This window comes from Eupeodes corollae, chromosome 1 (genome assembly GCF_945859685.1).
Source record: "Eupeodes corollae chromosome 1, idEupCoro1.1, whole genome shotgun sequence".
In the NCBI taxonomy this organism is placed as follows: domain Eukaryota; kingdom Metazoa; phylum Arthropoda; class Insecta; order Diptera; family Syrphidae; genus Eupeodes; species Eupeodes corollae.
In genome coordinates, this window is record NC_079147.1 from 6796558 (window position 1) to 6923562 (window position 127005).

General features: G+C 32.7%; 1 protein-coding gene and 1 long non-coding RNA gene across 8 annotated transcripts; one reads left to right on the plus strand and one right to left on the minus strand.

Moving 5' to 3' along the window:
* The first annotated feature begins 10192 nt into the window (after positions 1–10192).
* Positions 10193–120324, plus strand: LOC129953719 (sodium/potassium-transporting ATPase subunit alpha). 7 transcript variants are annotated; one of them, XM_056067106.1, is made up of 12 exons: positions 70794–70925; positions 71141–71283; positions 71957–72042; positions 81527–81607; positions 83361–83513; positions 89385–89651; positions 89724–91505; positions 91563–91778; positions 92487–92581; positions 113911–114085; positions 114160–114392; positions 119644–120324. In XM_056067106.1, the coding sequence occupies exons 3-12, from the start codon at positions 72031–72033 to the stop codon at positions 119762–119764; spliced, it is 3135 nt and encodes a 1044-aa protein (XP_055923081.1). In that variant the 5' UTR covers positions 70794–70925; positions 71141–71283; positions 71957–72030; the 3' UTR covers positions 119765–120324. The 7 variants fall into 7 exon arrangements, with proteins under 7 accessions (XP_055923084.1, XP_055923080.1, XP_055923079.1 ...); XM_056067107.1 differs by lacking the exon at positions 71141–71283 and having other exon boundaries at positions 70850–70925; XM_056067109.1 differs by lacking the exons at positions 70794–70925; positions 71141–71283; positions 71957–72042; positions 81527–81607 and adding exons at positions 10193–10299; positions 77346–77505.
* LOC129953720 (uncharacterized) lies at positions 11148–12328 on the minus strand. Its single transcript, XR_008782577.1, has 2 exons — positions 11870–12328; positions 11148–11810 (listed from the first exon to the last, which is right to left on the minus strand). It is a non-coding gene; the product is annotated as an uncharacterized LOC129953720 (long non-coding RNA).
* Positions 120325–127005: the final 6681 nt, after the last annotated feature.

Below are 127005 nucleotides of genomic sequence, written 5' to 3' on the forward strand. Positions count from 1 at the left end.
CAAAAATGTCATTGTTTTTATTTATTTTTTTGTTCGTGCTCTCCCAAGGAAGTAGTAGAAGATCTTGTACAAAAAGGCTTCCAAGCCCTTGATGCAGTCAATCTATTCAAGAATGAGACAATTAAAAAAACCCTCTGGAGAATCGATGACAAGTAAGAGGTTACTATCTTTATTCATGCTTACTTTTGACAGCAAACAAAGTCTCGCGGAGATTTATAAAGTAAGATCAATCTTGGGCATAGCTGTTAAAATTGAACCACTCCGAAAATGTAAAGTTGTTTCGCAGTGCAAACGTTGCCAAGCATTTGGTCATACCCAAAAATACTGCAACAAAAGGCTTTTAAGTTTTATAAATTTAAGATACAAGATGGATACAATCGAACAAATTTACCATGAAGTGGAACAATTTATTGCTGATGTGCAACAGGCTGCTGAAGAAAGTACCTTTAGAGTTAAGAGAGTTGATAATAAAGAAAAGAAGATCTTGTAGAAAATGGCAAACTACTAGATTTCCAGATGATAAAACAACGTTGAACCGTATAAGCAACAATCTTTAAAAAACAAATTTACAAATTCAAAAATGATTCACTCAGTACATTCCTAAGGAATTTAACGACTTATGCTTCAAAAGATTTTTCGCTATGGAAAGCAGCCAAGCGCCTGAAAAGAGCGCAGTTACAAAACTCGGCCTTGAAATCTCAAGATGGGAAATGGATCGGTAACCCGAAAGAAGAAGCTAACCTTTTCGCTGAACATCTTGCGAATGTTTTTAAGCCATACTAATCAAACGCGGCTGAAAATAACTTACAGTTTGTTGATAAGATAGATGAAAGTGAAATACCAATTGTAAGACTTAAAGAAATAAAAAGTATGTGTTTACATCAACTACAAAATAAAAAAATCACCAGGTTACGATCTAATTACTGCTCAGGTTATGAAATAAATGCCAATGAAAGCCTTCATAAAACTCCAATATATAATAAATGCATGCCTTAAGCACCGGTATATCCCACACCATTGGAAAATTGCTGAAGTAATTGTCATACCAAAGCAAGGTAAGCCACCTACAGAAGTGACGGCTTACAGACCAATATCGCTTATAACAATTATGGCAAAAGTTTTTGAAACACTGATTCTGAAGAGACTTAGCAAAATCATAGAAGAAAGAAGGTTAGTCCCAAACCATCAGTTTGGCTTTAGAAATAAACATTCCACGATAGACCAAGTTCATAGAATATCGGATGTAATAGAAAAAGCATTAGAAGAAAAACAGCTATTTTCTTAAATGTTGCTCTAGCTTTTGACAAGGTTTGGCATGAGGGACTTGAGTACAAACTGCAAAGGGATCTTCCCAGGCAGTACTTTGAAATATTAAAATCGTACATCTCAGACCGATTGTTTAGAGTAAGGTACGATCAAGAATACTCGGAATTGAAGAAAATAGAAGCCGGTGTACCAGCAGGAAGTGTCCTAGGTCCTACCCTGTATTTACTATATTCAAGTTGGTAATCACACCATAATGGTTGCTTTTGCAGATGATACCGCAATTTTGGTACCCGGCAAATGTGTCTCTAAGGCAGCAGTAAAACTACAAAATGTCGTCGATACAGTGAGAATTTGGACCGAAAAATGGCGTATCAAACTCAATGAAACAAAATCTTCACATATAAACTTTACAAATAAAAAGATAAACAATATTCCAATATTCGTTAATAATCAAGCTGTAACTTACGCCAATACGGTCAAATACCTTGGAATGACTTTGGATGCAAAGCTAAAGTGGAAAGAGCACATCAAAAAGAAAAGAGAACTCTGATTTATCAATCCAAAACAAAAAAATGCTGTAAAATCAAGTACTAAAGCTTGTTTTGACCTATGGAATCCAATTATGGGGCTGTGCAAAGAAAACAAATACCGAAATCATCCAAAAATTCCAAAACAAAGTCCTTCGTGTAATAGTCAATGCACCTTGGTACAAAAGAAATACCGATCTACATCGTGACTTACAAATAGAAATGGTTACAGAAGTTGTTAAATACGCTGTATCCCACAACCAGAGTCTTGAATATAACAAACCATGTTCGGAGATTAAGAAGAACCAAGCTTCATGAGCTTATGGTCTAAAAAAAACATGGGAAAGTATCAAAAGTTTAAACTTCCTTCAAAGTGATTGTACAAAGTTAAGACAAAAAATCTGAAGTCAATCCTTCAAGATTGGTCCTGATGGAGATGTGGTTTTAGTGGTTAAGAGTCCCACACTACTTGGTGTAGAATACTGCCAAGTGTCTTTTGAAGATTTCCTCCTGTCAAAAAAAAATATATATCAAACAATTTTTTTCAAGTTTCAACATCTTGAAAATGGGTCATCAATTTTTACTAAATTGAAATTTAAAACTTTTATACACAATAAATAACCAAATTGAAAAATTGTATGTACACAACATTAAATTTAAAAAAAAAAAAACGGTCTAACGATTTTAAATTAAGGTTTTTTGCAGAAATTAAATTGCGTTTAAATTTTTGTAAACAAACTTTTCTTACAAGTACATTTTTAAATCTTAAAATACAGGAATTATTATAAATAGACTCTTAGGATACACAACCAAGTTCGTACGACCCAGTCTTTTTTATTTTTATTTTAGTTTGTTATAGCATTTTAACTGAGCCTGAGGTTTTTTTGCAAATCATGGTTTTGTCAATTCACTTTTAATTTAATGAATACGTCAATAAATAAATAAATAAAAGTGTAATATTTGCAGTGGTAATAGTCCTCAAGTGTATGTTAAGTCACCTTCCACAAAAACTGACTCTTTGGTGTGCTTTATGGATTGGGAAAATAGATTGGTATGTACTTCTTTAAAAACTTTGCTGTCCGGAAGATAATATTTTTATTATAAGCTGTCAATAAATATTGTTTGAATTGTTATTTTGGAATTCTGTACATTTAATTCTCTATAAGATGCGTTTATGAACTTGAAAAAAATCCTGCTCACTAGAGTCTACGTGTAAACAGGGACTTCAATCTATCAATTATGAAATAATAAATCAAATGTCAATTTGACACTTTTACCATAATATTAATTTCATCCCTATCTCATGTTTCAATTTCTGTAATACTCATTATCAAGTGTATTTCTAACTCAAGTGTTCTAGTTTTGTTTGTTTTTTGACAGTTAATATCAGATTTTATTTTGAATTCACATTTTCTATTAATGGCTTTTTTTGTTCTCTGGTGTATGTCGTATGGATTGAATAATGTATTTCAGTTAAAAGCTCTTCAAAGCTTTCAAGAATAGATTTCAACTGGGTGAGTTCATAAATTGTTCACGTAATTTCAAAATTTATTTTTATTTGAATGAAATTTGGTTTTTAAAAAAAACATTTTAAAATTTTGACATATTCGTTGAATAATTTGTCGTGAAAGTTTATGATAGAGTTTGATTTTGTGTTTTAGGTATGTCATCCTGACGTTAACACTAATAACAAAATCCAAGAAAAAGACTACCACGAAGGGAATTGACTGTCAATTTTGACATTAGTACGATTGTAAACATTTCAAACAATCACTCGTATTCCACCCACACCTCCTTTATTGGATTCTGTACTATACATTATTATTTTCTATCATTTGTAGTATTATAAATAATAATGTCTAATTCATTTTCTCTGCAAATTTTGGCACCCATAACATCTGATGGGTTGTTCAGAGTGGGTTAAAAGTTTATCAAAATATACAGACATTATGGTTTAGTTTTTAATAGAATCCGGCTAATAGGCTACATCCCTAATAAACATCATAAACTATTCATTACATATGCGGTTTTGAACATATTGGTTGACAATCCTGGATCTACTACTAGCGGTGTATGATGAAAATAAGATGTGATAGCTTTCTATCATATTTCACCATGTATTTGAGTAGCTTGACTTCGCACTGTTAAAAAGTTGTAAATACTTTCTACCTGATCCATAGGTAGATTCTTTTTCAAAGAAAGCATTTAAAGTAACATCCATATCACTTAACTATACAACTGTTTTAATTTTGACAAATCGCATAAGATAATGATCAATTAATTTATTTTGTCCACATGAAATTTAATCTAGATTAGGATCGTTTAAATAGATGTAGTTGCTTTTCCACTACAAATGTTTAGTTTAAAGTCTGAAACATAATTACTCAAAAAATATTGAATCTTGCCTTTGAAATTTAATCAAAATCATGTTTATGTTTGAAAAAAATGTTTACTGAAGTCATTGTTTTTAGGAACAATTCAATTTACAAAATTAAATATTTATTGGCTAACGAAGCAAGAACTAATCATTGAATAATTAATCAAAATAACCATTATAATAACACTAGTCGACAAAATTACGATTTTTTTTCTGGTGCGCTAAAATAAGAATAATTTTTTAAAGGCTAAGATGTCTTAAGTTCGAATCTCACCTTTCAATTTTAAATATGCTTTTTTAAGACAATCAGAAAGGGGTTTTTAAAGCTAAGTGAAGAGACAATATGGTGAACTAGCAACGAAAAAATCTTTATCTACTAGATATAGTTAAAATTTAAGTGTGTTAGTTATGAGACGACTTATGGGTCTTCATTTCATTCTTTCTGGAGTTATTAGGAACCTTGAAAATAATTCCCTTTTGCTTATGAATAATCCATTTTAGGTAATTCTGTTTCTACCATTGTTTTTTTTTTGTATTTTTTTAATAATATACATATATTCCAAAAAGTTTATGTTATAACTTTAAGAGTATAAATTCGTAATAAGATTAAAAAATTGTCTTTTCTTTGTTTTTTTGTTAAGAACTATTTTAGCATACCTGCTTAAGCGTTTTTTTCATAGAGGAAATATATTATCTAGAGTAACAACCGGTACCCGTCCTATCTGAAACACCCTCAAATTGGGCACAACATTGCAACATTGAACCAGTCTACGGTGTGAATCGACTCAATTCGACGACAGTAAATACTTCGTTTTGTCCTCGTTAATGTCAAGATCCATTTTCTTCGCCTCAGACTCGATAGTAGAGATGTTCTTACCATAATGTCGATGTCATCTGCATATTCAAGATATTGTGTGGATTTTTTAAAGATAGTGCCACTTTTATTGGCATTGGTGTTGCGTACCACTCTTTCAAGAAGAATATTGAAGCAGCTACATCGACAGCGCATCGCCTTGTCGAAGTGCTTTGATGACTTCGAAGGTTTCGGTTGAGTCTCTTCCAATTTTGACGCAGCAACGAGCATTTTCCAACGTCAACCTGATAAGTCGTATCAGTTTGCTAGGGATACCAAAACTGTCATAAGCTGCTTTTAAATCAATGAAAAGATGGTGTGTTCCGCTGTTATGTTCTTGGGTCTTTTCCATGATTTGGCGTAGAGTGAAAATTTGGTCGATGGTAGATTTTCTTGAATTTGAAAACTTAGAACATGTAACCTCAAGATTTAATAGCGAACAAATACATTACATATTAATCCTTTGTTCTACTTACTTTTTCTATAAAAGAAATTCCACCAAACATCAATAAGCACAACAAATCTTAACTCTTTTTACCTAAAAAATATTTTTTGCTATCAAATTGACAGTGCAAACTATGGAGTTATATTTATCCAAGGTCACGAATTTGTTTTGAAAAATAAGAGGCTGGGATGCGACCCACACTGATAACTTCCCATTCCGTCAATTAGGTTGAAGCCACTATTTCAAATTTTTGAAAAGATATTTGAGTCGAAAATCAATTTTTATCAACTTTTGTTAAATTTTTTTTAGGTTATTAATTTTTTGTACAAAAACGGTCAATTCGAATTTTTTCAAAAATTTAACTGAATGTTGAAAACAATGTTTTTTGAAAGATAAAAGTGAATTAAAGCCAATATCTCAAAGTTTTGTAAAGATATTTGAGTCGAAAATCAATTTTTCTCAACTTTTATTATTTTTTTTTTAGGTTTTTATTTTTTGTAAAAAATCTATCAATTTGATTTTTCTCAACATTTTTCAGAATGTTGAAAACAATATTTCTTATAAAATAAAACAATTTTGAAGCCTAAATTTCAAGTTTTTAAAAGATATTTGAATCGATATTCAATTTTTACCAACCTTGAGTAATGTTTTTTTTTTAGATTTTTATTTTTTATAAAAAAAACTGTCGATTCCATTTTTCTCAAAATTTTATCAGGTGAAAAAACATTATTTTTCGTTGCACAAAATTGTTTTGGAGATGAAATCGTATTTTAGTCGGGATGGGAAGTTATCAGTGTGGGTCGCATCCCAGCCTCTTTTTTGTCAAATTGACATTGCAAACCATGGACTTATATTTATGTACATATGTTTAAGTTTACCAATAATAAATTCAATGGGGCGTTATTCCTTAACCTGACTATAAAAATGGTTATATGTATCTGCGGATGTACAAATTAGGGATGTTGCTAATATTCGCATCCGCATCCGCAATTGCGGATTATTCGCAATAATTCCAACAACTGATAAGGAGTTTGTTGCGGATGTTTTTTAACACTTTTTTTTCAAATTCGAAAAATAGCAACAGCAATTCATACAATATCATTATTAATAAAAACGACCCTTTCACCCTAATTGCAAATTTTAAATTCAAAAATCTCGGTCTCAAGTAGGCGACGCCAAAAGCAACAACAAGTCATATGCAATGGTCACAGATTTGAGGATATAAAAGCTCTTGCTAAGTGGCCAGAGGACACAGTTTATTTTTATATATTTAGTGAAAAAGTGATACAGATACAGAACATAAATGCCGCCACAAACAAAAAGCAGAATCTGGATCTATTTTAATTTGAGAAAATCCTGACAAGTCTGAATCCAAAATATGTCGACATACTCACGAAAAGGATGCACGACTTCTTCGTTGAAAAACACTTGAAGTCAAAGCACCCGCGTTAACAATGACATTCTTTTAGAAAAAAAAGAAGATGCAGGTATGATATTTTTTATAAACATAAGATTCTGATATAGCTTGCTAGATCCTTTATTTTCTTTTCGTACAAAATTGTTTGTTATGTTCTTAAAACCATCTTTTAACTTTTTAGAACAAATTATAACACCTTTACAAGAAGCAAAGAAACAACTTTCGTTAGATTAATGCAGCAGCAACTCACATAAAATTGACAAACTGATTGGAGAAATGATAGTGATTCAGAAATTACCATTTAACTTTGTAGACGGACTTGGATTTCGCCGTCTTATACAAGAACTAGCACCCAAATATAATTTTAGAGGACGATTTTTTTTACTGATTTTATTTGCAATGAACTGTAAAGCCTAGTACATACTTCCTCGTGAAGTGAACGTTCGCCAGTGGAGAAAGTGAACTTTTGACATTGCTCACTGGTACACACTTGTGAGTACACGTTGTGAACATGCGGAAACCAAATGTCAAAGCTTCACCAACAGTTCCCGTACATTTTGCACGTGAATTGCCCGTGAACGAAAACTCTCCACTTTGTTCTCCACTCAGCTTCACGAGCAACTTCACGGGTGAACCAAAAACTGAAATTTGTATGGGTTCACGAGATGGTTCACAAGTATGTACTAGGCTTAAGGCAGCAATCAAAGGATTGCTTGAAAAATATGACTACATGTCTTTTACTTCTGATATTTGTACCGATCCCAGCTCAAGTGTTTCCTTGATAAGCTTAACTTGCCACGGAGTATCAGAAAACTTTGAACAAACATCAATCGTATTAAAATGCGACAAGTTTTGAGGATCACCATACAGGTGACATCATTGCAGACAAATTTAACAACTATTTAATGAAGCTGGATTAATATACGATCCCCTAAACAACAGATTACAGTCTGCGAAGGCTGCAATCTTGCTTTTTATTAAATATAACTCACCCATTTTTATATTTATTTATAAAACGCAAAGATAATCAATACAATTTTCCTTTATTTACGGACTTAAAATTGTTTTTATTCAATAAAATCCAAAATCCGCATCCACATCCGCGGATGTGAGTCTCAAAAATCCGCGGATGTGGATTTTAGAATTTATGAAATAAAAAACTTGTAAGTTTGTAAATAAAGGAAAGTCGGGTAACAGAAGATGAATTAGTTTTTTATTAATTGCATCAAAAATATTGATCAATAAAGCCCAATCAAACAAACATTATAGGAACATTTTATTGATTCTCTTTGCGTTTAATAATTAAATTTAAAGATATTTAATAAAAAGCAAAATTGCAGCCTTCTCAGACTGTAATCTGTTTCTTAGTTGAACTCCCTTCGGAGAAGTGCTTCGGGACTAAAGTTATCAGATTCTCCTTCACCTTCGTCTTCAGTTGATGAATCTAGCATCATTGCCATAACTCTTCTGAAGCAAGCCTTGTAACTTGAACCAGACGTTCCTGGTTCCGAATGTAAAGTCTCATCCATTTTCCAACGTAGGAGAAGTGGTGCTTAATGGATCATTTATCATCTTTTGAATTACATCTTTTATTCTTTCCTCGGTGATGGGTTTGAAAAATGTAAAATTTTTTGAAGAATGAGTTTTCAGATTTAAGGCTGCCAGCCGAATGGCATCAGTGTCCGATGGTTTCGATAAGTATTCCTCCTATTTTTAAGCATTTGAATTGTAGAAATCACGGATGATGTAAGTGCCTGAGAGTGATCATTTCACGAGCAGCTTCTTCAAAAGGTTTGAGTAGTTCAAGGCAGCTTTCAATTATTTTCCACTCTTCTGGCAAAATCGGTTCAATATTGTTATCATCTTTTTTCTTGGAAAAACGCTCAAACATGTAGAAAGAAAGAAAGAAAAGAAAGCGTGTCACACAATCCTGGAGTACTTTAAGATGTGGTCGTTTTTATAGATCATGATATAGTATGCCGTGCATTTGTTATTTTTCGAATTTGAAAAAAAGGGTTACAAAATATCCGCATCCGCAACAAACTTTGCATCAGTTTACGCGGATGCCGATGTTGGAATTATTGCGAATAATCCGCAATTGCGGATGCGGATTCGAATTTTCGCAACATCCCTAATATGTATGGCAAAATATTGAGGAGCCAGTTATATATTCAAGTGAGCTTAAGTGTTGATTATTGATAAGGACATTATCTTAGGTCACGAATTTTTATCAATTTGTTTAGCCTTAAAAAGCCTAATAGAAAGTTTGTTTCAGTTGTAAAAGGTTCCATCTCAAAAATTTGACGTAATGCATTGATTTTGAAGTTGGATGCGTACGCAAACAATCAAAAAGGTTACGAAAGTTTTTATATTATTGTTTTGACCATTGAAATAAATGAGAAATCGAAATCTTAGTTCTAAACATCCTATTACAAAATACCACTCTTTAGTTAATTTCTACATTTTCAAAATTATTCGAAATCGTTGAAATATCCTTGAAATCTCCAAATTAATTTTGGATGACACACCAGGAAGATTTCAAGTAGATTTAATGTTGTTTTCAGTTAACTTTGATAAAGCACCATGTTGAAACATAGTTTAAGACAAAAAGAAGCTTTCTGTCTTCTTACCATGAGTACACATGGAATACTCTCCTAATTTCGAAAAAATGTTTTATTGGAACTTTCCTAATTCGCCATTTCTTTTTTTCACCTTACAAAAGCTTCTTGAAAAATTACGTAATTGAAACTTAACTTCAATATATTTTGTTTGAAGCTATTGTTTTCTAAATAACAATTTGTATGTCAAATATTTAATAAAAGTCCAAGAATATGACCCTTTTAATACCATATACATTGATGATCCAGTTTTTATCGTGTTTCCCATCGCAAATCCCTTCAATCTTCTTACACAAATTTCTGTCCTAATTTCGAAATTCATAACTGAATTACGTCATGCTGCTTCAAGGTAATGCAGTATTTCTATCTATTCTGTGTATCTCAAGAGGTGTGGTTTACAATTTCGAAAAATTGCCGCAATATGCCAACTTTTAGAGCCTCAGCACGCATGCTACAATCCCAAAATTTCAACTCCCATACACAATTCTCATCTGCGACGCACTGTAGTTGTAGCGCCATCTCTTAACGAACACTCAAATCTTCAATACTCACCTCACATCGAACCTACCTCCTTTGACATCTCCCCATAATTTGTTGTTGTTTAGCGTCTTTTTATTCAACTTCTCGACGTTGGTACCACTCCCCCGTTATATCGAAGAAAACGCAAAAGGAAAATCGAAAAAACAACACCAACCTGCTCACTGTGTTGTTGTATTTTCATTCAATTTTGTGTTGGCATTCGCTTTCGCTTCGCATTCGAGTTTTTTGGAATATGGCGTTAAGGTCAGAATACGAGGTAAGTTCTTCTTTTTAAATTATTTTATATAAATTCTAATTAAATAATTTACAAATTATTAACAATTAAATTCATAAACTAAAGTGCAATTAGATTAAGTTAAGAAATTTGAATGTGAAAATTGTGTGTTGTAATTTAAGTGTGATTAGGAAAATTCTAATTTTTCCATACAACGGCGACGCCCTTTCGATTCGATTCGATACGACGACGACGAAGCTGTTATGTTCTTTATTTCTCTGCCTTCTGCTGCTCTAGCTTTGGCTCTGGAACAGTGGAACACGACGAAGACGTATGAGAAAACAACAGTTAATTAAACATTTACTGCATTGCAGTTGGTTTATTACCATTTGCAGGGTGCTATAAACTTGAAAACTTAAAATTCATGTTCCTTTGGTGCAAATGGGAACAAATTTTGAATTAAATTCCTTCACTTAGGTGAGGAGAGAAAAAAAAGTGCCCGAGAAGAAAAATCGAAGTCCCAACCGAAACCGATTTTCTATCGATTTTTCCCCACTGACACCGATGACTTTGCCAAGGAGTTAGTGTTTAGGGGTATTGCTCATGATCAATAAACCAGAAGAGATTCGTACTCTCCAACGATAGGCGATATAAGAGGTGGCTTGAGGAACTTATGATGAGCCACCCACCCATACTTATCATCAGTGGGTTAATTGTTTATGTGATTTTTAGTTTCGTAATTAAGTGAAATACATGTCTTATTTGGACAAGGCCATGACACATACCTACCCTTTTAGTGATATCCCTTACATAGATTAAGGACAACCAAAAACTAATGTCATTAAGGTTTTCCCTCGGCACTCTTGGCAGTTAATGTGAATCTAAATGAATGACGAATTAATTGCGTTTTTATTGATTTGCGTTGCTTCCATTCAACGATCCGGTCCGTCATCGTAGTAGGTACATTGCTAAGCAAAGCACTTATTGTTTTTGCATTGAAAGCACAATATTGCTCAGTTTATTCTTACGTAACCCAGATTCGATTCGCGACTACTCCCGGTTTCCATTTCCACAAACTCCTCTGTCCAAATGAGTAGGTACCTACACTTTGTAGGTATATTGTTGTTGTTGGTTGTTGTGTAGGAGTCTTTCAAATTATTGATTGAATTTTTCATTTAATTTCAAATAATTTTAGTGTCTGAAAAAAAAAACAAGAAGAAAAATTAAAACTCAAGCCCTTCTGATTTGTTGTATTCATATTCATCATCTGTCAGAGGTCTGATTAGAATTTCAAATAAGAAGTTGATCATTATTGTAATAGAATCCAGTTTTTCAAGAATCAGCATTTTTTTTAGCTTATAGGTACCTTGATACTTCCCTCCTTGTTTTGTGTATTTTTGTTGTTATTCATTATTATTTGTTATGTGCTGCAATTAAAAGTGCTTATGTTATTATTTTTATTTACTCACCATCACCATCGCGAGTTGTTGTGTTGTTCAGTGTTCCATCACATAAGAAAAAGTGAAATTCTTCTCTTCTTTGAATCAATTTCGCTTTAGAGTTAGAATTATTGCTTAGGATTGATAAGTTATTAGGTAGGTTAGGTACCTACCTATCTACTTGTTTTTGAACAGCAGGAATTATTCGCAGGTAAAACGGATTGTCGTACCTCTTCACCTATGGTTGCTAGAAGCAGCTGCTACATGTTCTAAGCAGTCTTCAATTAAATTCCAACCGGTTTTGTGTTTTTATTTTGTTCTTTTATCTTCTCTTTAGACCCTTTTTTTTAACTTAACACGACTAGCGACGTCTGTACCAATGCTAACATTGTTGTTTGTAAAGTATGTAGCTCTATTAATCATATAGGTTGTATTTTTTAAGGGGCCTCAAAGCTATGATAGTCACTGTACTAGGAAGATATTTGTTTGGAAAAATGAAGGTTATGTAAGATGTGTTTTTCGTTGATTGATCTTTTTTACTTCCTCAAGTTTAAAAAAGACAAGTAGGTGTTTTTAATGACTGTTAATTACTTTTACTAAGCGTTTAACGTAATAACGTAATTAGTAAACAAATCGAAACAAATAGATCCCTTTTTTCAATGAACACAACAAAAAAAAAAACTTAGTACAGTCAAAATCGGTTATAACGAACTCGATGGGACTGGAGAACCCGTTCGTTACATCCGGTGTTTCGTTATAACCGATTTCCCAAATCTTTGTCGAATTCGTTGAATCCAAGCTGTAGAGCAGGTGAAGTTATTTGCCCAACCCTTTTGCAAAACCTTCTGCCTTAGTTTGTAGAATTGGTCCCCTTATTGGAGTATTCAAGCTTCTTTGGTCCTTAAACCATCTTAGGAAAGCTTTATCTATGTCGGGATATTGACTGCATCGATCTTTTTTTATTTTTAAGTTGGATTTTTCAAATTTCTTCTTAATTTTCTCTCAGAAAACTCTGCTGCCAAACATTTGTTGGAATCACCAGCAAGAGTTTCCTTTCCTTACTACAACTACATACAAGGAAAACTGTAGTTAGAGCTGAGGAATATTATTTGGCTTTTAAGTAAAAGCTGGTTCAGTATCGCTTGCATTTTTTTATTGCAACAGCATCAGAATCATCGAAATTATTAACCACTTCCTCAAAGTGCTTTGCGTAATAGGCAACTGCTTGTAGCCAGGTTGCCCACCTGGTAACAATGGCTGTGGTGGAAGAGATGGTGCCCTTAAAAATATTTGTTTTCCATTTTTCACCAATAAATCTGCATTTTTAAATTTGTTCGGTTTTCCTATACAACTTGATGCAGTGCATAAGCTACTTCAACTTCGGATACCTGCCTTAGCCATGTATGGCGCGGCATCGGTTAAAAAGAGAAGAATCTGTTTGTATTTTTACCTAGTTCATTGATTCTAATTTTAATGGTCCGTTTGATTTTCTCTGAAACCGATTAAATCTTAATTTTATCTCCAATTTTTTAAATATGAACGAATAATATGCATTAATTATAAAAATATCCACTAATGATTAATTGCCATTTTAAGAAAGAAAATTTGCTCGCTTGCTTCTAAAGTTTGTCAAAAAAAATATGCATTTGCATGGAAATCCTAGCCCTAGTAATGAGTCTAGGGCCCGGATTCACATGTTCTAAAAAACAAGGAATATGCGCCTAAAATATGCACTTAACATTACTAACTATGCCGTAAAAAATAAAAATATTCCATAAAAATCCAAAATATTCTGCTGAACTGTTAAAGAAATTGAAAAAAAAAAGGTTTCAAAAAATGAAAGTTCTACGTAGAAAACGACCTTTCTAGGCCAACAGGCGTTAGTAGGGCATTTTGAAAGGAAACAATTTCATTAACTGAAAATTGACAATCGAAACAATCGATTCTACAATGAAATTGCTCGAATTCAAAAAATTGGTACTATGTATCTATTTGAATAGTTCTAGTAGTACCAACTATGTTCTTAAGAACTTTCAAACAAACGAGAAACTACCTAACTAGAAAGTAAAACTAAAAACAAGGCAAAATCGAAAATAATCATTCTACATCAAATGTGTTTGCGAGCTAAGTTTTTTTTTTTTTTAAAGTGTAAGTAGAATGTTGAATATTAGGTCCATCGTGATTTTTGACAAAAATAACGTGTGGACTTTCGTTTCTCTTCCTCATTCAATTCAAAGTTCATCATCAGCGGGCACATGACTCTTTTGATTGAAGTCAAAACTTCGGCAATTATTTTTGACATGGTTTTCTGTGCAATTAAAGCGTTCTTGTCACCACAGATTTGGTTTTGGTAACCTCCTGTTGCCAAAAATTTCAATGCTGCTGATAAAATAATGATAACCGGAACAGCATTTTGTCTTCTGTGAGTAGTCATGTCGCGGGTGAAATGATGTTAAGTAAGAACATAAATCCGTCTTTAGAAAGACGATAGCTCTTAACAAAACTAAAACAAAAGTATATATTTTTCATTCACTCGTTGTTCAAATATTCTACCGTATATATGTATGTAATGTACTTAATTTGGCTTTAATTTGTTCGTGTCTTTCTTCATTTTCTTGCAAATTGAACCAAAAATCACAAACATTTATTTTTGTGATAAATATTCTTGTTCAAAAATTGTATACTCGTTCGAATGTACACATTTTTTTGAAAATCGGCATCCGATTCCACTTTCATACGTAGTACGCTTTGAAAGTAGAATCGGAAATTAGTTTCGAATAGAATCAAAAGTAGAATCGAGTTACAAAGTAGGGCTTCATCCCCATTTAAGGATGTGTAGATTTTTTTCATTTGTGTATATCCTTCGTTTTTTTTAAAGGCGTTTTCCATTTTTTTTTTTGCAAATTGATTGACCCATTGGCGACTCTACAGCATTTTTTTTCGAAATTGCTTCTTCCATTAAATTTATTTGGTTTTTGAGTAAGTTCTAACCCTCTAATTGAGGTCCCTCACTAGGAACCCATAGTTCGAGCTATATACCAAGCCCATGAAGCCGGCAAGTCTCATGAATTAATTTTGCATGAAATATTTTCAGTGTGTGAAGCTGCATCTGTTAAAAACAGAAGGATTTTATTTTTGTCGATATGTTAACAGATTCGTAAAAAGCTTAAGCGAGGCTTAATATTTATCTTGCTTATATCCTCATCTTGATGTAAGATACCTACAACTACGTTTGCAACAAACCGACCCTGTATGGGTATCATGGTTTCATCAAAAAATTATCTTTTAGATCTATTTTTACTCATCGAAAATACGAGTAAACACTTTATCAACATAGCTTTTTTTTTTCTTATTGCAGATTTGTCGGGTATAATTTCTTTTGTGTACTTTTTGAAAAAATCGTTTAAATATTTGTTGTTAAGTTTTCGATTTAATTGATTTTTTAAATGTTTACTTTTTTTTTAAAATATGCAGGCAAAATTTGCATTTATGCACCTTATTACGATAGTCGAATCGAATGTTCGACTTAAAGCGAACGTTTAAGAAATCCAATATAGAGCAAAATTAAGATGGATTATTTTCGACGTTCAAATGTATTAACATCACTTTTTCCAAAAGTGTTGGCTTTTGAAGTAAATAAGAAAATGGTATTCACGAAATGAGTGATTTCAAAAACGTCTACTAACAATCAAACGTTCGATTCGCTTCTCGTAATAAGGCCCTATATCAAAATATGCGAAAACGATTGAATGCCATTTCCAAGTAAATTTCTTAATATGAAAAACTATCTTGATTCTTTTGCTGTAAAAAAATATGCATTTTCATCGAAATCTGGGTCTTGAATGACTAACAACAGAATGAACCTTGTTTGCTGAGCATTTTTAAAACGGAAACTGCTTCTATACAACTATTTAAAGATTTATTCAACTGTTCTTACTTAAAACTGATCTTCCATTATATCTCAAATTATTTCAATTATATTGTATTCACCTACTTTAAATTGTCTGTGTTAATATATATTTACATTTTGTAGAACATTTTTGTTAAGGTACATACAATTGTGAAGTTGTTCCTCTCCCTCTTTCTAATCCACTCTTCATGTGTATTTTATGTATCACTCTAAATTACACGTGTAATAAAAATCCCAAACAATAGTTGTACAACATTACAACATTTAATTTATCACCGAAGAACTTTTAGTCCCGAAACAGTAAAACTATTTATCATTTCCAATGGGAATTTTTATATTCCCTTTTTTCCATAACTTTTGAGGTAGATTTTGTTTTGTTTATAAAACAACGATTTGTTTATTTATGCTAAGAAGCTAATTAAATTGTGTAAATAAATCAGGAACGTAATGGCACTCTGGGCTTAAATTTTGGAGATATTTTCATCGTCCTCTAGTGGTTTGTTTTTAAAAAAAGGCTTGACATTCAAATAGAGATAAACAATTAGGTATTTAGGTCAACGGAGAGATAGCAATACGAGTGATAAGGGTTGATATGGTTAAAGGCTCCTAAAGGCACTTTGTCAAGGTTTGATCATCAGTTAGGATTCAGAAAAGTTTTTGAGTTAATATGGGCGTGCCAAAGACTAAGTACTTCAAATAAAGGAATCTGATGACAGTTTAGGACAAGACATCTTTTTTTATATTTTACTGCAACAGCATATCAAGTGTTTCGACTTTGATTATTTGAGAATCTTGCTATTTTCAAATCATAGCTGTCTCGGTTAATTGTCTGTCTTAGACGAAGATGGTTAATGTTGAATTTTGATGCCTTAAAAGGAGTTTTTTAAGTTATTACGATTTGTTCATTTTAAATCTACTTAAACAATTGGCTTATAAAATAGGTGGCTTAACAAACCCTTAGACAACCAAGGCCTTTTGACTTGGAACTCTCAACCATTGCTGTGTGCGAATCATATCACGGGTGAAGAGGACCTACAGTTTTAATGCCAAATGTGAACAGCTAACTTGAAAACGAAATTTTGATGACAAGAATTACTTTTGAAGAATTTTTGAATTCCTGGAAAGAACCAGTGCCCGTGAAAAAAAGGCAAAGAGCTCTCGCATGACAGTCCATCGCACTAACTATCATGCCACGGATACCACTAAAGATTCTAGAGAACTAAAGGACTAAAAAAAGTATTCAAAGGACACAAAAGAAACTAGAATATTGTCGAATTGTCAAGCCCCATTAGTAGTGCTAAGCCCTATTCCAGCATTAAAAACTGTTGTGCGAATGTATTGCATTGATTTACTAATTGAACTACAAGTAACACCAATTTTCACTTTATTATCTAGTATCTCGTAGTTCAAGACAATTTAGAAGCACATTACTTAACAAAGTGACATAGCCCCAAAAAGGGCGAGAGCTCTATTACGGAATAGAGGAAAATGTGGAAAGAAATAGGTATCAACTCTGTATTTGGAAATGAATCCGCTAAACTTTTACTTGGGAACTGTTACTGCTTAAACCTTTTTGGACCTTGTATCAGTCTAAGCACGAATAACCTAAAATTAATGACAGGTTTCCTCAGTGGTCACTGCAAGTTGTCTTAGCATCCTACATACGTTGCTTACACATAACAACAAAAAAAAAAACAGTAAAATAAAAGATTAAAATAATATTTTAAAAACTTATGTTTACCTTGGGACTTGAAATATAAATTATTTTTCCGTTTTAGTCCTCTTTTTGTATATGTAAAACTTTGAATTACTTAACTACCACCAAATTCTTAAAAGAAGTTCAAATTTAAAAGTATGTGTCTTTCTTTCTAAAAGTAAAACTATCAACTGACAAGTAGTAAGAAAGAAGTAAGACAAAATAAGAAAGCTTACTCATATTCTACCCACTGAAATTTCTATTAATCAAGGCAAATAAATCAAAGCTTTTATTTATTTTGATAAGCAAAAGCGTTGTCTCTGTGTATGTCTAACTAAAATTAAAGTTACAAACTTATGCATTGAATGTAGCAAAGAAAATTTAAACTATACTTTTTTGATTTCTTTTATAGAGTGGAAAATAGACTTCTAAAGCTTTAAGAGGATAAATCTATAGGGTACTATGTCCAGCAAAAGTGATAGTTTTTATTCTCAAACAGGATTTGAATTTTAAAAATCAGGTTCTTGTATTATAATTCCTTAATGTGTTCTCCGGTGCCCTTTGGGTAGTTTGATATATTTATTTATCTAGGCTAATTTTTCAAAAGTTTTAGTGATGTAAACCGTAACCATTGACATTATTTTGTAAACCAGGGCCCGAATTACCGCATCAGTCATCGAGTGAGTAAATTCCATCAGTTACCGAACGAACGAGTGACTACATTGGGATGATACGTAGTGGGACGTAACGTTTAGATTTTTATAATTGTAGTAGTTATAATCTACTACATCGACTCTTCTATAATTTTCATCGAGTCTCTATAGTTTTGACAGATAACATCTGTGTTTATGCGAAAAGTGAATTGGTTAATAAAGAGTTCAATTTATTATTATGGATATTTTGTTCCTGTCTAGTGATTCTGAAGGTGAGAATAAAAAAAACATTTGTAAATTATGTTTGGCCTATCGCAGTTGGTGTGCAAATTTTCGGTGTGGACGTACCAAAACTTTGGACTGAAATGCCTTCAACTGCGACGTCAATTCCGGCTGCTGCCAAAATTTGTTCATCAGCCACTGTTAATACTTTTTCCTCGAAACCACCAGTCTTCATTTTTGAAAATTTGTTGAAAGACAACTAACTTTTGATTTGAAATTTTTGATCAGCATAAGTCTAGATTACAGAGAAATAGTTTACTTAAGAGCAAAAATTAAGGTATATAAATAAATATAAACATACTTTTCTCCAGCCTTTGATATCCTTGATTGGAGGTCCTAAGGAATTTAAGTTTTCTGTTAACTGTTGCCAAAGTCTTATTGATGTTACCTTTCCCTGTTGGCAATTAGGCAGTATATTTTTGGCTAGATCGGGGTGCCTAGACATACATATATTCCGCCATAGCATTTTTTTGTTCCTGGTTAATTTTGTTTAAACATAACCTAGAAAGAAAAAAATTGTTTAAAATACAATAATAAAATAATAAATACTATAATTTTTACATCTTGATGACAACTCGCTTCAAAAACATATCATCAGTTAACTTTTAGTCTGTCGAATGAAATCCCGTTCGATAACTGCTCACAAAATTCCAAATTAAAGTACTAAGATTGCTCGTTAACGTGAGCGGTAATGCCAAATTGACATAATTCAGTCACGTATTACTCGTCAACTGATGCGGTGATTCGGCCCCAGACCAGTAATGAGATATTGCTCTGTTAATTTATGTTATTAACAGTAATACAAATTTTAAAGGGGTACTTCTAAGAATAAACTGTTTTAATTAATTGTAGCAATTAAGTTATTAACAAGAGTCTTAAAAAAAAATAAGTTGACATTCAAAATAATTCATGTATTAAAGATATCATCTGATATAAAGATTGAATAAAATTCTTTAAGAATAAAAGTACATTTTAGTCTTTTTATTATTTGTAATCATAAACTTTAGATAGTTTTCAAATCATAAAAGGTTTTCATAATCCAATCACTTATCCGGATGATGGCAATTATGCTAAAATTGCAGAATTCTTTGTCATCAGAATGAATCAAGGTTAATTAACTTCGAAAGGAAAAATGAATGTTTTGCAATTTTAAACGACATCAATTGAAAAAAAATATTACTTCTATTCATTTGCAATTCGACATTCTCTGTTTAGTCTAATTATTTATCATTTATTCCGGAATCTAGAATCTAATATTCAAGTTTGTTACTGTTGAACTTTGACATAAAGAAAAATTCCATAATGGTTTCAGGCTAATTTATTCTGAATCTTCTTACAATCACCAATTTCCTCTTAATGGGAAATTTTTCCAATTCCGTCCGTACTGCAAAATAGTATAAGATTATTCACTACCAATGGAATTGTTTTCTTTTGGGATCTGAGAAAAAATTCCAACTATGCTAATATGGCAGATTATTACTAACACCATAAAAGTAACACAATCACTGTTCTGTCGTGCCGGCTTTGACATATTAAATAGAAATAATGAACCCTTATAAGGCAATCTAAAGGTGCGTGTCCATTTGAGAGTACTTCTGCTAGTTAAATCTCGGGAGCAACTCTCGGTAGACTGTCCATTTGAGAGCCAAATTTTAGGGGCCGTATTATCAATCGCGAGTCGCAAATTCGCCTAAAGTCGAATGTTTTGGCGAATTTACAGTTTGGAGGTATTACGAATTGCGAACTCTGTAGTTCGTCTTTGAAAACAAAACTGCCAACATTAAAAACTGAAAGTGAAATGTCATTCATTGTCATAAATATTTATAAATTCAGATTGAAGAATATTGTTCTTTGTGAAAAAGTAAATAAAACAAAGATGATTAGCAGCGTTGAATTGTTTTTCGAAGATGAAAATGAAGAAGTAACAAATAAAGAAGAAAAAATCATGATCTACAGTTTGAGGAGTTGTTTTCGAGATGCTTCCAACCCACTGGAAGTACCAGATAATTTAATATAACTAAATTTTTTTCATAGATTTGTGTTATACTTTCGGCTTGGCAAAAACGCATTTAAATATGTTTTAAGTCAGATAAGTTCTGGATTTCAAACGACTCAAAGTCCTGCAATTCCACCAATTTTAAAACTTGCGTGCATACAACGATTTCTCGGATGTGGAAGTTATCAAAATAGTGTAGGATGACTTTGTTGAGCTAGGTTTCTCCCAACCTACAGTTTTAGTAGTTTTAAGCGAAGTTCTTAATTTGCTTGAAGCAATAATCTGCCCAGTTTGGATCAATGCAGTTATGTCCACTAATCAAAGAGCAGGCTTACCAGGAATAGTTGGATGTGTAGACGGAACTCACATTGGTATCATAGCTCCTGCTGAGTTACAACACCAATATTTAAATAGAAAAGGTTTTTACAGCTTAAATGCGATGGTGGTAAAGTAATTCAAAATTGAATCTTAATGTTTAGGTAAAACTTTTTCTTTTTAAGGCTTGTGACAATAATGGAGTAATAAGATTTATTGATGCTAGATGTCCTGGTTCTACGCATGACTCGTTTGTGTGGAATCATAGTGCGTTAAAGGATTTGCTTTAAAGGTGGTGGATAAATGGAGAACGGTCAACATATCTTGTTATGTGAATCATACTCTTATATTAGCATATGTTTAAACAATTTTTTGTTTTTTAAGATTGTAAGAGATTCAGGATATCCTCTACTGCTATTTAATCGTTCCATTTAGAAATGCCTCCTCTGGGTCTAGAGAAGGACTATTCAATAAAAAAGATGCGAAGGCAAGAAACATTATTGAGAGAACAATTGGCATTTTAAAAAGTAGATTCAGGTCAGTTTTGAATGAGCGAAAACTGCACTACAGTCCACAGAAAGCCATCAAAATAGTTAACGCTCCTTGTGCATTGCATTCAGTGCAACACTCCAGATCCATAGGCAGTGGAAGAAGAAACCTTGCAATCCAATGAGGTTGATAGTGAATCAACGGAATGGGACTCTGCTAATTTACCATCAGAAGGTACCCGAATAACAAATGAAATATTATACGCAAGAAGAAGTTTGTCTTGAGTCTCCGTTTGTTTTTGGAGGAGTTTCACTCGTTCATCCACAAACTTCAACGACATTCGTTGATTTTTTTTGACTGGGCTGATGTCATTGCCATGGGAGCATCTTCAACTTCAATGTCTGCATCACTTGAGTCGGGTTGTTCCACTGTTGCAGTTGAATTCGTTGCAAACAAATTTACCCATTGGATTTACAGCTTGCTGTAAACTTAGCAAATTGTCAACTGCCTGTTCCAAAGGGGACAAAGACAACTGCCGGAAAGGTCCTCCACCTTTTGCGACTACATCCTTTTTATTTGTCGCGATTTTCTTTTTCAGTTTTAATTTATAGTCCAGCCAAACCAAAAAACTTTATTTTCTAAAACCGTTTTGTAATATTCTTTGTTACGCACCTTATGCCACTCTTTACCCTCTCGTATAGGAGGTCCCAATGCTTTTAGCTCAAGGGCAAAAGAATCCCAATATTGGGCTTTTTTTGAAGTTTAAGCTGAACGTCAACTTGGCGAATCGCAAACAGTAATGCCAAAAAGTCACATTCGCTTATTTTTGTAGGCGACTCGGGAGTGATAATATGGCCCTAGAAGTTTTGCTATCGCGAGCTGTCTGCTAGAATATTGAGAGTTTTCTTGCTGAGAGTTCTCTTATAATCGTGTCAACTTGATAAATTTCTTCTGCTAGCATATTATCAGTTGGCCATGTATTCTTACAAGCGAAGGGTTTCAGCTGCTTTAATTATTGGTACTGTTCTTAAAAAAGAATTAAACAAAATTTTGAGTCAAACCGTAGGTAGATCGTTATAACCAATTCGGTGCGGGGTCTGCTCTATCAAGATATAAGTATTTAATGCAAGATCGCTCTCGAGAGCGACACGAAGCACGTTTACTTTGAAAATAAAGTAGACTCGAGCTCAACGGTTGAAAAGATCCTATTTTGTCTGTATTGTTATTGCAATTTTGTTTTATTTCAGAATCTGTATAAAGCAGCAGTTTCTTCCCTTCTTTTGTTTACCTTATTAAAAAGTGAAGCTACATTAAGGTTTGCCATTATTTGGGCGTATAACACATGAACTTGGGAAGAAGCTTGTCAAAAGCCCGACTCACCTGTCGTTAGCTTGTGGTTTAGGCATTAAATAACGTTTCCTCTGCTTCTCGTCTATTTTTGTTTGAAAATGAATTTGATGACACTTTAATGTTCAAAATAGTACGTTTTTATTTTGACCAGTGTTGAATTCCATTTGATTGTTGTGATTTCTTGTAAAATTTGCAGTATAATTTTTGGCAGCTTAAATCATTTGGCCAACGATGTAAGACTTCTAACAATAAGATAACATTATATTTCAATCGTTTTAAAGAAACGTCTTTATCTTGGAAGGTGGTTTTTTTCTTTAGAACCTAAAATTTATCTACATTTGGTCTTAAAGAAGATTGATCTATTATTCTAATAATTTCACAAATGAAGTTTAACCTCAGTTGAAGTTTTTTAAAGATGATTTTCAATTCAAAACAAGCAATTTATAAATACATAAATGCATTTTTAGAAAAAAAAGAAAAGAAAATTGAACACATTCTCAAATACTTTATTCTCGTGGGAATAAAGTCTTATTATGAATTCCATATTTTATTGCATATGTATGACACAATTCAGTATTTGTGGCTTTGTAATACAAAGAACAAAACACGTGTCGTCTCTCAATCGATATTTCGAATATGAGTAACGTTTTGCAAATGCTATTGACAGAATAATATATCGTTATTCTTTATTTATTACATACCTAAAAAAAAGTGGAAAAATATAATAACAATTAAGTTCATGAGCGTGGTGTGTGCTTAAACCGGTGATTATGCAACAATAATTCTATGAATGGGAAATATTATTTGTTCACCCATAATCTCAGCTCAGAAATCTTAGTTTTCATTTTCAAGTTATTTGGAAGAACTTAGGGGTTAAAAGCGATAATTGAAAATTGGTTAAAATGTAACGTTCGTCTACTAAATGATGAATATTTAGTTTGAAAATTCAGAGGAAACGAAGCTAAGTAACTCAAAATCTGTGTACTTGGGATTGTCGACAAGTCACAGTCATCCGGAAACAGTAACATACCCAATTATTCCTTAATTAAATAATTTCTTTAATTAATGCTACAATAATGACTGTTTCTATTAAACAGTAGTTCAGTTTCGTTCATATTTAAATTCGTTCCTTTAAAAATATTGACTTTATTTTCTCGTGATTAAATAGAATAACTGAGATTAAGGTCTAAAAGATAATCGAGCTTAGTTTTCTTTAATAATATTTAATATATTTAAACAGGGACGACGGCGTCCACACCGACGTGACCCATTGATGACATACTATCACGTTTACTACTTCCCCTTTTTAAAAAGTTTACTAGTTATTTTCTTTTGCCAAAACGAAAATATCTACGATTGCGGGCATTTTGGGGTTAAATGATTCCTTAATGTATGATTAGCACGAGATATAGCTATAGAACATAATATAAGCCAAACCCATGTCGTTCAATATGGATATTAATATGATCTTTTTTTTTTCTTCTTGTGTTGGTTGGTGTTTGGTTATATTAAAACTTTTCCGTTTAATTTCATTCGATTACACTCTGGGTCGACTGATTTTGGGCATTTGAATTAAAACATGTTTAAAATTCTATGAAGGAGTTTAAGTTCTTAAATTTAAGATTTAAAAAAGATAAAGACACAATACAGTTTAAAGGCGTAGTGCAATTAAAACCCATGTACTCTAGTTTATATAAGGTTATGCACTTTTTATACCTATTTATATAAGGAAAAACACCTAAACCGATATGGTTTTGCACCTTATATTTAAGTTAACAGACTAAATTTAATTTTATAGACAAGCTGTTCAGATGTTCCCTGAAGCTCCTAAACAAATCAATTATGTTTATTTCTTGATAAATTTCTTCTTTTATTTCAAACACAATATAAAATCTTTTGTTTTTTTATAGTTGAGTGCCCACTTAAGGGGTTTTAAATACCCTTAACATGTTTAAAGTTTAAACACAGTGCGAGCTTTAGGAGAAAAAAGGAAGGATGAAAGAGGAGATACCGTTGCACATTGGTCTTAAAGTTTTGAATGTTAAAATTATAGGGAAAAACAGAGTTGGGTAAAGCATTCCACATTCTCGATGTGCGGTTAAAAAAAGAATCTCTATGCTTGACAGTACGTCCGACACTGAGCTCAAGGGTAAACTGATGAGCATTCCTAGAAGTATGAGTATTACGGCTGAATTGTTTGAAGGGGGAGGGGGGAATGCAACTGGCAAGGGCCTAACATTTCTTGCATCGTCGAAGAGATATTTCTTAAGCTTATAATTAATCAGCGTTTCTATATCCTTGGAAAGAAGGAACGTGAGTGCTTATGGACGATATTTAGAAGGGGGGAGGGGAGGGTTCTCATTTTGCTGTTTTCCATCCGCTCGGAAAGAAACCTGTAGAGTAGGAAAGATGGAAAAGCTTAAGCAGTGTTTTTTTAAGCGTTGAAGAACACCTCTTCAGAACAATTGGGAAGATACTATCAGGACCAGCAGATTTGTGTATTTCAAGATTTTTCAGTTCTCTTGCAACTGCATTATTGCGAAAGAAGATTTGTCCCATAGAATCATTTACTCTATCAAGAACAGGAGGACTCATGACACTTTCCGGTAGCGTCGAATTAACATCAAACTGTGCTGCAAGCAAATTGGCTTTATCAATTGAGCTTACAAAGGGAGTGTCATTGTGGACGAGCGTTGTAACCGAGGATGACTTGCTGTTTTGTAAGTTTCTTACAAATGACCAGACATTTGTACTACCTTTGGAACATTATAGTATTTTTTGCCTTAATTTCTGATCATGCCAAAGTTTGGTTCGTCGAATATGGCCATTGCAGGTCTTTCTAGCTAGTTTGAACTTATTCCGGTTTTCCTCAGTGGAGTTGGCTTTATAAATCCGGAAACTTACATCTGAGAACCTAATAACCTCTTTACAGCTCGAATCAAACCTAAGTTCTCTTTAGGTTTGATTAATTTTACCCTATTCGGGATAAAATTCTTCATTCCACAAAGAATTAAGTTTGTAACCATATCTGCGCTGGAATCCACGTCATTATCGAGGAAGCATAGTGACCAGTTAAAGTCCCTGAAGAATTCATAGAGGCCGTCCCAGTTGGCTTTTTTTATATTGCCAAACGGTTCTCGTAGGAGTTTTTTCTTTAACTGGGTTTTTAAGACGTAATAATTTTGCAGATATGATACAATGGTCTGATGTGCCTAGAGGAGGTAATATAATATTGACCTTCGAATTATAAATTAATTTTAATTCTTTGAAAGCACTTCAACAGTGAGATTAACTAATAAGTGTTATACGTTTGTAGATGAAACTTAAATCATTTTCTAGACTTCATGTTTATTCGATTCGACTGCACGAATATAACTAGACCCTTCAATGCATTACGATCATTTTTACTTATTTCGGGTGTGGCAGATTTAGCTGGCATATGCTTAATTTAAAAACATCTAGATTAGAAGTTATATTTTACAAGTCTAATTTTACCTTCAAGAAATGTATTCTTCAGAAAGGAAAATTTTCGAAAGACTAATCATTTTCATTTTGCACTGGAGTGTATCTATGTACGTAGGTTCATTATATATTGATTCGTAAAATTGAAATATGCCAAATAAACATATTTAAATGTACATCAGTCAATTCGAGGTCATTATACTTGTTTCTTCTTTTCAAAAAAAAAAAACTAAATACTTCTCCAAAATTGTGTTTATTTTTGGAACGACTAAGTACATGCTTGAGTTGATTTTAGCATTAATTTAATTTGAATGGCAGCAGATGGAAGGTGTTTGTTAATCGATTAAAATATATTTTTGCATTTACTAGTAAATTGTATGTATATAATAAGTTTAGAACCCTTACAAATTTGATAAGTGGTGCATTAGTGAAAAGTTAAAGTTTGATTCATAACACGTGCATTGCTTTTATAAACTATGAAATGATGATTCAATATTTATTCAAAAATATTTTTTAACAGAAAGGGAATTTAAAACACATTTAATATTAATAATTTCCGATATATATATCCGAGTTTAAAAAACATATGTAGTTGAGTTGTTTACATGATGACAAATCCTGAAAACTTTACAAACAAATATCACACTCTTTGTTCTATGACTCATTGAACTTCCAATCAAAAGCGGTAGATTGAAACACTATCCAAATAGGTTTAATAAAACATTTTTTAAACTATAAATCCTTATGTATACTTCCAAACTTCTATATATTCTTATACTTATATTATACTTATATATATTTTTATATATATTTTTATATATATTTTTATATATATTTTTATATATATTTTTATATATATTTTTATATATATTTTTATATAAATATTAATATTATAAATGCGAAAGTAACTCTGTCTGTCTGTCTGTGTGTCTGATACTCAATCAAGCCTAAACAACTGAAACCAATTTGTATGAAATTTGGTATGGAGATATTTCGATACCCGATAGGATAGGACATATGATACTTTTTACCCTGTTAAAATGACGCATTCCCATGGGAAAATTCAGGTGGGCCGATCACTTCTACGCTTAAACTACTGAACAGATTTAAATGAAATTCGGTAAGGAGATAATTTGAGACTTAAGAAGGTCTGAGTTACTTTTGACCTCAGCGGCTCGATTACATTGAGTCATGAATTCTATCAAATTGTCTGTAGCACAGATGAATTACAAATTAATGTCTATCCAAACATGCATATAAATATGGTCAATCGGGAGTGGTTGTTTTAGAAGGCAATTTTAACTCCAACTATTGGGATAGTTAGCCAGATATCGTCGTGTACCTCTCAGTAGACAACGTAATGGACACGGAGCAAATAAAATCATACGCATAGAGTTTCTTAATTCTTTGGAATTATCAGTTTTTTCTTCTCATAAGTTGAGATTGAGGGTTGGTGTTCCAGTCCACTAAATGAGAAATCTTGTCGCACCAAAGTTATGTAATGGTACACGGCTACAGATTACTCACCTAGGACGAAATATTATAAAAGCTATAATCATGACTGGAATAGCGAAAGGAAATAAAGTACCCTCATTCCGATAATTCCAACTAATTTGCCGTTTTAATTTAAAAGAGTGCAGTTTCCTCTGAAAGCAGTATTTGCAATATCTCTTTGCTAGGCAGTTCGCCGCCAATTCAACGCTGCCAGTGAGTGTTACGACTCCGCCTGTACTTGAGCGAGTTAATGATTCTATGGGGTAAATCTTTTTTCCAACTCGTGTTGTAGCGAAAGTCCTAAAAGATCTTAACATACATAAATAAGCTGGTCCGGATGGTATCCCCGCTATTACTCTGAAGAGGTGTTCTTCAACGCTGGCAAAACCACTGCGTAAGCTTTTTCATCTGTCCTACTCCTCAGTTCTCGTTCCGAACGGATGGACAACCGCCAGCCTATTCCCAGAAAAGGCGAATCTTTCTCACCCTTTAATTACCGACCGATTGCACTTGCGTCCCTTCTTTTCAAGGTCATGGAAACGCTGAATAATTATCAGCTCAAGAAATATCTCGAAGATCAAGCTCCTTAATGACCGACAATACGGCTTTCGTAGCAGTAGGTCCACTGGTGAACTCATGGTTCATCTCACCGAACAGTGGAACAAATCTTTACATAGTTTTGGAGAAAGTAAGATTATTGCACTTGATATTTCAAAGGCATTTGATAATGTTTGGCATCGTCTCTCTTATCGAAAATGCGTGCTTTCGGTTTCATAATTCCCTCCTTCATTGGATTAGTAATAACCTTTCGAATTGGATGGATTCAAGTCTGAAAACTACAAAATAAATGCTGGTGTGTCCCAGAACTCTGGTTTATCGCCAAAACTCTTTCTCATTTTTATTAATGATCTCCTGTCTGCAACTTCTAATCTAATACATTGTTTCGCTGACGGTAGTACTCTCAGCTTTTCATATTCGTTTTCAGATTCACACCCCTCTTCTTCGGATGTCGAACTGGACCGACAAAATATGTTAAGTTAATTAAATTCCGACCTAAACAGCTTGGTACAATGGGGAATAAGAAACCACGTGGAATTTAAGAAGTTGAAGAAGGGTGATTTTTAAAAACTATAGGAAAGTTGTTCAAAAAAAAAGAAATCAAAAATATTATGAAATCTTTATTTGAATCGATAGTACGGTTCGTATATTTTAATGTTTGAAGATTATTTCATGCCAATTTTGACCTTGACTGCGCCTTAAATGGTCCAACCTCTAGTCCAATTTTCGGCATACTCTTTAAAACATTTCGGCCGGTATCATGAATAAATGTTTCAATGTTGCCTTCCAATGCGTCAATTGGCTTGTCTGCTTAGATATGAACTTTAACATAGGCCCACAAAAAATAGTCTAAAGGCGTTAAGTCGCACGATCACGATCGGTCCCGAACGTGAAACCCAAACTCGCCTCTTCATAAGTCCATTGTTCCACGTGCTGTGTGGCACCGTCTTGTTCAAACCACATGTCATGCAAGTCAAACTCTTGGATTTTGGGCAAAAAAAGTTGGCTATCATCTCACTGCCGCGCTCATCATTTACAGTTAATTTACGAGTCGAGTCATCTTTCAAGAAGTACGGTCCAATGATGCCACCTGCCCATAAACCGCACCAAACTGTGACTTTTTCTGGATGCATTTGTAGATCTTGCAATGTGTCTGGCTGATATACTCTTAAATCGACAATTCTGCTTATTTACGCACCCATTGAGCCAAAAATGAGCTTCGTCGCTGAACACAATTTGTCGGTAAAAAAGTGGATCTTCAGCCAACTTTCCAAGAGCCCATTCACCAAACATTTTACGTTGCAGCAGGTCGTTCGACTTCAATTCTTGCACCAGCTGTATTTTGAAAGGCTGTTAATTATTTGTTTTTCAATTATTAAAACATTGAAATAGACAAAATTGATGTCTGCTATAAAAAGTGTACTTTACTTTTTGCGTCTCTTTGATCTTGGGCATGTATATATTCGTATATATATATATTTTTCTAGGAGGAGAACTCCTTGTATGCAACTTGCAGAGTACCCACCATCATTTCCCTTTCCATTCTTTAAAACTGTCTGGGTATACTTCTGTTCAAGTTTCAGTTTTTTTGTTATGTACAAATCCTCGGGCATCTACAATTTGACATAATCATATGCCTAATGGAATTTTTGAGTTGTCCACAATAGTTCACTCGTTTTTCCACGAGTCCTTCAAACTTTTTCAAGATTCGTTTTTCTTTTGTGATGTTGAACTTCTTTTTTGTTGAATTTTTCTAAGATTAAGTAATCATGTTGTTACTTAACAAAAGTGTTCATATTTACAAATGTTACCACATTTACAGGACGACGTAGTTTGCAAGGAGTTATACAAAACCGTTCCTACTATAAACGTTTTTGAAGTTCACTTTTTCAGCGAATTTTTTATAATTGAGGCTAGGAATCATAGAACATTTCATAATTTAACATAATTTTCTATTTCTGCTAGCCAGCCAAGTACGCCGTCACTTTCTCCAAAAACCACTTACTCGTAAATCCTTTTCAATGTTTATTTTTATCTTTCTACAATAACAAAAATAGTCTGACTGAACAGCAATATATCGATGAGGATGGTTAAATCGAAACAAACACGAAAGTGCGTCATGCAAAATCTAATAAAGTACCTAACGTACTCGTACATTTAATTGAAACGTCAATCAGTTTTATTTGAGATATGTACATACACGGCTATTTCGATATTTTGTATGTACACTTATTAATATACATATTATGTACCTTCTTCAAGAAAAGAATAAATTAAATTCGGCGAATTACGATTAATTCCCTGTAAAAAGCTTTCCATAGAAACTTTGGGGGATTTTCCTACAGCACATCATTTATTAAACGTCTTATACCTAAGTATACTTATGTATCTACGTTGTTCCATCTATATTAATGATGTTTAAAGTAATAATAATATTGTTGTGCATAATAGATGCTTTTGAAAAACAGTCTTGGTGAAAAGTTTGATTTTAAATTTGGATTTTACATAAGGTTACAGAAGCGCTTTATATTATTTTGAGATTCCTATAGCCTTTGATCGCTGCTTGGAAATTTAAATTTTTGGTAACAACTACAGCAAGAATAAAATTTTGTCTTAACACATTGATTGCCATGGTTATCAAATTTAATAGCCAGTTATGTTTCAAATATGATAGCCAGGTATGTATTCAGATATTTGGCTATCAAAATTGATAGATACTAGGAAGAAATTTCAATACGAATCTAAAACCCTGGCACCCAGTGATGTGCTAGGTAAACTTGGTTTGAACAATTTCAAGAATGTAATAAATTTATAGCCACTTGTTCTTTTAATGATAAAACTTTATTTTGTCTTTAATTATTAATTCAAAAAAGTTAAAAATAAATTAAAATTTTATTGATTTACAAAATATAACTAAAAAGTAAATAAATTTAATTTCCATCTTGTTTTTGACTTAAAGCTAAGGTACAGTTTAGGAACAATTGAAATATTTTAGGAACTTTTTTTGGCTTTTGTTTATAAAGTGGAATTTTTAAAAGTTTATTTATGTTGCTGATTGAAACAATCGCGGCACGTTTGAGGCTGCTCTGGACAATCTTCACAGAAAGTGTAGGCTTGTCTTCCTTCATTTCTAGCACAAACTCGACGTTTTTCTTTATTATTATGCGGTTAGATGTCACTAGGTGAGGCTTGAGTAGAAATCTCGATTTGAACTCCTTTTTTCCTGACAAACTCGAAGACTTTGTGCCTACTAACGTATTCACTCTACAGATGAAGATTCCTTGTGCCATCATCATAATCCGAATGCAATTTTTAACGTTGCTCCTCCAACAGAATGTCTCTAATGACATCGGACACATTCTCATCTTCTTCGGACGAATTTTCTTCTGGTGCTAAACATGATCTTCATTTGAATCATCGGTGTCAAAATCCAAGTCGGATTCCGAATCAGATGACATTGTATCGGTTGCAACAGATCTTCTATGCATTTTTAACACAAACATATGCATATACTAATACATACTAGTATATTCAAAAATATAATTATACAAAAGAAACACTTCATATGGTTAGGTTACGTTAGGTTAATTTGTCAGAGGATTTAAAATCAACAGACTTAGACCAAAAGAAAAGGCCCATTGTGATACCACATGAATATAGAGAATTACTCCTTACTAGTATAACCATTTTGAGTTTTTTATAAAGCGAAGAAGATACTTGATATCCTTTTTAGCTAGTTTACTGAGATTATCAAAAGAGTAGTCTCCCAGATGAAGTTTGCATTTTTGGCACCAAGTGAAATATAACGGAAATTGGTTGGCAGTCAATATATTTTAAAGTCGTTTTTTAGGAAATTGGAAATTGTCATGTTTGGAAACTACTACAGCAAAAATTAAGTTTTGTCTTCTTAAAGTCGTTTTTTATTACTTTAACTTTAACACAAGAATTGTTCTCTTAACGCTGATATAATGAATTCAATACTAGACTTGCAGTGTCTTTTAATGCGAGAATCATACTAAGTTACTTAAAAGTTGTGTATACTATCCTCACAGGTGTTGACTGCCAATAAGCCTAAACCTTTGTATATATAATTGAATAGTACTATCATGAAGAAGAAACGCTCGACCTGACATCTTCTTACGACTTCCTAAACAATTCGTTCCACATGTTTTGCATGAGCGAGAATTCCAACATAAAATAATAAATTTCCAGATTATTAGAAAAAACAGAAGATAGAGAATAATGTATACAAATTCAGCGAAAGTTCGAGGGAGTCAATGAAAATACATTTTTGTTATAATTTATTATTTATATTTTGTATAATTTGTTATTTTGATTGTTTGATTGGTTGATTGGCAATGAAATCATTTAAAAAAACACACAGGACAAAAAATGGAAGAAAAATTAGAATACAAACATTTTGTGGTTGCCAATTAGAAAAATTAAGCTTTTTCCCTATTTTTTTCTAATCATTTTCAAATGAGACAAATGTTTTTAAACCATGCTAATAATAGTGCGAACATTTTTAACTTAACATAGGAAGTTATTGAAATGAGTCCGATTTGTCAAATTCAAAATTTTGACATTTCTCGACGTTCAAGGTCTCTAGAGTCGAAATAAAAGATTTTTAGAGAGTTGTCTGTGCGTGTACGTATATACATATGTACGTTCGTGCATCCGTAAGTTTGGGAACTTTTTTCGTTATCCATTGCTCAAGAATCAGTGGAGTTATCGACTTCAAATAAATATTGTTATACCTACAGATAATAATGCAGAAAGATGCAAAAAGGGCTCTTAAGAAAATTGCATAGGTGGTTTTTTTTTGACATAGTAATTTGAAAAAAGGGTAAATATTTTGATTAACCCTAAATATCTCACGACGATACCAAAGAAATATATTTTTTGAAAAATTACAATTAACGTTTTTTATAAACCAAAATACAAAATATAAAAAAAAAAACAATACTTATACTTGGTAAAAATGTACTTTTAACTCAAATGCCTTTTCAAAAATTAAAAACATTGGCTTTAAATTAGTTTTATCTCACAGAAAATATTATTTGCCACATTTACCTAATTTTTATTAAAATCCAACAGTTAAGTAGTTAATCGGAATGGGAAGTTATCAGTGCGGGTTACGTCCGAGCCGCTACATTGAAAATATACTGATGTTAAAATAACAGCTTTAATGGTCACTTATTTAAAAACTCTTTTTAGTTAATTTGATGTTAGCACCGTAGAAATAAATCAATAGTAATTGAGGTGAAGATTAAAATTGACAAAGATTTTGTTGGAAATAAAAAATGTATTTAATTTTGATTTGAAATTTGATGTGTATTTCTTCATAGTTAAGGTTTTTTTATCTTTATTCCTTAATCAAATTCCTTAAAATTAGAATGTCATTTTTAAAACGTGATTACTTAAATAATTAATTACACCTGACAAACCAAAACCATTTGACCTTTTTCCTAAGAACGGAATACGCAAGAAGAAGATAGTGTGGCAATATTTAGGCATTTCTCCGTTATTTAAAACAACCAAAATGAGGGTGAGAAGAATAGTAGGTTTTGTTACCTTTTTGGTTTAATAATAATTTTTGTCTACGCAACAACCTGCCAACCTAAACAAATACTGTCGTACTTATTTATGTACCTATTTTAACTCCAAAACGATAAATATAGAAAATATGTTTTAAAATAGGTAAACATGCATAAATTCTCTTTTTTCCAATTCTAACACAGTTTTTAGAAAAAAGTCTGAAGCTACTATTAGAAGTTCAACGTAAACGGTCAATGTGTTGACTCTTTGACGTCAAATAGACGTCATTTGTAGATCTACAATAATTAAAAATCACACAATAATTATGTAATATGCTTACACTGTACCAATTTTAACATTCTTTCACACCCTAATATGAAAAAAAATAAAAATAACGTTGGCTTAAATAAAAATTATTTTGTCTTATCGTGTGATAGTCAACATCTTAAGCATTGAAGCTTTGAACGTTGACACAAAATATTTATATGTTTTTATGACGTCACAGAGTCAACGCGTTGGCCCTTTAAGTTCATTGTTTAATTCTAGCTTGAGTCATGACTTGACTCCAATTACGAAACGACTTTAGTCCTTACAATTCAGCTTAATACACACCAACCTCCTTAATACTTACTTTTCTACATACCTACCCAACCCACCCACTACCCACATTACAATAAAAAAAAAAAACAAATTTAAAAAATACCTACATCGAATGTATTTGCTATGGAAAAATTCAAAATATGGCAACGTAGCATTCTATTAAAACTTAAATTTGACAACGTTGCTTTTAAATTTTCAGATTTCACAAAAATAGAAAATCTAAAATCAAATGAATACAATTTTCTGCTAACAAATCTAAAACACATACAACTAAATGAATTGTATATGCATATCTTCTATACATTGATAGGTATGAATAAAACAAATCTCAGGTAACGTTAGCAACGACTGATTTTTGTTTACATTTGAGTAATTTATTTTATTTATTTATTTCAATACTTTTATACTTCCAGTCGCTCTTAGATTCCACACTTAATTTTCGTACAGGCAGCGCCCCCATGGTCCGCCTTTCGTACCAACATTTTGTGTTTCATGATAGTACTATTCAAATTAATATACAAAGCCTAAACTTAACAGCAGTTGAAGTCTAAAGATGAACGGAATCCAGCAAAGGTGCGTCTTTCTGGATGCACTTCCAAACATTTGTTTTTTGGTAAAATGTGCCTATAAACTACGTAATTCTTTGTCATGGAAACCCAAGTCAGTTAAAAAAACTGAATTTTTGAAAACCCGAATAACATTTTTCTTGTTCACAAAAACAAATTTAGTGCATCAGAAGAAGCTTAAACATGTTGGATTCTATTCATCACGTGCAGTGCACTCCGACTAACTATTAATTAGACTCAATAGCCAAGAGCTGTAGGCATGTTTCGCACATTGTCACATATCGAAGCGAACAGTTCAGAATTTTTATTCGTTGCTCTTTTTGATATAAACGTTCTTTTTATACCACAAACTAATAGACCTAACAAAAAATGATATGGATTTTTAAGCTCTAGGCAATATTACAATTTTTAATTCGGTCCCAAAAACATTGAAGTCTACAACGATTTACTTAAGTTTATTATTACTTAAAATTCACAAAATAAGTTATTATTGAGAGATATAATTTAACAAGTCCAAAAGATTCCTTTACCAAACACAAAGAAGTTAATTGAATATCTTTCCAGACGGGTTGCTAGAACCAATTGCTACCTTATGATTCATATTTGACGTGCTTAGGAAAGTTGGTTGTCGAAATTGGAGCTTGAGAGATTCAGCTTACAAAACAACAAAAGCAGAAATACATTCAGTGCCACCTTGAATATGACTGTCTCAATAGCTTTCCTTTTAATAATTTTATTCTCTCTGCTGAGTCAAAAATTAGAAATGATTTAAAACACTTCTGGAAATTTATAAATATTAAAAGAAAGACTTTAGGGATTCCAAACTGAATGAAGCACTCCAATTGTGTAGCTAGTGATATGAACGTTATATGCGATTTATTAGCCGATTATTTTAAATCTGTTTATTTGCCTTCTGCTCCTTGTGAACCCTCGACTTTTCGCCATCTAATGCTATTGATATTGGAAGTATATCCAAACTTTACTGTTTCTGATGTTTTTGAAGCTCTAGCTAGTCTTGATGTTAATAAAAGTGCTGACCCAAATACCGCTCAAAAGTGCTGGGCATCACCGCTCAATTTGATTTTCAATCAGTCTTTAAAAAGTGGCCAGTTTTTGGACAGTTGGAAGATCGCTTATATAACTGCAATATTTAAGTCTGGCTCGAAGCAAAATGTGACCAATTATAGGCCTATCTGCAAATTATCAGTGATACCAAAAATTTTCGTAATGCTTGTCTGTAAAAAATTAAATTTGTTTGTTTTTGTTTTTTTTTAAGATCTACTGCTACAAACCTTTTATTGCTATGCGATACTGTATCTGTACTTTGCGAGTTCGAAAACGGTTTACAGACTGATTTTAATCATAGTATACTAGTTATTAAGCCTTCAAAACTTTTCTTTCTTTTTTAAAAAATCGTGTTCAATTTGTAAAATTGGGAAAGTTTAAATCGAAAGGTATTGATGTAACTTCAGGTGTTCCGCAAGGAAGTCATATTGGTCCCTTGTTATTTATCCTTTTTATAAATGACAATCCGGTAAATTTTAAATATTCAAAATATCTTATGCATGCCGATGATTTCAAGATGTTCGGGGTCATAAAATCTTCTACAGACTGTCTGTATCTCCAAGAGGATATCCAAAAATTGGCTGAATAGTGTGAATCTAACAAGTTGTTTCTGATGGTTGCCAAATGTCAGATTCTTACATGCCATAGAAAAAAAAAACACCTACCATATTTGATTATGCTATCAACAATACGAGTTTAGATAGGGTTGCGGCAAAAAGGATTTGGGAGTTATATTTGATGAAAAGCTTTCGTTCCATAAGCACATCGACATGGTCACTAAAGCTAATGGGATTCTAGGGTTTATCAGAGGAAACTCTAGGTATTTTTCCGACCCCTACAACCTCAAATCATTATGTATTGCACTTGTAAGATCGGTACTGGAATATTGCAGCATAGTTTGAAAACCCTATTATATCACTCATTCTTCTAGAATAGAAAAAAAAAAGTTTTAATAGGTTTGCTTTCTATACATATGTATATATTTAAATTAATTATTATATTTACTTTTTTAAATAGTCTGTAAGAGTTTTACTCTGTTTGATGTTTCAATACTTTCAAGCAAGACTGTCCATAGAAAAAGAACATACTAATTTAAAATAGAAATTGACACGGGAATATCAATCCAACGAGACGGTTGCAATTAAGCTTCTCTATCGAAGCAAAAATAAATGATAAAATTCTAAATAAACAAAACTTGTAACACGTGCTAGTGTATAAACTCATTTAAACAAATTGCATTTAAACTGAAAAATTCATGTAAATATATTTAACAACAAAATATTTTTACACAAACAGAGAAATATTGTAACTACTACAAACGATAAGGTAATAGATAATAATGAGAAGACTTAGAGAACTTTTATTTTCAATAAAACCCTACGATGTGTTGATGTTATCTTATGACGTCTTTTTAACTTATTTGTTTTGAAAATTTTGAAAATCAGAATTAGTGATTCCTTAGCACGATTTTGTTGATTAAATGCATACAAATAATGTTCATGTTGCCGCATAGAATATTTAATGAAATACTCAGAAGAGTTCTTCAATTACGAATTTAGATTTACAATAAAACCCCTACTTTGAAAATACACATTCTGCAAATAATTTGCATTATTTTTCTAATGCACAAAGCTTTAAATCATCTTTCGCTGATAATAAAAATAATAATATAGAATAGAAAGACTTGATTTCGAAAGTGATATGCTCAATTGATCTGTACAAGTAAATACAACACATCACGATGCGGTGCTTTAATAGCGACTTGTCTGTTTTGTTTTGCATAAGTGATGAAGAAGCTTCTTCTGATTTATTAGAGGAAATACTTTTCCCGTAAATATGATAATAGCCTTCATTCCGTGCTATATCGGAGCCGTGTGATTGTGATACGCTGTTTCTTCTGCTCAAGCTTAAGTTTCTGTGACGACAATCAGAGTCATTTTCTCGAGGCGTTCAATTTTTCAATTGAAAGAAAAAAAGTTTTTTTTTTATTTTATCTGTTTCTTTTTTATTTTAGAGACTTGAGTCCAGTCCATATCGTTGTCAGTTCAGTCCCTATTCATTATTATAAACTTTGCACTAGGTATCTTTATAGGTACTTGTATGTAGGAAAGAAGATCAAATCAAATCAAAACCTTGTCGCAAGCTACACAAATGCTGTGACATGCTGTGCAAACGCTTAGGTTTCGTGTGTTCTTTTATAGAAGCATGTGTTTTTCATAACACAAAAAGCGAATAGAATCTGCGAGTAGGTAGATTAGTATACTTGTAGGTAATGGTGATGCTGGTGCTATTGGTGGTGTGGTGGCAAACTAAACATTCCCGAATGTGGGACATAAGAGTGTCGGGAACGCGCGAATAGTAATCAAGGTCGACAATAAAATAATATGATTTGATTGCAATATGAAATAGTTTAGGTGCATAATTGAGGTCTCATGAATTGGAGCTTTAGAAATTTGCGAATCCCATTTGTATGTTCTTTTTCACTTTAAAAGAAAAACAAATTGCAATGAAGATGTTGCTTTTTGAGTCGAGGGTTTAATTCTCTATTCACTATAAGAACTTTAAATGTGTTACCTTAATTTTAATCCTCAAAGTACTGAAAACTTTCTCTATTCTTATTAATTTACACTTGAAATTATGCTTTTACGGAATTGTTTCACTTCAGAAGAAAAAAAAGCTTGATCCTTAACCGACTACTTTCATTCTCCTTATCATATTTATCTGTTAAAGTAACATTCTAGAAAACCTTGGTTTTATCCTTGAAACTGGGAAGTTTCTTCATGTAAAATAGTCATCAAATACTAAGTCATCGTTAAGCTGGCAAACTTCTTACTCGTATGATTATTCCTACCTATTTCGTAAGTATTCTGTTTTATTTGATCCAAATCTTGATCTTTATTTATTCAGTATTTACTTTTCTTCTATTAAGTGTCCTAAAATTAAACCTAAACTGATAGAATATAGAAAAACTCAGTACAAAGCTCCTAAATAAATCCATGACAAATGAATGCAACCTTGTCTATGACCTCTAAGATTAAATGTATTTATAATCTTCCGGACTTTGAAAGCAACTAGATAAACTTCTGAGGAACAAACATGTCAAGGTGGCAAAGCCACTGAAATAATATTCAAGAGACTTCCAAGTAAGTCACGGGGTACAAACCAAATCTCCTAAGATGGACCTTTGGCGTGTCAAGCGGATTCCTGGCACAAGGGAGCCAAATTAATAAAGACTAGAAAATCACTAGAAAAAAATACAGAAGCAATAGAAGTCATCATTAGTTGAGCCCATTACGTGATTGTATTAAATGAACTAAGGGAGGGAAACGAAAATCTATAGAAAGAGCTTCAATTTGCAAGTTCACAGAAATAAAACATTCTACTTCGAGGGGCATGCTAAAGGACTTTCCTTCGATCCCTGCCAATGCAATCTAAGTTTTTTTTTTCACGGGTGCTACCTCTTGCGAGGAATTGACAAATTCTCCAAAAGTAATTCTTGTCAAGAAAAGTGCCTTTTTAAATTAGTCGTTCAGATTCGCCTTAAAAGAACTGTAGGTCCCCTCAATCCCTGGCAAGAGTTGTAAGTCACTAAGTCACCTAGTTCTTAACGGACTGTTGCACCACCCAATTTATTTATTTTTTTTTGATTGGAAGGCAAGAACTTCGAGCAAGACTTTAAAACGCAGTTAAGTTTCAAGATAAAGTGGGTAGGTGAACAAAGAAATACACTGATCGACGGGACTTGGGGTTTCTTTGGACATAGAACCAAACTTTAAATTTCGATGGGTCCGTCCACTAGCATTTTCGAGGAATAAGTCAACGCCAAAGAAAATTACATAGAATTTAATCCCAAAAAGCACTACAGCAACCAAAACATTGCCATCATGTCAAAGACCTAAACCGCGAAAAACCCACAAATCTTTTATTTCAGCAGGTCAAAACTGTTGCGGAAATGCGTTGGTAGTTTAGGAAGAAAGAAAATCAATTGGAATTCCTTCCATTATTTCTTACAATTGTAATTTTTTTTTTGCAAATTTAGAAAATATAACTGCTTTATTTTTCCAGATTTTTTAGATTATATTGAAATACTTAGTTTCAATTCTAAAATTAATGTTGGTGACCTTTTTTATCGACAGTATTCCAATACTCCACCTTTACTTTTGAAATCTTGCAAATATAACCTTAAAACCCCACTTTGCTTTATTTTCAATTTGTCCTTGAAGCAAGAAGTATTTTTAGATACATGCAAACATTCTCTAATAACTCCTTTGCATAAATCTGGATCTAAAGCATCTGTGGATCTATTGCTAAGCTCCAACTAATCCCCAAATTATTTGAAGCAATTGTTAAAATTAAACTTTATAGTTTACTTCAAAACCGTATTTCCCAGCATCAGCATGGTTTTATGAGTGGTTGGTCTACTGCAACAAATTTAGCAACTTTATACAAATTACTGCCTTGGTTGTTTAGAAAATCCTACTCAAGTGAATGTAATCTCAAGGCGTTTGATCGGGTACAACATAATGTTGAACAAACTTGAATTGCTTGGCTTCCACTCGAATCTCCTGAAATGGATCAGAAGCTATTTGGTTGGACGAAGACAATTTTTTAAATTTGGTGATGTTCTTTCCAATGAAATACAAATTTTTTTCGGTGTACCACAAGGTAGTCATTTTGGTCCACTTCTTTGCATTTTATTTACAAATGATTTACCGAATTGTTTTAAAAGTTCTAGATGTCTTTTACATTCTGATGATCTCAAGATTTTTAGCTCTCTAAGTTCTTCATCAGATGCTAGTAAAATTCAATTGGATATTGATAATATTAATAAGTAGTGTTTCATAAATGGTTTAAATTTTAATGTAAAAAAGTGTAGTATTGTTACGTTCTCCAAAATAAAGGATCCTATATGTTTTGATTACAAAATTGAGAATCAGTTCTTAATGAGGTTAACAAATCAAAAGGATCTTGGTGTGATTTTTCAATCGAATATGAATTTTTCTCTCCAAATTGATAATTTTATTTCAAAAGCTAACGCCATGTTGGGATTTATTTCAAGAACTTCTAAGTCATTCGATGATACTCATACTTTAAAAACTCTTTTTGTATCCCTTGTAAGACTTTTACTTGAATATTGTTGCATAATATGGAATCCCTTTACACAATCAAGTATTTTAAGGATTGAAAAGGTTCAGAAGAGATTTACAAAATTTGCTTTACGAAAGCTTTATAATTATTCAAAAATGCCACCTTATGAGACCATATGTGCTTTAATTGACTTAAAACCTTCAGTATCTAGAAGAAAATTGTATTCAATACTCTTTGCTTACGATGTGCTCAACTCTAGTTTAATATGTCTTAGTCTTAGTTTAATATGTATGTTCCATCTCGGAATTCGCGTCCTTGAAAGGGTAATTTTCTACATGTTCTTTTTCATAGCACAAATTATACGCAACGTGATCCAATAACTGCTTATTACTGCTCTTAAGGTCGGAGTGCATCAGTATCCCATTAATATATCGAACTTAACTTAATTGTTTTTGAATCTGAATCGCTAAACGCGAACTTGAAATCGCTTTACTCGCATCTAATAAAAACTACTAAGTTACAATAATAAGGATGTTTCGATGGCAGACTTGGACTCCAATAAAACGACCCCCAAAAGACTTTGCTCTAACGAGCTTCTTTTGGAATGGCGATTCTATAGTGATTTTTATAATGAATCCGGTACATTTTCCTAACTTGTATGTATTTTGGATTGTACTCGTTCCTATGCTGATACCGACAGTGTTTCAGTTTCAATTATAGCCGACCTATTTTGCAACAATCTAAAAACTAATTGAATACAAAATTCAAAATAATGTACGTAAACTAGAGTGCCCCTGTCTATGTCCAGTGCACTTGAAAAGAAATTTAATTTTCTGTTTTTTTTTTGATAATAAAAGTGAACAAATATAAGACTACCTTCAGACTCGTGTTAAAATGACAACCATTAAGACGATAAGTGAACCACTTTTGTCATTGATCAATTTTTTTTTAATTGTTACACAATCTCTAACTAATAACAAGATTGCACCTGCTACTGTTGGTAATGAAAGTTCGTATTGGTAAAAGCTTGCTTTATCTGGATACCTCTTGATCTTGATCATTCAATAAAGACAAATAAGTCGGTACAATCAGATTTCACAGGTAAAATGTAGTTAAGTACCTGTTTTAATATTTTATCGGTTTTGATGCGTTCAAACTAGATATACAAATTGTTATCATTATCATTACCATCATCATCAATTGCGAGGCCACACGAAAAGTTTGTTGTTTGCATTTACATATCAAAACGCTATTGATTACTTAGCTTTTGCTAATTAATTTACACATCTGTGTTTTTAATTAACGTTTGCATAATACCTTCTACTTTTTGTTTTATTTCGAATGATTGCAATGTTTATGTTAATGAGTGCACAAAATGAAAGCTTTTTTTTCTAAGCTAGCTTGTGAACGTGTTCTCCCACAAGGTTCAAAAAGTTTGTCATAGAACTTTTGGGTAGATTAATTTGATGGCGAGTTATTAGGGTATAAACTGTGGCTTGTTGCTGTGAGAGATTCTGGAAAATTGTCACTAATCATTTAGTGACATTTACTTTTTCATAATCATATCCAAGCAACGAGACCGAACTTTAAGAATGCATTTGAGTTAGTAAGTCCTTCTTGTATCGATTGGTTCATATATATTTTTGAAACTTCATGGTTTACTTCTAACTTTTTATCCATCATTTAAAAATTACAGCGTGCACATGGAATGATAAATAAATAAATTGGGTGGAGCAACAGTCCGTTGAGAACTAGGTCCTAGTGACTTTGAACTCTCAACCATTCCTGTATTGTATTTTTGTCAACGACGGAAGGGGCCTACAGTTTTAAGCCAAATCCGAACGGCAAATTTGAGAAAGCACATAGACAAGAATTACTCTTGGAATTTGTCAATTCCTCGCAAGATGCAATGGTTGACAGTTGATTCTTTACAGCATCAAAAGTATATTTTTAATAACAATTTCTTTTTATTTTTGTAATTCAAGAGCTTGAGGTTTCTTTAAGTAAACAAAATAAGCGTTGTACATGTTGGGTAAATTTTTATAAATCCAACCTACGAAGCTATACATTCATAACTTTGGTGCATTGATTTACTTTGAAGACTAAAGTGAGTTAGCATGCACATTAACCAAAACCTTGAGATAAAAAGCCACAAAACGTTCTACTTAATGGTAGAGCCAGACGTTAACAACTTATTTACCATAGAAGAATTGGAAATTAAAGAATGCTTTTGTTTTTTTTTCTTTACGTTTAACTTTTGAATAAGGGCATGTTAAGCATAGCTGCATTTTAGTCTATTTTAGTAGATTTTAAAGTTTTATATCTTAAGTTGGATCTTGTTGGTCTCAGTCCAGTAGCATTCCTCGCCGTATTGAGGGATCTTCTCTCATCGGTTTCCTTTCAAATAGTCAGTCAATTGATTAATCAAGTAGATAGTAATTTTTTTTTTGGTTAAAATTAAGAAACATACCACCATAAATATTTAGTTGTTTAACAAAATGAGTTAAACTAGAAAATAATAATTGCGGGAATGTTCACGGGGATAGTTCTGAAAAAACATTAGTGACCCGGTTCATTATTATTGGCCCATGTTTTATTCAGTGCAGCAAAACTGAACTGATGTTCTCTAATACAAAAGCTGCCTTCACTCTATCCCGACTAATATGTCACAATCTGCCCTTGCTCCCGCAACAAAATATCTAAGAATTATTCTCGACACTTAATTATACTTGAAATTAAATATTTGGGAACGGTTAAGTTTGGGAAGGCCTACTTTAACTTCTACGTCTGTTGAAAAACATTTGGATACAAGTTTGGCCCTCGATTGAAGTTGGTTCTGTTTTTGCATTTAGTCAAAGATTATCGCGGTCGCTGGCTGATATTTGACTATAAGACCAATAGTCTATATGATTTGCTGTATGAATCGATTGTAGCACAACTGGCGAACTCCGTTTCGCCACCAGATGGCTTCATTTTTTGTAACATTTTGTTTGGGGATTAAAAGATGAATACAAATTATTTTTTTTTTTGTTTTATATTTGAAAAGGAAACATTTTATTTCATTTCACAACAGTAATGAATTCATTTCGATTACAAAAATGAAGTGCAATTTAGTTGAACTTCTCTAAGTAAAAAATGAAAGTTACTCCAAAGTAAATACTGAATCAAAGCGTTATACTGGTCCGCAAATTATCCGTTCCATTGAAGTGCTCTTTGGTTAACAACATTTTTTGGTTTGACGTTAACACAAACAAAGCGGATTTTTTCTCAACTCTTGAACACGTAACGTATAACTGCCCATATGAAAAACAATGATTTTATAAATTTATCCCGCAAACACTAAGCGATTGGCCTTGCGAATTGTCATTTGCGAACCGGAAATTTCAATCGTTTGAAGTCAGACGGAAGATCAGTCGGAATCATTGGTATTCGAGGAATACATACATTTTCACCTGCGTACTTTCCATTAATAATGGTTGCCTCAATAAAATTCGGCATAAGTATTTTCACCGCAGGTTGAGTACCGTTGCAAAGTCGCGGTGGATTCAAATTACCCAATATCATAATAACTGAACCAACTTTGAGTTGCAAGTTATGTGGTGGAAATTCTGGCAACTCCAGAGAGTTCAAAAACTCCGTTTTATAGTTTACTACATCATCGGGATTTGTTATGGAATCAACGGATTTTTACGTCACCAAATCGCCAGTGATATTTGAATTGAATTTTGAAATTCAGTGCGTGTACATCGTTATTCTTTGCGGCGAGAATTGCTCGTTGACTTAATCAATCATAATTCTGATAATTCTCACTAATATTTGGGAAAACATTTTCAATAAGAGCTAATTGAGAGTCAGCAAATCGTCAAAAGTCGTTAATAAGAGTAAATAATCAAGTTTTCGCATCAACTGTCACTATTCCATTTCCAACAGCTAAAAATTGTTTGGAAAATTGTGCAGCACTTTGAACATTTTGAAGTTGAACTCTCATATTAGTGGTTGGCGATAATGTTTTTACGTTATTCCACAAAAGATTTGGAACTTTAATTTTGATAGTTGGATCATTATCTTCCTTTGAACGCCGACGAGAAACTGGATATCCATCGTTCCCTGTGACTGGTTCAGCAACTAAAGGTCGCGGATATCGTTTTGTGCACTTTTCATCAGTCATGCGATAATGGATTTAATGCACCGCAGGGTCAGGATCAGTGAGTGGATCAGGAATTTCAGCTAATATGATGTCATCTACTTCATTTGAATATAATTTGTTCAGCAACCAAATTAAAATATGAGCATGCTAGTCCACGTTTCTGACATTCCACCGAGTACATATAACAACGTGTGTCACCACAAGCTCAATACTTAGTAAGCACATAACCTTGAGTTTTTGCTATCATGACGATCTAGAAATTTTTGGCCCGGGTCCAACTCACGTTCAATTTCTGTCCACTTCGGATTGCATGTGAACGTAATAAATAAATCTGGAGTTCCATAATTTCGCACGTACGTCAAAGAGTATTTAGCGTATTCGTGCATGTGGCGGGGGCTTCCGATATAAGATGATGGAAAAATCATCAGAGGTTTCTAGAGATATAGTTGAATAAAAAAGGTTTCCAAAAGTAAGCTTTGGTTTAAATATAGCAAAACCGAGGAAATCGGTTCGTGCGTTCTGGAGTTATAGCGTGAGGTAGAAAAACCCGACTTATTTTTAATAATTGATTTAAATTTTCTTTAAAAACAGCTAGTGTCGCACTACGGAAGTTCTACCCAACAATAGTCCTTTGTGTTAATCTGCAACTTCTACCATTCTACCCAAACATTACAAGGCTTGTATATTGCTTTGATTTTAGGAATCTTTGTGTTAGATTCACTACGGCCATGGCGCCATTACAAAACTTATTCCAAATACTTCAATTTTTGTACATGTACCGAATTCTAGTAATTTTTCGAACTACAAATAATTTGGTCGTTTTCGAATTCAAGAAAATTTTTGGAATACTTTTTTTACTGATTAATTTAAATATCGAGTGCAAAGTTGGATCAGATCTTTTTTGTTTCCAGTCTTAAAATTTTTTAAAGTCTATGATTTTTTCAGTGTATTTAAAGATGGATTTCTAGGAATTAAGGAAGAATGCAGAATATTCAAATGAGATTCAAGGCAAAACAGGAACTCTGCTATTTTTACCGACTGTCAGACGACTGTTAAAGCTTTTAATTCTGCAAAATCATCATTGGAGAAAAGTAAGAAATTGGACCCACAACGAAATTTTCCTGATTCTTAGATAATTAAATCTCAAGTGAAGTAGTCTAACCGATTGCACCTATAGTTGTGCCATAAATTCTGTTACAAAACTTCAAGGCCTTGCAACTAAAGACTTCTCTTTGATATAAAATGGTTATCTTATTTTTCTAGGTATGATATGGAATCTCAATATTTACCTAATAGAGGTAAGGATTAAGTTCTGGAGAAACGTTTCTTTATTAATAAGCACTGAGAACCGAAAATTGAGTTCTTTGCCAGTATTCGATGTCTTTAAGAATAGAAGTCGAGACCGCCCAAATAGTATACGTCCATGCGAGTTACACAGATGGAAGTCAACAAACTTGATGACGGAACATCTGTGTTACTTCCCAACCCATAATGTAATTCAAAACCACTTTCCGCTGACAACCGATACATTGCAATATCCGAAGGCCAACGGGAAGTGAATGCATTGACCTTAGCTTTGAGTGATTAATTGATAAGTTGAATAACAATTCGGCAGTCGCAATCGACCCGAAGAACAAGTAACACAGTTTTCTTTGGGAATTAATATGTAACTCGCGCTGCCCACTTTTGTACGCTTATAAAAGCAGTATGGGAACGAACACCATTAAAATCCCTTGGGAAGGGAAAGATAAAGTCCTGAGAATTGTATATGTTTACCAGATCCATTTCAATGCTGATTAGATAGAATTTACACATAAAGGGCTATTGAACGCTATTTTCTCGACAAAGTTTTGTGAAAAGAGTAGCTCATTTGTTAATACCTGGACGAAGTTATTGTGAAAAAAGTAAAAGGGTTTTTTACTGTGGAGCATGAAATAATTCTCATAGTTGAAGAAGTTTATAACAAAACCAACGATATATTATTATATACAATTAAAACTATTTTTCTAAGGGTCAAATGTAACCAACAACTCACTCTAAAGTGTCCTATCCCTCCATTTTTTGGGAATGAATTCGAAAACGGTTGTTAAGTTACAACATAGACATGTGCTAGAAGGTTTGTTAAAGAGATTAAAAAACAAGCACCCTTTCCAATGGATGGATTCTTCTACAGGCATTTGATGAGGCAAACAAGGCCAAGACAACACAAAAGTGCCTTACGGTCACTATCGTATGATTTAGAGGAGCTTAAGACTTGTTGTCTGTAAGTTCATATTTTAATCCTTAAAATTGTGTTGTTGTGGTCAGAATTTGGGAGCTTGCTTGAGAGACTTCTCCAAAGAATGTTTTAATTCTTAATTCTTAAGAATTAAGAAGAAGAAACATTACGGGCCACTAAAGTTTGGTGGTCACAACGTTTAAGGACTAGCTTTAAAGATAAGGTCGTTATTTTGAGTGAAACTAATTTTTTAATTAAACTAATATTTTGGCCTCCATCCCTGTAATTACTCGCACACAGGAATGGTTGAGAGGTGTAAGTCACTAGGCTTTGGTTCTCTACGGAATCTTGCTCCACCTAATTTTTTTGTTGTTATATTTTAGCCAAATAAATGAAACAAAAGTGAATACAAAATATTTTAAAGATTGTTTTCTGGGTCATTTTGTTTATAACATAACTTAGAACTCGACTAGGTACTATTTTTAAAAAGATACGCCGTACCTACAACAAATCAAGTTCTAATGGTATTTTTTTTGCACTTAACGGACACTTATCTTTAGGAGAAAATATAGAAAAGTTAATAACGTATTTCTAACATGCTAACGTTGTAGGATCAAGAATAAAGGAGACGCTGAATCGCGTCCTCAGCAAATGTTCTACCTCTGCTAGTTCGAGAATATTATTTGTTAAAAATGCATTCCTTTAACTATCAAAGGTACGATTTCCATTCTTAACTCTCTTTCCTGTCCCGTTTTATAATATTCTTCTAATTCATAGATTAAACGAGTTTATGGTATCAAAACGGTGCATGCAGCAAAGTTGGCTTTTGACTATTGTTCTTCTATACCTACTTACCTAATATTTATCAATTATACTTAGTCACTTTTTCCATACTTCTAGAATCAAGTTGAAAGTCGAAACTATTTTGTACAGAGAAATCAGTTGACTTTAAATTTTCAAATCATATGCTCGTTGACTGTTTCTGGGCTGAAAAGAGGATTGATTGATTAAATTATTTGTCATTGCAAAATTTAGTTGTTACGGAAAAATATTAAGTAAGTCTGATTTCGTAATAATTAGGGCAATAAGATATGCAAAAAACTGCCTACCACATTTAATTTATTTTGGATACTATCAATCAACTTGAAACCCAAAATATGTATTTTCAACGATAAGGCTCACATGCCATTTTTATCTTGTTGAATTTGTTACAGTTTCATATTAGGTCATAACTATTGAATGTATATTTCCACATTGCAGATGACAATATGAACTATGAACTATCTTAGAAGATCTCTTAAAGCAGAGATTTAGACATCTACTTGTTGCCAGGTCAAATGGCCTTCATAATCTCATCTCTATATCCAATTCAATTCCCACTTCTGATCAACTGTCATCATCCTTCCATTTCGCAATTTCTAATATGGTCTTAGAATTTTTAATTAAATATTTCCGATTAATTTTTGTCTATTTCTTTATCCGCACTCATTGTCCAAAAATGTTGTAGGCAGAATACCTTTATGCCAAACAATTGCTAATTCAACAATTTTAATGATATAATTGGTAATAAATATGTCTACTTCATTTTAATTTAAAAAAAAAGAAAACAAATTAAACAAACAAAATCTTAAGGTCTGTTGTCGTGCGTCGTGCGTCGGTCGTCGTCTTTCGTTGGTCATCACTCGCTCAGTAGTCGGTGTAGATTACTTTCACGTTGTTTGCGCGTGAAGAACATGCGTATGAATCACATTTCACGTACGGAATACGCACCGAACCACAGGATGCATTAATTAACTTGTAGACATTCAAAAGTAAAGCAAAGAAACGAGACTCGTTGTAGATGTTATTCCTACATAAAACATACTACTCTCATGTACATACAGCTGCAGTCAAAAATATAACACCACAAAATGCCATCTTGCGTTTAAAAACTGATTTGGGACTTTTACAGCCTTTCAACAATTATACAAACAAGATGTTAGATTTTTAGTTTCTAGCTTCCTAAATTTGTAGTTCAAATCAATATTTGGTATTATCTTGTTTATTTTTTATAACAACTGAACAGCTCAATACATTTACATAGAGGTAAGCCGTTGATATATTGCACAACAGGAATAGATTTCCAGAAGTTCTTAACGATAGCCTAGAGTTCCTTACCGTAACTTGGCTTACTCGGAGACATTTCCGTCATTACCTAAGCTCAAAGACAAATCTGGTGACTGATCACATCGTTCAGTAACATTGCCTTTGTTATCTATCAGAAACATTTCTTGTATACTTTGGTGGTCGTTTTCTTGTTAAAAGACCCATAGATAGTTTTATTTTATAAACAACTTCTCTAGATTCGTATATTAGACCCACTATGTAACTCATTTTATAAGTCATGTGTATTTATAGTTGAGTTCGGAATTTGGGGGTTATATTTTTTCGACCGCAACTGTATGTATAAAAGCAAACATAAAGTATAAAGTTCATCTTTTAAATTCCAGTCATTGCTTAAATCTGTGCAAATACCTCTATAAAATTTCTACTATACTCAAATTGAGAGCAGGGTTATTCTTTTTTTTATTTTTTCATTTTATTTGTGCGGCAGAGAGATATAAAAAAAGCAACATATTCATGTTAAATGAAAGATAAAAAGCAATTTGTATAGAGTTCCTAATTCAATAAATAAACACAAAAAGAAGCCAGTACAATAACAACAACAACAACAGAAAAAAACGCACTTGTCGGATTGCGTCAATAATCCAGCAAAACTTTTTCACACTCTTTCGTACGAGCACATAAGTACAAGTAAATAGAAATAAAAATGAGAATTAGAAAAGAGGAACATTTAAGTGCAACTTGACCGCACGTTCCCTTTCTCAAAGAAAAGTGATGGTCTATAGCTTGTAATCGTTACATTCTCAAACAGGTGAACTTTCTATCTGTACATTGAGTACATCTTTGATGGCATAGATACATAGATATTAAGATATCTAATTGATCAGACAATTTGTATGTGTCATTTATTCAAATTCTCTAAAAGCTTTCGTAGACTAAGAAAATTTTACTCGAAATTTCTCCGAATGACAAAATTTTGGAAATGCTTATAATTGTCTGCTTTTCTTCATAAGCAGGATTAAGAGTCAATTGTCCTCTGGAACCTCATTTCCGATGTATATAAATGAATTGAAATGAATGAAATGAATCATGGGGTGCGAAGTTATTCACATTATCAATTTTCGACGATTTGAAAACTTCAGTGGTACATATTATTCTTTTATTTAATTACATTCTGAATCGAACTATTCAGTCATTTACCTAGCATTTACTTCTAAACGAACGTTCAAACTTTCTTCTCCAAATTATAGATAATTGATCGTTTCAAGAAAAAAAGATGGTTATATAACCTTGAACAAATATTAAACATGGTGAACGAAAAAAAGTACGTATACGACTCAGAGTACCTTTGTTAAACATTCACAGCCGTATCTATAAAGAAATTTTAAAGCCATCGTAATTTTAACATACCTCTACGTAGCTATTATGTGCGAAAATTCACGGCGCACTGTGGCCCGTTTTGACTTTTTTAGTTGCAAAAATCATATCTCCTAAACGAATAAAAATATTGGTTTATTTGTTTTTTATCTTGAAGGAAATTGTACAAATTGTAACTTTCAAAAAACTGTTTAAAGGGGGTTTCAGAAATTTGTGTTAAAATAAGAAGTCAATCGTCAAAATCAATTTTTAAGTAACTTGAGTGAATTGAAACCGTAGAGCAAAAAGGAAAAGAAGAAATTCGAATGAATCGCTGGGGAACTTTTTTTAAATTCTAAGTCATTTTTTTTGTATGTTCCAGTATTCAAGATTACATAAATCTTAGAAATAAAGACAAAACAAATTTATATATAAACACTAATCTTCTAAGTCCTGGAAAATGTGTAATAAACTCATCATTTCTTGAGAGTATCGTTCTTTGAGATGTTTTTGGCTTCTCACATGCCTTAAGGAAGAAATAAGTGGATCCGAAGAGGTTGCAAACATGTTAAATAGGTCCCCATTCTGCCGAATCCTTGAAAATGTACACGTATTTTTATATCGATATTTCTTGTAGTCTTTATTTTTACATTCCTTTAGTTTCAAAAGGTCTGCCGTTTTCTTAGTATACTGCCCAAATTTAACTTCTCTGTAATTCAAAACGTTCAATATTACTTTGACCCTCATTATAACTTCTCCATTAACTCCAGTCATTCGAGCGGTTTAACAAATCTTGCTGTGTTTCCGTCAATAGTGTTTCCAAACCCTTGCTTTGGTTTATCCACATCAAGGCCAAGCTCATTGTTCTCTTCCTTTTTCCGCCTCCTTGTGCCAATCGATTCATCAGTACCTTCTCCTTCTTGTCGAAGATTATACACAAGCTTCAAAATAAACTCCGTGCATCTGATTCTAGCGCGCAGTGGAGAGATTCCATATTCGTAATTATGTACGTCTTCCATTGATTCATCTTAATTGGAGTTCTTTCGTGTCCTTTTGCATATCGGACATGACCGCGTAGACTTTGTTTCCAATAATTCGTTTAATACTTTTCCGTCTATCATAGTTAAAAAGAACTCGTGATTTACAGTTATACAAAGTTGTTTCTTCATTAAGTTTATATATTGTTGGTTGCATATCTGCTATTTGACTTTTAATTTTATTGACTGTGGTAATTATGATGTCGCTAGTCTCTAACATATTACAACATAATGAAAAATTGCATTATTTAAAATTTTATTACAGGATTAAAAAAATTAGCTCTAAAACTCTGGAAAGTCTTAGGTAATAAACATACCATTACCATTTTTTTTAAATAAAGTCATCTTTTTTAAATCCATACAAAACAGAGAAATGTTACTTCCATGAAATTTTCCATGTAAAAAGAGGAGAGCAAAATGACCGGATTCATCAATTCTATGCAAAATTACGCTGTTGATCTTTTGATATATGTAAAAAATGTGTAAGGATTCTGAATCAGTTGAGATCTTAGCACCGCTCGTTGAATCTTTTTTTCTATACAATTTGAAGTCGAAAAAGTTTGCAAAAAGTAGTGTTTCCAAAAACATTAAATTAAACAATTAAACATTTTTTTTTAATTATCGATCAAAATAATGGCACATCATTTTATGAAAACAAAAACGAAAAGCGTTTCGAAGCCCTTTTTCTAGGTTTTACATTCAAAGTTATGAAAAAAAAATAAAAAAAATATCATCATAAAAAATCTTCAACTTTAGCCTGCTTTATAAGGCACACCAATAACCCAAATTGAACAATTTTTTCGATTACTCGAGCTCCAAGTATTTGTGAATCCAGTTAACTTAAAAGTTTTGCTTTATAGACCCGCTCGGAAAATTAATATTGCTAGCAGTTTTGCATAAACGGGCCACTGCGCGGCGTTCAAAGGTCACTTAGAGCCATTTTGACGAATCAAAGCGTGAAATTATTTTCTTCTACCGTTTTTTAAAATATTAAATGAAAATGGATACCAAACATTTATAAAATCCGATACAAGCCTATGGATCTAGAAGAAGTTTTTTTAGACGGAAATACAGATTTTCCAAAAAAAAAAATTGGTAAAAGTGATAAACTTGTGCGTTCGGATCTTAAGGGTTAAGCTAGAGCTGGTCAGATCTCTGCTGATCTCCATGTAATAGCATATCTAGTAGTTGGGTTATCCTATCTGCGTAACACATACTCATATCGAACGATAGAAACAAATACGACAGTACATTTTAAATCTTTGTATCAAGGTAGGAAATACCAAGGTCTAACCAAGAATTGAGTGTTAAAGCCTAAAGTATACATACGTTTCCAAAAAATGCCATATGCTTTGTCGATGTCTCGGTATGGGTATGACATGGGTATCCCAAGTCAAAAAGTGATGAGATTGGAGCATTGCCCAAACCAATCAGTTGGAAAGATTCAAAACCATAATTCAAGATATAAAAAAATATTTAGATTTTTTAGGGGTTTGAAAACAGATCACTTGACTCACACCAATTTATTACTCTCCGAGACTACATTGCTTAATATGCTGAGAGGGTAATATTTTTAAAGGCAATGACAAATAAATAAACAATTTAACAGAAAAATTTTATTGAATTTTTTAAATTAAATACTATGCCATTTTACATTAAATAAAAGAAGTACTTAGTTTTAGACATTATATCCGTTAAATATTGTCTTCTATTATTAATACATTTACGAAGCCTTTCCCGGAAGTTTTCAATTGCTCGTAGAGTCATTTGTGGTGTAATGGCTACCACTTCCTGAGTGATTGCTTCCTTAAGTGCTTCCAAAGTGTTGAGCGATGAGTGTAGACTTGGGCCTTTAAACTTTCCAAAAGAAAAAAACACAAGGTGACCCGGTGGACCTTGGTGGCCAGGTAATGGAAGCATCTTTCTCAAATGTTTAGTGAACGCCGGCCGTGAAGTGTGTGCTGTGGCTCCATCTTGTTGGAACCAGACTTCATTGTGGTTACTAGTAAACTGATTTAAGTTTGGTTGATAACCAAAAATGAATAATTAAAACCGCACGTAGACCTCTATCTATCTATACCTGGAATACCATTTTATCTATAAATAGCTTTAAATATAAACGTCTAAAAATACGGGAGGTTTTTTTGCAGAACCCTAATAAGAGTAAGAGTAAGAAGTCTCGAATAGAAGTTGACATTGGTCGTAAAACTATTATTATTACTACTTGTATGTATATAAAATTTTTATAAAATAAGAACTTTCCGTTGTAGGTTCCGTGACGAGTTGGTTAGTGTGTTGGATTGTCATACTAGTGGTCTTGGTTTTAATCTCTGCCTGTGCCACCTTAAGTTTATTTTCAAAAGTACTGACTTTAGCGAAGAATTGACAAGACCGCCATGAGTAATTCTTATTATGAAAAATGCTTTTTAAAATAAGTCGTTCTGATTCGTTATAAAACAGTAAGTTCCCTCCATCTTTAAGTCACTAGGCCCTAGTTCTATATTGGGGAATAAAAAACGCATGGAATTTAATGCTTTGAAAACCGAATGCTGTCGTGTATCGTTAAGGTGATAACCCCCTTATTATTATCGATGCATAGCACTTCCATCAATGAGACTAAAAACCTTTTGTGGAACGATCACATACCCCATGTCGCCAAAATTCCTCAAGGTGTTTGGGTTTCCTTAGGCAATGCAAGAAATTTTGTACCCCTGCTGATCTGACTGCTATCTACAAGACTTATATTCGTCCAAAGCTTGAGTAAAACTCACATCTCTCTTGGACTGTATTGAACGTAGAGCATTTAAATTTATTGGTAATAATTTAAGTTACTTCGATTGAACATCGTTGAAAGGGTTCTTAATGAATGCTACATTTCTTCCCTTTAAACAGTTCAACCGTAGTACTCGCGCTTCTAGAAATGCTCATCAGTATACCCTGAAACCCAACTTCGGTCGTATCGTCAAGTACAGGGATTCGTTCTTAAGCGTACTACGCCAATGTGGAATGCATTGCCACACTCTGTCTTTCCCAGCTATTGCAATATTCAGGAATTCAAAACCAATGTGTACCGACACCTCCTTTCCACCCCTCTCTCCCTTTCCTAGTGCTCACACTATGTCTATATTATAAGAGTAGAAATATCCCCTTGAGTGTGTGCTTATTATAAAAAAAAATATTAGAGGTCTTTGGTTCAATCACTGCTTGTGCCTAAAGGGATACTATGGGTTCTATTTCTTGCGAAGAATTAATAATACCTCCAAGCGTAATTCTTGTCATGAAAACTACTTTCTCAAATAAGACGTTCCCTCCATCCCTAAGTCACAAGGTCTTAGTTCTCAACGGACTGATGCGCCATCTACTTTATTTATTTATTTAAGAACTTTTCTTATTAACAAAATCAGCATGGTTTAAGGCTAACTTTTTTCCAGCTTTCAGATTAAGATATAGAACCACATTGTGTTCGGGCAAGCTTTGGGTTGAAAATGTGGTAAGCATTTTATTTGTTGTTTGTTGTAGTATTCATCCAAAGAAAAAACTGAAATATTTGACTTCACAACCTCAGCATATATTGGGTACCTTCCGTTAGTTCAGACTTTATAGAAATATCATCTTGTTTAAAAACAAATTATTCTCGTTGAATAATACCGTTGTTATCGGTTCTCAAAAAATGAAGATTGAATCAGCAGCTAAGTTTCTCAATATTCTCATATTGGCTTTTTGTAGAGGGTGAGATCAAGGGGAGGTGCAATTATGATCATACCCTATATTTATAAAGGGGGGTACTTCTGAAACAGTTTAATCACAAGCCGAGTGGTCTAACCAATATTTGAGGCTCTCTTAAATACAATTTAAAAAAAGTACGTATACGCCTTAGTGCACGTTGTGAATTTAAATTCCTTAAGATTCACAATCATTTTGGACAGAAACATTAAAACATTCATTTTGGACAGAAACATTTAAACATTCTGCTTCTCAGTCCTTTAATTTATTTTTCAGACACTTTATTAGCAAAAAGTTATGAAACTAAAACCTTGAATTGTTGTAGAGAATGAGATCAAGGGGAGTTGCAAGTTTGATTATACCCTGTATTTATGTTATTCAAAAGAGGGTAGCTCTGAAACAGTTTAATCACAAGTCTAGTGGTCTAACCAAGTTAAAAGCTTTTCTTAAATCAAATAAAAAAAAAATACGTATACGCCTAAGTGCACGTTGTGAAGCAAAGATTCATAATTTGGACAGAAATATATGAACATTCTGCTTTTTAGTCCTTAAATTATTTTCAGACACTTTATTAGCAAACAGTTATGAAACTAAAGCCTTGAATTCATATAATTTGACAAGAAACTAATTGCTCCTCGTTGTCGTCCTCCCACTGTAACCAAATATTTTATTAATTTTTCTTTCTCTACCATTTTATATATTTCAAAAAACCACAAAACCCGTCTGTCTTGTTATGTAACATATGCATATATTTTTGTAGTGAATTTCAAACAAGTAAATTTTCTATGTTTTAATAAGTCAAAGCCACTTTGAGTATGTGACTTTAACACTGCCAGAATTCCAAAAGCATTCTATTTGCTTATTCGGTACATATTTTATATGATTTTATATTTATTCAAAAGAATTTTAGAATTACTAAATCAAATGTGTGCGACCTATTCGAGTCGTGCTTTCAATTTAAACTCGCAGAAAGAATGTATTCATTTAAATCCGGGAATTTAAATTGACATCTAGCTTTATTGCTAAATTGATTTTGACAGTTAACGTCTTTGTTGCGTTGCTGCTGAAACTGTTGGCTGTTTCCATTTTAATTTTTAAAAATATTCTCTATCAGAATAATTGTTATTCAATTATAAACAAAATTGTCCAATTTTCTTTCAAAGATTGTCCAAGGGAACTGAAAAGTTATCGAAATTTTGGAAAACAAGTCCATTTTACAAAAGTAAACTATATCTGCAATCAAGAGTGTCAAAATTGCAAAAACAGTATTAACTAAGGGGTGTCAATCACTATCACAATTATATAGTTCTGTCCAAAACCGACTTGAACACGGACAACTACAACTGTCTGGAAGCAATCTTACGAAAACGACGTTGATGATGATGATGATGATGAAGATGATGATTATCTTTAAAATCTTTTCGTTCCACTATTTAACAAGCTATCAAGACAAATTACTGTCTTGATGGCCGTATCTTGTATTTATGTATATAACGACAAGGCAATAGGAACAATCCAACATGTGGGGGCAATATAGTTGCTCTAATAAATATGAGTACGAATATTCGCTTGCCGCCTCTTACTTAACCTCCCAACTTTATCCTGGGTGGGCTTTTTCCTTACATCCATATTGTAGGTGCATGTAACTAAGTGCACTTCTATTACACTATCGATTTTTCTCATTTTTTCTCCCATTCTTTCGCTCTCTCTGTCTCTTTTTGTGCCTCTTGTATCTAAGTTGTGTATTCTTTGCAAATATTTTACTGTCGATTACATAACTCGATTTCTTTGTGACACAATGAACGAGCTCTGAAAAAAGCACACACAATCTGGAGAATAAGGGATGGGGTTGGGGGATGGAAATCGAGGTGGAACGGACCGCAGAAGCAATTTGTAAAGCAGAGAAGTGAAACTGTGAATTATAATTCCTAATAATGATGTGGGGAAAGCAAATTAAACGCACTACAATTGGTTTTTTCCGGGCTGAAATTCATTCTAGTTTTGCTTGTTCGCTGTCGTTTGGTCTCTAAACTTATACTCGCAACGGCCGGCCGACATTGATGGTAACCAACATAAAACGAAACGCTCATCATCAGCATTTTTTGCTAGGCTAAGCTAGGCTAGGCTAAAGTTTATGGATTATATGACTGATGTACATGTATAGCGTGAGTCTAGCTGCTTATGTGGCTCCTCCAACAACTGGATACTGTCCATCCAATGTGGTGCTTGGTTTGACTTTGCCTTTGCTTTTTGCTGCTCAACCTACCGCCATCCACCTCCCACGAACATCAAATAGAATAGATAGAATATTGTTGCTACTTGCGCTGGTGGCTTTGTGACTTTGTGCCTTTAAAGTCGTCTGTTAGAGGCCGATATGATGTTGTGTGGATGTGGCTTGTGTTTTTGTTCGGTCATCCAGAAGAAATCTGATAATTACCAGGGCAGACATAAGATTTCTTCCTTTCCTTCGGACTCAATTGGTGTTAATTAATAAAAATCATAAATAATTTTAATTCACGGCTACACGTTGAGGTTAGTTAGTTAGTTAGTGTCAGCTTTATATCTACTATAGAATGGTGTATAGAGTATAATGTACTTGTACTTGTTGCCATCAGTCAGTCAGTTAGTTAAAGATAAGCACAAACTTGAAATGATGACAAATCCAACAACACTGTATCCATGACGTTTGATAGGTAGGTACATCGCTGTAGCCAACACAAACTTTGAGGTTATGGACAGCGGAAAAAGCTTACAACGTCGACGACGAGCGTCAAACGTCAAGCGACGATTATAATTGAAAATACCTCACATAAAATGTTTATTGGAGGAGGTACAATTTCCATTACATAACAATTCAAACAATAAAATCAGTGATATCACTACTCACTGTTTTGACGTAAATCGATATCAGAAAACTATTCAGATGCACACAAGCTACACTCCCAGGCGTATAGATAGATTCACACCCCGTGGGAGATTGTTACAAATAAATGAAACCATGTAAAATAAACACTCTGTAATAATAATGAACCATATTAACACTCAATGCCTTACATGCTTGCTTATTATTTCTGCTCGTGCAGAAAATGTAGGTTTTTCTAAAACCCCATTATCACACAGCTTGAGGAAGATATAATTTGTTAAGAGGTGATCAAATCAGGCTTTTGTGATTATATCACAACCCATTACCCAAATGATTACACAATAATTACCTTCGTATTCTACACCGAAATTTTGGTCGTGGTCAATTGAAATATAATTTTATCGTTCACATGATAATTTGATAAACTTTTATTATTAATATCTATAATTTGCAATTAATTAAGATTTTTTCGTATATTTAGCTATCAATATAAAGCTTTTATCATCTTTTGTGTGAAGAGTGGAGTTGCAATGGTGAAAAATTGGGATATCAGATTTCTTGATTTTATGTGGTTTAAATTTAATAGGTGACAAATGATTTAAAATTGCTATTAATAGTACGATAAGTTATTAACATAAACTGAGTTTATGCACAGTTAACTTATAAAGTGGGGAATATCACGTTCGTACACTAAAAGAAACTTGCACATACAATTTATGACTGAAATTAGTTAATATTAACACAAGATTTATTGAAGATGTTGTCTCTTAGCAGTAATGTTAATATTTATGAAATATTAAAGTTGACATGATTTATAGGGTGTTTTTTTTTTTTTTTTTTTGCATACAACACAGTTATTGGAATTATCCTATTGTTGGTGGGATGATTGAGTTTGATTGATTGATTCAGTTAACACAAGTTCATGGCTTAGCGGAGGACAAACAACTTTTGCTCGACTTGTGGTGTTTGTACCCATATCCAAACACTCTGCCCACTTACTATGGCTATCAACAAGAACCATGAACCACTTCTTATAATTCGGAAAAAAAATCAATATGAATCCGCACCCAAGGTTCCTCAGGCCATTCCCAATTGAACAACTTTCCCTTTGGAGGATTGCTTCTTGTAGCTTTGGCCACCAGCAGTATTCTCTTGCCATTGCCTTCATTGTAGCAATTCCCATGTAAGTTTGAGGTAACTCTTTTAAAATATATTCTTGCAACACAAATGAAATAACAATCCAGTAGCCCCAAGAATCCACACTCAATTCATTTCATCTTAAATAGAAAGGACGGGTTCACTCATCAATTTTGTCAAGTACCAAAACATTTTGTTAAAAGTTTTGAATGTTGACTAACACACTATCTTTTTCCGTATCCCGCTCGACCTATTTCTTTAACATAATTGATGTAAAGATTTTCGGACACCATTTGATCGTTTTCATCATCTTGATCTTGTGCACACGAAAAACGTATTTGCTTCCAACATAACACATTCAATACCAAATGTATACCCAGCCAAAACTTAAGCTATTCGTTGAAGGGGATTTGCAGCCATTACGGGAATACCTTTTTTAGAACCTAGTGTGTATATAAGAGGTCTATTGTCCGTAACCAACGTTAACTGTCTACCTTATAGGTATTGGTGAAATTTGTTCACCCCAAAAAGTTGGGAGTATTTCATTTCAGTCAAGGTTAGCTTTCTAGATGCAAATTCCACAGGTCTTTCCAGACCATTTTCGTAAGCCTGTGACAGAACTGCACCTAGACCTACAGGACTGTTTCCACTGTTAACTTTACGGTCAAAGATGAATCAAAATGAGCTAATGCTCTTTCTGACATTAATCCATTTTTAATGTCTTCGACTGTTTTAGAATGCACACTAGTCCACTTAAACCAACCGTACTGAGGAAAGCCGGAAAAAGTTCAAACAAGCCAGGAAGGCCTGCAACGCCCATATTCGACGGACCAAAATTTACGGCAAAAAATACTGCAATGTCCCAAAAGCAGTACAAATTTTTGGTCATTTGTAAAAAATATGAGGAATTCTTCCTCTTCTTCGGTTCCTACGCTCGTTGTTAATGACACTCCTTTTGTTAGCTCTTTAGAGAAAGCTAATCTCTTTGCTAGGCAGTTCGCCGCCAATTCTACGCTGCCAGTGAGTGTTATGACTCCGCCTGTACTTGAGCGAGTTAGTGATTCTATGGGACCAATCTTTTTTCGCACTCGTACTGTGGCAAGAGTTCTAAGAGATCTAAACACACATAAATCCGCTGGTCCGGATGGTATCCCCGCTATTGTTCTGAAGAGGTGTTCATCAACGCTGGCAAAACCACTGCGTAATCTTTTTCATCTGTCCTACTTCACAGGTCTCGTTCCGAGCGGATGGAAAACGGCATTTGTCCAGCCTATTCCCAAAAAAGGCGAATCTTCCTCACCCTCTAACTACCGACCGATTGCACTTACGTCCCTTCTTTCCAAGGTCATGGAAACGCTGATTAATTATCAGCTCAAGAAATATCTTGAAGATCGAAAGCTTCTTAACGACCGGCAATACGGCTTTCGTAGAAATAGGTCCACTGGTGATCTCATGGTTCATCTCACCGAACAGTGGAGCAAATCTTTACATCGTTTTGGAGAAAGTAAGATTATTGCGCTTGATATTTCAAAAGCATTTGATAGGGTTTGGCATCAGGCTCTCTTATCGAAAATGCGTGCATTCGGTTTTCATGAATCCCTGCTTCATTGGATTAGTAATTACCTTTCGGATCGTTCAATACAAGTAGTATTGGATGGATTCAAGTCTGAAAACCATAAAATAAATGCTGGTGTGCCCCAGGGCTCTGTTTTATCTCCAACACTCTTTCTCATTTTTATTAATGATCTTCTGTCTGCAACATCTAATCCAATACATTGTTTCGCTGACGACAGTACTCTTAGCTTTTCATATTCGTTTTCAGACTCACATCCCTCTTCTTCGGATGTGGAACTGCAACGACAAAATATGATAAGCTCATTAAATTCCGATCTAAACAGCATTGTTCAATGGGGATTAAAAAACCGCGTGGAATTTAATGCTTCGAAAACCCAATGCTGTCTTGTATCGTTAAAGCGAGATATAACCCCATTGCTATTATCCATGGATGGCACTTGCATCAATGAGACTGAACACCTCGATATTCTCGGTATGTGTGTCACCAACCACCTCTTGTGGAATGATCACATACGCGATGTCGCCAAAAATGGCGCAAGATGTTTGGGTTTTCTTAGGTGATGCAAGAAATATTTCACCCCTTCTGATCTGGCTGTTATCTACAAGACTTACATACGTCCAAAGCTTGAGTATAACTCCCATCTCTGGGCTGGTGCTCCTGCAACTTACTTAAGCCTCTTGGATAGTACTGAACGTAGAGCATTTAAATTGATAGGTGATAATATCATCATAAGTTCATTTACTTCGCTTGAACATCGTCGTAAGGTCTCTTGTCTAACCCTTTTTTACCGTTATTTTAACGGCTTATGCTCTAGTGAAATAGCCAGTTGCATTCCTCCCCTTAAATAGTTCAACCGTAATACTCGCGCTTCTAGGAATGCTCATCAGTATACCTCGAGCCCAACTTCGGTCGTACTGTCAAATACAGAGATTCGTTCTTTAGCCGTACTTCATGAATGTGGAATGCCTTACAATCTGTCTTTCCTAGTCATTGCAATATTCAGGAATTCAAAACCAATGTGCATCGACATCTCCTTTTAAACCCTCTCTCCTCTTCCTAGTGCTCACACTGTGCATCTGCATAATAAGGGTAGTAATATCCCCTTGAGTGTGTGTTTATTATAAAAAAAAAAAAAAAAAAAATGGATATATGTTTGAATTTCTAAGACATCATTGTAGTAAAAGTGGAGTCTTTGAGACAAGGACATGAACATAGAGAGTGAGACTCTGTCTGTGCTCCTTCTCAATCCATGCAGCTTATTCTAAAAATATCGTTCGCAGGAGTTCCAAGTCAATAAGATAAGCATGTCTTAGCATTGACCAGTAAAGATTCCTATAACGGAGCATATGTGCAATCAAGAAACCGAAATGAGTCGTTTAGCATGAAGCATTACCCAAAATAATTTAAATTGACCGACAAGTGATTGTATTAGATAATATGTGATATCATGCTTAAGCATAAGTTTACAAGTAGCTAGGGATATATATAGATTTTTGTTGCCCGTCAAAGGTAAAGATTCAGCATACCTATTTATAAAAATTTTAAGAACGTATTACCCTACGTTTCTGTCTTAAATTTTGAGCTATAAATACTTTTGAATAAGGTTTAACCTAACAAAACAAAACAAACATTGCAATCCAAATTGTATAATTAACCTTCTCTTAAACTATGAGCTATGTTAAAGTTAAACCTAAGAGTTGATTAAATATGTTTGAGGACATATTTGTGTCTCCTTTATTCATTAGAATATTTTGAAGTTCCTTAGAGCAAACTTTTTGATAGGGAAGCACAAATAAAAAGAAAATGCTATAAAAAGAATTCTAGCAACATCCAAAACATTTATTTTAAGCACCAATTGATAAAAATGATAAAATGCGCTTGTTAAACTCAACTCCCAGTCCAAAAGATAATAACACTATTGTTTGTCTTATAATAACAAAAGTTCAAAAAAAAAAAATCACTTTAAACCCCTCAACCAAACAAAAATATCTAAAGATAACCTAATAACGGAATACATAATTTTTTTAATAGAAAGCAGTTGTATCCACTTTTCATATTAAAACTATCCAGTTTGAAATTGTAAATTTTGAAAAATCAATTTAATAAATCTTAACCTTTTAATTGCCAATTAAGTTAAAATTATTATTTTTATCTTTTGCGACATAATAATACGATGCCTTCATAAAAATATTTTCGAGGCATAAAGATTAAACAAAAATATATTTTTGTTTTATTATTTTTGTGTCTTTGTACATATTATACAAGACTCCAGTTTATGCCGGATTAGTACAAACAATATCATTTGATTTTCGACTTATCAAGGTTTATTTAGTTTTATTATTTTATTATTAATTTTTCTTATCAACGTCATAGTGTATGTGTAGACATTTTATTGAAGTGATGATTATATTTCTAATGGAATTGTTTTATTTTTTTTGGTTTTTGGTTTAATTATTTTGAAATTACCTTTGTTATGAAGAGCAGTAGATACCTAAGAAGATTATGTTAAAAATAGAATTATTAGGTTTTTTTAAAATAATTTTCTGCACTATTTTTGAACGGTTCGGGTAAAATAGAATTTGACCCTCTTCTATAATTGGAAAAGTTCAAAAGCTAATCGGAGATATAGCTTAATCGGAACATCGACTCCCATTTCAAATGCCCTCACTAAAATTTCGGAAAGTATCGTGCTTTCCATTCGAAGCTGCTTTAAATTATTAAGAAGGTTTGACTGTCCTTATTTCTAACTAGAAAACGTACTGCTAAGATATTTAAAATGGAATAGTTAATTAGAAGCACTTTTTTGAATGGCAATAGATCAAGAGCTCAAATTTAAAGGTACAAAATACCTAGGGTTTTGATTTCTTAACAATGATTTAGGTTCCAAGAGAGTATCAGTAAAGTAAATTAAGTATTTCGTTTGAGTTTTTTATGGTTCTAAAAATTGTTGTTCATTTCGTTAAGGATTTACATTTTTGTGATACAAATCTATAAAATAAAACATGGTTTTGATGTTTAAATTTTAGTTCAGTTTAGTTTAGTTTATTTATCAAACAAAGTTACAATAGGTTCTTAAGTGATTACTTGGTAATATAATATAACCATTTGAAATCTTTAACGATACCACCAGCAAAGTTTTTTTAAATTAACAATAAATTTGATTTAAATAAATATCTTCTAACTTTGAAGTTAATCAGAAAAACAGTATTTGATTCTCTTAAACACCTGTATCATTCTGTTCATTGGCAGAATACACAGTTCTATGATATTGAACATTGAGAAACGATTGGTTTCGAAGCAATCTCGCAAGAACATTAATCCCAATTAGGGCTAACATTTGTGAACAATGAATATGGTTTGATAATATGTCCCAAATTAAAATAATCTCGCTGAACTTTTTACGAATGTTAAGAGGCAACATACCAAGTTTCTTCTTCTCGTTTCATAGGAAGGAAGATCTAATGTCCCATTGAATTCTTTTCACCACAACTCTCGTGAAACGCGTTTGAATGTTTTAGATTCTAAATACTTACTTACGCGTCATCGTGGGCGGTTTCTGGAGATATATATCAGCTCCGTCCACCTCTTGCCTAGTGACTTTGATTCCTTGTCGACTGTCCTCGATCAATTGCTACTCGGTCGTCCAGACCTTCGTCCTTCTTGTGTTAGCGAATACCTCTGCATAACTTGGCCGGCAATGCAGTCGTTACCTTTTTGAAGCGTATGTCCATCCATTGCCACTTACGCTTTCGTATAATAGAGGTTCTTGACATGTCCTTCTTTGAAGGACCTCGTTAAATATTCGGCTTGACCAGAAAATTCTTAGGATGTTGCGAAGACATCTATTCAAGAAGGTTTGCAGTAACCTTCCAGGTGCTGCATCCATAATGAAGAACAGATTCGAGATTTGTGCGGAACAGTCGTAGCTTTGTTCTTAAGCTGATTGATTTATTCCTCCCAATTTTGGACAGCATACCCAACGCCGCTTTTGCTTTGCCGGTGCGGCAGATGACGTCTTGTTCGCTTCGATGGACGCGATACAACCAAGGTATTGAAAACTTCCCCTTTCTATATTTGAGAGAATGGCCGGGTTCCGAGGCTTATCATTTTTATTTTGCCGGAATGAATTTTTAACTCCGTGATTTCTGCTTTTCTCTCCTTTAAAATGGAAAATATAAACACTTTAGGGTGTGTTGATCTGAAAACTCCTTTAAATAACGGAATATATGGTTTTGTATATTATACTTAATTAAAGGCCTAATTTGATAACTTAACACTTTATGTAATAGTAAGCAAGTATTGACTTTGGACTTCTTTTTATTTTAAAGTTAAATAGTTTATCCTAAACGTAATCAGCCAAATTAATGAAACACGCTTACTCCACCTTTATTCCGCGAGTTTATCTGGGAATAAAAGTTAGGCGACAGTTATAGCTATCATTGAAAATGATCCGGAAAAATGTTTGAATCGATATTTACGCTGTTTCCCTTTGATTAGAAATGAAAATTATTTATTGATCGATCGGAAATCACTCAAAGAATTCCGGACGTAAATTCATTTTCTAAACAGCTGATTCTTTTATATCCACCAATGGAACGAATCTTTCCAATGATTTCAGTTTCACATAATTTCAATAACAGATTTCTGCCAGTTAACATTTTTCGGTGGATTTCAATCAGGACATTTTATTCAATGCAGAAAAAGAAAACGACCTGTAAACAAAATTCCAATGTTGGTTTTCACTGATGAAAACCAATGATAGCTATAACTGGAGACCTAAGTTGTGAATTAAAATGTTCCATGAGACAACCTAAATGTTCGTGGAATAGTAAAGTGATGTTTACCAAAAATGTCTTAAAAACATCTACAACAATAAATAGGATTTCCGCTCGGAAATATGAAATTTCCATCAAGTTCGGCAGACTTGGGTTATTTTTGTATGGGTTTTGACATAAAATTGTGATAATTTGTCAACACACCTGGGAATTTTGTAAGTATTGTGCCTGTTTTCTGTCCTTCTTTTGTGTCCCCATTTGATCATCTTCAACAATCACTATACTTTTCCTCAAATTTTCTTTGAAAAAAAATATATTTCGCTTAGCACTTGCGCTCGATGACTGCGATGAATAATTGGAAATGGTTTAAAAACTCGACAAATCAAGCACATTAAAGAACATTAAATTAGCAATCTTCACTTATTTTTTTATTTCAGAATAAATATGACACATTTAAATCTTATTCCTTTGCTAAACCACCTTCTTGGGTGGTGTAACTTAGTAAATTGTCACTTGTAGGAATTTCGTTTTATATTCATAACATTTTAAACTTCGTCTATGGAATGAGACCAAACCCTTCGTTATTGCACGTTTATTAATTTTGCTGGATGTATTTTCTTAATTTTGTGTTGAAATAACATCGTTTTGGGAACATAATCCTTACTCCTAATAAAATCTAAAACCCTCGAAATTTTGTTTATAATTGGTTAACACTAAAAAACAAAATTCCGAAAGATTCCAGGTATCACATGGTTTTAAGTTCATTTCTTTTATTTTAAACTTTTAGAAATATATCAATTTAAGTTTTAAAAAGGCGGAATGGCCCAAAATTTGTTAAACAAATAAATTGCAACAACAATTCAAAATATCTCTAAAACGTTGAAGTAATTGATATAGAGATTTTTTAATGGACTCCCATTACTTCTGATCAAGTAGAAATTAATTTAAGGTTTTCCCATTTAAACGCCCAGACACTCATTTGATAAACGGTTTAAATAAATTATTTCTGGGTAAAGTATTTCTTAGAGGATTAATTGCATATTAATTCGGCTTCGGCTTTAAACTGTAGGTCCCTTTTATCTCTGACAACATTACTCGCACACAGGAATGGTTGAGAGTTGTAAGTCACTAGGCCCTGGTTCTGCATGGACTGTTGTGCCACCTGATTTATTTATTTTTATTCGTTAAGCTCTTCTTAATCTGGTAGCTCTTGTAATTATCTTTTCATTATTTAAAAGTAAGCTGTGTAATAATCAAGTTCAAGTCTTTAACTACGAGATCAAGTTGATGCGATGTAATCTGGCATTTTAGCTTTATTGACTTCAAAAGATACAAGAACAAACCATTATTTGTATTGTAAGATTACGCAACTCTTTAAATGATTTGGTCGAAGGCCGTCTACCAGACTCACATTTTTTTTAAATTTATGTAAACGAAAATAAGCTTTTTAGATGCTTTTAAATAAAAATAAAATAATCTTAATAATTTTCAAACTTTAAAACCTTAAAAATTTTCCTCAACTATTCTGGTTCTATAGCGAAGAGCGTTCAATGAGTATTTATGCAGAAGGTCCCAACCTAGTTCTCCATTCAAGATGTTGATCGTTTCTTCTAAACCGAGCATATCTATCCCAAAATACCGCTTTCAGAATTCCTTGAATACTGGACAAATTTCCAGGAAATGAAATACATCTTCGCATTCCAATATTGGAATTTCTGGACTGTGAGGAATGCAGTTAAAATTGATGAGTCCACCTCTCATTTTAAATATCAAGCCGATTTTTTGTGTACTGTTTTTGACGAAGAAGTAGGTGTTGTGGTTCGAGAAATGGTTAACATTATTGTAGTAAGATCTGCTAATAGATGCTTCAGCTTCACTCAGAAACTTATTGTACATCATGGTGCCCAATTTTTTCAGCAAGTCATCAAAATTCAATTTAAGCACCTTGATACTTTTGTCTGCTGATATTGAAAAAGTAGTTGAGCATTCGATTGCCAGTTTCTTCCACTCTTTAACACACGAAACTTCAGAATTTATAGCTTCTGTGAGTACTATTCGCGGAATACTTTCGTCACCCAACGCCAAAAACTCTTGACAAGTAGTTGAAATGTAATTTAAGTGTGTCTAAAAAGAGGGGTCCTATTCCTGTTTCAAGATGTAACATATAGTTGGGCGTCGTACTTGGCAACTTGAAAGAATTAAAATTAGCAATTAAAAAAGGGAGCAATCTTTTCAACAGCTTCAAACGACTGATACCCCCAACTTTTGCTCCTTAAAGCAGTATTTCAATTGCGGTAGCTCGAAATACTTTGTGTTTAGCTATGTTCGAAACGCTATTTCTTAGAATGCAACTTCTCCACATAGCACACTTTGCCTTCGATAACTTGGATTGTAAATGTTTTTCTAGTATTCGTGGTTCAAAATATTCAAAACCAGTAAAAACTTACAAAATTGAAATTAAAAAAAAAACTTCAAAACCATTAAAAATTAACAAAATTGAAGAAAAAAAAAGTAACAAGTTGCAATAATCTTCTATTTAGCTACAAATTGCGAAAAAAGGATAAACCATCCACCTTTTTATATATGTATGTGTATGTACCCCGTATCCATTGCATTTTCTCATTAAAATTAAATCCATAAATACCCAATAAATCCTTTAGGATATCTATTTTCGTTTTGAACAAATATGCAAATAAGACAGAAATAAAATGCATTTTAATATGATGTAAGCCGCATTGTCCTTCATCATCCCGGTTTCAAAATATATAATTTCGCCATCGCATAATGAAATACACACAAAATCAATAATTTTTCGCATGACCTATACAAACTTCAGTATGTTAACTCTGTATAAAATCCTTCAACTTTGTGCTTTTGCTCTCTTTTTTGTTCGTTCTTGTAGGTACTATAAATATTTTTTTTTTCTTTATTTCGAATTGTATTTTATGATAATATAAAACTTTTCAATAAATGCCAAAACAGCAACAAAAATAAAAAAAACAACTTGTATAAATTATGCAACTCTTTCGTGTAAAGTGTGTTGTATATTCATATTGTTCGAGTACCGACAAGAAGTTGTAGTATATTTTTATACCAGACTTTTTGGAGACATTTATCTAGTTCTTCGCCCTAAAATCAATACCGAAACGAACATGCAAACAGCAAAAAAAAAAATAAAGGACGAATGAAGAAGAAAAAACTTCTAACACAGTTCGCCAACCCTGTCGCTCTTCCAAGAGTTTGTATTAAGTTTTTTGTTTGTTACATAAGGACGAGGCCGGTCCTACGTTTTACGTAACATCAATTTTTGTATCCTGCCTCCAAAGTCGTTATCCTTGCCAAAAAAATAAAACATAAGGAGAAGAGGATTTTTTTTTCTAGTATGTCATGTAATACCTCTAAGTTCTATGTACTTTTACAATGTACCTACAATCTTTTTGGAAATGAAGGTATTTCGAGAGGAATATCTGTCTTATTTTATGTGTGTTCGTTGGTGACAATTCCAAAACGGGGTTCTAATTAATTTCTTCCATGTGCTGGAATTTGTGTACCTATATACCTAAAGAAAATTTGTTCCAAATATAGGTTAGGTCTTCTATATCGAGATGCCTATATATCACACAATATCCTTTTCTCTCATTTATAAGCTTTTTTTCAGGGTATACCTAGATACGATACATATTTGCGATGATTTGCGCAATTCAGCGATATAAATTATGTAATTTACACCAAAAGAAAAGAAAATTTACTTTAAGGACGAAATTTAGAAAAAAAATAAGAAGTAATTAAGGACGAATTTTTAAATATAATAAAATGAATTCATTTAGTTCTCATTTGTTCCTTTCGGTACCTTCCTAGGAAGGTATAAAGTTCTACTTTTTTATCGACCATGTTTTGTTGGTGATGGGGGGGGGATAGGAGATGGGTGATTGAGTTGAGTTACTCAAGGAAGAAGGATTGGGTAAAAAGCTTTCTACTCCAACCAGAGAAAATCCATATAAAATGTTGCCCTAATTTCTTCGTTTTTGAAGTGCAAGTTGTGTATGTTCCAATCCAACTCCAAACTCGCACACCTCGTAACCCCCCCCCCCCTTAACTCCCTCTTTTAACATATATGTTTGTTATATGTCTCATCATAAAAAATACACCCTTTTCTATAAGGATTTCAAAGAATGATTTATGAATGACATTTATTTATTTTTGATGTTAGACCTTGCATTTATTAGGCTTAGCTGATTTTCCGTTTCATTATAACTTAAAATAGGTATAAAAATGTACATTTGACATTAAAAACTATTTTTATTATGAAATGTGCTTTCTCTACCCTTCCCAAATACCAATTATGACGCATTGTGACGTCATTTTTTCAGCGCAACCGCATATAATATGCATAAAATCAAACCAATAACAAAAACAATAAAACGAAAAAAGTAAAACACGACAATTTTATGTTCTCGTATTTTATTTAAATAAAATAAATTAAATACAAAACAAAATGTTTCTAAAACATGACTATAAACAATAAGAAAATTGTTAGTAGCTTTTTATTTTGTTTAAATCAAAAGGGAAGATAAAACAATAAAATAGATACAAAATATACATCCCATTGCATTTGTTGTATTTTTTCGATCAAATGCCATTAAACCACCACCAACGACCAACTACAACCCCCCTTGGATACACAAGTTTCAATAGTAAAAAAGAAAGCTTTGAAAATTAGCTTTTTTCTTATTGCTCTCTTTTTCTTTTCCTCTCTATCTCTCTCTCTCTCTCTCTCTCAGGGTGTATTACACAACTTGTGTAAAAATCTCACCCCTATATTAGAAAAGCGAACGAAAAAAGTTCCAACAATTCAATACGCATGGTGGAGGGTAGTATTAGTACTCTAGGAAAGTGTAGACACAGTGTAGTTGACACCGTTATCAGAGCCCTCTTAAACAGTAACACCGGTTCTCTCTCTACCCTAATTTTAAGCTTTTCCCTCTCTCTGCGTGTCGCCTTTTTTCATTCCATCCAAGTCCATACACAAAAAAGCACAAAGCTTTTTTTTCTGTATGGTGGTGGAAAATTTTCTACAAACTTGTAAAAACAAAAACAAAAACTACAACAAAAGCTCTCAGAACTCGTAAAATATTTTACGGCGAAAAGCTTGATACGAACGGCATCTAGAAGTTCAGTTAGTCGAGCGCTGATCCCGAAGTGAAAAGGTCGCGCGTTGTGTTCGTTGATACGGTTAGTTCATCATAATAATTTAAATTCTTCTTCTTCCAACAACTTGGCTTTTTTTTCTAATAAAGAAGAAAAGGAAGAATAAACGAATAAAATTGAAGAACGAAAAAAAAATAATTAATATTAGTTTTTAAGCTTTAGTATTACACAAAGCTTATTTTGCTTTTCACTTCTAAACTAAAACTATTTATTAAAACAAAAATTCATTTCTATTTTAGAAAAGATTCGAAAAGCAACCTCAAAACCAAATAGAATTCCGCATTTCCGTGAATATAATCTAAAAGGGGTGTTTTAACCCCTAATAATATAGAATCTTCAGTGAACTTATTGTGTAACAGTGCAAAGTAGTATTTAATAAAAGGTATATCCTCCTTTCTCTTCTCTACTTACTCCTGCTGACATTACAATCTTGTAACTTGAATTTGTTTAATTGTTTGGTTTTAAACTTAAAAAAAAAGATGAAAAAAACATACAACATGCCATTTGATTTGTTAATAATACTTTTTGTTTTAATTTGTTAATATTGAATTCTGAAAATTGTTGTGAAGTGAACAATTTATTTTACATATTTGTTTCGAAGAAAAAAAAAGAAGTGTGTTTTGTGCCTAATTTTAATTAATATCAAAAAAAATTCAAAAAAAGAAGGATTTTAAGGAATTTTTGGGTTTTTGAAAAAATTGAATATATGCGTTTTTAACGTATAAGACTTTTAAAAAACTGTACATATGAAATGTTATTAGTTGGTACCTACTTATTTTATTACAAGTAGATACACACAAAGCTCAACAGACTTTTTTTCCGTTAGTTTTTATTGTATATAAAAATTGTACATTATATATTTCGTTTTGAGAAAGGAAAAATGAAAATCTAAAATGCACATAAGTTGCGTAATAAGGTTTTTCCTTAATTCCTATACCTATACCTATATACAAGTATAGCAGTTATGTTATCCAAGACATAAACCAACCAACCAACCAACTTTTCTTCTAACTGTAACTGTTTCATAATTTTTCATTTTTTTTTTCTGTTTCTAGCTTGTTTTTTCTTTTCTTTTATTTAACGGTTTTTGCCTCATAGAAGCTAATTAGAAAAACACAATTATTGGAATATGAGTAACCAGGTGGGTTAATGTTTGTGCTTAACTAAACTACATACACAGGAAATCAGCAAGGACATTTTTATATAAGAGATTTTTTCCTTTGGATTTCTTATAAGAATCCTTGGAAGGTTTTCGAAAATCAAATTTTCCGATAAGGAAGGGCGGGCACAACAACTAACAACATAAAATGCAACAACACAAATTTCAAAAATCGAAAAAATCGAAAAAAGAAAAAAACTGAGTTAAATCAATAATCAGCAGTTCCTCTATAAATTTTGTGAAAGGAGGAGGTGCGGTGTTCTTTTCGTTGTAACTACATCCCCCACTCTTGGAAGAAATAAAGGAAGGGTAGAAAAAAAAGTAGGTGCGGCGGCGAATTGGAAATTTGTATCTTTTTCTTCTTTTGATTCTCTAACGATTACGTTATCCTTATACCAATTTTCTTTTGGGATTTCAAAAGTTAAAAGTTTTCACTCAGTGTTTTTTCACTTTATTTTAAAATCAAAAAAGTTCCTTTTTTTTGGGGTGAAATTTGCTTTGTTTCGTGTGTGAAAAAAAAGAACTAAGTAGGTACCTACATAATTTCTATAGGTATCTATTTCTTGAGAAGTTCTTTTTCATTTTTTTTTTTTTCAAATCAACTATCTAGTAGATATGGAATAAAAGTAGGTATACTGGAACGTCCTTTGCGCATGAATTATGCTCTGCGGTTAACCTACAAATTTTAAGTGTTTTTTTGTTTGCGTTTGCTATGACGACAAAGAACCTTAAGGGGATTCCTATAAGTTTATAGCAATACCTAGATTTTTACAACTAAAACTTGTGAAGAGATAGAAAATGTAGTCGTTGGTTGAAAAACCAGTTAGAGATTTCTTGATCACGATGATTTTCTATTCTAAAGCGTGTTAACTTTTCTACAAGTAGATAGCTACCTAGTTTTACAGGGCTAAGGGGGTCTAAAAGTCTAACTAATAATAATTATCTTCTTCTAGAAATAGGTATTTAAACTATAGTAGGTTTATAAAATATAACCGCAAAGGTGTTTTGTTTAAACAAATTGATTATCATAAAACCCTTACACTTACCTAAGTGAGTGCGGCATTTGTAGAAGCAAAACTAACATATGACGACAATAAACAATTTACTGTTTAATTTGTTTTATTTTATTTTTTTGTTCTGTGTGTATTTCTTTGTGATCATAAATAATCTTGCCTTTGGGGCCAATTCTGAAAATTCAAGTTCAATGCAATTTGCAAACTTGCCAAATTGTCATCATCATACGCACAACTAATTATTTCAAAAGTTTAGGTATCTAAAGAGTACAAAATACATAGGTACGTTACGTAGATAGGTAGATACACATTGAAAAATTAGATTATGTATTTTGAAAAGGCTGAACTCAACTACTGAACCATGAATATCAAGATCAGCATCAGAAGCATAATAGAACTATTGGTGGTTCTTCTATTATGTTGGCACAATAGGAGGTAGGAAACAGCTTTGGGGTCGTCGAGAAAGAGATTGATTGTGAACATAAGTACCCCGAGTAGGTATATGTATTTATGTATACATATGTTTGCTACACTTCCAGTGGCAAATAATTCAAAGTGTATACCGTGTACCACCAGTACCGGACTAGGCCAAGGAGAAATTAGTTAGAGCCTTTCTGTTCTTACTTCCATAATGTTTTGGAATTTCAATTTAAAGCTGTGAGCCTTTATGTTTACAATTAGTAGATTAGAGGAAGATGTTAATCAAAAATAAATTAATCCTAAAAAATTGTTTAACAAAGTTTGTCTCTCTTGGGAATTGAAAAGTTTAATATATTTAAGTCTATCTATTGTGTGAAAACCTTGTTAATAGACAACTTTCCTATAACTTCGGCATAGCTTACATAAGTTTTTTGTGCAAAAAATTGGATAACAATGGATAACATTTTTGTTAAAATTAATTTCAAGATTGTTCAACGAAAGTGCCATTCTGGTTAAAATTTGTACAGTCACTGATTTTTCAGACTTGAATTCATTAGGTTCCATGAAATACATAAAAATGGAGTATTTTTTATCCGTCATGCAAAAATTATAACAGCATTTTTGTGGTTTTACAAATAAGAAACAACAAAATTGTATACCTAGTAAAAAAGTTGTCTTATGTCATAAACTTTTCCAATTAAGAATAAAATGAACATGCGAACAAATTTTTGTTAAACTTTAACAATTTTACTTATTTTTAACATTTTCTAATTATTGCAGCGCTTTAAAAATGTGTTTTGTTAAAATTTGATACTTAAATAAATTATAAAACCATTGCACGAATAAAGGGAACGTATTTCCAACATTTTTACTCAGCAGTAAAATAAAAATTAGCCTTTTAGTTCCACTAAAAAAAAAACAAATCGTTGTAAACAATTTCCAACAAATGTCCTAATTATTTATAAGTATCACCCGAAAAATAGTTAACCCGGAATAATTTAATTTCACATTTCCTATACTGTGAGTCCGATAGAAGATAAATGGTTGTCTGTAAATTCCTCACTATAAGCTATTTAAGTTTAGTACAGTGTCCTAGAGGTTGTTTTATACCTTATTTCTAATTTTTAGAGAAGTTTCCTAGAGGTAAAACTCATAGCTTTTTAAATTTCGAACCTAAACCACTATTAGGGGTTCAATATTTTCCATAATTTACATCACATAATTAATTGATTCCCAATAAAAATGAAAAAAAAAATATTTTTAAAATCTGCAACTTTTTTAACCAGTCTGTTTCACGTCTTTCTTTGGGTTAATAATCTTAAACCGCTTCTACTCAAACAATTTTCTCGTAATCCCCTAAAAAACGCCATCAGTTTGCTCAATTTCGCGATCAACGTTTTCAGCCGCACGTTAAGAATGTGGAATGTTTTACTTATTTGCCAACTGGCTTATTTTTGTAATTCCTTTTCTATTTCTTAACACTTGCTCTGTTTAAACTTTAAAATGTATAAGGGTTGCCCTTTTAATTTGGGCGGAGTACAAGGTAGTTCCATGTGGTGTTACTCTCAGATGTATTAGCTGCCACTTCTGACACTATTGTTCTAAGCATATTGACCTTCTTGGCGGTCGCAATTTGGGTTTTTAAAATCCGACTTCCTTATAAAACAGTTTTGTTTTTAGAAGTATCATGAATTTCAGTTCAAATTTTGCAGATACACATTTTTTAGTTAGTGCGTTGGACTGTCATGCAAGGGATCTTGGGTTCAATCCCTGCCTGTGCCACCTAACTTTTTTTCACGGGTACTACCTCTTGCGAGGAATTGACAAATCCTCCAAGAGAAGTTCTTGTCATGAAAAAGTGCTTTCTCAAATTAGCCGTTCGGATTCAACATATAAACTGTAGGTCCCTTCCATCTCGGACAGCATTACTCGCATACAGGAATGGTTAAGAGTTGTAAGTCATATTCTTCTTGGTGTTGGATTTCTAAGATTTCTGAAACTCTTCAAATTTACTATGTTCCATCAATTGAACCCATTTACCCTTTTTTCAACTCAAATTAAAAATCAACTTTCTTAATATCAAAAAATAAAAATATGCAGAAATCCGGATAAAAACTCAAACATTTTGTTTAAAAAGGTTTAATAGTTGCATAAGTACAAAATTTAAGTTTTATCTGATTGTTTAATTCCATGGGCCCCTGAGAATTACACTCAGAGCCTATCTTAAACCTCATGGAAAATCCAGCACTGCCTTAAAATATACATACACACAATTGTACATACTCATAGGTATATATTTTTTTTCACGAAGATGAATCTCATTGTGAAGATTAAATTAGGAACCGGGGACTATTCCACATATGTACATCTACCTATCTATCTACAGCTAGGGGTTGGGTAACCTAGCACATTTTGTTCATTTTTGTTTGTTTGAATAATTAGAGAGGAAGTGAGAACTTGTCCTTTATATTTGTTAATTTTGCAATCTGTTTATAAGTAGTATATATGTTATATTGCTTACCAACCCCCACACATTTTGATGATAATGATGATGACCATTAAAAGTTCTATTTGATTCGCATCGCTAACCTTAGAAGCTACAAAATCTATCTCTATCTATCTATCTAGAAACACCAGAGGCACACTTTTTTGTTCATTTGTTTGTTGATTTGTTTTATATAAATCATATCTATTGTTATTTGTATATATTCATGAGTATAAGAGGGGTCATGAATGATGGAGAAACAAAACATTTAAATAGTCCAAGCTCAAACATAATGTACCGACATATATACATATACAGAAATACAGAATGAGTTTAATTAATGTGTTGTTTCCCTAACTTATTCAATCTATCTATCAATATCTACAATTAAATTGAGTGTAATTCTGTGCGCCGCACCACAGACGACGACGTCCACAACGACGACGGTAGACGTCTAAAAGGTGGCTTTTAACAATGTTTTGTGTTGTATTTTTATAAAATCAAGATTGCTCGATGTTGTCATTTAATTAAACTACAAATGCTATAAACATTTAATGACAAGAATGGGTTTCGACAAAAAAAAAAACATGAGACTTTTATAACATTCATTTTGATGCTATGTTGTGCTGAACAAATGGAAGAAGTCGAAAGTTTCATTGAGAACAAGCTCAACTTGAATCTTAAAAGAAATCAAATTTCTAAGCAATTCCTCTACTTGATACGAGCAAATGCTTAAAACAATCTCGCCTACTCAATTTCCATTCAGGCTTTTGCTAGTTTTACAAACTTGGATTTCATCTTATGTTAAAGCTAAAATAAAACGCCGTTTTCCAAAATATGACGAATTATCAATTAACTACATTTCATTGTCTTAGTTGAAACTCTTGAATATGGAAGTAAAACCTTAATAATTAAAAGGTTTTGAAACCATTTTACATTGGATTTTCCCATTTGAATATGGATGGATTTACCGGGGCCAACCTCTTAATTTAAAGCTTCCTTAATAAGTTGGCTTCAATCTTCTAATTTCTCTTTCATAGCAGCCCAAAATGCTTATCTTGAAGGGTTGAGTTGATAGTTGAGGCAGGCATATTCCCTTATTTCTTTAACTTTACATCAGCATTTAATTGTTTATTCCTACGACCAAGTCTGGCCATTTATTGTTTTCAAGTTAAATCGTATGGAACCAATCACGTTTGTATCCGTTGGGTTTATAAATAAATGAGAAACACTAATTAATAAATACTTAATCGAATTGCACTTAGTTATGAATTTAATTATCCGTATTTATATGTTTATTTTATTTTTGTTATAATATTGAATTGAATGTGTGTTTAAATGATATATTTTCCTTTTTATGTGTACAGGTTGTTTAGAACGAAAAAATATTAGAAAATCTAACAAAGAAAAACTAATCGTGTGTTCTTCCTGTGATCCGTCACTGAACAAAAAAGAAAATCTATAGTAATTTATTCTATCAACAATTATTGCATATAAAATACATCGAGGACTAACAAAAAAGGAAATGTAAGAAATTAAACTTTGAATTTAAAAAAAAAAGAAACAAATCTTAAATTAAGTCCTATGACGCCTTTCGCAAGAGTACCATACTCTATCCAAGGTTTGAAATGTCTTACATAATAATTTGATTTGTTGGTATTACTTACTTCCTGCTTTATTTCCAATCATAATTCGTTTAATACCTTATATTGTTTGTTTTTTAGTCTTATTGATTTTAAGTTGAAAATGTTCATTATTTACAAACGAAACAAATATGAAAAAAGTGTTACATAACAATTATACACTTGACATTTTTACACAAAAACACACTCGCCATTATTATAATGATGATGATGAGGTTGTTGTTGTTGTTGGTGGTGATGACGATATTGTAAACTCACAAATCCCTCCACACCAATCAACCCTCTACCCTTCATCATAGCTTACACCTTTGTTTTTCTTTTACCCCAAAAAACATATCTAAAGAAAATAAAAACGCTTTTTTTTTCAAACATTCATATGTATGTACATACCTCTTGTTTTTCCTCATATAAAAGAGAATTCTAAATTTAGGCCGCAAAGAAAAAATCAATAGAAATGTTGGACAACAGCGAAGGAATTTCCTCGCTCTTTTACTCTCTTTCTCGCTTTTGCTCTAATTTCCAAGAGAGTATCCACTCTGTGAAAAGTTCCTATCTAGGTATATAAATTAAGTTTTGGTAGGTATATCCTCAAGCCTCAAATGCAAAAAGTTTGGTAAAAAAAAATAGCACATATGAGAATTTTATGATTTTGCTCTTAATTATTTTAATTGAAATTTAATTTCGACTTAAAAATGTCATACTTTCGATTTTGGCATAGAAAATGCAAAATCAAAAATCAACATTTTGCATGAGGAAGGGATTTATTTAGACATGCGCTTCGAATTGTATGTGTTACACGTATACAGTAAAAACACACTATGCCGGAAATTTAAAAATGGTATAAGATAGAAAATAAATCTTTTAACCATTGGTTTCTTTTTAAGTCATGTGTGTTTCCATGCACAAGAAATTATTCTTCGAAATTGATAAAATATGCTACCTTACCTCAAAAAATGTGGATTTTAGAGATCTTACTGTTGGTTGGCAACAAAAGACCCATTGCCTATTTGATCTTCAAAAATTCAAGGAAACACAAAGTATTTAGATTTAAATATCAACAAATTCCAACAAAAATGACTCGTTTTTGTACTAGAAGTATAAAAAAAACAGTTTAAATCATTCTCAAATAAAACGTTTTGGAAAGTTATTCTTTTCTAGTTTGATTTACACATTAATTGCTAAATATTCTTTTTTTCTTTTAGTTAAAAAAATATCAGTTTTATTCAATTTTCGAAATTCGAACATATAAAAAATCACACTGTCGAAGATGGAGAGGCTTTTCAACAATCATTTTTGAAATTTCCGAGATCTCAATATGATATTTTTGCTTTTTTTAACAGAGGCTCCAAAAAGGAAATGGAATTAATCATGGAAGATTATAACTTTGACGTTAGTCAAGAAACTGGTCACACAGACTCAAAGAACTTCATATCACAATAAATAGGAATTTTCCTGTCTAATTGTCTAAAGACTAAAAATGGTTTGAAATCGATTCAAAAAATAAATTATAGTTCTGAAATTCACTTTTATCGATATTGATTTAATTTTTGTCCAACTCAAATCGAAGTGAATTTCCGTGTCCTACATTTTGATATTAACAATTTTCAAGTGATTTGAATTAGACCAGATTATGTTGGTGTGATTTGAATTCGAATTGTTTAAAAACAGTAATAGTTTCATAAACCTAAAGTTTCTTATAACTTCTAATTTGACGGAAGGGACAAAGAATTTAAAACGATTTTTTAACACACCAAATGTCTTCTCTATACCAAAAAACGTTCTTTCAAACATTTTAAAAACACGTTCAGAACAAATACTTCGATACCAGTCGTTCCCAACTGGTATTTGGAAACTGCTTATAGCAAAGAACCGCAAAAATATAACCTTATACAAATTATGACAAAGAACGGAATTGTTATGTGTCAGCTGTTTTAATTTCACTTGAAGTGATTTCGAAAAGTATTTAAAGGTATGAAATCAATCTTATGAGAGAACCCTTAAAACAATTTCACTCGATTTTCAATTTAGATTCAGATTTCGTTCCACACGATTTTGAGAACCTAGCTTTAAATTAATACGATACTTGTAACCATGTCCTGTATTTCACTCATTGTGCATGCATTTTGCCAAAGTGAATTTGGGTGTTCCTGTGTTTCGGTTTGTTCCATTTTTCGATCGCATTCAAATCACATTTTCTATTTCTGTGAATCAATCTTTTATAGTTTCCTTTTGCTAGAGATCGGAGGGTTTCAGAAAGTTTTTGAATTGAAGGAATCGGTGAAGGTGTTATAAAAGGTTCTATTTCCCTTCAAACATTTAAAAAAGCGTCTTTGCTTAATCTAATATTATAATGACAGCTTAAAGGGGAAGTTAAGAATTTACGTTATTTATCGGAACAGCTTCATAATTTTCACACACTTACATTGTGTCAGGTAAATTCAATTTATTTTATTTTCTCGAAAAATTCGTCTTCTTATTTTTTCTCCTGAATTCTGCTTAATTTTTTGACTTACATCAATCTTCACTTCAGAACAAAAATAAAAATGGATGATCGTTCAGTTCGACAGTAAGCAATTACCAAGTTTTCGAAGTTTATTTCACGTGAAATTAAAAAGTGATTTCAATTCACTTTCCATCAAATTTCGGAACATTGGCGTTAGTAGTTATTTTAAACTCAAGTTGTTTGTATTAAACGAAATAGGCAAAAAAAGTCTGTTACACTAATTTTATTGGCTTAAGCCTTTTTTACCTAACGCCAAATATTTTTCAACGGAAATCTACATAAATCATTTGAATGCTTTTTAAATACCCAATCAGCGAAGAAACGACGTTATTGTTGTTAATTAAGCAAAATCTAAGTCTTTGCTTCGAAATACGGTGTAATGTCTCTTGTGCATTCCAATGTGTTGTTGATTTTTAGTAATGGCATAGTTTTTACTTACTAAATGTCAAAAGATGACAGCTTCAAAAATTGCAACTGCCTCAATATTAGGCTATTAAAAATGAAACCTTTATTATTGGTGCGCGAATATCCTTTAATGCCTTGGTGGTAAGACATTCAAGACGAAATTCCGTGGAGAAGATTTTCGTTCGGAATGTTACACCGAGGCATATTTCATTCTATCCGAATTATCGAATAACCCGAACCTTGTTAAAATCTGCAAGAACATATCTTCTTTTTAGTAATCCCAAGTAACCCCAACCTAAGTACCTTAAACCTGATTCGAAAAACTTATTTTCCCAAAAAAGATTCTTGTTAAAAATACAAATTAGAAGTAGAATCATTTGTCGAACCTTGTTACAAGCTGCAAGAACATATCTTCTTTTAAGTAATCCCAAGTAACTTCAACCTAAATAGCTTAAACCTGATTTGAAAAACTCATTTTCCAAAAAAGATTCTTGTTAAAAATAAAAATTAGAAGTAGAATCATTTTTCGAACCTTCATTCAAATAGAATTCCACCGACATTCCAGCTAATCGTATAAAACAAGACTCAATTCAGTTAAGTTATGTAACCTTGACAGAATTTATTTACTATTCATTTGTTTACCCTTGCATATTTCAACCTACTTCTCGTTTTTTGGTTTTGTTTTCCCCTCTTTAAAAAACAAAATAATAATAATAATAAATAATACAAAAATCAACCCTTTGAAGAGATGGAAAAATGTTCATTTTGTCCGTTTTACGATTTTGTTTGTTATGTTTGTTCCCACCGTCCGTCAATAGTACTGTGGAACGTGTTGTTGATTTATTCTAACTTTTATTTTGATTCAAAAATTGGTTTATTTATGCTTGTTGTTGTTGTGTTTTGATGCTTGTAATGATTTTTTGTTTGTTATATATTTTTTATTGTTTTGTTTGTGTTCAGTTATATTTTTATTTTCATTCATATTTTTCATAATTAGCATGGGAGAGCTGACTCTTATAGAGTCGCTACAGTCATTCCAACTGAAGATGACAATATCACAGCGGATGGTCAGTACAAGGTAATATTTTGAGTTTGTTTTTTTAATTTTCATTTTCATAACTTTCTTTTTCTCATTTAAGTTCATGTTTAGTAAATAACACCAACACCACTTTATCGTCATAGTTCATAGTCTTGGTTTAATTTGGTTAGAAGCTGCTTAAAGAGTTTGAGACACTGAAAACTGCCTTAATGATCAAAGGGATAGTTCTATTATATTCATTGACTTGAGAAAACAGGAAAAACAAATTGTATCTAACCAAGTGAACCGCACTGTGAACGCATTCATTCAAGACGAGATATCATATTCATAACACTGAAATTCCTGGTTGATTGGTTATTAATCGTTTCATATACCTACTTCATCTTAATTTTCCATTAATCAATGCAAAACGATATTCGATGTCGATGTCGTTTTCAATTTAGATTCAATTTGTGGAGGTGTGGAATGTGGATACAACTGCGACAATTCACTTACACCCCACATACATATTTCAACCTATCGCTTCTCTGCGAAAAGTTTGTAACCGATCGCCCGCGGCTGACGCCCGAGTGCAATGCTAAATTGCAACGATATTATTTTTATTCAAAGTCCATTGAACTTTGTGCAAACGCACTTTAATTCTTTAAAAAATGTTTAAATAAATAAAAATAAAATATATCTTTGCCAATTTAGTGTCAATCAAGTTTCAAACATTATTTGTTTGTTTTGTTTGTCGCTTTCACATTATAAACAAAAAGTTAAGAGTGGTCTCTTAAAAAATACAAATTCAAATACTCTCTTTTTCCCTGAAGCGAATTTATTTATAATTTTTTTCTCAAACATAGATTTTTATTCCAATTAAAACTATTTCCCAATGTTTTTGTTTGTGATCTATATTTAAATTCAGACGTCGCTAGTCGCCGACGACAACGACAACGACGACTGTGAAAATCACATTTGAAATAAATTACGTATGACGATCTCAAACCTACGACAGCTTCCTCGAGGTCACAACAAAATTGAAAATAAAATAAACAATCTATATTCTCAATGGAATATTTTTTTCTAAGATTGAAGAAAGAAATGTCTCATTTTACAAATTTTGTATCCATCATTTTAACAAGTGGGGACTATATTCATATGATTGTGGCGTCAGGTATTTTTTCATTCATTCGTTAAAAAAGATTGTTTGTGTTTTGGTTATTTTTTTATATATATATTATTTGTTTATACTTAAACTTAAAAAAAGTTAAATAAACAACAATAAAATAAGGTAATGTATGCACAAGTGGTAAAAGAAGGCATAAAACACCGGTAAAAAGGATTTATTTATATAAGAGCTTTTTTAATTTAACCATAATAATGTACTCTCTCAAGATTAAAATAAAAACAATAATTATTATTAAACAAAGTCAAATGGCATGATGGTGTGGTTAAGTATTAAAACTATTAAAACAATATTTAAACAAATTACATATCCGAATTGTTAAACTCGTTAAAACGTTCACGACCAAAAATATATGGCACCTTCGGTTATGATAAGATTACAAAAATAAAGATAAAGTTTATATTTTAATCTAAAATTCGATGTAATAACAAATACTACTTGTATAAGAGAATTTGTTTTTGTTTTTAAAGATTGCTTACGTGAGATTATATTTATTTTCATATTACATATGAGTTTAACGAGGAAGGATTGTAATTCTAATTTCTATTTTTAAAAGTTTCTTTACTTCTTTTTGAATGATTCAATAATAAAATTGATTTATTTCTTATATCTTATACAAAATAGTCAAAACGCAAGATGCCACCTAAAAAAGGAGGTCAAGGCAGTCAAGGAGCCAAGAAAGAAAACTTGGATGACTTAAAACAGGAGTTAGATATCGATTATCATAAAATCTCACCTGAGGAACTGTACCAACGGTTTCAGACGCATCCCGAAAATGTAAGTACAAATATTTAAAAAGTTGTTTTATTTTTTAGACATAAAACAAGGGTTATCCTTATTTTGCGATTTTAAAAGTACACGTAAATAAAACACATAAAATGTTTGTGTTATAAAGTTTGAACGTTGACATTATGTGAAAAACTACATAATTTAATTGACCGCCAGGTGAATTGTTGCAAGCATCGATATTTTTGAGTTAATTTTCGACTACGTTTTGACACATATTGGACGGTATCTCAGCCATTAATTGTCGAATGTTGATTTTTAAGTGCTCAAGAGTTAAATATTTATTTGCATAAACACGGTCTTTCGAGTATCCCCCTAAAAAAAGTTCAGCGCTGTCAAATTCCATGATCTTGACGGCCATTTGATATCTCCACGACGAAAAATTACACGGACAGGAAATGTCTAAAGCAATAAAGCCATGTGTACTTGAGTTGTGTGCTGTGTGTCACCGTCTTGTTGAAACCACATATTCTTCAAGTCGTGTTCTTTAATTGTAGGCAAAAAAAGTCGGTTATCATATCACCACACGAGTATTGCTACGAATTGACGGTGACAGTTGTTTCATCGTCGTTTTCGAAGAATTAAAGTCCAATAACACCTCCAGACCAAAGAGCGAACCAAACAGTTACTTTTTGTAGATGCAGTGGCCTCTCTTCAATTTCTTGAGCATTATCAGAACCCCAAATTCGATTGAGAAATGTGCTTCGTCACTGAAGAAAATTTTATTCAAAAAATCGCCGCCAAGGCCTGTTGTTCAAGCACCCATTCGACCTATTTACGACGTTGTAAATGGTCAGCTGGCTTCAGTTGTTCTGTGAACTGGACTTCATATGGATGTAGGTGTATATCCAAATGCAAAAGACGCCCTAATGTGCCGTAAAATAGTCCTAATTCCCGATAACGACGAGGAAACGACACATTCCTGTTTTCAGCACCACTTTCATTCACAACAGCGATGTTTTCGGTGGTACGAGCGAAATGATGATGCACATGCCTTCCAATATCTGTATATTCAATATAATCCACTCACTTCAAATTTTTCCAATTGCTTGCGTAGTAAGTAAAACAGATGGCGCAACAGTCCATGAAGAACCAGGTTCTAGTGACTTACAATTCTCGAGTAATGCTGTCGGAGATGGAAGGGACCTACAGTTTAAATGCCGAATCCGAACGGTTAATTTGAGAAAGCTCTTATTCATGACAAGAATCAGTCTTAGAGGATTTGTCAATTCCTCGCAAGAGGCAGTACCCGTGAGAAAAGTTAGGTGGCAAAAGCAGGGATTGAATCCGAGACCCCTTGCATGACAGTCCAATGCACTAACCATCACGCTATGGGTACTACTGCTTGCCTAGTAGGACGATTAAGTATATCATAATCTCCTCTTAAAACACGATGTGTGGCTGTGGCAGAATTACCATTTTTGTAGAAGGTTTTAACAATTTGTATGCGTTGTGCGATAGTTAAGCGATCCATTTTCGTAAATGTCAAAAATAAATTTATTTAAGAACTTACAGCCCTATACTTTTGAAACAGCAAAATGGATAACTTCTTATTTCAACTCAGATAAAACTTCTTAGGTCAAATCAGGAATATAGCTCCTTTCATATTGGATTGTTTTAAACTTTTAGAAAATATGTTTTTTGTATGATCTACATTAATAGCAAGGCTAAAACAAAAAGATCCTAATAATTTGCTATATTACTGAAGCACTATTGTACCATAATTAGCTTTTAACAATCTCATCTGAGCCAAAGTATTCAACTCGTATCATATCAACGTAGCATTTTTAAGTATTAAATAAGGGAAATGAAAATGATTTCCTATATTGTGAAGTAATAGTAGACATCAAAGAACTATATTGCCCAAGCGTCAAACAACTGATCCCAACCAACAAACTAATGAACAATATCATATTTCTTTTCTAACTCAACCACAAATGTATCTTAAATATTTGATTGACAATAAAGGCAAACTTCCTATGTAAAAAGAAAAGCAACATGCAAAATACTTGGCAACAAGAAAAATGCTGATTACACTCGATTTATCGATTTGCTTTTTATATGAAATATGATCTTCATTCAATTAAATTGTTCGTTTTGTGTTTGTATATTATTTGTCACCCTTTAACTGCAACTTAAAAGTTATAATATAGTTTTTAAAGTAGAATTGTTTACCTTCGATTAAAGTAAAGTGTACAAGAGCGTAGATTCAAAAACATGACACCATGAACAATAAAGTAAAATGTACTTAATTTTATAGATTTGCTTCACATTTCAAGCCATCTACATCAACTCAATATTTTAAAACAAGTCATTACATATAATATGTATAAAAGATGCGTCAAATATAAGTTACAAAATTAAATGGTATTATTGCTTACCTTATTATTTCACACAACGTCACGCAAGTGGCATCCACGGCTGGCTTTTGTAGTAACGCACTTCGTCAATCTAGTTTTTAAGATCTCTTTGACTTTTGCGTGTTGTGGCTTAAGGATTGCTTAGATGACTGTATTGAAGTGTTTGAAAAGTTTTCGGAACATAAGCATAACATCTTAAAAAAATTAAGAGTCCAATATACATCGCCACCAAATATTGAAGTACGGGTTAAGAAGGCATGTGTTGCCTTCTACGCCTGCAGCAAAACTTTCGGCAAAAAATGGGGACTTCAGTCGAAGATGATTTTATGGACGTACACAGCCTTAGTACGTCCAATCTTAACATATGGGTCGATTGTGTGGTGGCCTGCTCTTAGCAAAGCCTATAATATTGACAAGCCAAAGAAGGTTCAGAGAAAAGCTTGCGCGGGCACCACAGGGGCCATGCGTACTTGCCCAACGGACGCCTTAAACGTTATTTTGGATCTTCTACCAATCGACCTTTATATGTAATACATAGCTTAATGCAGCGCTGTTAGGCTGAATGAATCAAACAGCTGGTTGTCAAAACCTTATGGTCACAGCAACACAACGAAATGGATTCCCTCAGATATTATCTCAGGAGACACTGAGTACTGCACTCCTACTTTGAGCCTTAGTAAGGATTTTAAGGTTATTTTCCCATCTAGAGAAGATTGGGTGAATGACAGCGTGTCGATCGGTTTCGACACAAACATCTTTACTGACGAATCAAAGATGGAGTGCTGAGTTGTTTCTGGGATCTATTCTGAGTCCCTAAATGTAGCTAAATCCTTTAGGCTTCCTGACTTTGCTAGCTTTTTTCAAGCTGAACTGCTGGCAATAAGGGAAGCATGTAAAATACTTAAACAAAGCCCAAACCAAAACAGAAATGCGGCTATCTTTACAGACATTCAGGCAGCTGTCAAAGCCATTAACTCGGCCATATCCTCATCTAAATTGGTCCAGCAATGTCGCGATGAGCTTGCGAGCCTGAATATTAACCTCGGTGTCACCCTGATCTGGGTTCCGGGCCATAGTGGTATCGTGGGAAATGAACGGGCTGACGAGCTAGCCAGGCAAGGATCGGACCTTCATAGCTCACTTGCGGAAATGGTTAACATTCCTCTTGGTGCTATGAAGGGTAAAATCTTTTCTATCTACCAAACCGAATCAAACCGAAGGTGGAGCAATTTACCCAATTGCATTATATCTAAGAAGATATGGAACACCTATAATAAAACCCGTCCAAACGATCTTCTATGCAGCCCAAGGCAAGACATAGCCAGGATTGTTGCGGTTTGTACCGGACATTGGCCTATAGGAGTTCATGCGGAGAAGTTGGGTATCTCCCAAAACACTTTTTGCCGTAGTTGTAGTGACCGAAGAGAAAGTGAAACGATAATCCTTTTCCTCTGCAAATGTCGTGCTTTGGCAAACACTAGAATGAAATACTTTGGAAAAGCATTCTTTCACGAACTTGATGAGCTATCTGAGACAAAAAATAGAGACCTAATCTTTTCTCTCAATGCGACAAAATGGCTCTAACATAATCGCTATGAAGCTTCTCTATAAATCTGTCCCTTTCAATCACAGGTCAAACGAGTTTTTGATATCAAAACGGCGCACTACAGCGCTAATTGGATCTCAGGCTAGGTTGCCTTGAGATCGCTATTTCTACCTACCTATGCATCGCCAAGACGGCTGATAACATGATTTCGCAACTTGGTGCGTAACAGATTGATTGTGAAATGGTGTGATATTATTTATGAACCACAGTTCGTCTAAAGCCATGTTTTCAGTTTTGATACATAGAAAAGTTTATTTCAACTCTGTTCCCAGTCTCATCTTCGTGGTACAATGATGCCTACACTGCACAATCCGCACCAAACTGTCGCTTTGTGTGTGTACATTACCTTCTCAACAATATAATGTGAGTTTTCGAAGCCTAGACGTTTGTTAACAGTAACGTAACCGCCGAGAAGGAAATTCGTATTGCTATAACAGAAGAGTATCGATGCGCTTCAATTGCTGACGCCTAGTAAGATCCGAGGCCTTCTTGTAGAATTCTCCTTAGAATAGTGCGTGAAATATTGAGATTTAGTCTCACATTTTCGGCTAGAACAGCTACATACATTCTTGTCGTTCACACTCTTTAAAGACGGAGACTTTGAATTTTGTCCACTTGCATACCAATCTCACAAACTTTTTGCACTAACGTACTTTTGAAAACAAGTCGTCAATATTACCTAACACTGTTTATTCGTAGATTAACTCATTTCATTCTGCGGCCGGCGGTATGATACTGACATTCTGCTAAGATTTCAAAATAACTCATGTAAATAGAAAAATCGATTTGTTTTTCAAAAAACGTGAAAAAGTGCCACTAGGACTTTTCTTGGCACCATATCTTTTCTATGTAATTTTTCCAGTAAAGTTAGACGCTATCGATAAATTTACCCTTGATGATTTTTAAATAATTTTGAACATAAGATTGTATTAAAGATCAATTTTTCAAGCCATTAATAATGAAAAAAAAATAATTACTCAATAGTCATTCTAAGATATGGAGAAATTCCATCTCCCTTAATATCTTATCTTTGACTAGAAAATGACATAAATAGGCTTGAACTTGTCTCCGCATCGGTTTACTTTTTAATAGCAACATATTGACACTGGAGGTTTAGTTCAAATATCACCAAGGTTTATAACGACTTAAGTAAAATGTGAAAATGTAATCCTCTTAACAATTCTTCATCAATCAATTTTTTTGTATTTATACCTTAATCCGAAAACTGTACATTGCCAAATGCCCTTGCTTCAAGTTTATAAAATAAAAGTTATTTAAAAAAATACAAGCGGATAAAATATAAATCATTATATTTTTTCAAGAACTTTATTAGCTTGTCTACAACAATTTTCATTAATCTATCAAAAATATGTTATTTCAAGTTTAAACGACCACTTAAAATAATTTCGTCTGAATAAATATACATACTTTTTGAAAAAATCACTTTGGCTGAGAGACATGGTGCCAATAAAAGAGATCTTATATTGTTTATATCTTAATGTTCATAATTTACAGAAAGATATTTTAAAAATAAAATGTAAAAAAGAATGTGTTGATAGACATAAAGAAAATGTAGGCTAAACGTTCGCTGTGCTTCTGTTTACAAACAACCAAAACAGAGTGATCTGAAAATCTATCTAAATTTGTTTATTGTTAAAAAATTACAGACTTTGGCAAATACTCATGCTTAACTTTACTGTTTTTGAATGTTGTATAAACTCAAGGTATTCAAATTTCAAAGAAGAACAACTTTTTGAAACTCTTTTAGTTCCAATTCAACCTTCAAATCAGTTTTTTAAGTTTAGTTAAAGTCTGAGAATTAACCTTTGCAACATATCTTAAATCTATCTTTCTATTTACTAATGAATCACATTTTTTCGCTTCCTTTACTTACAGGGTCTCAGTCACGCTAAGGCCAAGGAAAATCTCGAACGAGATGGCCCTAATGCATTAACACCGCCAAAACAAACACCAGAATGGGTAAAGTTCTGTAAAAATCTGTTCGGTGGTTTTGCCTTGCTATTGTGGATTGGTGCTGTTCTTTGTTTTGTCGCCTATTCAATTCAAGCAAGTACGAGTGAAGAACCATCAGATGATAATTTGTACTTGGGTATTGTACTTGCTGCCGTCGTTATAGTTACTGGCATTTTCTCTTACTATCAGGTGACAAAAAAAACCAACCGTAATATATTAATAAAGTATAAATTTAACAAAAATTGTCTTATATCTATTTAGGAATCAAAAAGCTCCAAAATTATGGAATCTTTCAAGAACATGGTGCCACAATTTGCTACTGTGATCCGCGAAGGCGAAAAACTAACACTGCGTGCTGAAGATCTTGTCTTGGGTGATGTTGTAGAAGTGAAGTTTGGTGATCGTATTCCCGCTGATATTCGTGTTATTGAGGCACGTAACTTCAAAGTGGACAACTCATCGTTGACTGGTGAATCTGAACCTCAGTCAAGAGGACCCGAATTCACACATGAAAATCCTTTGGAAACTAAGAACTTGGCCTTTTTCTCAACCAACGCTGTCGAAGGTACTGCCAAGGGTGTTGTCATCAGTTGTGGTGATCACACTGTCATGGGACGTATTGCCGGTTTGGCTTCGGGTTTGGACACTGGAGAGACCCCCATTGCTAAGGAAATTCACCATTTCATTCATTTGATTACCGGAGTGGCTGTGTTCTTGGGTGTGACTTTCTTCGTTATTGCTTTCATCTTGGGTTACCATTGGTTGGATGCTGTTATTTTCTTGATTGGTATTATTGTCGCTAATGTACCTGAAGGTTTGTTGGCCACTGTCACAGTGTGCTTGACATTGACAGCTAAGCGTATGGCCTCAAAGAATTGTTTGGTTAAGAATCTTGAAGCTGTAGAAACTCTGGGATCAACATCGACTATTTGCTCTGACAAGACCGGTACCCTCACCCAAAATCGTATGACAGTCGCTCACATGTGGTTTGACAACCAGATCATTGAAGCCGATACCACTGAAGATCAGTCTGGAGTACAATACGACAGGACCAGCCCCGGATTCAAGGCTCTATCCCGCATTGCGACACTCTGCAACCGTGCTGAATTCAAGGGAGGTCAGGATGGTGTTCCAATTTTGAAGAAGGAAGTAAGTGGTGATGCCTCTGAAGCTGCTTTATTGAAATGTATGGAATTGGCTTTGGGAGATGTCATGAATATCCGTAAGAGGAACAAGAAGATTGCCGAAATTCCATTTAACTCAACCAACAAGTATCAAGTGTCTATCCATGAAACTGAAGACCCCGCCGATCCACGTTACCTCTTGGTCATGAAGGGAGCCCCAGAAAGAATCTTGGAGCGTTGCTCAAGCATCTTCATCAACGGCAAGGAAAAGGTTTTGGACGAAGAAATGAAGGAAGCATTCAACAATGCCTACTTGGAATTGGGAGGTTTGGGCGAACGTGTGTTGGGATTCTGTGACTTTATGCTGCCATCCGACAAATACCCAACTGGCTTTAAATTCAACTCTGACGAATGCAACTTCCAAATTGACAATCTCCGATTCGTTGGCCTCATGTCCATGATTGATCCTCCTCGTGCTGCCGTACCTGATGCCGTTGCCAAGTGCCGATCTGCTGGTATCAAAGTCATCATGGTTACTGGTGATCATCCAATTACTGCCAAGGCTATTGCAAAGAGTGTCGGTATTATTTCGGAAGGAAACGAGACCGTTGAAGATATTGCTCAGCGTTTGAACATCCCCGTCTCAGAAGTTAACCCACGTGAAGCCAAGGCCGCCGTCGTCCACGGAGGAGAATTGAGGGATGTGTCTTCCGACCAACTTGATGAAATCTTGAGATACCACACTGAAATCGTATTTGCCCGTACCTCGCCCCAACAGAAGCTGATCATTGTCGAAGGTTGCCAACGCATGGGTGCCATTGTGGCTGTAACTGGTGATGGTGTAAACGATTCACCTGCCTTGAAGAAGGCCGATATTGGTGTTGCTATGGGTATTGCTGGTTCTGATGTATCCAAACAGGTAATTATTGAATGATGCATTTTGGGGATGATGATTTTACTGGAGTGTCGTATGTAGGCTGCTGACATGATCTTGCTTGATGATAACTTCGCCTCAATTGTGACTGGTGTTGAAGAAGGTCGTCTTATCTTCGACAACTTGAAGAAATCCATTGCCTACACTCTGACATCGAACATTCCTGAAATTTCCCCCTTCTTGGCTTTCATCCTGTGCGATATCCCATTGCCCTTGGGAACCGTAACCATTCTTTGCATTGATTTGGGAACTGACATGGTAAGTATTAGTTTTAGAAGACCAACACATAACTTAGGCCTTAAAGAATATAATTTATGATTTTTTGTTTTAAATGAATGACACTATTTATTAACTTTTATGAATATTCTTAAGAATTTATTATTTATATGAAAAAAAAAAGCGAAAAATAAACAAACAAAAATAGATATATACTTATAAAATCGATCGATCGATAGATACCAGCTATATCTCTTGCCTACGAAGGTCCCGAGGCTGATATTATGAAGCGAAAGCCTAGAAATTCAAACGTTGATAATCTCGTTAATTCAAGGTAAACCATGCGCAAGTATGGTAGAATCAAGTAAAGAAGATATAAGCTAGATCGATTAAAAACTAAAAAAATAAAACAAAAACTACATATATGTATTTACATTTAGGCTTAAACATATTTATCTATAGCTTGTCATGCTAGAGACATAAGTTCCTTTATTACATATTACATATATATTTGAAAGTATATTCCAAAAGTATACATAGTTTGAAACTCAGGTATTATTATTATATAACTTTTTTAGATGATAGACACATTTCATTTCTAAGTAAAATGCTAAACTAACCTAACACAACAAAAAATAGTCCTAAGGAACAACCAAATTGATTGGAAAAACAACTAACAAAAACAAAACAAATTTATTTTAAAAGAAAGAAAATATTAAAAAGTTATTTTTCAAAAAACACACAATTTAGGTGCCCGCCATTTCCTTGGCCTATGAAGCCGCCGAAGCCGATATCATGAAACGACCACCCAGAGATCCATTCAACGATAAATTAGTAAATTCAAGGTGCACACAAAATTCACGATTTATTTAAAAAATAAATCCGTATTATTACAAGATTTAAAATTCTCGTTAACGAACATAATTTAGTTTTTAAGTTTTGTGTCAAATTAACACTTATACATTTATTCACATTTATTTTTAAACGTTTAGAGTGTGGTTTATATTGAAACAAACATTTTTATTGTGTTTTAAGTTATGTTTTCATTTTTGTCAACGTTTTTTCATTGAATTCGTTCATAAAATACTAACATCATATCATTATTTCATCATTCTATCATTAATCTTCCTCTTACATTAACCCACCATTTAAAAGTGCTGGAGGAAAGGATGCTTAACTAGAACTGAATGGTTTTTATTTGTTTCTGTTTAAATTTTGTTGACTTTGATTAGTCAACTGGTGTGAGTTTTACTTAACAATTTTATCTGTGGAGTGGAAGTTGTTATGGTTATGGTTCATCATGTTTTTATTTAATTGTTTATAACTCAGATGTTGTATGGATATTAAAAGGTACATAAACTACTCAAAAACATTCTTTTCACCGAATCACAAGAAATATTCGGACACAACGATTCTGTAGAACTTTTTAAAAATAGGAATGATATTTTCAGAACAGAAAAATGTATCTAAAAAAAGATCATTCGGTTTTCTATAGTTCAAAATCATTTAAATTGAAATCCCACAACAATTACGAAGGTTGCTACTTATATTTCTGGCCTAATATGAAAACACAAAGAATTACGATTAAAATTGGTTTTATTGTTTTTCAAAATACTCTCCATGAAGAGCAATACACTTTTGCATGCGCTCGTAGCACTTTTTCCATCCCGATTGAGCTACCTCCAAAACAAAGTTGTTGAATGCATCAACGGTTTCTTCAGGGGTCGAAAAACGGTGCCCGCGTATTTTTTAATGTGCGGGAATAAAAAGAAGTCATTGGGTGCCAAATCAGGATCGTACGCCGGATGACCCATTCCAATTCGATGATTTTTCTGGTCAAAAATTCCTTTGTTTGAGCCGATGTGTGAGAGCTTGCATTGTCATGATGAAGAATGATTTGCCTCTTCTTCTTTTTTTTTCGATCGTATACCATTCAGAATTGACCGACTTGCGTTGCTCCAATCACCAAGTGACCGGTAATGCCGAAGAAATGGTTGCTGTTTCTGCTTCGATGTGCTTCTTCGCGATTTGGCTCATCTTGCCTACAGTCGATTACTGTTTTGTTTCGGGCTCATACACATAGATCCATGATACGTCAACGGTGTAGATATTATACACAGCCTTTGATGCAGCTTCACCGTATTTTTTCACCATGTTCTTGCACCAATCGACACGAGCCTTCTTTTGAGCGTTTCAAATTTGTTCACGGCCAAATGTGCATGTAATGTCTTATTAATTCAGGTTATACTAAAGCCCAAAGATGACTCTATCTCACGATATGTAACATGTCGATCATGCACAGCATCTATATTTTGTGGCACAACAACCGATTTTGGAGGACCTTCACGGAATTCATCCTGAACGACGACCATGATTGAATTCGTTATACCAGTTTTTTTGCAGTGCTATAGGATGGTGCTTTATCGCTGTAGAAATAATTAAGTTCATCGCTGCACTCTTGTCTTGATAATCCACGTCGAAAGTTATGAAAAATAATCGCACGAAAATGTTAACGACTTAATTCCAATTTTTTCCCGAGATGCATTTTTCAATTAAAAGTCAACAACACAAATCGCACTTAAATGAAACATGTTCTGTAGAAGGTTTAGGCTAAAAATGTCAAACTTTTCTTTAAAAATATCAGATGCCGCCTGGCAACACTTACTGTTACCTAGGCTAGAAATGTAAGTGTCAACCCTATTTCATTTGAAAAATAGACCAATTGTTTGTGTTACTCGTTAACGCACGGACTCAAAGAAAACACTCTATTGTTTAAATTTGACTTTCACAAACGAAATCTCCCACAAGAGCATCAAAATGATAACCGCGCCGCTCTAACATTTCAATACCACTTCTGAAGAAGGCTGGAAATAGGCGCCAGTTCTAGTGATAACCTTTTTATTCGAAAGAAATTTCTTACCGCTGAAGACTTAAAAATCTAAGAACATCCAGTGATTTTGGTATTGTTTCTCATGAAGCTAAACACTTTTTAAGCTATTCCCTCTCTTAGACTTTACATCAAGAAGTGGTTTAAATTTCAAACACTGTTGTTTTTGATCCATTGCTTTAAAAAGAACCAAAGTATCGTCAGTTAAAATGTTTATCTTTCAAGAGCTGAAAAAGAGGTTAATTCAATAAAACTGGGGCTATCTTTTTGTCAGCCCGATTGTTTTGTAGCTCTTGTGCTATATGATCTTCGAGAAATGATATATTTAAAAGATTTCTCCGGCCTCAAACAGTTTATATCTAATTAAACCTTTTATGCTTTTTTGGAGCATGTTTCTATTTATGATCATAAACCTTTTCTTCTTCCATACAATTGAGAGTTTTATCAATTCATCGAAGCAATTCATTTCTCCATCATTCGTCGGTCAATCGCCCTCAATCATTTATTTATAACTTTAATTTTCATTCATCAAATTTATTATTTTTAAAAAATTCACCGTGTATCATACACAAAACGATATGTGAAGTTTTAAGTGGTGTAATACGTGTCGTCGCATTTTGAATTATAAATAACAAATAACAACAAAAATCAAATTATTAAACAAAAATAATTAACTGAATATGTATTTTAATGGTCCACCTCTTCTTTTTCTTAATTTCTTCCAACCTCTTTATTTCCTTATGTTATATATCTCCGTATAATATATTCGTTTTCTTTCTTTACAATTACCTACCCCCCCCCCCCCCTATTATATCGCGTTTTGAGAGAATTAAATCGATAGAGACCCCATTTACCTACCGAAAAGATCTTATGTAGTATATTTCTAAATAATAATAATTATATGTAATATCTCTTTCACTGGCATTTTACAGAACACGCCCATGTGTGTAATTCCTCTTTGGCATAATTATTGTATGTTTTGTTGTTGTTTTTAAAATGAATATTGTGTCGAATATAACAACAAATAATCAAAGAGAGCATTATTTTTGTCGTCTGTAGGATTTTTTAATGTATTTTATTTATCTACCTATACCTTATAAATAATTATTATAAAACCACCAACAAAAAGAAGTAACAAGAGACTTTTATGCTAAACCAATAACGTATAAAATATTTTTAATAATTATCTTATAAAAAGAACAATCTTTTGTTGTTGTTTTTTAGTTTCTGTTTCCAATTTACTTTCATTTACTTTTTGACTAACATTTGAGCGTGTATAATTTTTGTCCATCCTTGCTAAAAAAAAAAAACAAAAACAAAAAAACAAAAATATAGGTACCAGCTATTTCGTTAGCCTATGAGGAAGCTGAATCCGATATTATGAAACGTCAGCCAAGGAATCCTTTTTGCGACAAACTGGTCAATGAGAGGTAAAGTTATCGTTTTATTGCTCTACGATCTTCTACTGCTACTTCTACTACTTCAATCAAAAATAAATATCTCGAACGCAAAAGGAATATCTTCTTCTTTTTTTTGTTTAAGAATTTTTAGTAAAAGAATAAATTAAATTAAAGTTTATTTTTTTTTGAAAAACTCGTATTAAATTAAATATTTTGCTATTTTTTCCAACTTTCTCCCTAATTAAATAAAAATATATGAGAAAGATTTTTTAACTTAACTGCCTTCGTTATATCTCAAAAGCAAAGTACAGCACTTCTTGTTTATCTTATTATTTTTTTTTAATCGTATTTTGTTTCTAGATTTTATTTAAATCTTGTTAATTTTGAATCTTAAGTAAAAAAAAATATCTTGATAAATAATTCTTATTCTTGAACAAAGATTTTTCTTGCCTCACTGTATGATTTTGAATTTATATAAATCTGCTTTGACTTTTCAGCAAAATATCTAAATATTTACATACTTTTCTTTTTTTCTTCTTCAAAATAATATATAAAAGCCAATTATATACAAACTTTTTAAACTATTTACATCTAAAGTAAATAATGTAGTATTTTTTCACATTATTATGTAACTACTTTGCGGAATTCCTTTGCTGATTCGATTTTTTTTTAATAAACAAAACAGAAAAGAAAATAAATAAATAAATAATTTTAGTATGAGTTTTTGACATTTTCCTCCCTTTTCAAAACTACTTAACGCAAGAAACAAAGCCATAATAATGTTTTAATCATTTGTTTATTTCAATGTTTTCTACTTTGAATTAAATTAATATTTAAATTTGATTTTTCTTTTATTTTTGTTTACTGTAGCTTACAGTGTTTTATAAGAATTAAAAGATTTATAATATAATGAGATTGTGTGATGTTTGGTGTCTTAAAAGATATATAAATATAATGGAGTCTGTATAATGTTTCCTCTCATGTTATATCTAGCCCTAGTTTGCCTTAAGTAAAGTTTTATTTGTTTGATTTTAGTTTTTTTTTAGAGTTATTTTTCTATTGCCTAAAACTACTTTACTATTATCATTGATTTAGTTTTATGTGAGCCTAGCTTTGATATTTATTTAAATCTTAATATTCAGAAGAAAGCATTTGGAAGTTATTTTATTTTTGTTTAAAGATTGACTATAATGAGTGAGTGGTTTAAAAGTAGATATAAAACCCTTTTAAGAAAGATCTTAGTTGTAAAAAATACCTCGCTCTAATTAGAATATGCTTCAGCTGGCCATTCTTCAACAAGATCCTTCCACCTATATCGATTCACCGCAACTGACCTCAGCTGTGGCCACGATTGAATACCTTGAGACCGAGCCTCCTTTAAAACTGATGGCCTCCAAGTTGTCTTTGGTCTTCCAACGCATCTATTACACTATCTATATTGCGGTTTTCTTAGTGTATGGCCTACAAACTCCATTTCCATTGCATGATGTCTACGTCCATTTTTTTCTGTCCGGTCCTATTCCACAGCTCAACGTTAGAAATGGTTTGCGGCCACCGAAACTTCAGAATAGAGCGCAGACAACGGTTAACGAAAGCTTGTAGTCTGCTAGAGATGTTGGCAGAGCATTTCCATGTTTCGGAAGCATATAACAGCTCTGATTTGACGTTGGATTTCAACTTGGTGCGTAGCGATATTTTGCTAGAGTTCCACACAGGAGAAATGATTCCAAATACACTACGGGCCTTGTTTATTCTACTGTTAACATCCAGGTCCGTTCCGCCATCGAGAGCTATAAAACTTCCCAGATAATTAAACTGCTCGACCTCCTCTATGGTCCCCTGCCTTAGAATAACTTGTGTGCTTTGGCCCGTGGTCATTATTTTTGTTAATCCTTAAGCCAGCCACCTGTCCATTCAATTGCACTGAATGACGCATCTGATTTAAGCCTGCCGTGTTGTTTACCATGAGATATATATCGTCAGCATAATCTATGTGGCTAAGCTTGTCAAACAGACTCCATTGGATACCGTGTCTTTCATTTGTACCCACCGTGGCAGTCATCACATCTTCAATCGCAAGCAAAAACAGAATTGGTGACAAGACATCTCCTTGACGCACATCAAAGGAGTTGGAAAGCTGTCCATTGTGCAACAGAAGACACCTTGCGTTGTTGTACGATTCTTTAATAAGAGCGACAATTTTCTCAGGGATTTCTCGCGCAATAAGCGTACTCCAGATGCATTCACGATTGACCCGATCAAACGCCTTCTCAAAATCTACAAACAATAGGGACAGCGGGGATCGATACTCAGATAATTGTTCGAGTATGATTCACAAGGTGTTGATGTGGTCGACGCACGATTGGCCACTGCGAACCCCCGCTTGATGCCTATTGAGGGTAGACTCGATGCTGGACTTAATCCTTACTCGAGAATAGAACTGTGATACCGCGCCAGTTATTACAGGTTTTGAGGTTTCCTTTCTTTGGTAACTTTACAATAACTCCATCCTTCCAGTCCCTTGAGTAAGTTTCACTCACCAAGACAGCGTGCATAAGTTTTAGCAAAATACGGGAAGCTGCCTCAGGGTCTACTTTTAGGAATTCTGCGAGAATACCATCAAGTCCAGCTGCTTTGTTTTTCTTTAGAAGATCTATCGCATTACTTATCTATGCACTTGTTAGGGGATTGGTATCAATACCCCTTGAAGATCTGCGCATGTTTTTCAATTGTGGATTCAATTCTGCATTGTGGTCATCATTTAGCAGCGCACAAAAGTGCTCCTTCTATCTTTGTAGCTGATCCTTTATTGTCACTAAAAGGCTGCCGTTCAAATCTAATACGGAATGGTTATTATTAGTGCTACTACGGTGTCCGACAATGATTTAAGAGTTCTTCGATATGTGATTTTGTCCAAGGTGTCTTGGGGTATCCAGGAATCTCTAGCTCTTGTCTGTCTGGGTATATTTTCAGTTCCAGCTTCCATGTAAGCGCTCTTAATTTGGCCCCTCAAAGCATCTACCGATAAGCCAGCATTTTGTCGCCGATTGTGGTGAAGAAATTACGACGTACATTAGGGTCATTTAAAACGCTTGTGTTGAATCTTGGTCTTCTTGCTATAACCCTTGAGCGACGCTGTACAACAGCTGTTCGTAAGCGAAGCAAACCCAGTAGCAAGTGTTGGTCACTACCTGCATCAGCCTTTCTTTCGTTACGAACATCGCACAGTGACAACATAGCTCGATAAAAATTGATGGTGTTTCGTCGCACGGCAAAGGGCCACATACAACATAACATTTTCTGTAAATAATAATAATTTAATTAACCATAAATTGATGGCTAAGCACGCTGTATGACAAGTTGTGCCGTCTTGTTGGAACCTAATGGTTTATTAAATTCAGCTACCATTACTCGACTGCGCTCACTATCCGCTAGAACCGCAGCTTGTCGGCCCCACTAAAATGTCAATTCAAATGGATATTGTGGTGATTTGATAGTGGCTTAACCAGAAATGGGCTTCATCGTTTAGCACAGTTCTTCGAACGAAGTCCTATATGAACTTCGCGAACAGATTAATTCTTTTGAAGTAAATTTCTACAATTTTTTCAAGATTTTCTTTCAATCAAGCTAATTATGCTTTGGGGTTTATCTTATTACACTACTATTGAACTTGTGCATTTCTTATTATTTTTAAAATGTGTAAACTTGTTTTTGAGATTGAATCTTTTAACAACTTTAGTCGTTTAACTTTAAACCACATCACTCAAATTGTTGACTTACTTACTTTATACTATTTTATTGTTATTTAATTGCTTTCTATTCCTCAAAAAACAATTCTTAAACGCCCTAAAAATAAAAGCAATACCCAGACGAAAAAATGTTAAAATTTTCGACCATGAGCAAAATTTCTTTTCCCATCTTTAAAACGACAAAAATTTTAATAATGCTTCTCCTCCTTTATAACCATTTCGATTTATCTCTCCTTTTTATTTTTAGTTTTAAACATCTTTTTTAAAACCTCTTTTTTCTCTATTTTTCTTTTAAAACTAAAATAAACAAAATAAAATCCTTAACGAAAAAAAACACTTCATTTTCTTTTTGTATTAATAAATTATTTCTACGAAATATTTTTCTTATTCTCTTGCAACTATAAAATAATAATTCTTTCTTTTCTTTTTTGTTAATGTAAAATAATTTAATACAAAATTACCCATATACGTAAAAATGTATGTATAAATACAATTTGCACCTGTGTGTATTAACATTTAAACAAATTAATTAGTTTAAAAAATAAAACCAAAGGTAAGTTCAGTGTCTACTTTTATTTAAAAAACCAAGAAGAAAAAAAAACTGGGATTATCTGTGCTACTATTGTTGCATTATGGTCTTATCCATACTTAATCTTATGCTCCTCCTTTAATTAAATAAATGATAATAATTATACATAATCCTTATATGCCTGAACAATTTTTCTATAAATATTGTATCCTCTGAATGTCCCAAACAAAATTGTAGGATTTGTGCTCGACTATGGTACTCTTGATTTAATTTTAATCTTAATTTAAATATCTATTAATTTTCAAAAATCGTTTTTGTGTGTCTGAATTTCTTTATATATTTCTTCTACGTGATAATAAAATATAATCTTTGCTAGTGATTGAGATTATTTATTTTTTAAATGGGTTACAAAAATCAAATGAAACAAGTTTTGTTAATGATAAGTTGATAAGAAAAAAGTAGAATCTTTATGTGTGGAAATAAATAGACGCTTGATCATTTATTTGTATCCTTGTACTTGAGATTTGTCCAACCAACCAATTTAAACATTTTTTTTAACCGACCGACCAACGGAGTTTAGGAAAAACGGCACCCCATTTTGACTCAAAACTTTAAAGTCGTATTAATTTGAATTGTAAGTGGAGTACATGTCTTTTTATACATAACATTATTTTTGAATCATTTAATTCGCTTGAACATCGTCCTGGGTATCGTCCTCTTAAATTTTCTTGTCATAAGCTTTTTTAACGAAATTTCTTAATGTATTTCTACTTCCAAGAAATTCAGCGGTAAAATTCACGCTTCCAGGAATACCCATCAGTATTTACCCTCGAGTCCAACTTCGGTCAAACTGTGAAATGAGATATTTGTTATTTAACCGTACTACATGAATGTGAATTGCCTTACCACACTCTGTCTTTCCCTGTAATTGCGATATTCAGGGTTGGCGATCATATTGCATGAACCAGACGTCATCCGAATCAATGTGTTAAATTTTAGTAAATAAAAAAAGTCGTTTAAATTACTCTGTACCCAAACATTGATGAAAACTCTCAAAAATCCTAAATAAACTGTCGCCTTCTGTGACTGCATTGGCTTGCTGAAAATGCGACAATGCCAAAACAAGAATGTGCTTCGTCTGAAAGATTGATTTTTTGTCCAAATCACTTTGGAAATAAGTTTTCACAATTTCTTAACGTTGTTAAAGTGTAAAACGTCGTAGTTTGCCCCAAAGCTGGCGCTACAGTGGAGGAAATTCCCATAAAAACGCGTGGTTTTGAGACATTTTCATGTTTGCTGCATGCAACATAATATAAAAGCACTTATGTATTTATTAAAAACAACAGTGAACGGTTGATCAGAAATTTGTAATTGATTAAATTTGAAGAGCCACCACTGGCTTCTACGACCGATATCATTCGACTTGACATAGATTCCACAAGCTGTTCCAGCTGTGCAGTTGTATTGTTCAATTATTGAATGTCGCCCGTTTGCCTAAATATGACCGGTTATAGTATTCCAAGATATTCTCTATAGGATTTAGATCGGGACTTCAAAATGGCTAATCGACAAATGTTGTTTGTTTCTCTAATCATTGGATAAAATTGGATAGGAGCGTTATCCTGCTAGAATATAAAGTGAGTTCTAATTCTTCAGCAATCTCAACCATAATTTCATCGAATAACTTAACATGCATTTCTGAGTTTATCCTTCGAGGCACAAATGCAATTATTTCAGTCTTTCCATTTGCAGCCTGCTGACTTACGGGCTGCATCTAAAGGTGGATTTTTGAAACAGGCAAGTCATGTTTGGTCTTACTTTGGGAAGCACACAGCTTGTTTCTGATGGCTTTATGCGATATCATGCGTGTTAGAAAAGTTATATTTTATTGAATGTATTAACTGTTTGCAAAAACCTAATTGCTTTACAGGCCCCAGCGGCTTTGAAAAAATATCTGCTAGCTTTGAATCCGTAGGGCAGATAAACTTCATTATTTTGACATAGATCTCGAACATGGCGCTCTCTCGTTTTAATATGCTTTAATCTTCGACTCAGTCGTTCGGGTTTAACTTCCACTTATCCACATTCATTAGTGTGGCTTCATGTTAACTTTCATGTTGACTTTCGGCTTTCTTAATCAATAATCAAGCCCAGTCTGTATCCAAGAAGTTTGCATACCTATTCTAAGTTTATATTCCAATCTGCTTCCAAGGGATTTTTGAACTTTCTGCCTAAAATAGCAGTGCTAACTCAATTTCCAGCCTGGCATTTACTGCTAAATACAGTAAGGATCCAACAAGACAATTCTGGATCAGAAAATGATGCGATGTTATCACCTATCTTCATGTAACCGGAGTCCATTGGCGTCTTTGCGGGCTTAGCGCAGGTCATACCAAATTTGTGTGTCCGTATCCAACACATCTCTTCGATGTCTGAAAGATGCTTTTCAACATTTCCATTCTCTTGCAGCCTAGCATAGCACAATCTTTTGAGAAGAGCTTCACGAGTCGATCGAGAAACCCTTTCGTGGTGGTTACAAAGGGCATCCCACAAATGCTTCTCATGCACTCAATTTTTCACCAAAGACAGCTGGTTATATCCCAAGAATACAATAATTGTTCCTTTCGCCTTTCGATCGCCCGTCTTCCAAGCATATTCCCTCAAATCCTCTGAAGCAGGAATATCTCCCTCAATACCATCTGGTGCGAGGAAACTTTCCACGTGAATTTAGAATATTTGCCAATTTGTGCTATTTAATTTCGGAATACTCACTCTGTCGTCAACCATTCAAGAAAAACAAAAAACTACTAATAAAACCAGTTGCCTGGACCCATAACCTGTTAGCAAAAGTGGTTATACAAAGTTAATTTGGTTAGAGTAAAATATATCAGATTAGCAAAATGCAAAATGGTTGGCGGCTTGGTTTCGAGTTAGAGGCAGTTGAATACATTGTGAAGTTGTCGATCCTTGCTAAAAGTATTAAGCTGTGTTAATCGCTCTGCAACTCATAGGTTTGTTCAACAATTCGAACTTGACGCGTGGTTGGCAAATTTTTAAAAAACTTTCACATAACTTGAAAAAGTTACCATATTTCTCTAGCGATTTCACAACCATAAAGGTCACAATCTTTGTATGCAGTGATTTTAGACTTTTCGTCCAAGCGGTATGATGAGATTCTCCAAAATCAATTTTAAAGACACGCTAAATCATTTCCTACCACTTTAAATTACATGAATTCAAACAACTTTATTTAGAAAATACATTTAATTAGTCTGTTTTTATACGAATTTCCGCCTTCAAATTTCACTTTTTGTATTTTATTCAGCATTCAAAAACGAATAATGGTTCAAGATGATCGAAAAAATGTTTAACAAATAACGGTTGCCTTCATTTTCACTCCGGTCATGTGCATTAGCAACTGGTGCTCCAATTTTCGGTACGGTTTATTTGCTATCAGCTTTCGACCAACCTTAAAGTGTTGAATATATAACAAATTAATAAATATTTCCTTACAAAATTTACATCTCAGAAATTCTTTAAAGTAAAACGTTCCTAGCATCTTCAACTCTCCATCATATCTCTAATTGAAACAATTCACATATTCTTGATTCAAATTTTAACACATTCTTCGTAAATCCAACTTCGACTTGCGTCTATTAATTTCCACAAGAATTATCTCACAAATATTACGTGACAACTCGTATCGTGTTGTTCTATATTAATTTTGAAATTAGCAACTTTTAACTTTTTTTAGTTAGTAGCTATTGTTTTATGGTTACGTTTCGTAATAAATAATATTTACTTAAAATATGTATGGATGTACTATCTACCTATTATATTGCTACACGTATTATATTTAATATTTATATCAATAATAATAATAATTATAAGGTTCACTCCTCATTCATAATTAATATATCATTTTTGTATCAACTCAATCAATCGTTCATCATTTTATTATATTCAAATTTTATTTGGTATACTCTTCAATCCTTCAGGTGAATTCTTTTCGGTTTTAAGTTTAACTCTTTTTCCTTTTTGGTATTCTTTATATAAGACCTTGCATTTTTCATAGGGAAATCAAACACATTTAAAAAGAATTCTCATAAATTTTAGTCCATCAATAACAAAAAAAAGTATGTTTAATCTTCTTTTTTAAAAAAAAATCTAAAACTATATAAATGCGAGTGAGTGCTGCGTGTGAATGCCAGGAGTTGACCTTATTCTAAAAACAAAACTGTTCTCATGAATGTGCTTGAACACGACCTACCTACCTCTTTTTTAATAAAAAAAAAACATAATCTACAATTTACAAAAGAATCAAAAAGTATACTACAAAACTCTTCATCCATTAGCTGTGACTATAAACCTTTAAATTTACATACATTTAGTTATAAAAAGAATATTTTAATATTTTTCTATTTCAGTAAAAATTCAATAGCTTACAATAAATTTTAGAATATATTTCTTTAAGTAGTTGATGTAGAATTAAACTGAATATGATATTTAAATATTTCAAAATATATATATACAAAAATACTAACAACACTATAAATCAACAAACTTATATAAACACGAGTACCAATATAATATTAAGTATATTACAGCGTAAAACAATAACTTAACTGTCCTTTTACAGTAAAATATTTATAGTTTATATACTAAGCTATTATTTTATTTAATTTTTTGGTTACATTGTTTTTTTTTTTTTGTTAATAAAACAAAAGATTCAAAACTAAAAAACAAAAACAAAAATTCAATACTAGACCAAATAGCGTAACTCTGTTTAATCATCATTAATCCTCTGAAAAGGTACCAGCCATTTCATTGGCATACGAAGCACCAGAGAGTGACATTATGAAACGCCAGCCCAGAGATCCATACCGCGACAACTTGGTGAATCGCAGGTCAGGAAAAAACACAAAAATTAGATTTCAAAAATAAAAAGAAAATTAATTTATTTAAAACAAAATTGCATTAAAACGAAACAAAATAATAATATTTTCATTCCAAAATTTTAATGTTCAATTTTGTTTTTTTTTTTTTAAACCTCAAATTACAATTAAAATCTTTCGTTTTTTGAAACCAATATTCGATGTTGAAACAAAAATTATTTGAAATTTTTTAATTTTCTTTCTTCATTTTATTAAATTGACTGAAACCTATTACATGTTTATAATTATACACACACTAATTTTATTTTTCACATAATGTCTCGTTGTTGTTATTTGACATTATCGAATGTTTAAAACACACAAAATGAATAAATAAATTGAAAAACATGTAACAAATTCAGAATACCCTATAACTATACAGAGAAACACCCTTTTTTCAATTTAAAACAAACAAAAATAGAACACACTTGTTTCAAATACCCAAAACCTAGAATCGTTTGTTTGGTTTCTTGTTTTTAGTTTTGCAGGCGTAGTTTGATTTAATATTTGATAGAAATATTAAATCTTTTAAATTAATTAAAAAAAAAAGAACTTAAATGGTTGTTGTTTTAAATATATGTTTTTAAAAATCTTTAGAATTACAGAATACGTGATAATTAATAGTTCTTTTCGTTCTTCTATTACAGATGTGAATGTTAAGTTTTTTGTTATCATTTATTTCGATTGATTTTAAATACGTTGTATAGAATATCGTCTAAAATGAAAGGCGGTCGAAATTTAACTGTGAGAAAAATATTGTTTAAAGAAAACCGCATTTATGTTCTCCGCTTCTTCGATATAAATATACGACTGTCAAGGCCAGAAGCCGATAAGGAAGTAACGTATATATTCATTTAAACATTCATGTATAACCCTCCATAACTTCAAAATGCAAATTTTTGTTGGAATCTTCCAAAAAATGCAAAGAAAGAAGTAGAAGTTGTAGATCTTAGTACAACTTTTAAAAATGCTCCCAAATCTAGTTCCATAGCTCTCACAAGTGTCCAAATCCAATTTCAAGCTCTTTCCTATAAACGAAATCGGAATTCCACTCAAAACATAGAATTTTTAGCCTCATTTATGAGGTTTATTCGGGTCTTAACATATTCCTTGCTTTTATAGAGATCGTTTGCTTATCCATATACAAATCCGTGTTTCCAGTTTAACTTTTACATATGCTCCATTTAAGGCCTTAACAACTGGACGAATTCCGAATAACCCATCGGCATGACAAAGTTAAAAAAGTAAGGTTAGTTTTTCAGGCTTTTGTCGTTTTGCAAGGAGACCTCGTGGAACCTGAATGCCTAAACTAGAAATGTTTGGACTTTTCCTCGGGTTTAGAATTACGGATGTTTTCATCCAAGTTGTCTTGAAATGTGCCTATATAAAAATCATCCCCAAAAAACTTTCCACAATCTAGCTCTAAACCAGGATCACGGGGAACGAACGAGAATGAAATTAATTCCAGTATATTGGAAAGAGTACAATTTTGAGGTAGATCAGCTCAATGGAGCATCAAGTTTAAGTTAAACACTTTAAAACATGCTCTTAAAATTAAGCTAATAACTCCCACGGAGTATTTGTTATTGAAATAGGTTCCTGAAGACAATAATTGGTAATAAAGATTCATGCATGTATTCGGGACGATGTAGAAAGCATGTGTCCTGGAATATGATCCTTAACCTTTAAAAATATAATCAGGATCGATAGTCGTTTCAAAATAACTAACTTGCTTTCTAGACCGTCAAAAACCATATAACAGAACGTTATAGTGAAAAGGACTAAGTGTCTGCAACGACCTAGTCAAGCCATTATTTCGCGATTATAAAAATCGAAATTTTGTTCATCTTCAAAGGGTGGTATGCTTACGTAGTATCTTAGGTCCATATTTCTATTTACTTATTCAGAATTACTTAAACTAATACTAATTCATAATTCTTCTTGCCATATAGCATTAATAGATAAGTTGAGTCGGATAAATAGCCATGTGCATCCAGAAACGAGAAAACCTCAGGAGGTTTAAATCCCCTCGGTAAGTGTGTTTTTGAAGAGTATCCGGTTTTAAAATAGAAGAACCCAGAAACAAGATCGTTTTCAAAAACCTTTGCTGACCGCTCAAAATGATTCCTCTCAAGGTTATGACGTTGTCAATTCTGGACAAACCGGAAGCAACCAATAGTTTCTTGTTGAAAACGTATTGCCAAAATTCAGAATGTGAGTTTCTGGACATTTGCTTGTAAGCTCTAAGACACTTTCTCTCGAACATGCGAAGCTTTTCCATATACGACGGATTAATATTCCACCATACTGCTCTCGCTTAAGTCAGAATTGAACGTATAAATGCTTGCTAGCAAATAATCTTCACATAAGATCTCAATCTCTGAAAGCTGGAGAAGAAAAGGCGTTTAAGCGACATACATAAATGCCGCTTTTGCCTTTTGCAACTGAATGTTTATGTGATCATGATCCTCCAGGTTTAATATTTTTAGTTTTTTTCCAATTTTGTATCAAATATGAAATTCCGCGTCTTATTGAGCTGCGGAACAGTATGGTTATTATTTTAAACATCGACTCCGAGCAGAAAGATTCCAGCTTATACAATTTTCTTTGCAGTTCTGTTTCAATATCTGCAATTATTGATCCTATTGCTTACAAAGTGATACCATCCGCAAACGCTATCGAGTCATCGATTTCTTTCAATACGTCAGAAACATATAAACCAAACCAGTTAGGTGTAGAAACAGTGCCCTGTGGCGAACCAATGTCGATATTAAAAACCTTAGTTGTAGTGTTTTATCTTCTTTACAACAAATTTCTTATGTTTCACTATAAATTACTTTAACAAGATGGGGTGGAAATTCGTACCTTTTGAGTTTAAATAAAAACCTGCGGTGGAATCGGCTAAGGTGATTGTTGAAATTTGACAATCAAAATGATCGAATTTGATCTACATAAGGTGATAGTCAAATTTATACCTAAAACGCTATCACAAAAAATGTGATAGTCGTTTTCAAACAAATTTGTTTATTTCGAATAGAGCTACCAGACGCTAACACAAACGACTGGAAAATTTTCTTAGTTCACTTTGTTTCTTTTAAAAAACACATCCCTGTGATTTACAAAGCTTACGACATTCGAAAAAAAAGCAAGAAAAGTTAGAATTTTATTCAAAATCAGCCAATTTGAAACATTTTTTTAGATATTTTATAAGAATCAATTTAAAATTTCACCAAGGCAACAACCAATTTTGACAATTTGAATCTGAAATTGTTCAATCGAATTGAATTGAGTTGAAACATCTTACACAGACGGAATGAAAATGATAGTCAATTTTACTATTAAAAAATTGATAGTCAACAATCACTTTAGCCGATTCCACCCCTGTTTATCCAATCCGTGTCAAAAGCTTTTTCGATATCTGCTAAGCAAGCAGCTGTACATCTCTTTGCATTCAGATTCAAGTTTACATCTGAAATAAGTTCTGTTGCTGCGTGCACTGCTGATTGATTTCTCTAAAACCCAAATTAGTTTCGCAGTATTAACTCCATTTCTTCGCTCACGAACTGGATGGACTTATAAATAACTATTTCAAAAATTTTCCCCATATAAGGAGGAGATTTTTTTTTATTATTGGAAATACCTTCGAAGTTTTCCAGCAACTCGGGAAGTTATTTAAGAAGCTATTGAATATAACGCAATACATGAGTATGATTTCGATAGGAATATGTTTTAAGACAATGTTGGTATTGTTATCTAAATCCCTTGATTTTGTATTGTTAAGCTTACGAAGTATTTGTGTCAGTTCGTCTTGTGCTATGAAGTAGTGCATTTTCCGTTCTACTGTAAGTTCATTGCCCTTAAGATTAACAGAAAATCTTCAATTCCTTAAATGGAAATGCGTTTGTTTGCATGTCTTACCATGATACCATGTGAAGACTTCTTTTCATCGCCCTTATCAAATAATTTTAGCCTTACGTACAAGTTTTGGATACTTTTTGTTCAAAATTTAAGTACATTGTTCACACGTTCTTAAGCTCTCTAATCCTCTCTAAATTAAGTGTATTCTGTAATTCAAATAAGCCTAAAATGACCGTACGGTCTTAAATATTTAATATTACAAAAATATAATTTATCCAAAAAATAATGAAATGAAAACAACCAAATAAGTTTTTTTTTTCAAAAGGTTAAATAATTTTAATTTGTATTGAATTAGAAAAAGACATTGAATTAATATTATTAACAGCATCATGTCACAGAAGAAAAAGAAACACACACATACATATGTATTATTTAACTTGACTACAGAGTTCTGTCTTGAAAAGAGTAACTTTAATGTTAATTTCGAAAAAATATATTAACATTAAAACATTGCTCGCTGTTCTGCTTGTTTTAAAAATGTTCTGTTAAATAAACAACAAATAGTGTGCTTAAAAATAAAACAACACTTAGATCATAGTATATAAAATATAAAAAGTAGTATAAGCAAAAGCAATAAAACGCAACCGTTATTAGCGGATATTGAATTCAAAAACAAACTATAAACCCACAATTTATATACTGAAAACCTCTCATACACACAGAAACAGAAGAAAATTATATTCAAAATATATACGTAAACGTTACATATATACCCAATACCTTAACTTAACAACTATAAAACTCATTCAAAAACAGACAGCTTTCAATATTGTTAAATTTATTAGTTGATAACAGTTAAACAATTTTAATTTTTGGTAGTTTTGTTTGCAAATATAATCAATCTTGAATGAGTAGTTTATTTTTGTATAGTTGTTATATGAAGTTCTTTTATTTTAATTTTGTCTAGATTTAGATTTAAGTTCAAAATAAATGTCACATGGTCGGAATGTACTCTTTTTTTCCCTCTCTCTGTATCTCTATCTTTCAATTAAATATACATAATTGGTATAAAAATATGATATAGATGTTTCAAAACAGCTTAAAGGAGGTAGCAAAATTTCTATTTGTCTAAAATTATACTATCTATCTATCTCCCATGTGACACGAATGTTAAAAAAAAAGAAAAATTAACTCATCCTATTCTCATCGTCCGAATCCTATTAAATGTTTCCCTTATTCCAAAATTTTATATCCAAACTGAATGAAATTTTAAATATTCTTTGAAGAGAACAAGACTACACTTTGTTGTAAATGGCAATAGTACAAAAATAAAAGTTCCTCAAAATGAAGATGTTGGAATAAAAAAAAAAAGTAAATATGTAAACATAACAACTTGATGGAAGGTACGATTTTGTGATACTAAATCTTTTTCTCTTCTCTTCTTTATTTGTTTGTATTTTAATTTAAAAATCCTCCTCTAACAACAAACACACTGTCCTTTGCTTTATTTTATATTATTGAGAATTAAGAATCCAAATAGACACAAAAAGGACATCAAAAAAAGGTAAGTACAAATTGTGTCAGAGGGTGAATAATGCCAATCGTGAAAAGAAACAGTATCACCCTATCACAGAAATAAATGAGGATGTTATATTGAAAAGTGCCGCGAAGGTGAGATGTCTTCAATTGGTGCTCCACCTTACTTAAGTCCCATGGAATATATTTAAAGAAACGACTTCAAAATTATTGATTACAAACTTCGTTTTTTCATTTACCATTTTGAACTCCTTCTCTACGTCTCTTTTCTACCATAATTGCAACGGATTTTGCTCTTTTAAAATATCCATTTGCATTCTTTCCCTTTAGCTTACATTTAATATTTAGAATGGGATTTCTTTCAGATATAAGCTACATGTGAACTTGTGCTAAATCTAGAATTCACGGAGAAAGCAAGTCACGGATGGACCAACACCACCACTGGTCTCTCAACTTAATGAATTTCATCAATGCTTGATGCGCTCAAAAGAACTCATTTCCCTTAATATCAATTTTATAATTTAGCTCCTTTACACGTGTCATTGCTGAACACTGCTTAAAAGTTAGGCAGGCAATTCGCCTTAAAGTTCCCGAAAATAATTTTTAAAGAATGCATGAATCAATCATGAGGAGGAGTTGGTTTCCCACCTTCTATATAGATGCTCTTCTACTATAATGATACAGTGATCTAACAAATCCCACATTTTGTCTTAAAGGCTTTATTATAAGCTTCAAATAGCTGAACCAGTGAAAATAATACATAAATCTCTGTAATGTCACAAGGAACCAGCTTTTAATCCAAGTATGTTGACTTTTCAGCCAGTCTCCTCGGGTAATTTTGAAGCCAAGAGGCTTTTAGGAGACTTCTACTATAATGATCTCAGTGATCTAACAAATTCCGACATTTTGTCTTAAACACTTTATTCTAAGCTTCAAATAGCTTAACCAGTAAAAAATACACAAATCTCTGTGATGTCACAATGAACCAACTTTTGACTTTTCAGCCAGCCTCCTTCGGTAATTTGAAAGCCAAGAGGAGTAAAATCGGATGGGAAATTTCGGAAATAATATTTCTATAGCAATTTTTTCAGTTGATAAAGTTTCGAAATTCCTATAATTTTACACTTTTCTTGTAAGCTGAAATCATGCGCATTTTAATGAGAGCCAAGCTTCTCTAGAAACTAAATTCTTGACATAAATATGGTATTTCAAAGGATACTTTTGACGTTGTGCCCATTTCCAACTTTTTAATATTCAGCAGTCCAGTGGGAAATATTATTCCAAATTCTTACTTAAACGTGTGAAATAATCTCTACTTTTGTCCTTCTACTTCCTTAATACTTGTCCGACAAAAACTGACACTGCGTGTCCTTAAATTTTCAGCATTTTAAAATTAGATGAAAAAGTCTTTACTTTACTTAGTTGGCGGTACAGCAGCGCATTGTGCTTCTGGGCCTCAAGTAATAACTTTCGCCAGCTTACTTGACTTCTAGCTTGCTGCCTCCAGTTTTGAATACCAAGTTCACGTGCGTGGGCCTCAACTTGATCACTCCCCCGGAGATGAGGCCTGCCTCTGCTTCTTGTTCCCTCTGGCTTGGCGTTGAATGCTGGAGCTTCGATGTACATTCGCTCGACAAGCCCTAACCATCTTAAGCGTTGAACACGTAGTTTTTGTACTCCTGATTATTTAATCTTCTAAGCCAGATGTTACTTTGCCTGTCGACACACACCGGACCATAGATCGTACGCAGAACCTTCCTCTGGAAGATACCAAGAGATCCTTCATCCGCCTGGGAGCATACAGCAAGACTAGGATGATACGAGTTTTGCACAGTATCTCTCTCTATGTCCTTATTCCTCAACTGTTTGCTTAGGCCAAAGAAACAGCGATTAACAAGGGTAATTTTACGTTTGATTTCTTCGCTGATGTCATTTGGAGAATTAACAGCAGTGCCAGACAGCGCCTTGTCGAAATCCTCTGTTGGTTTCGAAGGTTAAAAAAAGTCTTTAATATTTGCTTTAATAATAAGGCCTATCGGTAATCTCCCTTGGAATTTTTTATCTCACTGAATTGTTTCCTTTATCGGGAATCTCACTGGAAATGAATTTCCAACGAACAATAATTCACAGGAACATTGCGAGAGAAATAAATGACGTTCTTCGTTCTAAAGATCAATTAGCCAGAATCAATACAATCTGTATCAGGAGAATATGCAGTAAAATTGGGCGCTGTACACAAGCTATTGTTTAATCCCTTGCATACGTCCTGCCTTGGCTAATTTGAGAATGTTATGACAAAGCATTCCATTACAATTTGTATGAGATTTCTGAAATAGCGTTGAGAGGTCTTTCTGCGATCTTTACGTAGCTGCCAACGTCCGTCATCGTCTCTTACCATATCATCGTCCTTAAAAACCCATTTCCATTACGTTCTTAATTTAATCTTCTCTCTGGAGCCAGACTTCAGAAATCGAATATAAATTATCTACAAGGTACAGCGATATTTTTTTACAATACAGGTAACTCTACTATTCAAAATGAATGCATTCCGTGATATGGGTGAGTATTTCTAGTTGATCATAATTTTTGGTTCTCCTAATCTTTATTTGATCAATAGCGATACACCGTTATTTACCCTCTGAACTCAAGAGCTTCCAAAATCTATAGACACAACCTTTGTAAAACATCTATCAAACACTTATTAATATATTTATTTATTTTGTTTTATGTATAAATAATGTATTTGCATGCTGTATTTTCTTCTACCTGTTTCTGGTCTCCTAAAGTGCTTTGCTTTTATGTGACATCATGTCTAATGTTTGTATGATTAATTCAGCAACATGCAATCATATGGCAATTGCGTGCGCATCATGCTTTGCAGGCTTTTAAATAAAACTTGCTTCATTAAAATGTCTCTCTAGATGGTTTTGTGTACTAAAAAATAAATTAACAAGAACAAAATAATTAAAAATTAAAATACTAACATTTTGTGTAAATATCAATACAAAAAATAATAATGTATAAGATTCTTCCTTATAAATGATTGTCAAATGAGACCTTGGACGCGTAAATCCTTAACAAACGCCAGTCAAAAATGGGTTCAAATTTCTCATTAAAAGAAAATATCCTTCAAAGTCTCATTAAACAATCGCTAGTTCGTTAAAAAGATCCCTTTTTCATCAAAATAACAAAACAAAAATGAATTGATTTAATTTTTACTTATGCATTTTCTTTTTTTCTATTCTTCTTTCAATAAATTTAAACAATAAAAAAAAAAACAGATTGATTTCCATGGCATATGGACAAATCGGTATGATTCAGGCAGCTGCTGGATTCTTTGTGTACTTTGTGATTATGGCTGAGAACGGTTTCTTGCCAATGAAACTGTTTGGCATCCGTAAGATGTGGGATTCCAAGGCTGTTAACGATCTAACTGATTCTTATGGTCAAGAATGGGTAATTAAATAATTTTTATATTATTATGTTTGTATGAATAAATAATAAAACAAAAATTTTATATTGTTGTTTAGACTTATCGCGATCGTAAAACACTTGAATTCACCTGCCATACCGCCTTCTTCATATCAATTGTGGTTGTACAATGGGCCGATTTGATTATTTGCAAGACCCGCCGAAACTCCCTCGTACATCAAGGCATGAGGAATTGGGCTCTTAACTTTGGTCTAGTTTTCGAAACATTGTTAGCTGCATTCCTATCTTACTGTCCTGGCATGGACAAGGGTCTTCGTATGTACCCACTCAAGTAAGTACAAAAAATATAATGTAAAATAATAAAAGAGTGTAGGAGATCGTTGTGATCAAAGAAAAGACTCGTGCCCTGAAAATCCAAGTCAAAAGAAAACTTCAATCCTCCTAAACCAAGCTCAAGTACATCAAAAACACTATGGGGCATATTCATAGTCATATTTTAAACCCGAGTCTAATTGAACTAGAGTCTAAATTTAACATCCATGTTGAACACAGCTGCTTTTCATGAAGATGGAAGCTCTGTTTAGTTAGAAACAGGTTTAAGGTACACCTAGTTCAAAAACTCTCCGTACATCAGCTTTCTTTTTGTTGATTCTGAGATAAAATACTTATTATAACAATATTTTAAAAACAAGTGTTTTGAAAGTCACTAGAAATTGAAGAAATTAGCAGGTAAACATTTTTGAAGAAAAAAAAAGAAAAATCATAACCATTGATTGTTTTAAGAAGCAATTTATCGAAATTAAAAAAATAACAAAGCCTAGTAACTCGTAGTCCACGATTGTCGATCATCTCTGAATGAGATGACGGAACAGTTCACCTCATAATCCCTTCTTCGATAACAGCAGTGAACTGGCAACGATTGACACAAAACGTCTCTCTAACTTTATTAAAAGTACAAAATGGTTTGTTTAAATTCATTACTCTCCCATGAGTAACCTTATTGGTGGTATCACAATGGTCCCTTGAGGTCTACGTGCGTCAATGACATCTGGACAGCCACTCCAACCTAACCTAACTCGTAGGACCTACTTTATTCCTTATGACTTCCTGCACTAGGTTTTTCATTGAACGCACTAGTTTCCGCAGAAATCTTGTTTCTATACTTAAGTAGGACGGATTTGAGGCCAGCTTTATCTAATTGTGTATGGTGAAGAATTTGTATTTCTAAATGATCCCACAGGTGCTCAATTGGGTTGAGATCTGGAGTCTGGGCAGGGTGTTAAATTTGTTTTTTTTTTTTTATTGTATAGTAAATATTCTTTAACTAAAAGCGATGTGTGCTTGGGGTCGTTATATTGTTGGAATATAAAATTATTCGTGAGACCCAGTTTTTTGAGCACTTGACAGAAGATTCTCATTGAGTATATTCAAGTTCATACTCATATTTATACATACACTCAATGAAAACTGAGATTTCAATATATTTCTCTACATCATAACATTGCCGTCACAGTAGATTCTAATTTGTTCGTATTCAGAGCAGTATTTGGTTTTCTCTAAACCAATCGACGACCATCTAAGACAAAGATGTTAAATTTAATTTCTTCCGTGAATAGAACTCGATCCCAAAAGGAATTCTGCTTTGATACGTGGTTCATTCCAAAGTCCATTCTAGGTGTCTTATTCGATTTTTGTATAAACGACTTCTCCGGATTACACGACCTCTCGAAATCCATTTGTAAGTAACAAATTTCTTGTCTGTGGACAAACATGAATTCCATCTGATGACGGGACCTTTTCCATTCAAGAGTAATTCTTGTCATGACAAATGCTTTCCCAAACAAACCGTTCGGATTTGGCATATGCACTTTAGGTCCCCTCCATCCTGACAACATTACGCGCACACAGCAATGGTTTAGAGTTTTGAGTCACCCTAGGCCCTAGTTCTCAACGGATGGTTGCGTCACTTTAATCCATAAAAAATGGCTACTAAAGGGAAATAAATTAAATGTGGTTGCTGGAGAGCCAGTTTTGAAATCCTTGAAACTGCTCTGGTGACTCTTGTTTGAGAAATTCTATAAAGTCGCCTGTTGTAAAAATGTAATCATGGCTATTACCGAAGTCGTCTCGTTTTTTCGACGAATCTCGTTTTCTCTGTCTTGTCGTTTTTTAAGTGGCATTTCATAAGTTCTTCGACGCGACGAATTTGTAGCGGATTTTTAAACGATGTAAAAGTAACAAACATCTATCAAAATTAAATTAAAGTCATAATACAAATGAATAATGATTGTTCAATGTTTAACAAATGCAGTTTTATTTAATTGTAGGTAATTAAAATGATAAGTGTAGAAATGCATTACAACACGAGTAGCGATAGTGATGATGATGAAGAAGGTGGAGTGAGAAGTTCTGAAAGAGTACAATTAATTATAAAAAGAAAGCAGGTTCTTCAGTTTCATGTTGGTGTTCCGGTTGTTGATGCTCCAAAACTGCACCCTCCATTCCACGGAGCCATCTTCCATGTTTAAAACTTCTGCTTCTAAATAGGAAAGGTAGTCTGCATCTGCATCTGTAGCCTGAGTTCGTGTTGATGTATGTCCGGATGTAGTCGTCAAAGTATTTGGAAGTAAATTGGGCTGGGATACACCAATTGAATTTCCGTTTGGGTTTAACCACTGTTTGTATTTAAGCAAATTTGCTACAGCATCCTTTAGCGGAGCAAAAATTTGCAATTGATTCTGACCTCCTCCAGTTTTTGAATTGGTTTTTATTTTGTTCTTCACTTTGAACTTAAAGTCGGATCAAACCTGAGTAAAGCAAACATTAATGAAATAAGCGATTCAAACCATTTGCCAACCATCTCCATCTCTTACTGGAGGACATTTGCTGTTCAGCTGCTCAGCTATGGAATTCCATTTCCTTTTTATGTCAGTTTTGTTCATTCCTTTCAAAAATCCCCTAGCCAACTGCTCGTTGCTCTCCATCAGCTCGACAAGGGCCTGGAACTGATTTTGATTTGTTAATTTCAACTGCAAATGGGAACAAATATTTCGTTTTCATTTATCGCAAATAAAGTAATAATGAATTCCATAAAATAAATTATTTAACAAGGAAACTTACAGGATTGCGAACTTCCATTTCTTCGTCGTGAGCAAATTTTCAAACGAGAGATACCGTCGTTTTTTTTCATTGTCGTCTTTACCTTTCGTCTTACAGAATGCTGAATGAAAGTGTTCAACACACTTGACGTTTACACACGACAACAAAACGAGTGACAAAAGTTAAAAACGCCTTATGGAATGCAGATTGTGTCTTGTCGTATATTTTGCTGTCGTTTACGACATCAGTAATAGGGGTGATTTACTTATTCTGGTAAAGATACGTACAGTAGCAAAAATCACAATCCTATGTCACTTTGTAAAATAATTTAAGCGAGAAATCTTAGCGCTATTAAGACTTGAAAATTCACAGAAGTTAGATCTTCAATATTTAGAAATTTAAGGAATCAGTATCTTTTATAGAAATCGTGATCCACTTTAAAGCGTTTTCGTTTCTTTCGTTTGGTACCATTTCAAAATCCAGGAAAATATCGAAATCTTGATCGATTATTAAGTCTACCGAAATTTAAATTTGTATTTTTCCAAATAATATGTCTTCCAATGTAATTTTCTTTTTTTTGACGTTTTATAGAGTTTAAAACAGATTTAACATTGATTTTATTTAAGATTCCAGGATGTCGTTTTAAAAATGGGCTTACATTTTCTATGAGTAACACAATCCTACAACTTGACGAATATTTTAGTCCTGGTCCCGGGCGGTGTACCATCATCTATTTTAAAAATATGTAGTGCGTATTTACCCACCCGTTATGTGTTCACGTCTTTAAGTAACTCCCTGTTTCCTTTTATCTGGAAGAGCTCCTTCATATAACCAGTACACAAAAAACGTCCTAAAAACGAAATAATGAACTACCGACCTATTGCTACACTATCTGTGATACCTAAACTGGTTGAGTCAATCGTATGTAGCGTCCTTTCTTTTCACTGTAGTTCAATTATCTGTTGTAATCAGCATGGTTTTTTTTTAAAGCGTTCAACTGTTACTAATCTGTTTCACTTAAAGTCCTTTTGTTTAGATGTTTATGAAAAACGTGAACAAGTAGATTGTATCTTTACTGATTTCAACAAGGCCTTTGGCAAATTGTGTCATAAAACTATCACAGAAAGGTCTTAACGACTATTTCAAACTGGATCTCCTCTTATTTGCAAGATAGTCGTTGTAGTGTTGAATTCATTTGTTGTGAATTCTGGTATCCCCCAGGGTAGTCACCTTGGTCCTATTCTATTTGTTATAAATGATTTGGTTTCGATTATACAAAAGTCGTCTGCCCTAAACAAATTAACTCTACATCTGACTGTCTTCTCTTGCAAGAAAACTTAATATTATTCAGCGAATAGTGTAATAATATTCGTCTTGTTTTAAATGTTGACAAATGTAAGACCATCGTTGTAATCGTTTTTAGTTACATGCTTGATTATTGTCCTTTAAGCAGAGTTTATGTATTTTCTGACTTGGGTTAAGTCTTTGATCCTAAACTAACATTTAATGAACATATTAACTTCATAGTTAAAAAAGCAATAAAGTTCTAGTGTAATAATATTCGTCTTGTTTTAAATGTTGACAAATGTAAGACCATCGTTGTAATCGTTTTTAGTTACATGCTTGATTATTGTCCTTTAAGCAGAGTTTATGTATTTTCTGACTTGGGTTAAGTCTTTGATCCTAAACTAACATTTAATGAACATATTAACTTCATAGTTAAAAAAGCAATAAAGTTCTGGGTTTCGAGATTTGGTCGTGATTTCAGTGACCCATATGTTTTAAAACTACTTTTTGTTTCATTTGTGAGACCAGTCCTAGAATATGCCTGTACAGTATAGTCACCTTACTGCGCCGTACACGTCACAAGACTCGGAGCCATTTAGAAAGATTTTTGCGATCCCTTCCGTGGTTTCATAATATTCATAAATTACTGCCCTATTCACAAAGACTTTCTGTAATAAATCTCCCTACTTTGACAAAACATAGGATGTACTTGCAGTTTTATTTTATTGTTGAAATAATAAACGGACACATTTCATCACCATCAGTTCTTGGTAGTTTAAGCTAGTTTAAGTAGTTCAAGTATAAGACTCAAAAACCATTGAATACAAATTGTAGCAGATCAAACTATGGTGTACATTGCCGCTTAAAACAATTAATTGAAATCTATAATAAATTTCACTCTTGTATTCATTCACCAAATAATAATATAAAAAGTATAAATTGCAAATCAATGAAACAGTCTAGTTTACGTTTTTAGATTTCAAGTATATATTATATTAATAAGAATTTTTAACGTTAGTATTTAACAAATTATAAATAACACAAACTGTAGTTTAGTTTAGCAAAGACAAAATCAGAACTTATCAAAGAACTATAAATGTGGCCCTATAAAACTTGATGTTCTAACAACTAGTATTAACAATTTATTACAAACGGTTTTACTACAATACGTTTCTTCTATCTTTTTTTTCTTACAGATTCGTCTGGTGGTTGCCAGCAATTCCATTCATGTTGTCCATTTTCATCTATGATGAAACACGCCGATTCTACTTGCGTCGCAACCCAGGTGGCTGGTTGGAACAGGAAACATATTATTAAACAGACAACAAAATTATATTATTTTTTATTTTTAAATATTTAATAAAACAAAAAAAGATCATTATTTAAACGTTTAAGAGAAAAATAAAATACAAAAAAAAAAACATAAATTATAAACAAAAAATAAACCAACCCCAAACACACAATAAGCAAAAACAAAAACAAAAACAAATAAAAATTAATACATTTTTAGTGAGTAAAAATTTAAATATTTAAAACAACAAAAAAACAAATAAGCTAAATAAAAAAAATAATTTGTGAAGATAAATGCAAGCTTAAAGAGTGCAAAAAAAACCAACAACTTTTAATTAATAAATAAAAAAAATCATTAAACGATTTTAAATTTTAAGAGAGCATGAATATAATTTTAGAAAAATTACAGAAAAATGAAAATTATAGTGTAGTTAATGAAAAAGAAAAAGAAAACAAAATAATATAAAATAAATAATTGTTTATATAAAATGAAAAATAAGAAAAAAATGGAACAACAAGTTCACACGTTATTTTGTACTTTTGTTTGGTTCCGAAAAATATGTAATACATAAAAGAAAAAAACAAAATAACACTACCACCACAACCACCACCAATTTTATTTGGCTTCAGTTGCATTTTTCTTTTTTAATTAATTAATTAATCGAAAAAAAGTGTTAAACCTATTTCTTTCTCATTGATAGCGATATATTATTATAATAATTACGATGTTAACACACGATGATGATATTCCTTTAAAATTTTTGTATGCAATGTTTTATTTTTCGTTTTGTCATTCAATTTCTGTTTTGTTTAAATACCTACGCATTAGATTTGTTAATATATAAAAAATTAAAAAACAAACAAAACTCAATAACATTGTATTAATCCTCCTCCGTCATGTCATTTCCATTTGTATCTATTTTTGTTCAATTTTATAATTTTCAATACTGTTGCTAACGATTTAATTATTTTATTTTGTATTTATCTATAATTATAAACAAAAATCAATACGCAGATGCTATAAAGTTACGCAACGGCATTATTAATTATTATTTTATATTATTTCTTTTGTTTTAATTTATTTAAAAACAAAAACAAAACATCTAAATGAGAGAGAGAATTAAAATAATTAATATTAATTATTTTAATTGTATTTTAAAATTAATAGAGAATACATTTTTGTTCTTTCGCCCTCCGCTGTAAATGTATTGTAGAATTAAATAAAAAAATAAATAAAAATAAGGTAAAAACAACAAAAAAAAACTAAACATTTAATTTTTTTATTTGTTCATTGTGTAAAAAAGATTGTTTTTGATCGATCATTCGCAGAATGCCACAGTTGTTGCTTTATTCGCTCTCAAGTCATTAGAGCTTTGTTGATGTAAATCATGAGTATAACACATTTTAGATGTCACCTTTCAGCAATAATGTAACTATCTCATGGTTAGCTGTTGGAAAGTAAAAATTGATATTGATTTTGGGCCTCATTAACATATCCAGTCGTAATTATTATGTAAATCTTCAGACGAATCATAAACAGTTGTGTAGCCATCCAATCTAATCGAAAGGACACAGAGGTTAAGAGTTTTGTTTTTAAAGCTTTTAAGCTTCATAGTGTCATTTTGTATTGAGAGTATGTCGTTTGAAACTTTAAAGTTTCGAAGTTTTACCATCACTTAAGATTTTATGAAAAATCTTGATCAAGATCCATCGGCGTAAACAATTTAAAAAGTTCACTTTTAAATTGTAATCTAAGAGTTCATGTGTTCATAGTTATAGTCCAAGCAACTTATCCAATTGGTTTCGATTTTTATGGGATATTCTCCCTATGACTATTGCTGCACATATTATTTGCAAATGCTTTACAAAACATTGCGTGGATGAAGATGTTTTTGGCACTATTCAATCTTTGGTGTTGCGGGATCAAGTGGTTGATCAATTTCAAAAAATCCAATTATTGGAGAAAATACTTGAGAATCACAGCCAAAAAATCCATTGATGTCAGTGTTCTTAGAGACCTACAACTTAAAAAGTTGTTATTTACCTCTTAAAATATTTTTGGACACTCAAAAACTGTTTTAGAAATGACAGCAACATAAACTGACTATATCGACTAAAATTGAACCATACGTCTTCTCACAAACTTCTTCAAGGTTTTTAAAGATAATTTTACAAATTATGGTCTCTTGCACATGAAAAGTCCTACAGCTCTTTCTCTTTTAGCTTCTTAAAGTCCTAAACTTGCATTTCTATCTACATTTTAATGTTTACTCTTTTGTTCCTATATAATTTGCCATTTTATCTCATTACCTTCTTCTCTATTTGAGCACGCTTAATTAACTTGAATCGGTATTTTAGATGCATAAAATATTAAATATCATGTAAAACACAAAAAGGAAATGCAGCCGAGAACCAAACGATGATTTGTTTTAATTTTATTTTTTAAATAAAATAAAATACTACTGCCTGATGTTTACGTCTTAAATTTAACGTGTAAATAACTAAGATACATTTTTTCGTACTTCTTAAACGAAATTAAGTAATGAAAAAGAAAAAAAACTACAAAAGAAAATAAAGAATATACATATATAAACACTCATAACAATAATCTGGCATCAACGAGAAAATATATAAATAAATAAAATTATGTATTTAATTAATTTTAAAAATTTTCTTTTCTAATAATAATTTTTGTTTTTTTTTTTTTAATTTAATTGGCAAAAGAAAGAAGCATCACTTTTAAGACATTTTATTGAAAATAGGGTCCCATGGGATCAATAGAAAATATCAATAGGACAAACTGTTCAAATTTTCTTTGTTCTTCAATAAAAAAAGTATTAGTAAAATATTTGAGTTTTATTTTGACAGATTTGAAAAAATTATTATATAAGTAAACAACTAATCTCGAGAAATATTTCAGCCCAATTCTAAATATTCCCGGGGAAAAGAACTCCTCGGGGAACTAGTTCTCCCGAGAGTAAAATTCGAAGACATTTTTCGGCAATAATTTTACGTGAAGAATATGAAAAAAGCCAATAAGTAAAACCAAGGACTATTAGAAGATCTTTAATAGATTGTGCGAATCCCTGGGAGTTGCCTCAGTGGCTGTAAGCATTCATTAGTTTATTCAAATGTTGTCTATCATAATTTAAAAAAAAAAAAAAAATTTCTTATGTTTCAAAAGTATTATAGACTAAACAAGGGGTGGAATCGGCTAAGGTGATTTTTGATTGTCACCCTTGTGATCATAAAAAGTGATCAAAGTAATTTTTGCGTCTGTCTAAGGTGATCACCAAATTTTGTTTAGAATTTGGTATCACTTTAAAAGAAATTCACTGACGTTTGTTACAATTTCAGTGGTTGTATTCAAAAACCGATCTGAAGCTATCCGCATAAGTTTGTGTTGTTGTAATACTATGTAAAAATACAGCCTGGAATAACACAAGCACCTGGGCCAACACAGGTGCCTGAAACAAGGCAGGCACATAATAAACGCAGCAAACAACTTAGAAACAAAATCGATTAAAAAAGCCTTTTATTGGCACAGCAACAAGTCGAACTGCAAGAGAAGTTTGTTGATTTGCAAACAAAAAAACTAGAAGATATCGATAGGACCTTGCAGGCAGTTAACAGTTCAATTATTGAATTAAAAGACTGCGTAAAACGCCTGTGCCAGGAAAAGGAAAAAAAGCGCCAGAGTTCAAATGCTCTAAAGAAGAAGCATTTGAACTCTGGCGCTGCAATTAAAAAGAATGGAGTTGGAACTGTCCAAAACAGTTAATGAGCTTCGAATAATAGAGCTTAATAGGGAGTGACTATAGACATTTTATAATAAATAGGTATTTATATGTGAACAAATATATAGCACATTTGCGTACTTACTTTGGACTTGGAAGATCAAAAATGTTTATTTTATTGCGGAGGTTAATCCTCAAGTGCCGGACATTTCTATTATGATTAATATTTTCATCATTTTCAGAAGGTACAATTAAATGCACAAACACATTCATATTGTCATGAAATTTCAGCAACTAAAAATAAAAATCAATTTCCAATGAAAGTGACAACTAAAGAGCTGTCACCAGAAAAAGTCACCAAATCGTGATTGTCACCGGTGACTATCACCTTACACAGACCGAATTTGTTGATTGTGACTGTCATCCATCACAAATCACCTTACCCGATTCCACCCAAGGCTTCCTTTTAATACTTGTCAGATGTCCTCATCATGTTCAGTGAATCAACAAGAAAGCGTTTTGGAATCCCAGCAATCTTTAAATTGGCCGCATGTTTACGTTTTTTTTTGCTGATGGAGGGTATCAAACTGGGGTCGGAAATGAAGAAAGTGTTGGTATGGCTCAACCATACGCATCACAAGAATGATCTGAGTATACCACAGCGGCGCAGAGTATACGACAAAATATAGGAATTAACTTTTAAACATATGTAATACATCAACAAAACATTATTTAATTTATTCAAAAGTAATTCATTTATTTATTTTATATCACACATTTTCAATGAATAAACAAAACTAAATAACGAAATTCATATGCATACACACTAAGCAACTATTGCAAAAACTCAAAAATAATAAAAATTAAATTTCTTGAACTCTTGCTCCATGCTTTGGTTGTGTCGTTCAACTTCCTTAAGTTTTTTTTTTATGGCGAAATAATCTTCATTGATTTTTTTTAAATTCATACATTTTGTCAAGAGCTCGGTAAACTTTTGTCGTGTTTCTTCTAATAATTAAGTTCCTCATCAAAAGCTTTTGAGTCAGTCCTCTTCTTTGTACTACTTGTACTCGGACGAGGCTAACCTTTGGGTTGTATTATTTACTAGTGTTGATTCTGGTTCGTCATACAGGGCTTCAATTACTAATTACTGAGGGGTATCCTTCAACTACAGGTTCGTTTTCCGGAGGTTGAACATTTTCTTTGTTTACCTTTTCTCTTGTTTCCAGTCTTAAAGATTTTGCTGTTACACCTTCTATCGACTCTTTTATTCCAATTAAGACGTAGACCCTTAGACAGTTTGGCCCACCGCCAGTACAATTTCTGGCCTTAAGGTTTGTAGCAGCCTTTTTTTTTTATCACACCACACTTATAATGACACGTACTTCTTAATAATAAACTTTCGTTTAAGAAATTTACCTTTTTCTGATATCTTTTTGGTTGGTGGTCCAGATGAATTTAAAGCATTTTCAGCCGTATGCCAAAAAAATAACACCTCCTTGCTTCCTTTCTGGAAGCCACAAGCAATTTTGCGGTAAACTTCCATCAAACTCAAGAGAATTTGAAGCTGGCACTTGTTTGTTGTTTTAGACTTAAAAAACTCAAATTTTAACATTTATTGTTTTTATAAATAAATGAAATTTTACATTTTGATTAAACTCCCCACTAAATTTATCAGTCATCATCAATTCCTTCAATTGTTGTTCTAGTTTTGCGAGAAGCAGAAGATTTCTTTTCAGACAACTTATTTGTTGACAAGCAAAATAACGAATCGACTTTTTCATTTCTAACTTTTTTAGTTGTGCCAAGCAGTTCGAATGTTTTTATTATTTCCTCGTGTATTTCAGCACCATTGTCCCGAAATAATTTAAGGTTGTCGTCAATGGCTTCTTCGCTCGGAAGTTTAGACAGTCAGTTTCTTGGTATAATTGAAGAATAGAATCTGGCATCATTTTCTAAACTATCCTGAAACACCTGGTTTCCCAAAGTGTGCTCCGCGAAGAATATACATGTGCTCAACATAAATATTCAAAATTAAAAATATAAAAATTCCAAAACGAACTAGTAACTAGATCATTTTAGGCTTCTGATCTCCGTCTTGTAATTTTTATCGCAGCCGTTTGAATAAAAAAAAATCTCGTAACTACAAACAAATTTCAAATATTTTTTTTGTTTTTTCAACGACAGCCTGCAGGCAATTACATTCACTCGAATACCGAGAAAAGACAAAAAGAAGTATAATTTTATAATTGCAAGGAACACTTTTTCATGCAGAGAGACGATTGAAATAAAAACAGTTTTTGAATTCATGCAAACTTTTAAACGTAGTACGGTGTTAATATTTGCAGTAGCTTTTAGTGCGTGAGTTTAACTTTATTTTGTTTTATACATAACATTCTCGAATGGTTCGCTGGCTTAAGTCTGGATCCTTAAAATAAGCAAGTGAAAGCATCCGAAGATGCTGAAATGTCCAAACAAAATCATAATTTACGTAAAATAGTAATCCCCGGTTAATAACTTTTGTTTTTAAAGCATGTGACGCACTAAATAATTTCTCTTATTTTACATTTTTTGCTCAATTTCGGTTTTCCATATATTTACTTATTTTAGTGCGAAGGAAAATGACGCCATAGAGGCGTCAGAGATTTCTGAAGGTTTTGAGTTTGATAGGTTGCTACTCCTAGTTCCAAGGTGATCAATGCTGCACAAAAAAAAATCAGTTAAAAGGAAGTACCACGAATAATATTTGAATTTTTGATTTGCTGAGACAAGTGACAACAAGGGATCATGACGAAATCTAGAATGCCAAACATCTCGAATGCCGAAAATCTCGAAAATAAAAAAAAAATTATCTAGAACACTAAAATCTCGAATCCACAAAAATCCAGAATTAACAAAAATCTCGAAAGACTCTATCTAGAAAAAAATCTCAAAAAAAATTTAAATTCGAGATTTTTTTTTTGTATTTTTAACAGTTAAAAGTCAATAAAACACAAATACATCAGTTTACCCAATATTTTATTTCCTGAGCAAGAAAAAAATGTTTGCAAACAATAAGAAAGGTGCATTTGTGCAGCAATGTGCAATTGTATGATTGATAACTTTACTTGTCAACTTTAAGTTTGTTAAGGAGCAGTAAGTTATCCAGAATGTATGTTTGAATTTTTAGGCAATGTTTAAAATTCGCGCGAATTTTTAACATTGCCTCAAAAATTCAAACATGCATTCTGGATTTTTGCATTCGATATTTTTTTTTTCTAGATTTTTGTTTTCGAGATTTTTTCCATTCTAGATTTTTGTTTTCGAGATTTTCATTTTCGAGATTTTTACTTTCTAGATAATTAAATTCTAGATATCGTGGTAGACCCTGACAACAAACTTCAAAGCGTAATTTAAGACAAAGTGTTGCCGAACAGTGCAATCTCTCCAGCCAAAATGAAACATCACTTTGCAGGGAATCATCCAGATTTCTTTGAAATAAAGTATTCTGAACTAACTAAATCTCAAACCTACGGGTCTACCACGATATCT

Excerpts from the sequence above, each read along its gene's own strand:
- LOC129953719 (XM_056067105.1), top strand. The coding sequence starts at position 10,276 with ATGGCGTTAAGGTCAGAATACGAG. Across the intron at positions 10,300-81,526 it reads CGTTAAGGTCAGAATACGAG|CATGGGAGAGCTGACTCTTA; the intron begins GTAAGTTCTTCT and ends TTTCATAATTAG. Across the intron at positions 114,393-119,643 it reads CTTCGTATGTACCCACTCAA|ATTCGTCTGGTGGTTGCCAG; the intron begins GTAAGTACAAAA and ends TTTTTCTTACAG.